We start from the raw sequence: 144,179 nt of genomic DNA on the forward strand, positions 1-144,179 counted from the left end.
TAGAGAGGAAGAGAAAGCTTTCGTGGTGGAGAGAAAAAGAAAGGAAATTCTTGAGAAACACCTCACTAGGCATTCAAATAAGCCACAAAACAACCTTCTCTTTTATTTTCTCATTTAAATACATGATCTTAAAGATTTAAAGTAACAATTTCCGATGTGTATTCATAGCGTTCTTGTGTTTGAATAGAATAACTAGATCATTGTTTCTTTTCTTACTTGTATTTTCACTTAATGGAAGCAAAACTATATTTTTCTATCCACTTCTCACATTATTTCCAAAGGCATACCTCATTTATAAAAATTTGAGTTATTTTTATAATGTTTATCATGCTTTTATCATAATTGAAGTGGAAATTTATCCATGGTTGCTCTCTTTTTTTATTACTCCTCTTATTTTAAGTTTTATGCAAGAAAAATTGATATTTTCAGCCTACTTTCAAATATTATAGAAAAATCTTCATTTTTATATCAAAACTTTCCTTAAGGTTTAGCTTTCAATTAAAAATGGTTTTACTAAACAAAAGTGAGTGATTTAAGAGAAATTCCAATTTTCGTAACGGTCAACAAATTTGGACAGAGCTGAAGTATTTTATTAATAACTAAAAATCTAAAAAAACTATCCCACTTCCGTAAATAGACTTTGAAACTAGACAAAATTCTCTATAAGCCCTAAAGAGGTTGAGTTCAGAAGAAAAAAAAAATTCTAAAAATTTCATTTTGATAGTTACCTTTTAAGTAAATCAAATCTGGACAACACTACAACATTTTCTTAGTTTAGTGACATTTGAAAGTGCCACAAAACTATTCTTCTAATGACATTTTTTGGTCTTGTGGCATTTTGAACAAGTGCCACTTCTATCGGTGCCACGGTAGATACGAGTGCCACGGTAGATACTTGCAAGTGTCACTGCACCATCATGGCTAAAAACTTTCAATGACATTTTAATGTCATGGTAGATATTATTTGTGGCACTATCAAGCGCCATTAAAAAAAGAGTTAGTGACACTTATAAGTGTCATTACACCATCAAGACTAAAACCTTTCAGTGACACTTTAATGTCATGGTAGGCACTATTCGTGACGCTATCAAGTGTCATTCGTGACGATAATTCGTTGTAGAACAATTTGATCCGCTCTTGCAGAGACTCGAACCGCCAACCTCCCGCACCATAAACCTTATACACCACACTCTTCCCACTACACCTCTATAGCACCATATGATTATATATGCAACAAATATTATTTATATAGTACATACTTCTATATTAATATAAAAGTATATGTATAAACATAATTATTTTATTGAACATAAATTATGTAAAATAAACTATTTACTAGTAAAATAAAAAAAGACCACTTTTGGTGACTGAAAATATTTTTTGGTCGCCAATTCTATACTTTTGGCTACTAATTGTTTTTTAGTTGCTAAAAAACTTAACTTTTGCCGACCAAAATCGGATTTGGTCACTGAAGATGCACTTTCAGCTATCAAAATTTTGGTCGCCAAAAAATTTAATTCCCGCCTTAGGATTTTAGTTCTCCCGCACTAAAAGTAACCACTTTTGGCAACTAAACTTGTTTTTTAGTTGCAAATTATAGACTTTTGGCTACTAAAATTTTTTTAGTCACCAAAAAGCTTTACTTTTGGCTACTAAAATATTTTTAGTCGGTAAAACCCATATAATCAGTGACCAAACTTATTTTTAGTTGCCAATTGTGGACTTTTGGCTACTAAATTTTTTTAGTTGCCAAAAAGTTTTACTTTGGGCTACTAAAATTTTTTTTGTCACTAAAACCCATATAAGCTTTACTTTTGACTACTAATGCTGTTTTGGTTGCTGAAAGCTATACTTTCAACGACCAAATTTTTTTTGGTCAGGAAATTTAGTCGCCGAATATGCTTTTTCCTGTAGTGCATATTGAGTTTAATTTATTTATTTTTAATCATTTACTACATTGTAAAAATTTTAAAAATATATTGGCATTTTTTATTTTTTCAAAAATGCCATTATAAGCTTGGAAAGTTTTTGACTTAGTGGCATTTCTCAAAATGCTATAAAATATTTGTTTATGAAACTTTTCACCTAAGTGCCATAAAAAGTAATTTTCACCTACCTAGTGTCTTGACATTTTTTAAAAAATGCCATTGCTACTAAAGTTTAGTGGCATCTGTTGGTAAATGTCACGAACATAATTTTTTGTGTCATTATTTTATAAAATGCCATAAAATTGATGTGACATTTCTTTATTGAAATGCCACTAGAGCCTTATATGTTTGTGGCTTTGTGGCATTTATCTAAATGTGTCACCAAATATTATTTTTGTGGCATTTTCTAAAAATATGCCACTAGTATAGTGTCACTAAAGTGTGTTTTTGTTATAGTTATGTGACACTTGTTCATTGCAATGTCACTAGAGCCTTTTATGTTTATCGTTTTGTGGCATTTTTCAAAAACGTGCCACTAAATATCATTTTTGTGGCATTTTCTAAAAATATGCCACTAGTGTAGTGTCACTAAAGTATGTTTTTGTTGTAGTTTTGTGACACTTGTTCATTGAAATGTCACTAGAACCTTTTATGTTTGTCATTTTGTGGAATTTTTCAAAAACGTGCCACTAAATATCATTTTTTGTGGCATTTTCTAAAAATATGCCACTAGTGTAGTGCCACTAAAGTATGTTTTTGTTGTAGTGACATTTGTAAATTTTAATAGTTTCATACTCTTATTTATTTGGATGTGCCTTGTATGGTTTGTCCAAGTTTTTATATAACATCTATGTATGTTTTGATTGTATTTCTTTATATTTTTGTCCTAAATGCCTATACTTGTGTAGTAAATGTTATTTCGATTGTTGTTCTAATCTTAACATAATACACCTAATTTAATGGGAAACTTAATAAGGGTGATATTGGATTTTCGATCACTAAGGTAAATTTATGAGATAATGACATGTTAATTTCAAGTATTGATCGGTGGAATGTGTTCCCTATTTGGGGAGTAAGTATTGCGCAAGTGTGTTTTCAAATCTTAACATCGAGCGGGAGGTATTTTGGTCAACAGACTTCCATATTGACCAACCTTTGAAGGGAAGGTATATTGATTCGTCCAACCTTCCTCGGATCTTACTTAGTTACTAACCAAAAGATTCATTAGTGACGTTTCTTGGATTTATAACCTTAGACAACCCATGTATTTATTTTTAATATATTCCTTTATATTCCCGACTTTAGGGTGTAAAATCATGCATATCAAAATAATTAATTGATTTCCAGTGGCTTTATTTGTCTGGGTAGGATATGAATGTTTGACCAAAATAAAGCGACTCATCACACTGTTTTCATATGGATGTTTTATCAAACTTTTCTCAAACAAAGTCTGTTACTTGCTTTGCTTTCCCTCTTTTAAACAAATAACATTAACATGCCCATTTTTTCCCCCTCTCTTGGTGCTTGAGTTATCATAATCCAATGTCTGAGCCATAATAAATGCACAACAGGTTTCTGCAGTTGGGCATGTAGCCATGTTAGCCATGATTCAAAGATATGTACCAATGCTGGTCAGTATTTTCCAGAGCCCAAGTTTTCTATCTTAAATGCTTAATGGAGCTTCACCCTGGCTTATCAAGTACTCTGTTCTCTTGCAGATACCCTCCATCCACATATGGACTGAAAAGGTTAGATCTCCTGAGGCCCTTGAGAAGGTGAAAGAATTGGAAACTACTAACGCTAACCTCAATGAAATTGCCAAGCAATTACCCTGAATTAGAAGTATCTCAACTACTAAAGTAACCACCGATTTTCATTTGGCCCTAGCTCTGAATCCCTTTGACAGTAGTTGAGCATAGAGAAGTTCATTCCATGTGTCCGGAACACCAGGTAGGCACCAGTGGCTGCAGTCTTGGGGAGCATCAGGTGGTGTACCTGGCTCGCGATGGCTTGAAGGGTGACCATCGCTTCTAAACTCTGATAGATATGAGATGTTCAAGAACTGTGCTTTTCGATTAGCCCTTTCCATCAATTTAACTACGTCAGATATAAACAGATTATTTGGTGGCTCAGCTTCCATCTTTGTGCAGTCGGTTTCTGGTGCTGTGTTAGTATCACAGCTTCCCCCTTCGTTCCATGTTCCATTCCTACAATTTCAAGTTTCAAGTCAAGAACATCAAGTTATTACACAGCACCCCTATATAGTGATGTGATTTTGCGAAGAAAGAGAATGTATGAAACTCATGTTTAGAGTGTTTCCATAAAAACTGGTGGTGTCTTTGAAGTTGACTTACCTGTAATGCACTGGTGCGTAGCTACGGAAGAAAATATGACTTTTTCCAGGATCTAAATTTTGAATTGACCACAACTTCAAGGTTTGCAAGGACCTCCGAAACGCTTCCATTACATCCATGCTCATGTTCACAGTCCCACCTTCCTGGAAATAAAGTCCCCTGAAATGCATTACCATTACAACTCAAGCTTTAGCATATAAATAACCCTTGTTTGTTACAGTTTATTTAGTTGCTTATAGTTTCTTCTATTATTATTATTATTATTGACATTGCTCCTGTTGCAGCTTATAAGGTAAAAATAACTTATGTAAGATGAAAAAAATTGATTATTGAAACGAAGAGAAATTGGTGCTTTTAAATTCTACTTTCTGATTTTGAACTTTGAACTTGTAAGAAATGTACCAAACAGAGTCATATACTAGTGGATATATAACACAGAGTAACACTAGTCATACATGTGTATGGTTTTGTCGTGGTTCCACCAGTGGCCGGCATTGAAAACAAGAACATCTGCTCCGACCCACTTTGAAGAGTACCAGTGAAGCACGTCGACCCTAATGGCGCCGCGGACTTCCTTGGATGCATTTTTCGGGGGGCGGTCCAATATGACGAGGAAGGGAAGCCTGTAGTATTCGACAGTGAGGTTGTATTCCTGAAACCGCATAGAGAGGAAGCCCCTGTGTTTGGTTATAGGGTTGCCATTTTCTTCATATATTGTGGACTTGTTTGAAACACCCTGTGCTAGCATGCATAGCAAGGATTCCCATTGGTTTCTACCAATGGAGTCCCCTGCAAATACTATCCGGCTGTTTCGACTCCTATTGAGAAGATCACTTGCGTTAAATCTGTGACAAAGAATTAGAGAAACAAGAATAGAAGTTAAAATGCAATGACCTTCGGCTCTATTAGATATTATTGAGGTGATATCTTATTAAAAATTGATAAGAGCTTCCACATTGCGATAGTAGATACTATATGATTGGGCTTGTGGGAGATGAGAGATATTTATTTAATCTCCTTTATGATTTTTTATTAATTGGTGAAATAACATAAAATAATGTTATCATTATAGTTAATATTTATTCATAAGTGTGTTGTTTAAGCACTAAAAGCTTTACCAAATGCTCCAACTTCGTGTCTTCATGTGTTTCATTCTATTTCAACCTAATTTTTACACCGATGATCTATTTAACAGACACAAAAAGATAAATGGAGTCACAACCCCCTTTACCAAATGCTCCAACTTCGTGTCTTCATGTGTTTCATTCTATTTCAACCTAATTTTTACACCGATGATCTATTTAACAGACACAAAAAGATAAATGGAGTCACAACCCCTTAATTGGACCATCTAATCCAACAATTGGATTGAAGGAAAGCTTCTTCCTACATTTTATTTCCTATTTTGTTTTTTGTATTTTTTGGGAAGGGGCAAGCCACTCTCGCTGCCCCAACTAAAAAAAATGAAAAATATTTTTGACTCACATAAAAAAAGTTTCTGTCTTTTTTTCCTGTCATTTATCTTCCCCAAACAAGAGCCGAGAACTACACTATTCAATTCTAAGTTTATATAAATAAGAAAAGAAAAATTGTAATTCTATTTACACACTACAAAAAATCTCAGTAGACACCATTTATATGGTTCGGATAGAAATTTCTAAACAAAAGTCAAATATTTTTTTGATCGGCAAAGAAAATTTTATTGATGAAAACAACCGAAATACATCAATAAAGAGGAGCTTGGAGCTAGAAGAAGCTCCAACCTCCTAGTTGGTGAGAAACCAATAGACAAAGCACAACAAAAGTCAAATATTGAAATGTAAACTTATAAAGAAAAATAGTTGTTCGAACATAAATAGTTGAATGGAATGTATATTTGAACAATTCATTTTTGTTCATAAATTTATTTCTGATCATTTGACTTTTGTTTAGAAGTTTATATCTGAACGACACAAATGGTGTGTACTAAAATTTCTTGTCATGTGCAAGTAAAATTTCCCAAAGACAAAAGACACTATCTTTCCTTTTTCTGCTTTTTATCTTTTTGGCTCTTTTCTTTCCTAATTTGTCAAGCATACTATAAAAGAAATTATGCTAAGCTCGGATGACAAAAATTTGGAGACAATGGAAATGTAATTATGGTTCTTATGATTATAACATTTGAAATAGGTTAGAATAGAAAGGTAATTCTTGATAACTTGTTCCAACAATAATCACAACCTCAAACTAATGTTCTATTCGACGAAAAATATTTTTTAACAGAAAATATTTGTTGGAAAAAAAAATTTTCTTATATTTGGTGGTGGTGGTGTGGCGATAGCGGTGATGGCTACGATGATGGTGGCATTAGCCGTGGTGATGGTGGTGTGGCGGTAGTATTGTGGTTATATTTGTAAGATTTTAGTTTGAAAAATGTTTTTGGCAACATCATAAATAAGTTGCTTATTGGCACATTAGGGATACAACACCTTTCTAATTTTCTGCACGCCTTTTTGTAATAAGCAAAAAAAAATCAGCTTATAAGTCATATCTAAAACAACATAAGTGAAAAATATTTTATGCCCAAATAGGCTTATTTTTCATTAACTTTCATTTTTCATTGTACCAATATTAGAAAATACGAAAAATATTTTTCAAAAAATCTTTTCTACCCTAACAAACAAAGCGTAAGTACGAATATGATTTTCTTACTTTATCATGAGAAATTCATATACTTCAAGGAATATTAGTTGCATATATAAGAAGAAAAATATTAATTATGTTTACACTATTTAATTTTTTATTATTTTCTCAAAGAGAATTCCTAATAAAAACAAATACTTGAATAATATTGATACAAAAAATTTATTACAAGCAATTCTTTCAAAATTGTTATCATCCTAACAGAGTCTTTTAAGCAAACAAGATGAGGGATTGAAAGAAACTAGGGTTGCACAAACTGACCAAACTGTGAAGGATGCAGACAATTTCGAACATAGCTACAGGTAAATGCAATTGTGTGAAGTCTTTCCATTTGGTTGACGAGTATAATAAAATTGAACTGACATCCAAATTGACCAAATTATATTTAATAAAAAAATTTTAGCCTTGCAAATGGTGCAATCTGCACCTGTAAATTAAACTTATTTTTAAGGGTTAATTACACTTTCCTCCCTTTAAGTTTGAACGTTTTCCCACTTTGGTTCTTGAAATCTTTTTCATCCCTCTTTGACCCTTCAAGTTTGAAAATTACTCCTAAAACTAACTTTCACCAAAAATTTGACAGAATTGCCACACTAGCAATGTGGCTCCACATATACAAAAGTAAGATCTAAAACCCAATGCCCAAATCTAACCATTTCTATCAACTCTACAACAACCTCAAGCCACTATTGTACTGCCCCTCTACTGACCTCCACCTCTCTAATCCCACATCCCTATCTCCATCTCTGACTCAACCATCATCTCAACCTTCACCACCCACTGTGTAACACTCTGGAAATTTTTTTTCTCTCTTCGCTAGAGCGACAGATTGTTCACTCAAGTTGTCTTGCGAAACTTCTAGTATTTTTGCAAATTTGAGATTCTGGGAGTTGTTGATGTTCGCTCGAGCGTGGGGTTGGTCGCTCAAGCAGTGTGGTGTCTCTGACGCTCAAACGCAAGAGTGGTGGCTCAAGCGGTCTGTTCGGGATCAGCCATCATAAAATCCACTTTTTGCTCTTTTTCTCTCTTTTGTCTCTCTCACTCCTCCATGTGAGAAAACCCTAGCCTTCAAACCCTTGATTTCATCTCTTTATACTGAGTATTAGCCATAGATCTCACAAGAAGAGTAAAGTAGAAGTGTAGATGTAGAGACCCTAATTTTTGTAATTACCATTAAATCCCTAACCTTGAGTTTATTTCAATAAAGCCCTTGAATTTTCACTTAATTGCGTTTTAAACCCTAGAATCAGGAAGCATCGCGGATTAATTCAAGTAAACCCTAATCGATCCCGTAGAATAATAATCACCTTTAAAACCCCATTATTAATTATTAGACCCTATAATTATAGATTAATCACTTTAAAAGCTTAATTCCCGGTAATGCCGTTTTCGCTCGGTTTCTCACCCTTCTTAGCGCTTTAATTTAACGGGACCCAAATTTATTATTTTAACTATTTTCTAATGTTAGTATATTAATAACATATATCAAGGTTTCATAAATTTAGACTTGGTCTCTATATACTTCTATTTTATTTCATTCCAACCTTTAATTGTAATATTTTATTAATTAATGTACTTGTGCCTATTATTTTATATTTATAAATACAAATATCTCATATATATATATAAATATATATATCTTGGAGCCCAAGTTGTTGACCATGTGATGGATGAAAGGGCCATAATGGCAACTTTGACAATTTGCACTTAGGGAACTTAGTCGCTAAGAAACCTTCCCAATCTTTTATCTATATATATATGCACACTTCTCCCCCTCATTTTATACATTTTCAGCCATTCACTAGAGAAGTGAGAGAGAGTGATCTCGGAAAAAAAAGAGAGAGGGAGAGAGAGAGAGAAGAGAAGAAGAAAAAGAAGAATTGCGTTGAGTCTTGTACAACAAAGGTAAACCTACATCACCTCTTCTCTCAAGTTCTTTTACCACTTGTTTTTCCCCTCCTAATACATGCGCTTTGTATATATATGTTGTAGTCTAGGCCTACAATCTTGTATAAATGTGTATTAATCAAGAAATGGTATGCTTCTCTCCCTTTCTTAAATTTCCAGCAGCAAATCTTTTCCATCTCTTGAATTTATTTTCCTATCAAAACTCCATAAACTCAAAATTTGTTTTTATGGTGTAATATTTGGTATGTCTAGAGTATGTGATAATTTTGGTAGGACCTAAGGATGTATTTTTATAACCCAAACAATTTTTCTAAGTTTGTTACTCACAGAACCAGAAAAACAGTCAACTTTCTCTATTTTTATAAAATTCCAGAAAAATAATCCTGAGCCCAATTTTATGTCAAAATATTAATCTTGGTGTTATATTTTAACTAAAATTTGTTTGAACTCAAGAGAGTGAGGGGTTTGAGAGAAAAATCGATTTGTGTAACGATTAACGAATCTGGACAGATCTTGTAATTTTGAATTATCTTAAAATCTAAAATACCTATCCTACTTTCGTAAATTGAGTTTGAAACTAGACTTATTTATCTAAAAACTCACATGAGGCTAGGTACTTAGGGCCAATAAAAGTATTTTTTCATAATTATTTTCAAATTGGTTCAAATCTGGAAATTTGTGTTAATATGCTCTTATTTCGTTTGCAACTCTTATATTCTATGTTTCTTGAATGTCTTAGTCTTGATATGTAATCTATGATAAATTATAAATTTGTTTTACCATGAATAAAGTACTTGTTGTTTAGTTTGGATTCATAATTATACTGACCATGCTTTGCTATAACTGAGAACATAATGCACTTAATAAAGGGGAAATCAAATAGGATGATAATGGTTGCGATCATTGTATTAAATTTTATGAGATAATGAATGATGGATTCAAGAGTATGATATAGTGGAATGTGTTCCATTTTTGTGAAGTCTTGCGCACATGTGTTTTCAAGCCCTAACATGGCACGGGAGGTATTCTGGCTGCTTAGCGGAAATGGGAGGCATAACGGTGGCAGTGAGGGTCTTACACAGGGAGAGTATCCCTGGAAGCCCGTTTCCTTGGGGCAGACCGTGATGTCACCACTCGGGTATGTAACCTAGGTGCGTGGGCATCATTAGTAATTGTGCGGTAAGCGACCACTAGTGGTTATGCGGTAAGCGACGCATTGGTATTGTATTAACCAAGGGGGAGTTAGAATTGCCCGTGGCCAGAGTTAGTGGTTGGGTAGGAACGGCATTCCGCGGGGAGTTACCTAGAACTAATTAAAATTGACTATTATTCATGATAACTAAAATTTAATTATAAGCTCTATTTGATTATTGCTTTCGCTCTATGTTATAATCGTGTCGTTATGTTACTTATGTATTTGGAATGGGAAAAGAGTCGGGATGTGTATGTTTACTGGGCATTCCAAGCTCATGGCATTTTATGCCAGGTGAATGCGAGTTTTTCACCAAGAACGGAATCCCTAAAAGGTTTGAGGAACCATGGCTGCCTTAGAGATTAGATTTTATATTTCCTATATTTTGGATAATCTTTTTGTATCAAGGAACTTATTTGTATTTAAAGACTTGAAGAATTTTATCTGTAACTATTAACCAATATTTTCTTTTAGTATAATTATTTGTATTTTGTACTTAAAAATAATGTGTATCCACTAGTTAAACTCCGGTGTATCGTTATATTATATTATCCAAATGATGTGTATCCACCACTTGAAAATGATTTTCTTAACTCTCTCTCTCTCTCTCTCTCTCTATATATATATATATATATGATTTGGAATGATCTTGTGACATTTTGGGGTTTTTGCGGTGATTATGAGTTAGAAAGCTTTAATGAAAGATTGTTTATGTACAAATACGGGGTCTTCACTCAAAATTTTGAAATATATTGAATGTTTTGGAATATCAATGAGTAACGTTTGATGATTTGTGGATTTAATAATGAAATGAGCAAAACCCCCAATTTTTTTCTTGAAACCCTAGGTTGTTTTGATGTTGTTTTAAAAGAGGGATCGAACAAATTGGTATCTTATGTTGAAAATTAAATTGATTTTACATGTGGTTACGTGAGTTAGATAAATTTATGATCCATGATGATATTATTGGTGATTTAAAGAAGTTGAATTGTGTGAACACTTGGAATGTTTTGGTAAAGAGTAGGACTTGGAGTCTTGAAAATGAGAATAGTTCATTACTTTTTATTTGTTGAATTCTTGTGTAATTAAAAGAGATTTTGGGTATAGAGGAACGTTTGGAAACTCATGCATTTCATTGTATTTACATGGTGTTGGATTAAGTATTGAATTAGTTAAAGGTATGCGTGTGGTTTCGGAAATACAGTGTGTGTGTGTGTGTGTGTGTGTGTGTGTGTGTTGTGGTGCCCAATTCCCTTCCCATGCTCAGAGGCCGGAAAATGTGGAGATGTTATTGGTATATTTGTAAAGGTACCCAATTGCCCTTCTGTGCTAAGTGCCGGTAAATGTGGGAGGGAAGGGGGGCAAGGTTGAAATGATTTATAGGTGTCCAATTGCACCTCTGTGCTTGGTAGTCAGAAAATGTGGAGATGTTTTTCAAATGAAACAGGTGTCCAATTGGCCCTTCGAGCTTGGTGGCCAGTAAATGTGAACGTTTTCAAAAAGTAAGAGGTGTTCACTTGCCCTACTGTGCTCGATGGCCAGTAAATGTGGAAAGTATTTGAGATATCTTACATGAAGTTTATTACAAAAAGAAATTTCGTTGTTATGACAGTGGTTAATGAGTCACGTCATACATGGATTATTAATTATGCATTTCACAATCTAGTTTCCAAACAAGGTTAAGTCATATGTATGGCATGACATTGAATGAGCATAATCATATTAAACACATATATTTGTTGTTAAGTTTATTTTCCTACTAGGCGTAAAAGCTCACTCCTTTTTTATGGGCTGGATATCCTAAAACTCTAGGTGATGAAGGTGAACCACGATATCGTTGAAAAGTGAATAGAATTCAACATGGAACACTGAAGCTTCTTTGATGTTGTTTGCCTACAACTATCGAGCTTATTTGTCAAGTTAGGATTTTATTTGTTGAAATCAAGATCCTTAGCCTTGAAAGGTTTACTCCTTACGGCAAATAGGATGTATATTGTATATTTCAATGTATCGTAAATTATTACAATGAATCTGAACAGGAATTTATGAGAGTGCGATAGTTTTTAGATTATAGAATTGTTTACTTTTATTTCTTGTTCATGGGGATGTAATGAAATTGGATAATAATGATGGATTGGTAGCAAATAAAATGGTATAAATATTGGGGTGCTACAACTTGGTATCCAAGCGAGCCAGGTTTGAATACCTTTTGCTCGTGGGAAGTGACGCTTGTCACAATGGGTTACTAGGTTAGAATGGGATGTTTAAGTGCTTACTTTGAATTGTGTGTACTGATGTGACTATGTGGGTATGGAATTAAACTCTTAAGATGAAGTATATACCTATGAATTCTTAGGAGTCTTGTTAGGGGGGCACCCAATCAATGCCACTCTAACTCGAATTCTTTGAACGTTGTGGGAAAAATTGGGATCTTAGGAGGATAATTCGTATGTACTTTATATGACTATGTGTTTATGTGGTTTGTCCAATGTGAAAACTGTTATGTGTATAGGTATGTGTAGACATTTTGGGTAGAGTGTGGGGTTTTATTTAGGCTAATTTGTGAGCTAAGTTTATTCTTATTCTTATATAAAACGCTTGGACATAGTGATAGAAGCCGTGATAGACCTCGCCATAGTAGACCTCATCGTGGTGGTCGGGGTGTTTCCCTTCCAGGGGATGGAGCAGGCCAAACTAGCATGGCCGAACAAGAGATGTAGGATGCTATGGGCTTGTTGGCTCGGGAGTTGGTGGGTGCACTTCGGGAATCTATGAACATTTTGAGGGATGAGAAAGCAGCACAGGCCCCCATGGGAGAGACTAGGGCCTCTTTCTTAGCTAAAGAGTTCTTTAAATCTAGACTTATGGAGTTTTATGATGGTGCTAACCCACTTCTAGCGAATGAGTAGCTTGAACAGACAGTGAAAACGTTTGAGATATTTCACATAATAGATGATGAGCTTCAGGTCATGTTGGGGGATTTTCAATTGAAAGGGGATGCAGGTCACTGGTGAAAATATGCCAAAGACCATATAGTGCACACATAGGAGGCATTCACTCATGCCTTCCAAGAGAAGTATCCTCCGCCAATAGCCATAGAGCGTTTGCGAAAACAGTTTGAAGAGCTCGAATAGCACAACATAGCAGTAACGGAGTTTGAGGCAACTTTTACTAGCTTGTCTAGGTTTGCACCAGAGTTAGTGATGACAGAGGAGTGTCGTTGTTTGGAATTTGAAAAGAGAATTAGGTGGAAAATTAAGATGAAAGTGGTCGGTAGTATGATTCGGAACTATGATGGACTCGTGGAAGCAGTCGGACATGTGGAAATCACTTTGAAATGAGGAAGGAAATAGAGAAGTAAGAGACAAGGGGAAAACGAGTCACGGAGTGACTCAAGGACGTCCAAGGAGTCGAGGGGTAGCACTAGTACACCTTTGCAATCACAGTGGACTGAGCCTCAGGGTTTGGTAACGGGAATAAGTTTAGGAAGTACCAGTCAGAATAAGATGACTTGTTTTCGATGTGGCCAGCAGGGTCACAAGGTTTCAGCTTGCCCACAAAAGGGGCAAAGGTAACAATAGCAGCAGTCGGCTCCTTTTTAGAGCTAGTTTTGGGGTAGCATTCAAATGTCCACCTACTACCAATGTGGACAACCAGGGCATGTGAAGAGACTTTGCCCGCAGTTGGTAGAGGTCCCTAGTGCTTCGAGACCCCAATTGTCGCATAACCTTCCGCCAGTCTCGAACTGGGAACAACTTCATCAATCAACCAAGTTGCAAGATAGGGGACCATCCACTTGTTTTAAGTGCAATCAGCCAGGTCATGTTAAGCATCATTGCCTCCAAAGTGGATGGGACTAGTTTAGTGATCCTAGTTAAGATGGTGATATTATGAGGGAGTAGCATGATGTATTGTTGTTTTGGTACAGTAATGCTATGGTATTATAGGTAGGGTAGTGTGATCACAAATGTTTCATATGTGTATATATGTATATGTGTGTCTATTTTCCAAGGAAATTAGACGGTAATGATTTGTAATTTTATGTGTTTTAATGAATCCTTGTTAAATTTGTAATATTAATCCTATTGCGAACACGTTATTGCTTCGTAAGTTAAGTGTGTGAGGTCTTGTGAGAATTATATGTAATTGGGACTGGGTTGTTGGAATTTGGGACTCATATTGAGATATTAGGAATGAAGTTTCTTTTATTTTGGGTGTATAATGTAGGGGTAGTGTGACCCATTAGAGTTCATAGAATGAGAGAGAGTGGTTGGGAACAGGTTGGTGTAAAGAGCAAGTTGTTGAGACTTTATTAGTCTATTGTGTAATGTGAGAGGTTTAATGGCCAAGGGAATATGTGTGACTTAACCTAAGGGTGTGAGTAGTATGCCGAAGTCCAGTTCAGACTTACGTGTGATGAGAAGATGTATTGGCCATATAGGCACGTGGATGGTGGTATGTTTGGAAACATGAGTGGTATAATTTGATTTGGGAATCTGGTATGAGTTTGAGGAATGTGTGGAATGGTGTGTGAAACTCCTTATCGAAGTAAACAGTGTTGGGTAACACGTCAGTGCTTACTGCCGCTTGTAGGAATTTGTTGAGTTGGTTAATCGGTGGGTTGATAGAGGAGTTTAGTTGACAAGTCGTCACCTTGGAAATAGCAGGGCTTGAGTAGGAGGGTTATAAAGTTGTGGGTGGTTTAAAGTGGTTTTGCGAGTGTGAAGTTTCCTGTATGTAGTTGTGAAGCTAGTGTAAAGCTTGTCTTGAGTTAACAAAATTTCCTTAGGTTGGAGTAATGTGTGGTAGACTCATTGTTTTAACTTACGCACTATGCCTCGTGTAGGAAATAATTGATGATAATGTTATGGAGAAATGAAATTGCAAAATTGTGAATTTCTTGTGCCTTACTTGTGTTGGTAACACAGTTGTTATTCCTATTAGTTATTATTACAGAAATACTGTGTATATGTTGTTGTTGCATCACTATAAGAGTGATGAGTGTAGTTAGGTGACGGTGGAGGTGGAGGTTCATAGGGTGTTATGTGAAAAAAAGGGAAGTGAAAATGAAAATTTTCTTGTGTTATGGTCTCAAATGGAGTTGATAAACGGATATGTTGTGGATTTAACCTAAATTCTAATGAGTGATTTCACCGAATAGTTTTTGAAAATTAATTGTGGATGATTATGTGTCCAAATTAACACTTTTATTATAAATATTAAAAAAAAAAGAAGGAAACAGAAAAAAACTTTTTCTGATTATGGGTGGTATGAGTTTGAACACCTTTTGAGAAATGTTTTAAATACAAGGGATTAATTTTCAAAGAATTGAGAAAAAAAGAAAATTTTCTTTTAATAATGAATTATGTTGTTAATTGTTTGGAATGAATGGGTTGCATAGCAACTTTGTTTGAATTGTCAGTCACAAGTTTGTGTAGTGGGTTTGAGGAGTGTTTTGGGGTTGTTGGGGCTTCTTACGTCGGAGTGTTGTTTTGACCATGTTTTGTTGTAAGTCCTCTTCTTTGGTGAAAGTCGACCGACGGTTCTATTATGAGGGCATTTTTTCGTATTCGAGTGTTGAACACTAGATGGGGTTGTGCATGTTGTTGGTGGTTGAAACATGGTGAACATTCTTAGGGTAAGAGTTGTTGTTGATCCTTGTCTTATGGACTCTAATTAGTTCTGTGAGTCGAAGAGACATTTGTGATTTTTTCATTGAGTTGTTGTTCGGGAGTCTTTAGGACTCGAAACGTCGGACCGGGATCCGGGAACTTATTCCAAGTCTGGATCTAATTTGAGTTTGTGGTTATCCTTCTGTTGGTGGGTAACTTGTCTTGTGTTATCTCTTTCTCTAATTTCGGGGACGAAATTTCCTAAGGTGGGGAGATTGTAACGCTCTGGAAAAAAAAAATTCTCTTCGCTCGAGAGACGGATTGTTTGCTCGAGCAGTCTTGCGAAGCTTCCAGTATTTTTGCAGATCTAAGATTCTGGGAGCTATTGATGATTGCTCGAGCGTAGGGTTGGTCGCTCGAGCAGTGTGGTGTCTCTGACACTCAAGCGCAAGAGTGGTGGCTCGAGAAGTCTATTTGGGATCAGCCATCATAAAACCCACTTTTTGCTCTTTTTCTCTCACTTTTTCTCTCTTTTCTCTCTCTTACTCCTCTATGTCCGAAAACCCTAGCAATCAAACCCTTGATTTCATCTCTTTATACTAAGTATTAACCATAGATCTCACAAGAAGAGTAAAGTAGAAGTGTAGATAGTGTTATTGATCGGTTGGATAACGATTTCATCGGCATTCGTTCTTGGGTCTTTGTTGTTTGCCTACATTCCTGATGTAGGGGATTTTCTTAACTCTCTCTGTATATATATAAATATATATGATTTGGTATGATCTTGTGACATTTTGGGGTTTTTGCGGTGATTATGAGTTAGAAAGCTTTAATGAAAGATTGTTTATGTACAACTATGGGGTTTTCACTCAAAATTTTGAAATATGTTGAATGTTTTGGAATATCAATGAGTAACATTTGATGATTTGTGGATTTAATAATGAAATAAGCAAAACCTCCAATTTTTTTCTTGAAACCCTAGGTTGTTTTGATGTAGTTTTAAAAGAGGGATCGAACAAATTGGTACCTTATGTTGAAAATTAAATTGATTTTACATGTGGATATGTGAGTTAGATAAATTTATGATCCATGATGATATTATTGGTGATTTAAAGAAGTTGAATTGTGTGAACAAATAGAATGTTGGGAGAATATAAAGTAATATTTTGCATGGGTTTATGGTTGGTAAAGGTAGGACTTGAAGTCTTGAAAATGAGAATAGTTCATTAGTTTTTATTTGTTGAATTCTTGTGTAATTAAACGAACTTTTGGATAAAGAGAAATGTTTGGAAACTCATGCATTTCATTGTATTTACATGGTAATGGATTAATTATTGAATTATTTAAAGGTGTGTGTGTGGTTTTGGAAATACAGTGTGTGTGTGTGTGTGTGTGTGTGTGTGTGTGTGTTGAGGTACCCAATTGCCCTCCCGTGCTTGGAGGCCGAAAAATATGGGTATATTATTGATGTATTGGTAAAGGTGCCTAATTGTCCTTCCCTGCTAAGCGCCGATAAATGTGGGAGGGAAAGGTTGTAATCATTTATGGGTGTCAAATTGCCCTCCATGCTCGGTGACTGCAAAAATGTGGAGATGTTTTTAAAATGAAATGGGTGTCCAATTGGCCCTCCGTGCTTGGTGGATAGTAAATGTGGAGGCTTTCAAAAAGTAAGAGGTGCTCACTTGCCCTAATGTGCTTGGTGGCCAGTAAATTTAAGGAGTATTTTAGATATCTTACATGGAGCTTCTTACAAAATAAAAGTTTATGGTTACGACCATGATTAATGAGTTGGGTCAGACATGGATTACAAATTATGCATTTCACAATTTAGTTTCCAAACAAGGTTAAGTCGTATGCATGACATGACATTGCATGAGTATAATCATATTGAACATATATATGTTGTTAAGTTTATTTTCCTATTGTACATAAAAGCTCACTTTCTTTTTATGGGATAGATATCCTAAAACTCAAGGTGATGAAGGTGAACCATGATATCATTGAAAAATGAATGGAATTCAACATAGAGCGCTTAAGCTTCTTTGATATTGTTCGTCTATAGCTATCGAGCTTATTTCTCGAGTTAGGATTATATTTGTTGAAATCATGGCCCTTAGCCTTAAGCACTTATGACAAATATGATGTATATTGTATATTTCAATGAATTGTAATTTATTACAATGAATTTGAAGAGGAATCTATGACAGTGTGATGTTTTCAGATTGTAGAATTGTTTACTTTTATTTCTTATTCATATAAATGTAATGAAATTGGATAATAATAATAATAATAATAATAGATTGGTGACAAATAATATGGTATAAATATCGGGGCATTACACACTACCCCAATCTTTAACTCTTTCCTCCATCTCACTTTTTTCCTTCAAACCCTCCACACATTACACTGTGTCCCTCCATCTTTCCCTCTACACACAAACTCTATGCCCCCAACCTCTATATACGCTTTCTTTATTCTCAACCTCCAACAATGTGCATCAAAATCAAGACTATAACCACTAGATCTACTGCCATAGTGATCACTATGAACACCAATGTTGTCTCTAACATCAAGAACTCCATAGACATCGATGTTGCCTCCCTCCAAGACCAATCACCATGAACTGCAGCAATGAACATCAAAATCGATGGGATTTGGTGGTGTTTGATGATCAATGGCCATGTCAAGACCCAAATCGACACCCGTGAGATCAAAATCACCATGGATCTAGTGAATATGCCTTCAACATCGTCATCTCCCCTCTCTCTCTCTCTCTCTCTCTCTCTTCAGCATAGTCGTCTCTCCTAATTTCTTCTTGTAGGATTAGTAAATTTTATGTTCTTATTGTCTTTTGATTTTGTCTTTTGACTTTGATTTTGTACTTGTTAGGATATAGTAATTATAGACAGTAGAAGTATAGAGTTGGGACAATGGAGAGGTATGGTGGTTGAGGGTGGTGAAGTTGGAAGTTAGTGGCAATGAAAAGTCAAAGAATGTGGAGGACATGGGTAATGGTGGTAATGTTTGGATAGTAGAATTTAGGGCTAGGGTTTTGGTGGATGATGGAGAAAGAAAAGTGAGACAGAGAAGAAAGGGAGTAGATGGGTGGGTTTGGGTTTTTGTTTTTGGTAGGGTTAGGGTTAAGGTGCAAGTTTGGGTGAGCTATTAGTTTAATAGTGCCACCTAGCACTTACATTGTACCATATGGTGCTTATGTGGCAATTCTTTTAGGAAATTTGATGAAAGTTAGTTGTAAGAGTAAAGTTGGAAAATTTTGAAACATAAAAGGTCAAAGTGGGAAAAAAAAATTAAGAACCAAAGTGGAAAAATGCACAAACTCAAAGACGACAAAATGTAATTTACCTTATTTTCAATTTCACAATCACAAAAATCAATCTCTCTCGATTTTGACAAAGACTTTTCATCTCTATCTCTATAATCTTTGTCTGTAATTGATTTGATTTTTACAAACTTTTCATCTCTATCTCTTAGTCTTGATTTGTACAAAAGAATTTTCAATCCTATCTTTAAGTCACTCAATCTAATTAATTAAACTTTTGCACTTTTCAACTCTATTTATCTCTTAGTCTCTCCTAATTTTGATTTTTTTAGAAAATTTTCCTCTCTATTTCCCTCTCTTCTAGTTTCGTTCTTCATCTTATTCCCTATTTTATGTTTAGGCAAATTACACTGACACCCTTGAATTTATTTGAAATCATGTTGTCACCCAAAATTTGTTGATGTCAACAAAAAAATAGTGCTATTATTAGCACCCCATTTAATACTTCGGACTCCCCCATTTCCTTCATTCTTTTATTACAATAATAACCTCAAATAAAATTATTAAAAATGAAATGAATAGTTTTAGGATACTCTATCTCACAATTAAATCTACCCACCCACTAAATCATAATATAGAGTTTATGAGAGCACTCACCATCATGACCCCATCCCACCCCAAACAGAACATTGTAGTAACCATGCTAGTAGTCATAGACTACCAAACTATAGCCTAATTTACAAAACAAGTCGGACTCTAGTCATAATAGCGGGAAACTTTATTTTGAGTTACGGAAGCTATTAATTTCTTTAATTGAGTCATTTTTCAAATCTATTCAGAGCAGTGCATAACTATATGAAATGAAATATACCTAATTTTTAATTACATTATTTAATTCTTTTACAAAGAGTACAAATTTTTAAAAGAATATTTCTTCCAAAGCTAAGTACAATTTCCTTCTCACAAATATTTACATATAACTTAAAAAAGCAAAACCTTCCATGATTTTTCTCTTTCAGGTATGGCTCTTAGAAAAGGGAAAGACTTCCAAAGATGTAACCTTGGTGATTTTTTCTTAATCTTTGGACTAAGATTGAAGTTACCCTTTTGCTATTCTTTATTTCCTTCTTCTTTGTCTTCTTCTTCCTCCCTTCTATCTCATGTCTTTCCTCTCTAAGACTCTAGCAGATTTTCTATTTTTTTTTCGATCAATTTCTTTTGTTATTTTATTAGAGGAGACACTTGTCTCCTTTGAAAAAATAGTCATCCGAATTTGAGGTGTTAGCTTAAGCTTTGTGTATGCTTCACCTATGTGCTTGCTTGTTCCATCTTTTCTTAATCTCAATTTAATTAATCAGGCTTAGTTCTAAATAATCAAGTTTAGTCTTTAATCATCATTAACTTAATTAATCTCGATTCAGTCTTATTAACCCTGTTTAATTATCACTAATCCTGATTAAGTTTTGGCACATTATATGAAAAAGTTCTACTCATTAGACCTAAGTCATTAAGCAACTTGATTAAGCTCTAGGATTTCTTGTGATACTTTCAAATTCAAGTTTAAATCCATTTTCCTAACTCCTAGTGTTCTTCAAGTGTTTCTATTCTTACGTACTTCATCAAAACATGTTTTCTACTTCTAAATTCTCTATTCTTAATGCATACACTTGTTAAATTCTTTAACGACTGTATTAATCTTCTAAGTTGCTATCCTAACAAATTATATCTCTATTTCTGATGCAATGTAAGGTAATTAAATTAGGGTAAGTGTTCGATCATCATGTGAAAATACTACCGATATGGTACATACTTGCTTTCTAAGTTTAAGAAGTGACTACTTAATCCTTAACAATCAACAATGAAATTCACATGCTCAAAGCTTCCTAACTACTCATTTTTAAGCTTTACTTTAAGTATTTTGGGTAATAAGATAGTTAATTTGACTTAACGAATTCAAAGATGGATAATAATACAGTTACGACACGTGCTATTATTCGAGGTGTTACACCCACCTCCATTACCACCCACACACCTCAAAACCCTCAAAATCTACACACATTCAAAAATGTCAAAACCCTTTGGTGGTTAGTCTTCTAGCAGAAACAACGAGCCTTGATAGCAAAAGCCTTTTCCTCTCTCCCTCCATGCGCATAAAAGGAGGCTCTCTCCACCAGAAAGTTTGCTCAGAATTTTCCTCCAGTTTTATATTCTTCCTAGTGAGAGAGTGCTGCCTAAGTTTTGTTCACCGAAGCTACACTGTAGGTACTTGGCTATAGCTAGTCTAATCGTCGTATCTTGGGAGACAGACGTTGAAGAACCTCCAGTACCCAATCGATGATGCAGCGAATCTGTTTTAAGGATACCATCTAGTGCAAGTTTCGATTTATGTTATTTTAAGCCATTTTATTTTATTATGTATTCATGTCAATCTTTTATTTTAAGCATGTTGTTTTCCTCCTTCAAATGTAGATTGGTAATTATGAATGTATTTATTTTATTTAAGTACACAATTTTAACTACACTACCAACCCCTCATCACCATTCCCTCTCCACTAATCAATCCAATATAATTAATCACAAATATATACAAAAAATAAATAAATAAATAAATAAAATAGACAAATCAACTCCACATCTCACCATTCAAACTCTTTTCTCGAAGGCCTTCAGTCGTAGCTTGCCACTTCCCTCCATGGCCTCTCCCTTTCTCATAACCTCTTACCAACATTCACTCTCCACCAACCAATATACACCATAATTGATCACAAATCTATTTCTATATATATATAAAAAATAAAAAAATAAATAAAAAAAAACCAGCAACAACAACAACAACCAAATCAACAAAAATGTAAATAAAACGTGTTCGTTTCTGATAGTGAAAATTGTAAAGGAGCTTCACATCCGGTGACCATGCTCTTTTAAACTGATTCAATGGAATTTGTGGTGAATCAACATCGACGAGGGTGAGAGACTAATCATGAGAACAATTGGCAAGTTTGATCCTAACACCGGAGATTAAAATTGTTTGAAGACATTACCAGCACAACTCTTCCCCCTTGGAAGGGTAGGTTAAAAACCTCTTCATTCCTTAGCAGAATAGGAGTCTTAACAGGGTCTGAATGTGTGCTGTGTAAAGCCGAGAAGGAAACTGCTAACCATCTTCTTCTGTTCTGCCCCTTTTCGTGGAATGTTTGGTCTAAAATCATGGTTTGGTGGGGAATTCAGTGGGTAATTCCAAGCTCGTTTGATGACCTGATGCATTGGTGGTTGGGGTGGAAATTTAGGAAAAAAGCAAAGCAAGTTTGGAGAGCTATTTTCATCTCTGTGATTTGGTCTCTGTGGAGATATAGAAATGATTGCATTTTTAACAATACCCAACCTGATATTGACGAGTTGTGTGAGGTAGTAAAAGTTAGAGTGGCCATCTGGGTGAAGTACTATGTGTTGGGCTGCACATACTCTATTCATGAGATTTTTGCAAATATCAAATAGGTGAGTCAACATATTTAAAAGTTGCTGCTGTCTGCTGGGGAGTTGCTGCTGGGTGTGGTGTGTTTAGGGGATATATGAATGGTGTTTGGTGTATTTAAGGGTTGTGTTGGCTGTTAGACTATTTGGTTTAAGTCTGATTGGGTGTTGGTTGTCTCACTGGTGTGTCATGCTGTTGTGTGGTCATTATGGTGCTCATGCTCATTCCCACATTTCTGCTGATGCCTGAAACAGAGTTAGCACACTAATTTCTACTGTTGTGATCATGTGGTGCTCATGCTGCTGTGTATGTAGCTTGCAGATGGTGTACCTTGCAAAGAATGGGCTCATGCTGTTGGGATGCTGTGGTGCTCATACTGTTGTGTATGCATTTGATTGGCTGCTGGTTGTCTATAGGCTGTGTTTAGTTTAGCAGATTTAGTAGGTTGTGTTTAGCTAGCAGTTTCCGCCCTGTATTTTCTTGTGTTTTTAGTTATTGGTTTTGTTTGCTCTGTATGTTTGGTTTCTCACCGACGTAGAGCTTGGAGTTGGTGCTGGTAGATGATTTGGTGTGCATTGAGGTGCCAACCTAGTTGGGATCTTCGTGTTTCACTGTGATGCCCTTTGCACTCTCCTCTCTCTTTTGATGTTTGTTTCCCATACTTTGTATGTTTCTTCATCTATAAAGCTTTCTTTGCTGATCAAAAAAAAACTCTTCCCCCTTATCACAAGGGATATTCAAAAAAATCGATAGAACAGATAAATTGGTCCAAATCAAACTGAACTGTATGGTGGTTTGGTTTGGTTCAGTGCTTATCGTACAGGTTCCGATTTGGAAAAAGTTGAGAATTGTTCTTACGGTTTAGTTAGTTGTTAGCGGTTCACACTGAATCGAACCTTTTTTTTTTAAAAAAAAAAGAAAAGAATCATATACATACATCTTATAACTTATCATTTACTTTCTCGTCCTAGTCTCTCTTTCTTAACTCTTCATCTCTGTCAAAATTAGGAAACCTTGAGGTAGAATGATAAAATTTCCCTTGTCTCTTTCATTTTTCTCCAAAAAACCATAGTTCCTTTCTTTACTACCTTTCTTTACTACTCCCACTTCTCCTGATCAACCCTAACATTTCTCTACCCCTTCCTCACCTATTGTAGCGCCTTGTAAAATTTGTAGCAGCAGAAGAGAGGACGTATGAAGTGGCAACAAGAAAGGGTTAGAGGTTTGGGTCATCTATGGTGTTGGGTTGGGTGAGGATAAGCTAGAGGTGGCCGATGTAGTTGGAAGAGTGAGAGTGGTTAAAGGAATGACAGGGGTGTTGGAAGAGTGAGAGTGGTTAAAGGAATGACAGGGGTAACGAAAATGAGTGAAAGGGGGTAAAGAAGTGTCAAGAGTGGAGGAGTTAGGTGGAGGAGAGTGGAGAAGTGGTAAGAGTGGTGAGGGAGGCAGAGGAATTGGTAGGAGTGGCGACGAAAAGAGTTAAGAAAGAGATTGGGGGGTTTTAAAAAGACGTTAAAGTGATAAGGGCTTTTGTCATTCAAAACAAAATACTCATATTTGTAATTTTTTTTTTCCCCAGTTTTTCACTTGTATTGTAAGTTATGGAAAGCATCCACCTATTTGCAAATGCTTGCCCTATTTCCCACCAGTACGTTATCTCCCTAAAAAACTTGGGAGCCAAATGACCGTTATTGGCTATGAAACACGGATATTTTAAAAAATGTGTCGTACGAGTATTAGATACAAATATGGATACATTTTCGATATGATGGGATACGTATCAGCTTTATTTTTTTTATTTTTTTTTTCAATTTTGGATACAAGAGGAATACGCAAAGGATATTAGAGAGATATGGTATGATACGGGAGGATACGCCAGGGATACACCAAATAAGTATTCAGTTTAATTTTTTTTCTTTTTTTTTTATATTCTAATACGCCAAATAAGTATCATTTTTTTTCTTATTTTATATTTATATTTATATTTTCTCAAAGGTCAATGCTTTCTCCCTCTTTGTCCCTCTCTTTTTATATCTCTTCACATTCTGTGGGGCTTATATTGTGATTATCTATTCCCTTATATTGTGATTATCTATTCCCCTGTGATAGACCAATTTATACTTTTTAGCTTTACTATAAGGGCTACTCACGTGTTAAAAAAATCGCATTCTTTCTATTTTTTAATTCTTTCTATTGTTGTTTTATTTATTTATTTATTTTTTTTAACTTTGAATATTATGACTTAGTTCTATCGTTATCATTGTTTAATTTGGTTAGCTTATTGTTGTTCTTTTTGAATATTCGATTGAATCATTTGTTATTATTTGTCATTAATTATTTGTCATCATTTGTTAATATTTGTTATTAATTATTTGTCAGTATGCCTGGTTGTTAATTGATTGTCCATTGATGAATATAAAAAATTATTTTTTTGATATTAAGGATTTTATTACTAAATATTTTATGAATGTACCCTTGCATTATATTTTATTGTATAGTACATTACTAAAAATTATAAAAGAAAATTTTCTTTTACAAATATATCTTCACCGTACCCGTATCCTATTTTTAAAATTTTTTATTATATTACTGTATTCATGGTTATTGGCACTCCTATTTGTGTTACCAGTTATGGCTTATGTCAATTAAGGTACTATGGAAGGCTATACGTTAAATCAATTTAAGGTACTAGGAAAGGCTTCATGTTAAATCAATTAAGGTACTAAGAAAGGCTACATATATTTGTTTAGTTTAATGAAAAATATAATTAAAAAAATTTATATTTCTTTTTATGATTTTCAATTTTTATTTTTTGTTTTTGTTTTAGAGAAAAATATGTCTTACCATTTATTTGGTCAAATTAATTTCTATTTTAAAACTATTTCAAACAGCGTGTATTTCCATCAAGTCTAGAAAGTTATTTTCCAAAAATTTTCTTAGATTTGTAGTATCAGTTGTCGGAATTTTGGAATGCTAAACTAAACAAACAACCTAATTTAGTCAATTATATATATATATATATATATATTTGGTGAAGAATCTTGTCTTCATCAAAGTTGGAACGTCGTGTATTCCCCAGCCGAAGCATGGGACTAATCCTGAGGGCCCTGAAATTAACGACCGGGCAAACCTCCAGTGGCCCATCCTGAGGGCCCTGAAATTAACGACCGGGCAAACCTCCAGTGGCCCATCCTGAGGGCCCTGAAATTAACGACCGGGCAAACCTCCAGTGGCCCGCACAGTAACCGGTGGGGAGTGGGAGGGATTCGAACTTGGGACCTCCAGAAGGAGCAAACTCCCAGACCCCAGGTTTTCTTCTCTCACCCACTGGGCCACCTTTGCGGGTTAATCATAAAATAAATTATAAAAATATAAATAGAATAATTTGACTAAAATGGTCATTTTGAATAGTGGGCATGCTGTCTTATGCGAATAGTCACCGTTGTTTTTTATGCTCAATCTTATGGTTGGTTCTGGATCTATAGAATTATTGGCCTAGCCGACAGCCATTGGGTGATGATGATGAAACAAATAATCAGAATAAAAAATGAAATAAATACATAACATAGCATAAGAATACATGCATGCAGTAGTAGTACTGTACAAATAATCGCCAACCACCTTCAAACAATTGAATCCATATGAAGAAGAAAAAATATATAAATACAGAAATTAATCAGAGAATTGAATCATGAGTCTGCTGATTCTGTGATTGGTATCTATATAGGCAGAAGGACTGTTTGAAGAGAGCATACCTTGGAAGATCACAGCCGTGCGGTTGCCACCGCCATTTGCGATAATCAAGGTCTCGCCGGCCACTTTGCTGGCATCTGAAGCCTGGATCAAGAAACGGGCAGTCCTCAGAATAGTATCGGAGGGCGTAGGTTTCGTCCCAAACCCATTTACCATTGGAATAATCACAGACTCCTCCTCCTGATGATGATAGCGGTGGTGGTAATGGTTTTGGAGTTTTGGGAAGGACTGGGGACAAGAAGCCAATGCCAAGAAGAGACTGTGGATGCTGGAAACGACTTGTGGTGTTGAACAAGGTGATGGTAATAATGAGAAAAGAGAGAAAGCACAATGCATAGGTCGCTTCTCTCTTTGTGAAGATAGGGAAAGAGATAAATTGTAGCTTTTGTGGTACTACTGGTATGGGTTGTTGATTATCTGGCACAGAGGGTTGCAGATCCATGAGAAGAGGAAGGAAAGATGGTTTTTTTATTTATTTATTTATTTATTTTATTTTGAATGGTTCTACTTTTGTGCTGTTCCGAGAGAGAGAGAGATTTTAGATGTGTTGTCTATTAAATAATGGAATAATTAAATTGATAATTTTGGGGGGGCATTAATTGTTTGTTGCCATGTATAGATCACTGCCTTTTCTGGAATAATTAATTGGATTTGGACATGTTTTCTGTATTTCATTCAATCGGATTGGATTTGGAAAAGTTTTTTTTTTCTTATATTACCGTTCACATTTCTTGCTCTTTCCACGCCTGTCTACTTGCAAGAATTAAGGCATGCTTTATGAAGGTCAAACTTCCTCAATAATCTCTCTCTCTCTCTCTCTCTCTCTCTCTCTCTCTCTATGAAGGTCAAACTTCCTCAATATTTCCTCTCTCTCTCTATATATTTCATATAAGGTAAAATTCACTTAAAAATCACATGCGATTTGGGCTCGGAGCAATTTACCACATTGCATTTAAAAATCACCAATAAGGCTCCTTATGATTTTGACTATTTTATATTTTACCTCCTTATTGTTATTAATTCCGTTTAAATTGACGGGGAGTGTTTCACACTTATCAAAATTAAAAGTTGGCAATAAAAAAATAAGAAGTGAACATCAAAATTCAATATTAAAAGACAAACATGCCCTTCACCTTTGTTTTCTTCTCCGACTAACGAAAAACTCAAACTCAAACTCAAACCCTAAGCCTAAGCCTAAGCCTAACCCTCCTCCTCCACCAGCTATCCACCCCTCTTGTGGCCACCTTTCTTCTCTTCCTACCACCGTTTGTCCCCACTCGGCAGCCCCATTATTCTTCCCAACAACCTGCTGCAACATTTTCTCTATTTCTCTCCTAGCCTTTGTAATCAATTCAACTGGAAGAGTATATAAATCTTTGCCACCTTTCTTCTCTTCTCACCATCATTTGTCCCCACTTGGCCGGCCCATTATTCTTCCCAACAACCTACCGTAACATTCTCTGTCATCAAGTCGACTGGAAGAGTATATAAATTTTGCCCCAGCCCCAATCTGGCTAGCAGAATAGTTCATCTTGACTAGATTTTCAAGTGAATAACTTGCAATTTCGACAAATAGTATTTCTTGAATTATGGGAAGACATCTCGAACAAGATAAAAATTGGGAAAATTGGACTAATCTACAAGATCCAAAACTTAGAGAAAGATTCTTACTGTTGTCTAAACTTTGTAAATTCTATTAAAGCCCTCACTTTTGGATTATTATAATGAAAGCCCTCAGTTTCTCTTTTATTCGTAATTTTAACTCTAGAACCAAAAGCGCATCGTGGACGAAACCATGCAAACCTTAATCGATCCCGATAGCTTAGTAATCGTTCCTAACACTCGAATATTAATTATTTAACTATTTGAGTATAGATTAACAACTCAGAACCCTAGTTTCTGATTTTAACAATTTTCGTTCAGTTATTCACATTTTAATTCAAAACGAAGTAACTCAAATCGAATTATTTTTCCTATCACTATACTAATTAATTCTATACTTGAAATAGATATTTTAATTCATAAATTTAACCCATGCCCTCACTCTTTATTAAAATTGCACGTAAGCCTCGAATTCAGTATAATATATACAAAAGTATGCCCCATTATAATAATCTTTTTCATAAAATATCTACAACAAGAATATATGAATTTGTACACAAAAAGAAAATGAAAATTTTCTAAAATCCAATGCACATGGCCAGCCACCCCTTGTATATATGTTGTGTACTCTTAAAAACAAAGTTCATGAATTCATGGAAGAAATTTTGACCAAGGACTATAAATCATGGAATTGTGTTGTACTTGATTTCAATCTAGTTCTATATTGACTAACCTATAACTAAATCATGTTTTAACACGTAATTAGACATCCTTGAAAAATCTAAGGGATTCGTGATTCGTAATAGATTTAATTGCGATAAATCCCAAACACGTAAAACTGACAATCTAAATCAACTAGCATGTACGAAAGTAATTTAGCTTGTAGTTTCACAATTAATAAATTGACACAAAAGATTTAATGTGAAAAAAAAATCACAATTAGAACACCTCCAACTGTGATAAAAAAATCACAGGCCAACGACCACTAAACAATCCACTATGAAGATAATGAAATTACACGAGTACAAAAAATTACCTAACTCACTCTAGGAATGCCTTCCACCTCTTGTGCCTCTTTCATCTACGCCTTCGTCTCGGAATTGAATAACCCTGTGTTGAATCCACAACACATGAGTTGAATCCACAACAGTGAGTAGCTTTGAACTCCTTCAAAGCAATCAAGCTCAATCTTTGAAATCCACTAATGAGTAACTCTACGATGTGCAAATGGTAACAAGCTCCTTGATGTAACAAATTACTCCATGTGGGATAACAACCTCACCAAGATATCAAGGAAAACAATATATAGCAAAGTTGTCTAGCAATATGCTCCAGAGGTCTGGAGGCTGCAAACTTGGATGTAGAAGAGGCAACCCTAAAAGACAGTAAAAGAGGCCTTTTGTAGCAGTTTGGGTCGCACAAACAGCTCAAGTGAAGGAATGGTCGCTCGAGTAGTGAGTCTAATAAGCGCACGCATATGAGTCTTCGCACGAGCCACCAAAAGAGAGCCTAAATGCAAGCTCTCAGAAGTTTTACACAGGGCTTGAATTCCTGAGAGGCAAGATTTTTCACTCGAGCAATGAACTAATCGCTCGAGCGGTCCAAGAGAAAACAAAGGACAAAATTTACAATTGAAAAGTGATTGTCCACGGAATCGACAACATAAGGGACGTAACAATCTCTTCCTCTGTCAATTCCCGGACAAAACACATCTAATATCTAGTCCTAGAAAACGCACGCTCTAGACACAACCAACAACCTAACCATTCTACAATTGCAAAGGGAACAAATAACGCACAAACACTAGAATGGAGAGAAACATGATTAGCAGCAATAGATATGCCCAATAACAAAACCAAAAACATAACCATGCATGCTAGAATCATCATCAGAATCATATTCCCCATGTGTGGCCAGGAGAGACAAAGGGACAAATGATAAACAAAATGCTGCCTAAAAAAAAATGATAGATAAGAGAAGAAAACCATGTCTAGAAAAGAAAAATACAAAAATAAATGTCCAAGAAAGTTAAAAAGAACATCACTGATAGGGCGAAGGTGGAGGAGGTTGCTTCTGCATCTAAAGTAGAAACAGAATATGAGACAACTGAAGAGATAACTGGTCCATAGCATGCTCAATCCTCCCAAAGAAAGCTTCTTAAGCAATGAGACGCGCGTCTAGATCATTGATATGGGCTTCGTATCCATCCGAGCATCTAACCGATCAAAGTGGGCGCTGATGGCATGCTCCATTTGGAGAAGCTATCCCCAAATAGTCCAAACACGAGCAAGTTACTCCCCCTTACCAACTGCAGAGGCATCAAACTCTATGTCCTCAGCCATCTGATCCTCAGCTTTTGGAAATGGTCTTTTTGGTGATAGGTTTGATAAGACAAGAAAACTCATCATCAGCGGACGATGGGACAACAAGAAGGGTAAAAAACTAGTTTAAAAGACACCATAGGGAAGATCCAAGGACTTCTTACCCTCGAACACAGAGATCATTTTGGAAACTATCATTTTAGGGAGATCAATGGTAAGATGACGATCAATACAATAAAGAACATAACCCTAATCTTGATAGATGTTTGAGTTGTGTGTGGTGACATGGATATTGGCACAAACAATGATATTTAGAAGTCGAAAGCGGGGAAAGAATCTCATTTTGTCTAATGAGAGTCTCGACGATCCAAGTCTGGGGAGTGCCACACAATTCAGTGGTAACTATGTCAAAGTTGGCATTGTGAGAAGCAAGGAAGGGAAAGTGACAATTATGGACTTCAGGAGTGCCAAGAAGCGACAGAATTACCTCCTGATTAACAATAACTTCCTTAGACCGAACCCAAGATTTGAAAAAGGGGGCAACAGTATTATCGCATGGAAGTTGCAATAAAATCCGTGACCCAACTGAGGCTTTGTTGGCCAGAGAAGAGAATGACATGGTCACAACCCAAGGAATCAAAGACAAAACAAATTGGGATCTACTCAAAAGTGTTAGGGTGGACATTAAGCTCTAGGTGGACAGTCCTAGACGCAGAAATCTCGATACATATTGGCTTTTTCTTTCGATGAAAATTTTTCCGTGTTATAAGTGGGACGAGAAACAGTGCCCTTGCGCCTTTTTGAGGATTCAGCCATGGAAAAAAGCTGAAACACAGGGGAAAAACAAACAACCCATAGACCACACCTAGACAAGAGCCAACAAACAAAGACCCACAAAGACACACCCATCAACCCCAACAACAACCCACCATTAGTGATCAATAGGAAATAGAAACACAAACAATATGCAACATTATATAGTGACCACAACACGCCGAAACACATGAGAAAACAGAAAACAAATATACAACAAATAAAAGTATGATAATTATGAGGAGAGAAAATTATCTAAAACAAATTGTCAAAACAACCAAATAAAAGACAAATACATAAAAACATATATATATATATATATATATCTAAAACCCTAGAAACCAAAATAAAATAGAGTAGAAAAAACAAATAAATAAAATGAAAATAGAAGCAAGATCTAGAGTAATAAGAAAATAAAACAAACATTGAAACAATTGAACCCAAACCAATCAACAATTAAACAAAAATTAGGAAAATCTATTTAGAAGAGAAATTGAACTAGGAAAGAGAAGAAAAATGAAGAATGGAGAGAATAGAGGAAGAAAGGCTTACCAAAAAGTAATGAAAATCACTTGACTAGGCGTGAATAAAAAAGAGAGCGAAAGGAAGGAAATCGAAACAATAGTGTAAAGAAGTCGCCCCAAGAGAGAGAAGAAATTTGGAAGAAAATGAGAGAGAAAAGATGGAAAAGATTATTTATAATTGTGCATACCGCTTAAGCGACCTTCTTACCGCTTGAGTGAATGAACATGAACGCGTGGTATCGCTCAACCCAAACATCCATCGCTCGAGTGCAAAAACGTGCTTTTTAGAAGTTTGAAACACCTGCAAAAGTACAAGGAGGATGGATTTACTGCTCAAGCACAACAACCATCATTCGAGCAACGTCAAAGAAAGCAGAATGTTCCCATTGTGCTCAAACACACATACCTAAGCATCCAAAACCACTCATTCCACAGAGTACCACCTAAAACAAGGATGTATTAATGAAGATAACATTAATTTGATACTAAGATGAGATAATCACACACCATAAGACCTTCAAACCTGCAAAATAGATAATGTGAACATGAGGTCATTATCAAGCAAGGTGAGAAAATTGAAAACCAGACATTTGACAATGCATGAATACGCAGCTCAATTGCAAACATGAAGTCTCTTATGGAGGTGTGCATGTGTGTGCAATCCTTGAATCTCCACACCAGCTAGGATTAATCCTAGTAGTGATCTGATGGCTAGTCCTTCAACAATAAGGTCTGAGCGAAACTGAGAAAATTCATACCACTAGTGATCAAGGGACATTTGTTGAGTAGTTATGGAAGCTCTCCCTCAGTCAAGGAAATAAGTTTTCTAGGGCACTCACCACTTTCATGCTCAGAGTATGGGAGCCAAACCAGAGACAAATGAAAAAATATAATAATAGCCTGGTTGATGCCACTACGGTAGCCATTTCCTAATGCCTTAAGATCATTAGAAAAGATGGAAAAGCCATGGAAGTGAAACAAGATGGAAGGTGGTTAAAGGATGTGTATAGATCAATTTCTTGAGAAAAGCACAAGACCCCAAGCTAGAAGTCCATAGAGAACATTGATCACTTATGCAGAAACCCCTGCAAATGCTTAAAGGATGTGTGTAGAATGAGATCATGAAGCAAATAAGCATGTACATTTATCATGAGTAGAAAAATAAATAAATAGAGAACCTTGCATGCAAAATGAGAGATGTTCAAATGAATCTATGTGCAAAGAAGACAGACATCAATGATTATGAGATTATTACATCCAAGCACACAGAGGCCCAATTGACCCACACCCACTCATGCAACAAGATACACTCTATTCAATAAGTACTACACCCAATGTATTTCCAAGGAATTCAAACCTAAGAATATCAAGGGGCTTTGTGAAAATGTCAGCTCGTTGATGCTCAGTAGTAACATGTTCAAGACCAACAAGACCTTCCTCAACTAACTCTCGAATGAAATAGTGACAAATGTCAATGTGTTTGGTGCAAGAGTGTTGACCTAGATTGCGAGAAATGTGGATGGCACTCGTGTTATCACAGAATAGGGTGAGTGTGTGCTAATCTATCCCATAATCATGAAGCATTTGCGTCATCCAAATAATTTGAGTACAACAACTCCCCGCAGCAATATACTCTGCCTTAGCGGTCGAAAAAGATATGGCATTTTGCTTTTGTCTATACCATGCGACCAAGTTATTTCTGATATAGAAGCATCCTCCTAATGTGCTTTTATGGTCATCAGCACATCCAGCCCAATTGGCATCAGAAAAGCCAGTAATTTCGGCTATGGTGTTGGAAGAAAACCAAATCCCATACCCCAAAGTCTCACTCACATACTTGACAATATGTTTAATGGCCAGAAGATAAGACTCTTTAGGACAAGCTTGGTAACGAGCACATTGAAAACAATATCAAGCTGACTAGCTGTGAGATACAAAAGGCTTTCTATCATGCTTTTATAAAGAGCAAGATCAACATCAATGCCAGAGGGGTCCTTAGACAGGTGAAGACTCGTGCTCATAGGGGTTCATGCATTTTTAGCATACTCAAGACTGAACTTAGACACAAGATTCTTTGCACATTTAGTTTCAGACACAAACATACTGGATGATAATTGTTTAATTTGAAACCACAAAAATAAAGACAATTCCCCTATCATGCTTATTTCAAATTCATGTGCTGTGCAATCCGAGAAATACGTAACAAGAGATTCAAACGTTGATCCAAATACAATATCATCAACGTAAATTTGAGCAACAAGGATATGCTATGTTTCATAAATAGAGTCTTGTCCACACTACCCCTTTGAAAATCATTGTCAACAAGAAATGAGGTCAATCTATCATACCAAGCCAGAGGGGCTTGTTTCAACCCATATAAAGCCTTATCTAACTTGTAGACATGAGTAGGAAACTTAGGGTCCTCGAAACCCTTTGGTTGCTCAACATAGGCTTTCTCCTTCAACCAGCCATTTAAGAATGCACTTTTCACATCCATTTGGAATAATTTAAATCCAAGAAAATATACAGCAACAAGTAAGAAACGAATAGTTCGAGACGTGCAACAGGGGCAAACATCTCATCATAGTCAACATCTATCAAAAAAGGGTGTTTCCACCCCTTTCCATGTTCAGGACGGATTGAGAACAGAGTTTTTAACATCTTTGACCAAAAACCTCTTACTTTACTTCCAAGTGTACCATAACAAAAATGAACGTTAACAACCCTCTAAACACCATATCTTAAGAATCATCCAACTAGTTCCATTTGCCAACCATAACTACTCATTAGAATTGTGTATGGATTGAATCATATGAACTAACATACTTGAATGATGAAGAAGATGATGAGGAAGTGAACGAAAATGAAAGAAATTACACTATATAATCAAACTTGTAGATGGGTGACTACTTTCTAACTCCCAATCACATCCACAAGGTTCCATTTTACATGTCTATATATAACAACAATGGACTATAGCACTACAAAACAAGAACAAGCATGTAAGAGTGCAAGCAAGTAAGAAAAAGTGATCAACTCAATGGACAGGTAGCTATATCCTATTCCCAACCATATCCATGGGGACCCATCATGTGATTACAGTATAAAAATAATAATACAAAGCTTGAAAGGGAGAAAAAGACAGAGAAGTTGAAGAAAGAGATCAAAAGTTTACCTTGAAAAGAGGGTGAGCTTCTTGGTTATCAAACTCTTTCTTGGCACCCTCAAGGTCCTCTAGTAGGGCTTAGAGTCTTTAAAATCCTTAGCAAGGTGTGACAAGCTAAGATCTAATGGAGTTTGGGTAGTATATATGTGAAAAATGGACGTTGGAAATGAAGTAGGGTGATGAGCTCTCAAAGCAAGTCTTTAAGCCTTTTAAAATTTTGTAACCCTCAAAATTGAAGCTAAGATATCTTTTTATAGAGTTTTAGAACGAAAATATCTGAGATATTTATGGAAAATTTGCCAAAAAAGCTGAAATTCTCAAAAATACTCTGTACCCGGACAATTCCGCTGACCGTACCATTATTCATCTGGCCAACCACATTTCTCATCCGGCCATAAACAATTATACGGCTAGTGAGAAAAATATATCATTGGATCAATAGTGTAAAGCTAACCTAATTTGATAGGAAAAACAGGTATTTCCAGATAATTCCACACCTCCATTCACTCCCACTATGTCTTTTGCTCGGTCCACTTAAAAAGACAACATTTAAGATTTGAAAGCGCGAGCCTTGGGACAATGTAGAAATGTTTGGAACCATGCAGCCCCAAAATTCTTTGAAAAACAGTTTTAAGAGGGTCCAAAATGTTTTTGGCCAAACAAGTATAGGTTGGAATAGTTGGGATTAGAGCTTGAATTTTGGCTTTCCTACTAAGGAATTCAAAAGACTACTTTCATCATTGGGTGTTCGGAATAGAGCGCTGCAGACACCCCACTTTGACCAGCCTTAAGACTTAGGTGCTTTCTTCGAAACACCCGATGATGAAAGTTGGAATGCGCTATCTTACGATTCGTCAACAGAAGAATTAGGTTCAAGCTTTAATCCTAACCTTACACCTGTTTTGGCCAAAACATTTTAGACCTTTGTAAAATCTTTTTCAAAATGTTTTTGTGTGTGTGTGTGTGTGTGTGGATCCAAACATTTCTACAAATTTTCGAGGCTCACCTTTTCAAACTCCAAATGTTGTCTTTTTCAATAGACCGAGCAAAAGATATAGTGTGAATGAATGGAAAAGATGAAATCCTCTGAAATACATGTTTCTCCTGTCAAATCATGCTAACTTTACCTTACTGATTCAACAATATATTTTTCATCTAGCCGGAGAGCAATTCTTGGTCGGATAAAAAATAAGTCAACCGAATAAGTAATGGCATGGCAAGCTGAATTGTCTAGGTACAGAGCATTTTTGAGAATTTCAGCTTTTTTTGCAAATATCTAAGATATTTTTACATTGAGCTTCCTCTGCAAGCCTCGCACAAATATTTTAGATATTTGCATGTCGCTTTCTACACAAGCTTCATGCAAACATCCTAGATATTTTGCATTTGGCTTCCTTCATAAGCCTTACATCCAAAAGTCTATATATACATCTCTTCTCTTCATTCTTAAGGCTGGAAATTTTTGTTACAAGCATAAAGACTTGTAGGAGCTAAGCCTACTTCCAAATTTCAAACTTTCTTAAAAACCTTAACTCTCTCCTCCTACATACACAACACAAACACCATTGAAGCTTGAACTTGGAACTTCTTGCTATGTGTTCAAGCCATATCCAAGGACCTTGAGGATGTTTGGAAGCAAGATTGGTAATCAAAAGTTCTTCATTGCTTTGAAAAGTGAGAATTGAAGTCTTTCTCATCTTTTCTTTTCTTCTTTTCTTTTCTTTTCTTTTCTTTTCTTTTTTTTTTCTCTTTTTTCTCTCATTTTCTATAGTTTTGTTACTATTTCATGTAATCCTCTTTGGGATGTAGATGGCTTAGCCAACCCCCATAGAGTTATAGTATAATTTATCTTAGTTTCAATGTAATCTTTTAACTTTGGGATGTGGATAGTTCAGCCACCCCCTTTAATAAATGTTCTAATTTATTCCTTTCTTGTATTTAAATATGTAATCTCTTAGCTTTAGGATATGAATGGCTCAGCCACCCCCTATAAAGTTGTTAGATAGTGTAATTTCTTTGCTTTAGTGCACTTTCTCACCTCTTTTTCATCATCTAAGTGTTTTCGATCATGTGATCCAACCCAGACTCAATCTTAATGAGTATTTGCGGTTGTTTCATAGAATCCATTGGATGATCCTTCGCTATCTTTTTCTTTCCCTTTGTTTTCTTTGAAGTCTTAGTGAAAGATTTTTCATCAAAAGTATTAAAAACTCTACTATCAATCAATTTTGAACATGGAAATGGATGTTGAGTCCATATTCTATGAGTAGGATGATGAGCTTCCAACTACTCTTGATGATGTAATCCCTTGCTTAAGCTTCTCCTTAGAAATGATGTGCATTAATCTACTTTCTCCATTAAATAGCATGAATTTGGGTACTAACTTGCCATTATTCACAAAGAGATGATGTAGGTTCCCATCTATTTCATATGCTTGAATTTGATTTTTCTTTAATCTATTTAATTTGATGAATTGTCATAAAATATTTGTTGTATATATTTGTTTATACTATTGTCACTACAAGAAATTGCACTTTTGACGACTACTTTTGGCGACGACGTCAATTTTCCATCGCCAAAAGTATATTTTTGGCGACACAGTGATCAATTTCGTTGGTAAAAGTATACCTTTACCAACGCAATTTGCTACCGTCACTAAAAAAACATAACATTCACTAAGCGCCAAAATTTTTAGTTGGCGCCAAAATTTCAAAACTTTTAGCTACGGGACTTATATTTTAGCAACACAATGAGCGTTGCTATTAGTGTGCTTACTTTTGGCGACGACAAATTGGCGTGGGCAAAGAGTTAACCATTTAGCGACGATAACACTATTCGTCGGTAAAAGTTTTGCTAGTGAAATAAAATAATTTAGTGATTGTGTTTTTATTATAACTTTTCAAAGAGTTTTAAATATTCTAATTACTGAATTATAAAATTAAAGTGATTATTGAATTAGATCACAAAATAAACCCATTAAGCCCAAACACATTTTTAAGTTGAGATGACTAATTGGAGATAATTTAAACTTTTTTCAAAGAATGTGGTTAGATTATTAATTTCAATATGTTGGATTTTATTTTCAGAATCTAGCTTCAATTTTCTTTTTCTAAAAAACAAAAAACAATTGGGTGAAAAAATAAAAAAATACTTATTATTTTTGTATAATTTTATCTTTTAAGTCATAAATACTTTTTAAAATTTTAAAAATATAGTTTTAATTTTTATTGCTCTCAAATTAATTTTAATTTTTCCAAAAAAAAAAAAAAAACCTAAAAATTGTGTTGAATCGTTTTTCATAGCCAACTCTACTGACTTTCTGCGTGAGATTCATCTCCTTCCTTAGTTCTCCCCACCTTCGCGCAACTTATCTCCTCTCTCCTTCCGTCACCACCGCCGGTGAGCATGGCTTCTTGTCGTCACCTGCCTCTCCATAATAACTGGTATGTATATCCTCCTATTTCTCTCTCTCGGTAAACCCTAACATTTATATTTTTCCCCCCTTTTCCTTATATTTGCCCTAGCCCCTTCATAAACACTGATCGGTCTCTTCGCTTTCCCTATCTCTCTCTCACAGTAATATGACTGACATGAATCTTGAAGGTACTCTCTTCAATTTCTTCTTTTGAATTTTAACCCCTGTTCTCTAATCAATTTCTGGCTTTATTTATTATTTTTTTGAATTTTTCTCTGTATCAGTTTTTATTAATTGATGCAATCTGTTCCTTCTTTATTTTTTCAGAATTCATGTTCAATTTAATGTGTTGTTAAATTATATATATATTTTTTTATGTTCAGCTGTTTGTTTCGTTGGATTTTGCGGGGGTTCTAGTCCGGGATCTGTAGTGATTGAGCTCTGAGAGTAAGTTGATTAATCACTTTTTTATGGCTTTGATTTTCTGAAATAGCTTGACTTCGAAACCTAAATTAAAGCTCTATAAAATTCCCAACAAGAGACAGGCCTAGTTAGGTATTAGAGTTGTTCAATCTATTGTCTTGGAACTAAGAAATAGTTATATGTGACTGAATTGATTAGAGTTGTCATTGGAGAGCATCTAGTCTATTGATCTTCGGAAATCTTAGAGGTTTTTTGTAAAAGCAGCAAGTTGAGAAGAATCTCAAGTGCTAGTAATCTTTTTCAGCGAAGTGTTGTTAGTACATTAAGTTTTGTTTATATGTATTACCAGAGGCATTAAATATATGTTATTTGAGAACTAGATGTGCTTCTTTTTGGCTTTTTGAATTTGATGTTCCTGTCATGTATTGGATATTTGTCCTCTAATATATATGACTTAATCTAATTAATTACCCTTAATTACGTTACACAGGGAAACTGAAATGTGTCATCTAATTAATTTTTTCCTTAATTACATTCATGCAGGGAAAAGGAAAGTTGAGTAGATCCTCAATGATATTCCCTCCTGCCCAAAGAATGGATACCCTTAATGATTTACTTGCTGCAAGTGACCTTATTTCTCTTCACTGTGCTTTGACAAACGAAACAATTCAAATTATTAATGCAGATTGTTTGCAGCATATAAAGTCTGGTACTTTCCAGGGTTTCTTCCGTTTAGTACATTTATTTTATAAAGAAAAATACTGGGATTCCTATAACTTGCGCTTATAGGGGAGTGCCTTGATCTATGCAGGGGCATTTCTTGTGAATACAGGTAGCAACCAGCTATTGGATGATTGTGCAGTAAAGTAGTTTCTGATTGATGGTACCCTTGCAGGCTGTGCTCTGGATGGTGCTGAAGGACCATAATGGATGGAAGCATGGGTATGATGAGTAGCCTTAGGGTATGAATTACAAGATGATAAAATGTTTGTTAAGAGTATGTATGTTATCTTCTAGGCAGGACTTTCTGACATGATTTATATGGTTGTGTGTGATTGCTTGGCTGATGTTGGTAAAATTAAACCCTTTTTCATTGTGCATTGTTATGGGTTAAAATAAGGCATATTTATGAAGACGGTCATGTTATTTGATGATGGCACAGTTTTGGTTGTGTTTTTTTACAATGCTTCACACATGTTTGCATAAATTCCCCACTCAAACTACATATTATTTTTCTACTTCTGTTTATTTTGGTTAACTTCACTCACTATCTTCTTCGACTATTTTAGTACCAATAAAATGGAAAAAGAGATGTGATTGTTTAGATTGTTATTTGTAATGTTTCCTATGGAGTTCCTTTTGAATTGACCATGTAATTTGGTTGTATTATTAATGCAGGAGCCCCTCAAAGTTTCTAGACTTTCTAAGGAAATTATTAAAGTTTCTTCTAGTTATCATCACTCCTATGCCATTACAGGTTCATATTTCTTGCTAGATACTTCATCTATCATGGTTTCATGGGGCCCAAGAATATTTACATGTTTTTCAATCTATATTCACAATTCATGCTACTTTATAGAATATTATAGTTGGGGGTTGTTTCGGGTGTCCTAAATAAGTGTACTTTTTGTCTTTTTGACTAAAAAGTTGGGGGAAAAAATATGAATGTTTGGGTTAACTTTTTGACTTTTTATGGGAAAATGTGTATTAAAAATTTGTATAAATTAGTGTATAGGGGAAAATTAGGATTGGGAATTGTGCAGTCATACTTTTTGACTTTTGGTGAATAGTGATAACTTTTTAACTTTTTGAGTAACTTTTTGACTTTTTAACTTTTTTTTAACTTGCCAAACTTGGCCTTAATATCTAATCAGTGTTTTAAGCTTTTGTCCTTTTAATATTATTTTGAACTCCCTTTCCTTCCTTACATTATGTGAAATGCTACATATGAAAATTAAATCCATTTTCTAGTTTCAATTTTTGACTTCTCATTTATTCAAGTCTACTTTAACACTTAACAGCTATCCATCTTTGATTATTAAATTATTGTGCATATTTAATTAGTTAATGCTATTCATTTGTTGTTGTGTGTAAAGTTTTGATTTTAATAAAATCAAAAGCATCTATCCTTGTAAGTGTAGATTTACAAATTTGAACATACTAAATTCTAAATATAGAATTATTGCTTGACTACAATAATAGTGATTGCGCTGAAATTCAATTTTTGTTACCAAAAGAAAGAAAATATGGCTTCATCTTTACTGCTTCCACTCGGTAACACACTACAATAGTGATTACGTTGTTGCTTAGATGTTCTTCATCTTTAATTCTGCTGGCTGCTGCTACTGCAACGTTGCTGTGAGGCGTGCATGCTGCCAATCTATCTGATGAAGAACTTGCTGAATCAGCACTTGTGATACGTGAAACTTCTGCAACATCCACTAAAGATGCTGACCAAGGTTTTTCTGATTGACTATGCTGCAGGAGAGGTAATCTAGCTTAACATGGATACTAGTTACCAAAGCTACCTGCTGATTATAATCTATTTATGGAATTGATATGAATTTATTTGTTAATGACCTATATATATATGCTTGAAAAAGTATGAGTATCTAAAAGCTCCTGATAGTGTATCATGAGCAGAGCTTCAAGGCGTCCACAGTGTTACTCTCTACACATACAGGAGTTTCGGTTCCTCTGTAACTCCCCACCCCATTATTGTCACATCTCTTAAATTTCAAACTAAACCCAAATCTTTAAGGCTTCATGCCTCCTCCTCACTCTTCAATTTCCCTATCGCAAGCAGGATCATGGTTAAAAGTATGTTTTCATCTTCCTTTTCTGCTTTATATATGTAATTTATGTTGATATATATTTATAACATATATAAAAAGTGTGTAAGAGTGGTATACCGATGCTGCCTCCAGTGATATAACGCTCCTGTTTGCTTGGTTTCTAACTCTTTGCTTGCAGATTTTGGGTACGTGTGCTTCAAATCATCCACATACATAATAGAAGAAGACAAATTTCATCACTTTTCCTAGAAATTTCCAAGACCGACCGGTGCTCCTGTTACTTGCCTATTTTCTAGAACTTATCTATTACAACTCAACCATGCTAATCCTTTATTACAACTCATGAAGAGGTCTCTCATATTGAGAGCTTGGACTATGAGTAAAAACATCTTACTCTGTTCTTGCATTCTAATGTTCCTTTTTCTTGATTGGATATAAACTCCATGCTAGAGCTCAACCAATCATGGCATGGAGACAAAAAAAATCTTCCATTTTCTTTATTGGTTAGTGGTAACTACTAACAAAATGATGTACAAAAGAGATCTCACATTATTGCACACCAATGAGTGAGTGAGTGGTTGTGTGTGAGTGTGAAAGAGATAATATAAAAAGAAAAAGAAAAAGAAAAATAGAGAACAATATATAAGTTCAAAGGTTATCTGTTACTCCCATTTTATGTGACATGGAGTTTTACTTGGGAATACTTTATTGTGCATTGGGAATTTCTTTTGATGGAGGAAATCTAACCTTTATAAATGTCCTTTGAACTCGCTCCAATGGCGTCTCAGAGTGTAATTGGGTTCGTTGGCTTGGACCAACTGAGCTTGCAATTGGCCTCCTCACTCCTTCGCTCTGGCTATGCCGTACAAGCCTTTGAGGTCTGTCTTCATTTCCCATCTCTCTGTTTGTTCATTGAATTTGTTCACGATTGAATTCAGGGCATTTCGCGATTGAATTTTTTATTCCAAAAGCAATGAATTTTGCTATGTGTTTGAATGACTTTGAATTTTTTATTCCAAAAGCAATGACTTTGACTTTGATTCCAAAAGCACTCTGATTGTAATTAATAAACTTTGATTGGTATGAAGGGAGATAAGGGGTTAAATGACTTTGATTGGTAAAAGGAATATAAGGGTTCAAAATGACTTCGAATAGTATATTTAGCTACCTAAAGAAACACCTAAAAACTTAGAAGGCACCAAAAACTCAGTACATTTAGCTACCTAAAGAAACACCTAAAAACAATGATATATATATATATATATATACTTTTGGATCATAGTTGACTGAATATGTTCTTTTATTTTCTTTATAAATTGTGACCTTATTTTTTTGAAGAGCTAAAAATTGACTTTCTGATGCTTCCTTCTCTCATTTCTTTGCATGCATATGTTGTAGCTTTGGTTGTATTGATATCTCATGCAGATCAAATAAATGACCTACTTTTTGGTCATGAGAGTGCTTTAAAAGGTTTTGTGGAGATCCTTAATGTTTTCTGAATTTATAATTAGTCTGCTTGGTTGATGTTCAGAATATACTATTTTCTGGTTTTGCAGGGTTACACAAAGATGCTGTCATCATTCTCCATTCAACCATACTACCTGCTCATATACAGAAGGTCGAGAAGCGACTCACAGGTAATTTATTTTCTCTAGATAAAAAAAATATTTGTATAGAATTTTCTTTTATACTCTTGGTTAACTTTTCTGTTCTGTCTGGTTTGTTGGTGGATGTCGTCGTAGTTTTGTGCTATTTAGTTTTAGATTTATCGGCAGCTCAACAGTGTGTTATGATACTCTTTCTTTTCTTTTTTTTCTGTTTCATCATTTTTACTCAAGATTTATCATAGACGGCCATAGTTGTTCTTATCTTTATTTTTCCATTAATGAGATTATAGAGCTTTAGCAACTTTTTAACTCTGCCTAGTGGATCATGCCCTCCATTATTGATATGAAGGTTAATGAGGGCAGGGGAGGTGAGTTGAAATGAAAGGACAAGGGAGAAAGTTCATAGTTAAATCATTTTATTTTTTCTTTTTTTGTTTATCTTTTGGGGAAGGTTTAATGTCTATCTTTCTTTTTTTGTTTTGTTTTTTGTTCTTCTGTCTGCAAATCTCTAATGTACAGGGGTGATGACCCTTTGTGTTCTATGAATCTATACTTTATTTACTTATCAAAAAAAGCAAAAAAGAAAAAAAGAAAAGAAAAGAGAAGAGAGTAGAACATTCAATAATAATGTGTTCTTTACTGTTATACCAAATTTATGCCTTAGAAGTCTACTGGTTACTGGTTACATCTAACTTAATGGAAAAGCAAAAGAAAGAATTTGGTTTTTGCTCAGCTTGTGCTAAAATTACATCTGCATTGAACATTTTCTAACTCCTCTAATCATTAATCTGTTTCTACTCTAGCAGAGGATTTGGAGAGAGTTTTTGTGGTTGATATATATGTCTCTAAGGGAATGTCAGAGGTTTTGAATGGCAAAATAATGGTAAGATTATATATCTCATATCCTATTTCTTCCTCACATAAGTAGAGGATCATTTTGCTTTTGTTTTGCTGTTTTATAGCTGGCTGAAGCTGATATTTCTATAATACGCAGATTATTTCATCAGGACAGTAAATTTGTTTGTGCTAGGTGTTTAACCCAATTTAACAGGGATTGGCACAGGGGAATGGCCCTTCTTCTTTGTTTATTTATGTTAGGTGTTCTAATATCATATTAGATGATGTTATTGTTAATGTCTACTTTTCTTTTTTAAATTGCAGCAAAATTAAAATGGTAATAGAGCTGCTTGAGGGAATTCATTTTGTTTCTTTTGTGGAGGCCATTTCTCTTGGTGCCCAAGCTGGTATTCATCCATGGATAATTTATGACATTATTTCTAATGCTGCTGGAAATTCATGGTAAATTATTGTTCACAATTCTTTACTGAGGACTATGTTGTGTGTTTAAAATTTAAATATTTCTAGTCCTGAAGCATTCCTTATAAGCATTCTGATCTGAAATTGCCAATTCTAGATCAGGCACAACCTTGATAGATGAGACTGCTAATAATCTGATTTGCACCATGGGCACCAGTTGAGACCATGGCACTGATTGGCACGTTCTGTTTCTGACAATGAACTGATTTTGTAGAACCCATGCCTTTAAAGAAATTAGCTGCAAAATTTATTGAACACTGAAAGCCCTTCTTGTTATGTGCTTACATGTATACACATACATGGGAACATCTGTTTACTTTCAAAGATCTGTGCATTTTTATACTAACTCAATAGGTATTCAAGGTTTTGGTGGTTGGTGTTGGTATATGTAAATGTCGTTGTTAGTTTTTTTTTTCATGACATTCCTGGAATTTGCTAGCGTTTTCTTAAGCAGATACTGTGTTACCTTGCTACTAGACATCCTTCCGTTGGATTCAATTTTACAGGGTTTTCAAGAATCATGTTCCCCAGTTGCTAAGGGATAATCAAACCAAACATCTCCTGAATACTTTTGTTCAAAATTTGGGAAGTCTTCTCATGTTGTAAGTTTCTTAGTGTTGTTCAAGTGTATTATGAGTAATTTATTTTCTTCTTGACTTTGAAGTTAAGTTCAATGGGGGTTTTGGGTGAATTAAATGCTAACTGCAGTTTTATAATTCCATTCAAATTATGCTTCCTTTCTTGTGGTGGATTTAGCATTTAGGACATTTACTTGAGGACCAGGACCATCTGCTAAATGCATACTAAAATTTTAGACTTGAACACCACTCGGTAATCATTTCTTCATCAATGAATTTGGACACATTGAGACTTTCAATAATGATTTTTAAAAGCTCTACAACATAAGAAAACAGATTTAAGTTCTGAGGTCTAATTTTGTAGAAAAATCTTACGTAAATGTCTCAGGAGCTAAAACTGCCTTCCTATTATTTAACTCTCATGCCTCAAAACTGTTTCCAGTGTTGAGTTCGTCTTGCTTGACCACGTTGCTAGTAACAAATTTTTCCATCTTGTTCTCACAATTGATTTTCAGTGTAATATAGTTGAAATCTCAGTTCTTTCATTGAAAACATAAGCCCCAATTATTCACATGAATGTGTGACATTGTGATGCAGAAGCAGTAAGTAGAAGAGGACAAATCCCAAGCAAATAATGTCAAGTTTGTCTAGTTAGTATGAAGTTTGTTTATTTATGAGTCTTCATTTTATTCTTGATTAGAATTTGTTAGTCCCCTATTAGGAGCTTCAGAATGTTCTGGATGTATTTTATTTTTAGGGATTTCTTTGCTATAGTTTGTGTGTTGGTTAGTAGACTTCTCTTGGGCTATAATCCAGCCAATTACTTGTTTAGAATTACTTATTTTGGTAGATTTTGAATATTTTACAGTCTCTAAATGGGGTAATTTTTAGAAAGTTTATTTCTCATTATGGTTTACTAGTGTCCACATAAAGAGGCCCCTGCTTGATTATGAATTTAGAGTTGGAATTAAAGAGCCAGTGTGGAAATTCCCTGTTGACTTGTGTGTGTATCTCAAGCCACCCTTGTGGAGGAGGCTACTCCTTTCATGCTTTTGTTTTCCTATTTGCTGAATTTATGTCTAATTCAAATCTGTCTAACAAGTAACCAGACCTTAATGCAAGAAGCACTAACACTTCTACTCATATGACACTTCTACTCATGTGACACTTTTACTCATTACACTGCCGAGTTGAAATGGTTTTCTGAACTGGTGATGATCTGTATTGAATCAGTTTGCTGATCTGCTATTCTTCTGGTGCTGCTGTGATGTTGCTGCTGTTGCTGAGATGCTGTGGTGATGCTGCTGTGATGGTGTTTGTTACGATGAGGTGCTGCTATGTTGTTGTTGGATGTTTGCTGGTGTTGTTGATGTTTGGAAGGGTGCAGGACGTTTTGTCCAATCTGTAATAGATCAGGTTTTCATTAATGGGGGTTGTCATTAGGTGTAAGTTCGGGCAACTGCTGGTGTTTTGGCTGGAAGGGTATGGAGGGGGTATGGAGGGGGTATTTTGTGTGATTTCATATCCATGTTATTAGTTTGTTATAGTGGTGCCTGAGGGATGCCTCTTGTAAACCTGTAAATCTTTTAAAAAATTATAAATGAGTTTCAATTATTTTTCCCGTTGCAAATTTGTCGTTGTTAAAAAGTGAAGCTTTCTCGACAAATAACTTGTCGGTAAATGTGTAGCTAAAAGTTTATTTTTGCCTACTCATATTGTGTTACTAAAAGTGTATTTTTTGCCAATGCCAATTTGTCGTTGCCAAAACTAAAGCTTTATCGACAACCAAATCGTTGGCAAATGGCAACATTTACCGACGTAAATGTGTCGCTAAAAGTTACTTTTCCCCACTCATATTGTGTTGGTAGAAGTGTATTTTTTGCCAATGCCAATTTGTCGTTGCCAAAAGTAAAGCTTTAGCGACAAACAAATCGTTGGCAAATGACAACATTTACCGACGTAAATGTGTTGCCAAAAGTTTACTTTTGCCGACGCATATGTTGTTGCTAAAAGTATATTTTTTGCCCATGCAAATTTGTGTCGCGAAAAGTGCCACACAATCATCATATTTGAATGACTTTTACCAACGCAAGGTAAATTGCCGACGATGGATGGAGGCTTTTAGCGACGACTATGTTCGTCGCTAAAGGCATTACTTTTACCAACGCAATCATAATTTCGTCGGCAATAACTTTTGCCAACTCACTTTTGCCTACGGGTTGCCAACGTAACTTTGTGTGTCGGCAAAACTCTTTGCCAACGAATTTTCCCTTTTAGCAACATATTTTGTTGCGTTGCGAAAAATGCAATTTCTTGTAGTGTGTTAAGGATTGAAGGCCATCTACTTTTTCCCTAAGTGATCCTTATGAGTAGAAGGGGTAGAAGGAATGAGCAAACCTCAGAAAGTGTTTTTCTTGGCCTTTATTCTGGAAATCTACACTAACCTAAATCCCAGCCGGAAGAAGAATTCAGCCGGCCACTTTCTTGTTCGATCAGCCCCTTTTGTGTCTGGTCAGATGCCTCTATTCTAGATGGTTTATTTGCTTTATTTAGTAAGATTTGCTAGATTCAGCAGTAGTTTGGCTAAATATCGGTCCAATGTTGTAATAATTTCTCCACTCCCCCTTTCTTTTCTTTTATTATTTAGAGTGTTGTAATAATCTCTCTCTCTCTCTCTCTCTCTCCTCCTTTTTTATTCAAATTGTTGTAATAACTTCCAACCCCACGTCTTTCTTACCCTTTTATTTATATGCTTTCCATATCTATTGATAAACATCATGTTTTATTTATCATATCCATGCCATGCATCCATATTCCATGCATTTAGATTCGGCTAATTTGGATCTGTGGATTTCATCAATTCTTATGTGCCTTTGTGCGATAATTCACGCTTTGAAATGATTCAGATATCATGTACTTAGCAACTGAATCTATAGTTGCATTTTTGTGTATGTATTGCATTAGATGTTTGCATATAGGATCATGCATATATATATAGCATATTATTTTGGCTTGCCATAGATGAATGCTAGGTGAGCATTCATCGTTTTAGCATCCCGGTTATGTATGTTGTCTTATCAAGTTTAGCATCTTACCATGCAGCTAAGTGCTTAAATGATATACCTCCTTGAATGCCAGTGGATGAAGGTTATGTTGCTTAAGTTGGGAATGATGTTGATTGATATGCATGTGGGCTCGATTTCATTTTGAGTTGTACATTTATCCAAAAGGTCTTTAACAAATGCATGAAATCAAAGCATAATCAAAATGAGCAACATGATCTATAATTGCATGCCTCACATAGTAATGTTAGCATTATTAAAATAATCGAAACAAGAGCGTATAATGTTTATAAAACTCATATCATGGTTCAATAGATGCCGATCTTTTGATCGAGTAAGTAAAGGTGCTCAATTCATGAGCTTCCCTCTCATACCTAAGGTTCCAAATCGAGACATCTTTGGTTATGATAAACAGTGGCATTTGGCACGAGTACGAGTTTTCTAGTTTTTCCACAAAGATTACGTGGCGACTCTGAGATCTAGTGGTGTAGTTTATTTCTGGCATATTTTGCAATAAATGAATCTTGTATAAAAGTTGCTGGATTTTCTGTTTCACATTATACTAGTGATATCAAATCAGAAATCGAGAGTCTGAACTGTTAGGTGCGCATGGTAACCCCAAAAGCATCCCACAAGTGCCTAAGTCTTAAGGCTTGTTAAGGGGAAGGGCTCTGGCAGAATTTTTGGCTAACCACCCGATTGAAGGAGAGGAAGATGTGGAGTACATATTCCTAGATGAAGAGATCCTACAACTAGAAGAAGATACCTGGAAATTTTACTTTGATGGAGCTGCTAACCAATTTGGTTATGGGATAGGAGTGTTGCTGATGGCACCCGATGATTCCCACATACCCCTAGTCTTCAAGCTCCGATTTAAGATATCTAACAACCAGGCAAAATATGATGCATGCATTGCAGGACTAGAGGCAGCCCTAGAACTAGGGGCAATAAGGTTGGACGTAGTTGGGGATTCAAACCTAGTTATTTCTCAAGCTAATGGAGACTACAAAGTCAAAGAAAAGAAGATGAAAGCCTACCATCAAACCTTAGACATGTTGATCTCGATGTTTGAAAGGCTAACATTTACACAACAGGTGAAAGAGAACAATCAATTTGTCGATGCTTTAGCAACCCTAGCTTCGATGGTAGACATAACAATTTGGGTAAGAATGCATCCAATTGTTATAGAATAGAGGTATACGCTAGCATACGAGATGATAGCTACAACAAAAGAAACCCAAGATGAAGGTCTTTGTTATTCTGACATTTGGAATTTTCTAGAAAAGGAAACATTGTGTGCAAAGGGCAAATACCAAGGACAAAAAAAGGATACGACACCTGGCCAGTCAGTTCATCATATGTGGAGATAAGATGTAGAAGACGAGTCATCTAGGAATGCATAAGTTTTGCGTGGAGAAGAAAGAAGCAAAGCGCATCATAGAGACTATCCATGGAGGGGAGTGTGGGGGTTTATATAAACGGTATAATGCTGGCAAGAAAAATCCTCAGACAAGGTTATTATTTGACCATGGAAAGTGATTGTATTAGTTTTGTTCGACGATGCCACAAATGTCAGATTCATGCTAACCGCATGAACATTCCACTATAAAAATTGTACAACATGACTTTACCATAGCCTTTTTTAGTGTTGAAAACATTGCGTGTGACCAAATTTATCAAGAACAACATCATATGCAGGTATGGGGTGCCAAATGAAATCATTTCAGAAAACAGTTCACACTTCAAAGGGGAGGTGACTGATCTACTTGAAAAGTATAATGTGGCCTTTCACACGTCATCAACATATAGGCCACAGACCAATGGAGCTGTTGAAGCAGTGAACACGAACGTTAAGAACATCCTATGCAAGATAATAGAGACCTACAAGGATTAACCAAATAAGTTGCCTTTTGCACTCTAGGGATATAAGATGTCGATCCGAACATCTACTTGGGCAACTCTCTACTCTCTAGTATACGAGATGGAGGCTATATAGTCGATTGAGGTAGAGATACCTTTCCTAAGGATTATGGTTGAGTGTCAGATAGAAGAGACTGATTGGCAGAAGAATCGATTTGAAGAGTTGATGTTATTTGATAAGAAGAGGTTAAAAGCACTATACCACATTCAAGGGTACCGGGTAGGATTGCCCGAGCGTTCAATAAGAAAGTTAAGTCCAGAAACTTAAGAGAAAGAGATATAGTGCTGAAAGACAACCGAGCTCCAATTTACGACCTTAGAGGCAAGTTCAAACCTAATTGGACTGGTCCTTACATCATCAAATCAATTTGGCTAGTAGAACCAGTTATTTTGATAGATCTGGATGGACTGGAGTTCTCACAACCGATCAACATGGACAAGTTAAAGAAATACAATCCTTAAGAGGCTCGCTGGGCTAAAAACCTGAAAGGCAACCCAAGCAAAAGTTAAAGCATGAAAAAGAAAAATAAAATAAAATAGAGCTCATAAGGTTGAAAACCCGAAAGGGCGACTTTGACAAAAGTTAAAGCTCCAAAAGGAGAGTGCTAACACCCGAATAAACCCTAACCGTGAATTACATAAGGCATGATTCCTATCTTTAGGATATGTAGGCAGCTTCATTCTGACATTTATCCCCAACCATTTTCAACTTAGTTGCTCTGTCCATGTTTAATTGGTTCATTTTTGCTCAAATTCAGATATCAATTGTCCAAATTTTTCTTTATGTGACGAGTTTAGTTGCAAGACGAATCCCGGTTGGTAGTACAATAATGAAAGATAATGCAGTAAGTCTTGTCTTGATTGATTCAAGTTTGTGCATTCCGGGGGGTTAATTCCAGGTATGTCAGCTAATGACCATTTGTGAAAATATGTTTTGATGTTTTTAACAAAATTGACTGATTTTCTCAAACATTTTTGCAAAATAAACCATTCGTTGGACCGAAGAGGAAGCTTTCCAGTATCCACAATTTTTTATTACATGATTTCAAAAACAAAAGTGGAACAAACATGCTTATCCAACTCTTATGTCAATCAAAGCTTTTTTTACATCAAAACTAAAAAGGTTAAAGTAATAAACTATGGGCACAGTCGAGTCAAGTCATTTTCCCTCTTCCTGCCACATCAGAAATTCTACTACCAGGGATGCGCCTACTTGTGCCTCTTCTTCACGCCAAGGTAGGCACTCGCCGGAAAGGGCATGATTGAAACCATCAGCAGGAGCCAAGAGCTCCCTCATCCTCCAAGCAATTACATATCAAGAAAGATGTCTGGCCTAGAATGGAAATGAAGCTGGATACCCACCCCATCAGCAAGATGAGTCTGGTTATGTCCGAACTATCTCCTAAACCTAAAGGGGAAATAAACGACGCAGTGTGTCAAACCAATAAATTGCACACCCTGTTGGCAGAACATATTATGCATCATTGGAGGCAAGTCCAGCCAGGGGTAGCACCAAGCAATGTCCATTGTAGATCTGCTACACATCCAATCACACCATAGGCCCTCTGAAGGAAAACCCATTATTTGTGCTCGAGAGAAGTAGCTCCTAGCCTAGTACTGAACACAAGGAGCCACTACTTTTAGCTTATCCATCAACCACACCTAGGGAGGGATAAAAAAACAAGAGAGATTAAAGAATAGAGAGATGTGTGTTTAGTGGGAAAGTGAGAAGAGGTTTTAAGAAAAAAATCAATTGATAAGGTTCAGAGTGGTGTAAGAACTATAAACGGGAAACAATACCAAAAGAAGCAGAGGGCTCCCCTACAAATCTGAAGGTCTCCTGTCAGTGGAATGCATCCGAACTCATCAAAGTCTTGGCTAACACTAAGCTAATATAGTTGACAAGCATGATATACTACATATGTGCAGATAGAGAAAGCAAATAAAAGAATGGAAAAGAAAGAAGCAGGAGTGGGGAATTATTACATCACTTTGAATATTACAAATCCGAATAAAGGATGAGAGGAATAAAATATTACAACAAAACTAAATCCTAACTACTCCCTCTAAAACTAAAATAAATAAACTAAAAAAAAAAGCAATAACGGGCCTTGGAGACCATTGAAGACTATTCTGCTCATCGCCGGGAGAGTGCAAGGTTCTGTCTAGAAGGTTGGCCGGCCAGCCAAAAAATGAGCTGGCTAGCCAAAAACTTAGCTGGCCGGCCAATTAGGCCAGGCCGAAACTCTATTTTGTTGTAAGTCCAAACAAAGAGCAAACATGAGGTATGTGGGTGGCTTAACTCACCATATCTAGTTAGATTACAACAGTATACGATATAAATCACAATAAGAAAAGTAATATGAGAAAGGAAATGCAAGAACATAAACAATGCATGCAAAATTCACCTTTGAAGGAAAGGATTTGATTTTCAAACTTCCTTTTGATTTCCCTCAAGTCTAGAAAGTGTATTCTTAGCTTTCAATTTGAAAATTCAAAATTCTTGGTTGAATGGTGTTTTTGGGTTGTTTAACAGTGTGTGTGAGGAACTCTCTGTTTTTCTTTCTTTCAAAAACACTCACTTTTTCTTGATCAAGGCTACTAGAATTTGGCTACATCAGAGTTTTTGGGATGGTTTTGGTGTGCTAAGGGTGATATATTAGTGTATGATGGTGTATATAGAAAATGGGAGTTTTTTACTTCAAAGTTTAAAATTATTTTTTCTTTTTCTCTCTAACTCTCTTCTTTGAAATTAATCATCTCCCTCTCTTACAATTTGATTACCTCCATATAGGCAATGCAAGTGTGCTTAATGGAAAAGATGGTGGAGGACAAGGTTGAAAACAAGGGCCATAAGATGACAAAGGCCAATGACTTTATTGAAGAGGCCAGCTCTCTTGACAATAAAGGATGAGTAGATACACAATGTGTAAGGCTCAATGGAGCAGGTGGGAGAAGACAAGATAGAAGACATGGATGGTGGGGTAACATGGATTGTTGAATTGGATGCTCCTTTTAGGGTAAGAGACAAATGCTCTTTCGACAATGGAGGCCAAAGGAAGATAATGGAGGGTGAGCAGGTGTGTATCTTGTGCATGACTATATCAAGAAAGATCTGGAATAGCATATTTCACACACTTCTAACAAGAATTCTGCCAAAATTACCCTGTTTCTGGAAAAACTGGTTGGTTGGCCAAAATATTAGTTGTGGCTGACTATTTTGCTTGAAACAGGATTTTTCGACAGAATTATCATCCTTTCCTCCTATTTTCGTATTGTTCTTTGCTCAATTTCCTCTGAAAAAGTCTTATTTTGAAATTTAATAATAAGCCTCAGAACACTACAGAAATAGCCAAAACCAAGCATAGAAAGAAAGTTTTGAAAGATAGTTTTGAACAAAACTTATACATTTGGCCAAAACAGTCTTAGGGTTGGAAATAAAACACAAATTCCATCTTTTTTTTACTGAGAATTATGCAAGAAACACATTCTTGTTTTCATCATCGGGTAATCAAAAGAAAGCGTCCATGTCTTAGGCTGGTCAAAATAGGGTGTCTACAGATTACTTGGATGATTATTGAGATTTGATGTTGAGAGGATTGTGATTTTCCATTTCATTGATTGTTTTTGGAAGCAAAACAAGAGATTCTATGTCAAGAGTATTAAAATCTCTCTTCTCAATCATTTGTGAACATGGAAATGGGTGGGAACATCCTTGTTCCATGAATAGAAGAAGAGTTCTTAATAACATTTGATTAATCCCTTGCTTTAAATGCAAAGCCTCCACTAAGCAATGATGTGTACTAATTCACTCTCTTCAATTTATAGCATGGATTTGGATATTAACCTGTCTTTATTCACAAAGAGATGATGTCAATTCCCATCTATTTCTTAGCCTTGAATTTGATCTTGCTTTAATTCATTTAATTTGATGAATTGTCACAAAATATATGTTGTACATATCTGTTAGTTAAGGGTTGAGGCCTGTAGACGTCCCCGAACGTCCCGGGAGGAAATCCCCCCCGTTTTGGTCATTGGGCTCACTACAGTTCAGGACTCAATGTCACGGTCCTGTATCTAATCTCGCAGAGTGCAATGCAAGACTGATGAAATCATCAAAGAGTCCAAATCCGGCAAATCATTTTTGAAAACAGATTTTTTGAAAGAAGTGCCAAACATGGACTGCTTTGCCAAATACAGAGTCGCCACCTAAATATTTTATTTTGGGAAATTTAGGAAACCCTGACTCATTGCCTAAGGCCACATGTCCGTCATCACCAAAGTTGCCTCGGCTCGGGAACTTGGGTACGATTGGGGAAGGTCACTTCGTGAGCACCCCCGCTCGCCCGATCAAAGATCGGCCTCTACTAACCATGATATCTAGTTTTGAAAACATTATGCGTTCTTAAACCGGTTATTAGCCTAGATTTACTATGTGATGCGCACAGCATACAAGTATAGACTGGGTCGCCTGAATTGGAACAAAACATTTCATGTTTGTTTATTTGAAAATGGTTTGATGGTGCTACTCGCAAGTAGGCTAAGACGTGGATTTGCCACCCTCGGGTGGGCTTAGAAAAAATGATTTTGCCACTATCAAGTGGGCTTAGAAAACATGGTCTTGCCACTCTCAAATGGGCTTAAAACTCGCATTTAATGAATTGTTCCAATTCAAATAACCCAACCTTCACCCACAGGCATTCTGGCAGTTATATCATATAAGCAATTAGCCTCATGGTAAGCATGCTATCATGGCAGTCACTCACACACATGCAAGGATGCTAAAGCATAAAACTTACCGAGTACTCCAAGCCAAAACAAAAGCTATGTTAGAAATCAATGCATGATCCTAACTATGCTGAAATGCCTAATGCAACACATGCAAAATGCAACTAATATAGGCTCGGTTGTTCTAAACATGGCATATGATGATACTACAGCTAGCACATATTCAATTTGGAATTTGAAATACAAATGCAGTTAGTATGATGCGCCGAGCCCGGTGCATGCAATACAGATGAATGATGCAAACATGCTATCATACTGTATGCTAATTGAAATATGCCCTAATCTAACCATCATAAGCTGGTAAATAAAAGGGAGAAAGACGTGGGGTTGGAAAACATACATCACACTCACGCACACTTATTACAACATTGCCCTCGCTCGAAAGGTCCGAATGAATAATACAGTCCGAATAAATAGTACAGTCTGAATAAATACAAAACCCTAATTAATTAACAAATTAATCTAGAAAAGCAGGTAAATTGGCACGCAAATCCATGGACCGCCTCAGCTCTTTTCCAAATGATGAATGATGCATGCTCGAGTTGCTTGGCGCGGAAATCCATTGCGATGCCCTGATTCGCCTCTGTTTGCAATTGTTTTTGGAATATTGCGCAACGCTCTAGAAGGCCGCTGATTTCTAATTTACTACAACAGAGAGCAACAAAGGGACATGGCAAAGTATTTCACATATTTATGCATGAATACTCTTCAAGGAGTGTAGTCCTCGATCCTCGTGCCACCAATCACGCATATCGATGCATGATGGCCATGGAGTCGAATTGCACGACTCAATATGAGATGAATACACATGAAAACGTAACAAGACCTAAACTCTATCATGGGTAATCCGGAGTGTCGGCGACAGGGAATTGAGACACGTTCCGTCACTCGGAGTACGAAACGTCCCTCGTTTCCCGTGCTTAGGCTAACTCCTATTCCAAACACAATGCAAATGAGATGGCATACACAATGCGACTAACATACAACCTAGCATACGCAATGTTATGAAATGGCATACACAACGCTCGATGTAACATGGCATACACAATGCTCTAACATGCAACCTAGCATACGCAATGCTATGAATTGAAAATGCATACACAATGCATGATGGACTTACACCAAAATGAGTGGACCTCAGCCACGCTCACATCAGTGGCCATTAGATGAAAATGAGATGACCGAAATGCGTGCACACATGTACGCAAATCGAGGACCGAACCTAAGGCATTAAATGTCACTCTACCAAAGCATGGCAAGGATGAAGCATGGCATTCAAGCATGTAATTTTCAGCACTGAAACATAATGCTAAATGGTCCCGAAACATGGAAATATGACACCCAATGCATAGAATAAGCCCCGAAACCCAAAACTAGTCCAATGCATTGAACCACAAGTATACAAAGGAAGCATTATTTGATCATGAATTCTAAAGACAGAGCCAAGGCAGTCCCAAAACATGCACATTTCTAGTTTAGAGCATGGCCAAAAGATGCTAACATGATGGACTAAAATAGCATGCAACATTGGCTAGCAAGCATGGTTTACATGGCATGTATATGAAGAAAATGAGAACTCATCAAACCAGCCAAAAACAGTGAATAAAATATGCCAAAATATGCCCAAATAATCACTGAAATGTAGCCAATGCATGCAAAAATAAGGGGCTTCTTTGGAAGGCCATTCAAGGGGTTGTTAAGCACATATAAGATAGACACTTAGCATGACCAAACCAACTCTGGAAATGAGTTATGACAGCCCTAAAACTCACAAAATTGGCCCTAAAATCAGTCTACGAAACATGAAAAGAAAGGCTCCTTTGAAGAGCCTTGGATGGGATTGCTCTACACATGCACTATAGACATAAAATATGATCAAAAGGGCCCTGGACAGACCTAAGGCAGACCCTAAAACCCACAAAATTGGTCCCAAAAAGTGACTTCGATGCATGCAAAATAGAGCCCCTTTGGAAAGCCAAAAAGACCCCCAAACAAGGCAAGGAGGGAGGGGGTCACCCCCCTCTAATTTTGGCCCTCAAAAATGCATCAAAGCCACTAAAAATATACTAGATTTTAGTGGCTAAGAGGCCAAACCATGGCCAATGCAAGTGCTCTAATGCATAGCCTTAATCATGAAGAGATGAAGCATGCATAGGGGGAAGATGACCCCAAACAGAAATGGGACCTTAACAAAACTTGAAGAGGATATCAAAAAAAGACTTTTTACAGTTTATAAAAAATCTCGAAAATGCTCACAAGTAAGGCTAAAATAGGATGCAAAAATAGCCCTAAAAGAGAGATAGAGGATAAGGGGAAGTAAATGACCTCAAACAGAAAAGTACCCTTAAACAAAGTTGGAGAGGGAATTAAAATAAGACACTTTATAGTTTAGGTCAAAGCCCAGAAATGCTTGCAAATAAGGCCAACCAATCATGCAAAAAAAATGTGAGTTTAGGGGAAATAGGCACTTACCCTTGAAGAGCCGACCTCCAGCAGCTTTTGGACCAAGTTGGTGAGCTTTCAACCTCTGCAAATGACTTCCAAGGTGCTGGAATGGATGATGGAGGTGTGGTGCTAAGGGTTGTAGTGCAAATGGACCAAGAAAATGAGGGTTTTGGAGCTTAGAATAGTGACAATGGAGGAGGGAGGTTATAAGCCTTAAGCAATTTTGTTCAACCCCTCAACAAGAAGTCAAGCCTCTCCTTTATAGAGGAGAAGCTTCAAAATATCCAAAAAGGTCCCAAGTATCCTCCATACACGTGTATAGAGGATGCACCAAATGGCTTCCAGCTGGCACAGCTGGATTACACTTAGAAAAAGCAAAAAACAAGAAGCAGGCCAGCTAGTTCAAGTGGCCGGCCGGCCTCCCCCCCTGGTCGGCCGACCAGGGGTCAAAAGGGTCAACAAAAATTGGTGGTCGGCCTACCCAGAAAGGTGGCCTCCCAGATGAGTAGAATACAGTTGTGTAGAGAAAAACCAGAAAAAGTGACCCAGGAGAGAGAAAAGCTAGCTTTTAAGCAAGGTTCAAAAGGGTCAAGATGAATTTCTGGCCGGCCTACCCATATTGGTGGCCTCCCAGATGAGCACAACACAATGGTGGTATGAAAGGCCAGAAAATGTGGCTCAAAAGTGAGAAAAACCGACTTTTGGAGAGAGAAAAAGATAAAACTGGCTTTTCAGGGGAAGAGGTGGCCGGCCACCATCCTACCACCTCGCTAACAATGAAAATAGGGTCGCTACCAAAAATGGACCAAAATGGATGCAAAACGAAGGTTTGGGGGCCAAAACGCGCGGTTCGGGGCCTCGAAAACAGACTGTTAGGCACCGGAAGTGGCGTATTACCACGAAGGTGGTCTCCCAGGCCACAGTGTTCTTCTAAAGGGAGGAAATAAGATGTGTGCCAAAAATCGGAGCAATCAGAGGTAATTAAGCGGTCCCGAACCGAGGCACACGGCCGACGGCTCCAAAAACGGAAAACCAGGCTCCAAACGGGAAAAATGGCCTACGACCACGAAACGTAGCCTACGGCCACTGAGAGATGGTCTACGAGACCTCTCCCTCCCTTCGGGAAGAGAAAACGGAAAAAATAGGACCCGGTTCACAAACCGAGACAAGGCACAAAAAGAGCCCCGAAGTCTGGAGGCAAGGCTTGCAGCCGAGACTCTGAAACCTTAGAACGAGCACAAAATGCAACATCACCGAGCGCTCAACTGGTGACATCTGAGTCTTAAGGTCGGTCAAAAATGGGGTGTCTACAGTTGCCCTTCTTTGACAGAACTCAGAAGTCATACGTGACGGGAGTGAATGTCAAAGCCCAGAGACGACCCATTTTTGACAAGGCCGAAGACTTAGACAAACATACAAAATGACAAAGATGTGCCCGCAGGCAGGGGCAAAATGCAAAATGATATGCACAAAGTCGGATATAACTCATGATCATGCAAAGCAGCAAGCTGTAATGAAGTGCACACGCAACAGTTTTAAGCAAGAATGCAAAGCAACAACTACATTTCATGCAGTTTAAGAATGCGGAGAATTGTTCGATTCTCGCCACGTCTCACACGGAGAAGATACAATACCTGCGCGATTCGTCTGGTCGCACCAGCTTCAAATGAACCGTACATACAATATCGTGCTTGAAAGAGGAAGAAACTCAACAAGTACAACATAGTTAGCAACACATGTTTAACACTACATCGAATGCAGACAAACATGGTGTTGATGGGGAAGCGCATCACAATGCGAGAGACACGCGTGTAACAACGCAAGCTAAGCATAAGGGTATAACAATACCAATGAAACGTGCACAACAATGCAAGTGGTATGCATGAGAATGCAAGTGACGTGCATAACAATGCAGGATAAGTGCAAACTCGGATGCATGTTTGACACGAAACAACGAGCAAAGAAATGCAAGTTTCGACGAGTGCAATTCAATCGTGACCTCCGGTTTACCTCCCGGAAGGGTCACAGCATACTCAAAAAGGATACATCTTGCTCTTGATGAGTGACGATGAGGCACGCATCGAAAGTTGGAGTTGGAGTTCCCGCGGAGGGATTTCGCGACAAAAAGTGCACTTTTCTTGTACTTTCTCGGGTGCTGAGGACTCCGATGACTACCAAAATTTGCAGAGACCTTGGAGACCACCTTGGGAACACCACCGACCAGGTTTGGAGTCCAGGGGAGGCCACCGACCAGGTTGGAGTGCAAGGGGTGGTCGACCTACCAGAAAAGGTGGCCGGCCGACCACCTAGCCCAAATCCAGGGCAGTTTGGTCTTTTTGCACTCATTTCTTTAAATATACAAAGCCAAACACCTTTTTCTCATAACTTCAGCTCTAAAACTGCCTTCTCCTCCTTCCTAGACCATTTTCATTCTCAGATCTGCGCTTTATACGCGTTTTCCAACGCACTACGCCAAGTTGTTTCGCGAAAACTTTCAGTTCTCTTCACTTTAAACCGATTAAAATTTGATTTCTGGGCTTCTTTTTTCATTTTTGTCACTTGAGGTAAGTTTGTCTCAATATTTAGAAGATTTTCTCGGGAGTTGACTTTTGTTGACTTTTTCATTTCCCGAGAGTTGACTTTTGTTGACTTTTTCCAATTTTGGCTCATTTCGCTCATTTTTGCTCCTTTTTGCAGATTTCTTGAAATGGCAGGTCAATTTCCCCACAGCGGAGGTTCTCCAGGCGCCGGAGGCGAGCCTGACATCATGTCTTTGCATCCGAGGGTTCGCCCCTTCATCCCCGAGAGGTACAATCCTCCGACTCATGTCCTCCCTCGGGCGATTTTTTATCATTTTACCGACTTCGACCCTCGAGCTCCTGTAGACCTGCTACTGTGGGAGCCGGAGTCCCATCTCTCCCATCAGGCGCGAGAGGTACGTACTTCACCTTTTCATATTTCCTGCCTTAATTCTGCATTTTCCTTGCATTTCATGCTATGTATGCTTATTGCTCGTTCTGAACACATTCGCATGCCATACTTCTGCTCATTCTAGCACACAACTTGTTCTGCATGCTTAGTCTATAACACAATACTCTATCTTGAACACATAGCTCAATCACTTGAACACGAAGCCCAAACTTTAAATTTATGAAATCTGAACACACAGCCCAAATTTGATTGTGAACACGCAGCCCACATTTGATTGAAAGTTGAACAAGCAGCCCAAACTTTAAATTTCTGAAACCTGAACACACAGCCCAAATTTAATGGTGAACACGCAGCCCACATTTGATGGAAAGTTGAACACGCAGCCCAAACTTTAAATTTCTGAAATCTGAACACGCAGCCCAAATTTGATGGTGAACACGCAGCTCACATTGGATTGAAAGTTGAACATGCAGCCCAAACTTTAAATTTCTGAAATCTGAATACGTAGCCCAAATTTGATGGTGAACACGCAGCCCACATTTGATTGAATTTGATTTGATTTGCACACAACTCATTTCCATCATTTGCACACAGTTTATTCATTCCATTCTGAAACTGAATACATGTGTTCATTATGAATGCAGACATCCTTCCACGTTACACAGGGATACAGTTCTATTGCTGCAAGAGATTGGTATGCAGAGCTCCAGGAGGCTGTCCGCGATTGGGTTGATCTGGCAGGATTCGGGACCTTTTGTACCGGGATATCTCGTTATCCAGCTAGCCAGACATTCATGGGCGCCCTGGTGGAGAGATTGTGGGACACCACCAACTTCTTCCATTTCTCAGCCGTTGGGGACATGACCATGACCCTATTTGACTTCGCCGTGTTAACGGGCCTTGACGTGGGAGGCCTGGCGATCCCTTACGACGAGGACATGGGCGAGTGGGAGGCTGCCTGGATTCATCTGTTGGGAGCTCGCCCACCGGTAGACCGATCTTCAGGCCGTGTCCGATATACCTGGTTTTCTACACAGTTCAGGGGAACTGAGCCCGAGACTCCTGAGGAGATTGCACAGTACGCCCACGGGTTTTTGATGTTCCTCTTTGGGACCACTTTGTTCGCCGATAGGGGGAACACCGTTGGGCTATATTTGCTGAGTGCCTTGGTAGACCTCACACAGGTTAGTCAGTATGACTGGGGTGGCGCCAGCTTGGCTACCCTCTATTGCTATATGAGTGCGACCTCCCGCGGACGGGGGAACATAGTCGGCGGCTACTAGAGAGCCTGGGAGGTACCTTCTGCCCTCTTGATTCACATTTCTGCTTTTCATTATCTGTACATTGCACACACGGCACACTTTACCTTCTGTACTTACATTCTGCCCTCAACATTCTGTATTCAGATTCGACATTCAGCATTCTGTATTCTGATGGCTTTTGCCCTGTTTTCCACAGTTATAGGTCTTCGCGTACTTTCCGACGCTAGCCCCGGAGCTCAAGGTGGAGGCCCCTCTCATGACCCCTTATTCGCTCATCTTCGAGGGCCAGTACCGATCGCGGCCCCAGGAGACTCTCCCTTACCTACGGCAGTATTTTGACACTATGCGGACGACCGAGATATGTCAGAACTCTCAGTTCTTCCCGTGTTCATCTTTGATTCATGCTTGGACATTTGCGATTTCTAATCGGCTTATGCATTGGCTATCCGCAGATCTTATGGCAGCCCTGGATGCCTTTGGGTGAGGATCTCCGATTCCAGTTTGTCGGAGGATGGGCCTCCTCCCAGTATAGGATCTTGTTTGAGGGTCCGGTTGGTAGGGCCTGGTTCCTGGTGCAACGCTTTCTTCGTCAGACTATGGGCTTCCCTGAGCCGAGTGTCCCTTTAGCACCCCCAGACGATATGTGGCTCGCTGATAGGCTTACTCCCCAGGGTATCATTGATGCCAGGTTGGGCATTAATGCACTGCTGTATTTGGAGAACGGGAGTACGCGACCTACCGTCACCCCTACTTGATGCCTCCATTGACAGGTGTTCGTACTCCCTCGAGGAGGTCTACCGGCATGCCGTCTTCGAGTCACACCCGAGCCAGAGACATTCCTTCGGCCAGTAGGGCTGGCACATCCAGAGGTGGGGCTGGATTGGTCCCTCCGATTCCCCCGACTTATCATCATGCCGGATGGCCAGGTATCCCGACTGAGTTGACGGGATGGAGATATAGGGCTTCCTATCCAATTTCGCTAGAGCCTCCTATGCCAGATCATCCATACACCAGAGACCCTGACTCACCACCGGTATGTTTTACAGCTTTGCTTTATCACTCAGATACTTGGACATTCATTCATTCACTGATGATTTACACTTGCATCTGCAGCCTACCACGGAGTATGCTAAGGGGTTACTTGGGTTAGTGGCCTCGCTCGAAGACATGGTCTTGCGGAGAGAGGCGCAGCTGTCCATCATGGGCGTCTCGGTACTCTTCAGTTTTCTTGCATTTATCATATTTCTGATGACATGCTGAATTTAAACATTTCACTGCATTGATTGACCGACTGTATGGGGAGAGCACATCTGACACACACCACATCCATGTACTATATTTGCATACATCCACTCCATGTAGCTTTTTATCTGTACATCTAATGTACATATTTTGGCTGATGCGTTCAAATTGCACTCTTTCTTTTCAGATGCCTCCGATATATACCGAACCACAGGTCAGGCCATCTGGGCCTTCCGAAGGAGCTGGACCATCTAGGCCTTCTCGAGGAGCCGGGAGAGGGGAGTCGTCTCGCAAACGAGGCGAGCGCCGAGCACATATCATTGAGGAGGAGTCCAGTGAGGAGGAGGAGTCCACGCATCGTCAGTCAGAGACATCTGCTGGCAGAGAGGATGACTCTGAGTCTGGTTCTGAGGGCGGAGGTGATGTCGAGGAGGGTTTTGAGGACATTGGCTCCGATTCGGGTAGTGGTGCTGATGGAGATGGCACAGAGGTTGTTCCGCAGAAAAGGACGAAGAGGGCCTCTTTTTCTAACGCTTGAGAGCACAGATGTTCTTGTTTATTTGCCTTTTTTACCAGTAGTTGTAGCACATTGTACATTATTAGGCAGTTTTATTTTTGGTAAAACTTGTACCCTTGTTGTAAAATGTTGTAACAAAGGAAGCATGATGGAATGAAACAGCTTTTGTTCAAAAAAGTGTTGTATTTTATGTTCTTGCATCGCATCGCATTATTTTGCACAAAAATGAGATTGAATGGAAATCATGCATTGAAAATTGCCAAGTTAGGTAGTGAACCGACGCAACAAACAAAGCAACTTAACTTACTAAGAAAGAACAGAACCTTAGCAAGTTTACAACTCGATAAGCAAGGCACAACAATGTTGATAAACTTACAACTCGATAAGCAGAACACAACAATATTGATAAAACTTAGAGTAACAACTCAAAACACAAAACTCGTCAACTCGACAAAGCTTAACAACTTGGTAAGCTTAACAACTCGGTAAGCAGAGCAACAACTCGATAAGCAAAAACAAAAACTCAATAAGTAGGATTTAACAACAACTCGATAAACAAATGCATTTCGGAAGATCTGGGCGACAGAATGCATCCGAAACAGAGGAAAACTCGCACCTTTAACGCCCCCAATGCATGGAAATGCTTGGAACTTTCTTCTAGAGGCTAGAACAAGACTAAAGCCACCCTCCTCTTGATGGCCGACCACCTAAGGGAGCTGGCCGACCAGCTTTTTGCATTAGAGGGGAGAGGGGTGGTCGGCTTGCCAGAAAAGGTGGCCGGCCGGCCACCTAGCTTGGCAACCACCAAATTTTCGACACATGTCCTCCGAACAGTGCCTTATCCTATTTAAAAACTCTAGCCTCATGGTTCTCTCATTTCATCTTAGTTTTGCACCAAAATAGAGGCATTTCTCACCCAAAATCTCACAGCTTGGGTTGCTTCTCTAGATGGCTTGGAAAAGTTGAACTTCCGGGGTTTCGGCTTGAATGCACTATTCACGCTGAGCTGTACTTCGCTGCACATTCCGTTCCTTCATGTCGCGGCGAGGTTTTGGAATCCGGTAACACACGTCTTTAGCTTCGGCGGGCAAGAGATATGTCTGACCTTCGAAGATTTTCAATTTTTGATGGAATCTGAGCGCCATGAAGAGATTTTGTCCCAGCTTCGCTTCGGTCACGCCCAAGCTTTAGGACAGATGTGTGGGCTCACCATGCACGATGCTCGGTCTCTGATATGCAACGGGGAGCTGGATATCCTTGGCTTGATTCATCACTTTTCTGATGCCGGTAACCGCGGCGATCATCATTGGCAAGGTTTTCGGCAACACGCCCTTTGCTTGTGCATGCTCTCTCACTTTTTGCTTGCCCCGAGCTTTAGCGGATCTAGCATCCGTCTGATTGAAGTTACTCAAGGCTTGAAAGAAGGAAAGAGCTGCATTGCCATGACATTGGCCGAGACGCTGATGGGCTTGGATGCTTTCTATCACCGAGAGATGACCAGATTCGCGGGAAGTCCACTACTGCTGCAGGTAATGTTTTCCACCCTTTCTCACATATATATTGCTCACATCACTTGGCCCTAAGGCTCGATTTTTCTCACAAAACCCTTTTCTTACTTTTCTCTCATCGTACATCTCTCTATTCTTTATTCTCTTATTTTCCAATCCCTCCCCAGGTATGACTAATGGATAAATTGCAGGTTGTGGACTCTTGCCCAGCCTACTCAGCTCGCGGCTACTTCTTCCGACAATGACTAGTCGATGCCCTTGATGAGGGATGGTGGTTCGACTGGATGTGCAATTTGTCTGCGGATCGCATTGCCTGGCACTGTCCTTGGCTCAATCTCCCAGCAATGAGCTATAGGATGTCCCGGCAGACCAGGATCCAGTTGATTAGTCTGACTCACTGTGTGTTCTACTTTCCGTTTCGGTTCCGGCGCCAGTTAGGTCATGATCAGACTTGCCCGCCAGAGGGGATAGAGTATCCTGCTGCATTCCCGGTTCGAGGTGCAGAGCTTGGCCGATATGCCACAGCATGAAGGACTAGAGAGCTCCTGGCACCTGCTCCTACTTTTGGTTGCACCTTGTCTGATGAATGCTTGGATTGGCTCAATGAAGAGGCACAGGAAGGGCCTACTTTGGCATCAGAGGCTTCGACCAGCTCTGGAAGGGGGCACAGGAACACCTGACTTAGCTATGCCCGGGATTTATTGCTTTATTAGTACTTCCAAGTTTTCCTTATGAATGTAATAGAAAAGCAACTTCAATTTGTATGCAAGGGCAGGAGAACTCTGTATTGAAATCAATGAAATTGAAGGTTGTGGGTACTGAAAATTTTCCGCTTTAGTCCAAAAATGGTCTAAGTTGTAAAAAGATTAATCTTGAACACAGTCAACTTTTATTAAAACTTTTCAAAATCATTTTCGATATGGATCAAAACTGGGCATGCCTGAAATCTGTCACTGAGATGCACAACCCCGAATCCCAGTAACTGGAAAGTTGCCCCTAGTCTGAAGAACACCGCAACACTGCGCAGTAACGGAAAGTTGCCCCTAGTCTGAAGAGCACTGCACCGGAGATCATAACCGAACTCTTGAATCCTGAATAGACAAAGGTGGCCGAGATGATCAAATGCACAAAGTTGATCGGGAAAAATTTTATGGCTGAACTTCAAGATGAAGTTGCCTACGTATCCTAAAGACGGGAATCAAGCCTTACGTAGTTTAAGCTTAGGTTCACTCGAGTATTTTCACTCTCCTTTTACGCTCTAACTTTTGCCAAGGCCGCCCTTTGCGGGTTTTCAACCATGCGAGCTCTGTTTTTATATTTTCCAATTTTTCAATGCTCTAACTTTTGCCTAGGTCGCCGTTTGCGGGTTTTCGGCCTAGCGAGCCTCTTAGGGATAATATTTCTTCAACTTGTCCATGTTGATCGGTTGCGAGAACTCTAAGCCATCTAGGTCCATTAGAACCACAGCTCCACCTGACCAGATAGCTTTGATGATGTAGGGACCAGTCCAATTGGGTCTGAACTTGCCCCTTGGGTTATGGATAGGAGCTCGGTTGTCCTTGAGCACCAAATCTCCTTCTTTTAGATTCCTGGACTTAACTTTCTTGTTAAAAGCCCTGGCAATTCTGCGCTGATAGCCTTGAACATGGTACAGCGCTTTCAGTCTGCGCTCGTCAAAAAGCATGAGTTCTTCAAATCTGTTCTATTGCCAATCTTCTTCGGCTATCTGACACTCAGCCAGCACTCGCAAAGACGGAACCTCAATTTCAATAGGTAGAACGGCCTCCATCCCATAAACTAATGAATACGGAGTCGCCCCAGTAGAAGTTCTAATTGAAGTTCGGTACCCCCATAGAGCAAACGGCAGCTTGTCTGGCCAATCTCGGTAGGTTTCCACCATCTTCTGCAATATGTGTTTGATATTCTTGTTGGCGGCCTCGACCGCTCCATTGGTTTGCGGCCGATATGTGGATGACTTATGAAACGCCACGTTGTATTTCTCCAACAAGTCAATCACTTCCTTCTTGAAGTGGGAACCATTATCTGAGATGACCTTGTTCGGGACCCCATAACGACAGATGATGTTGTTTCTGATGAATTTTGCAACATGCGACGCCTTCAACAACGCATAAGATTGGGACTCAACCCACTTCGTGAAATAATCTATCGCGACCAGGATGACCTCATGCCCATTCGACCCCTTTAGAGTGACAGCCCCGATCACATCGATTCCCCAAACTGAAAATGGCCCTGGCGAAGTCATATTGTACAACTTCGATGGCGGGATGTTCATGCGGTTCGCATGGATCTGACATTTGTGGCATCGCCGAACAAAGCCGATACAATCCTCCTCCATGGTGGACCAGTAGTAACCCTGTCTGAGGATCTTCCATGCCAGCATTACCCCGTTCATATGCGCACCGCATTCTTCTCCATAGATGGCCTCCATCAGGCGTTTTGATTCTTCAGCTTCAACGCATAGCTTATGCATTCCCAGATGACCTCTCTTGTACAATTTACCTCCACAGATGATGAATTGAACGGCCATTCTTCTGATTGCCCTTTTATCCTTGGCATTTGCCCCTGGTGGATACGCCTCTTTCTCCAAGAAGTTCCAAATGTCGTAATACCAGGGGTTCTCATCTTGAACCTCGTCTATAGTAGCAATTGACTCGTAAGCCGGCGCAAACTTCTGGTCAATAATGACTGGACGCATCCGGACTCCAAACGGGATGTCTATCATAGAAGATAGAGTTGCTAGTGAATCTGCGAACCTATTGTTCTCTCTTACTAGATGAGCAAAGTTTAGCTTCTCAAACCAAGGAATTAACAAATCCAGGGCCTGATGATACATCAATATCTTTTCTTCTTTGACTTTCCAATCTCCTTTCGCTTGAGATACAACAAGGTTCGAGTCACCGATGACGTCCAACCGTTTTGCCCCTAGTTCCAGGGCTGCTTCTAGACCGACAATGCATGCCTCATACTCTGCTTCGTTGTTCGAGGCTTTGAACTGGAGCTTGAAGGCTAGAGGGATACGGGAATTGTCGGGTGCTATCAGCAACACTCCTATTCCATACCCATATTAGTTTGACGCTCCGTCAAAGTACATTGTCCAAAACTCATCGTCGATATGCAAAATGGCGTCATCTGGGAATAAGTACTCAACTGCTTCACCCCCTTCCACTAGATGATCGTCTAAGAATTCTACAACCGCTCTTCCCTTGACCAATTTGCGCGTCACATATTTTAGATCGAATTCGGAAAGCAACAACAACCAACGAGCTAGCCTACCCGTAAGTGCCAGTTTCTCGAAGAGATATTTGATGGGATCTAATCTCGAAACCAACATTACAGAGTGAGCTAACAGGTAGTGCCGCAGCTTCCTGGTAGCCCATACCAAGGCTAAGCAAGCCTTCTCCAATGGTGTGTAGCGAGTCTCATACTCCAGCATCTTCTTGCTCAGATAATAGATGGCCCTTTCCACTTTGTCCTCTGATTCTTGCGCGAGCATGCAGCCCATTGTGGTCTCAGTCACTGAAAGGTACAATATCAACGGTCTTCCCGACTCTGGTGGTGACAACATAGGTGGGTTCTATAAATATTCTTTGATCTTTTCAAAAGTAGCTTGGCATCGGCCGTCCCACTGGAATTTCTTTCCTTTCTTCAGGAGACCAAAAAGTGGTTCACAAGTCAAGGTTAATTTTGAGATAAACCGTCTTATGAATTGCACTTTACCCAGAAAGCCTCGCACCTCCTTTTCAGTCCTTGGTGGTGGCATTTCTAGGATGGCCTTGATTTTGGAAGGGTCGACTTCGATACCTCTCTGTGTAATGAGAAACCCCAGCATTTTCCCTGTTGTAATACCGAACGTACAATTCTGAGGATTCAGCCGCAACCAGAATTCTCTAATCCTTTGAAAGAACTTTTGCAAGGCGGTGTAGTGGCCCTCTCTTTCCTTGGACTTGACAATCATGTCGTCCACGTACACCTCAACCTCTTTGTGGATCATGTCATGTAATATTGTGGTCGCGGCCCGTTGATATGTAGCTCCAGCGTTCTTCAGCCCAAACGGCATCAATCTGTAACAGTATGTCCCCCACGGGGTGGTGAAGGTAGTCTTTTCTCGGTGTTCAGGTGCCATCACTATCTGGTTGTAGCCTGAGAAGCCATCCATAAACGAAAGCAAAGCATGCCCCGCTGTGAAGTCCACTAACTCATCAATGTGTGGTAAGGGAAAGTCGTCCTTCGGACTAGCTCTGTTCAAATCCCTAAAATCCATGCATACCCGGATCCTACCATCCTTCTTCGGCATTGGAACAATGTTAGCCAACCAGGTCGGGTGTAACAACCCTCACACTGTTTACCGACTAAACACTGTTTACCGACTAATGACTGACTGATTACTGTTAAACTGAATTGATCATGACTGATAATTGAGCTGATTAAAAGTACTGAACTGACTGACTGGAGTCTGGAATTAATTGACTGACTGTATCTGTTTAAATGCATAACCTATCTGTTTGATTGTTTGATTATCTGTTCATGTTTTATGCTTAAACTGCTAATTGAAGGCCTTATCGGCGGCCGAACCGGGAATCGATTAATGTTTTATAATCCTCATAATTAATGTGAGTTTATGGTGTATTTACCTGAAAACTAATTAGGTATGACTAAATTAGATTAAAACAAGCTAATTAAGGAGTTAGGCTTAATTACCAAATTGCCATTGTTAGTGGGCCTCTTATTATAACATATTAGAGCCTTGTGCACACTTGAAACAAACATTTCCTCAGCCTTGTTTGATGCTCTAGCCGACCTTAGAGAGAGAGAGAGGAGCTAGAAGAGTTGAGTTCAACTTGTTTCATGGTGAATTGGCTAGAATTGCTTAAAGAATTGAAGGTTGATTACTAATTTGAGCTCCCTCACTTCTAATTCTACACCTAAGGTAGATCATTCATCATCTTAATGGTGTCTTTGAGTTGTTCTTGCATGATTCATGCTTCATTGTAGAACTAAGTCATGAATTGGTTCATTGTTGTTGAATTAAAGCTTAATGGTTGCATGCATGTACATATATTGAAGTTTTGAGGTTGTAGCTCATAATACCTCACATGCATGTCCATCTTTTGGTCATACTCCATGAGTTCATCTTGTTTTTGAAGGTTTGAGCTCTTTTGAAACAGCACTAAAGCTTTGAAGATGATTTAAGATCATGCATGTCACATTTGAGTTGTTGTTCTTGAAACTTGGTTTGAAATCATGTTTAATTGAACTACCTTTGGGCTTTGATTTCTCAAATTAATCTTTGAAACATGCTATACTATGAGTTTTGAAGTGTTTTCCAGAAAATTAGCCCAAAAGGATCGGATTTGATGCATTGGAACTTGATTTGAGCATTGGAGTTCAAATCTGGATTTTCCAGATTTTGGTCTCCCGCTCGAGCGGGGAAAGTGGCGCTCGAGCGGGGAATTCGAGCTCCCAGCATCTTGCACTGTTTTACAGTCCGCTCGAGCGGAGTAATGTACGCTCGAGCGGAGGCCTTTGTTGCATGACCGCTCGAGCGGGGAAACTTGAGCTCGAGCGGGACTCTGTTTTTCTGAAAATGTTTTAAATGTGCATATTTGCATCCTTATCCCATTCTAGGCGTTCTTAGGCCTAGTTTAAGACATTTTGTTGAGGATATAGATGTAGAACACGCCGAGACATTAGGGATTAAGTTGTTAATCTTTCCCAACTGTGTAGCTTAGCGTGTGTTCAATCTGTTAACTGTGTAGGGTTGGCGACTGGGGAGACACGCTCTAGCTTACTATAGCCCAGAACTCTGTGAGTAACATTTGTGTAAAGATATGTTCAAAATGATTATCTTCTGAACAATTAAACTGAACTGTTTCTGAACTGTTATTGTTAACTGAATGAATGAATGTATGACCTATATTCTGAACTGTATTGTGGCATCCTTAGCAACTACTGCTTACTGTTACTGTTACAGAGATCTCTGTCGGTTCCCATGTTGGAACCACTACTGTTTACTGATATGATGGCCATCATTCACTGTTTGGTCTATTAAGACCTGGTCTGTTAAGACCTACTGTACTGTTTAGCTATTGGATGTACCACATATGACTGTTATAATCTGTGAAACTTGGAGCAAAGTGCTGCACGGAACTAAGTGCTACAAAGTGAGCCACCTCTAGAATCTGTGCGAGACACCTCTTGAATCCATAAGAACTGTACTGTTACTGTTACTGTTACTGCTACTGTACTACTACTGTACTGTTACTGTTACTGTACTGCTACTGTACTGTTACTGTTACTGTTACTGCTACTGTACTGTTACTGTTACTGTTACTGTACTGCTACTGTACTGTTACTGTTACTGTTACTGCTACTGCTACTGTACTACTACTGTACTGTTACTGTTACTGTACTGCTACTGTACTGTTACTGTTACTGTTACTGCTACTGTACTGTTACTGTTACTACTACTTTATTGTTACCGTTACTGCTACTGTACTGACACTGCTACTAGTACTGCTAACGGATGTGCCACGTACGATTACTATGATTTCTAAATGACTGCTACGGCATCAATATGAGCCACAAACTGACTGACCGATATACTAAATCAATGAACTGTTTAAATTTTGAAAAGACATTCATCCCAAACCTCTTTACGCATTCTGTTATTCACTGGGCTTTAGCTCACTGCTTATATATATATGTAGGTGTTCAGGCACTGGACCGCTGCTAGGAGCGTCAGGCAAGCTTTTGTTTTGTCAGCCAACCACTGTGCCTCACTGTGAGGTTCTAAGCCGTTCAAGCTTCGGCTTTGGGGTGTTTTAATATTCCCCGTCTGTCCCTGTAACTGTTTTGTTTACTGTATAGAGTGTATAGACTATTACTGTACCGTTTATTAGGGATTAGATCCCTGTTCTGAATGATTGTACTTGTATGTGTAGACTGTCACAGCTCATTGGACATTGTTTATTTACTGTATTGGCTTCCGCCAGGCCCTGTACTCTGTTTTACTGGATTACTGTTAGGCAGGCCTTCGGTAATCTCGAATTACTGGCCGGTTACGGTGCTAAACCCATAGGGCCGGGTTTGGGTCGTGACAGAGTGGTATCAGAGCAATATTTAACCACGAGTTATACTGCACACACGTGTCCAAGTGAGCTATAGGATGTCCTAGAAAAGTAATTAGGGCATTGCATGAACATGAGAAGTGTGTGTGGCCATGATTTGAATAAATGTGTTAATGTGTTTAAGTATGCAACTGTCTATGCTCATGATTACCGTATTGTCTATGGTGAAATGAACGCAACCTACATGCATACTTAAAGAAGTTAAGTGGTATAACATGTAATGTGAATGTTAATACCGAATATGGAATCTATGTGATTATGGATGTGTGGTAGTAAAGGGTCATGTGACCGTACCTGAGTTGAATTGAAAGCATACACGCGTCTGATATGAAATAAAACGTGAAATCAGTAAGAACCTCTCCTGGATTGATAATCACCCTGTTGTGTGTAAACAAGGGAAAGGGCGAGGATTGTGAACGAAACTGAATCTTCTGATATGAGGATTAATAGGCTAGAATGAATGATTGAAGCCTTAATCGAAAATCTGAGATAATAAAGACAGACATACGTGCCTGCACCAACTGAATATGAACTGATGACACTGATACAGAAACCCAACAAACTGAAACCACCGAAATTTCTGGGAAGTACCGAACCACTGAAAACTGAGGCTTGGGTTCAGAAACTGAGAAAATAGGTGAAGTGTTCTTCGAAAAATACTTTCCCCCAATGCATCCAAGATAGGGAAGTATCCGAGTTGAACAACTTGAGTAAGGTGATAAGACTGTGGTCGAATACGAGGTAAAATTTACCCAGCTAATTCGATAGGCACCCCACATGTTAGATACTGTCTACAAAAGAATGAAACGGAAGTAACAGAAAGTGAAAATGACCACTGCGAATGGAAAACCCCGGGCAATAGCCTTGACCAATGATACACCTATCTGTACCGATTGTGGGAAATAACATTGGGGCGTGGCCACCGCCTGTCTAAAACTCGCTTTAGACATGGACAGGAAGGACACTTGCCTAAATCTTGCCTACGAACTCAACCGAACGATATTGAGTCTAAATCTAGACCCTAGTTCCAGAGAATGCTCGGAACACTGAGATGACTGACGCGGGTATTTACCTTAACTATGTGTAATTGCCTATACGAACATCTGTGTGGGAATCGTACATTCCTTAATCCGATAAAGACTGTGAACATACTGACTGAACCAACTGAATTACTGAAATTATGAACCCTATACTATGAGAATTGTCAGGACTTGTGACCAACGAGAGTTTACTGAGTTAGGTCCTTGTATCATATTGCAATAATTGAATGTGAACTATTAAGCATGACCTTTTGAACTGTGCTAGAACTGTTGAACGTGGGACCACCTTATGACTGACTGTAATTCGAGAAATCTGTATAGCTATGATTCGGACTGAACTGTTATATATATTGACGGACATCATTGAATGATCGGACCCTTGAACTTGAATTATATACGTGAACTGTTTGTGTGTGGGACTTCTGAAATTAAGAACCCATATTAGCTTGTAAAGATGAGCTACTGCGTATGAATTTGCGAACAAATGCTCACATGCTAATTGATTTTAGACTCACACCTGTACATATGTTCCCATGCTTGTAAGACTATTAGGATTGTCAGGTATGGACTGTGGTTAATGAATCTTTCGAGATCTACTATTTGATGTGGACTATGTACAACACCGTAACGCCTTATGTTAACAATTACCTATGCTATGAAAACTGTTTGGACTCATGTACATGTTCGTATACCTTTACTTAAGGATGTCACTAGACTGGGTAGACTTATGACTTGCTACCTTAACTATCGTATCTGGGGAAAACTATTTTGTATTGTACATTGAACTTATGCATCCGTAATGGGAATATTAGTGGACTCTGAGAGTGCACATATATGACTGTACCCTCGATGGTATCTGATTGGTGTATAATTTGTTGATAACTTAACCGTTGGGACTATGACTCCAGAATTGTGTGACTGAATAAAGACCCCGACGAATAAACTCTTGACTGTGAATCGTGATCGTGGAAAATTGACATGACTGTTGGAATAGACCTGCGAGCCTATGCTCTAGTGACTGTATGACTGATTTGGAACCCTCGTAGGGCAACTCCCTATTATGTGTCCGAGAATCTCGCGTAATGTATTACTGTATGCTATATGCCTATATGAAAGATTTATTTGGAAGTTGCTATACTAACTGTGATGTTTACCCCTCGATGTGAATAACTGCATTGCCTGTAAACTTAATGGGAGGAACACGTTGTATGTGATCTGTACTGCTTCGATATGAATTATAATGATACCAGACCCTGATGTAAGTTTGACAATAAATGGACTCTGACTAATTGCGAAACTACTGACTATGTACTGAAATGACTGGAGTATGAAACTGCTACCTGATCTGATCTGATAGAACCATGGGTTGATGAAACCCTTTGTGTAACCAATAGAACTTCTGTTTGATGCTTGTGCTTCGAAGTCTTATTTATTATGATTGGACAGAACTTGCATCTGAAATGACCTAGTCGAACTTTCATCGACTTGAGAAAACTCTTATTGAGAGCTATTACCTGATTTGCTTCCAATATGGGGAAAACTGGGTGCCTGCCATGTGATTAATCACCCGGTATTACCGCATAACTATGAACTTGTTTGATTAGGGAATGATTGTTTTGGCGATTACCGTACTTCAGAACTGATGGGATTTGTTGACAGCAAACTAGTTTTGATTATAAACCCTCACTATCTGGAAGTATGTGAAATCAGTATGACTGTTTCCATATTGATACATAGTATGATCGAATCTGTGAGAACTGAAACTGATGAATAGTATGTGAGTGATTACTTCAGAACCCTGCCTACTGTAATGGGAGTAATGTACAAATTCGCCTTATGTTTCCAATAGCTCCCAAATGAACTGGACTGACTGTGATGGATTACCGAATTAAGGACAAATTGAACAAAGACTGGATGAATGACTCAGAAGTGAATGAATCGAATCTCTGTAACTTAACGGGAGAAATTACTTATGGAATGAGGCCAGTGCAATCTATAACCCCGATAAGTACTTGATATAAGTAGTGTGATTACCACTACAGTAAAGTTGTGTGCAACTATATTCATGTTCTGTGTCACGAAATAAGTTTTGTTTTCTGAAATTCTATATGTTGTATACTGATTAAGGGGTCAACCTCTGATATGTATTCGTGACTCTTAATATTATGTGGTATATGTTAGCTGCCCGGTATTGGAGGTTCCTTATGGAACTTATATTTGTCTGCACTCTGTTACCCGTACCGGAGGCCTCGTTACGAGGGCTCAGCTTCTGCTCTGTATCCGAATCTGTTCCTGACTCTAAAACCTGACTAGGTCTAAGACTCCATTATAATTCGGACCCTAATCTCTGTATGCGATTTATGATTCTATTTCTATGCACTGCTAAGATTGAGATTGGGTCATGAAACTGTTATGAATATGATTATGCTCCTGTTAAAGAGTGAAAGCTACTGTTATGTTAGGCGTTATCTCTGTTGCCGTATGTTAACTCGAGTTTAGAGGACTAAACTCTTTATAAGGAGGGGAGACTGTAACAACCCTCACACTGTTTACCGACTAAACACTGTTTACCGACTAATGACTGACTGATTACTGTTAAACTGAATTGATCATGACTGATAATTGAGCTGATTAAAAGTACTGAACTGACTGACTGGAGTCTGGAATTAATTGACTGACTGTATCTGTTTAAATGCATAACCTATCTGTTTGATTGTTTGATTATCTGTTCATGTTTTATGCTTAAACTGCTAATTGAAGGCCTTATCGGCGGCCGAACCGGGAATCGATTAATGTTTTATAATCCTCATAATTAATGTGAGTTTATGGTGTATTTACCTGAAAACTAATTAGGTATGACTAAATTAGATTAAAACAAGCTAATTAAGGAGTTAGGCTTAATTACCAAATTGCCATTGTTAGTGGGCCTCTTATTATAACATATTAGAGCCTTGTGCACACTTGAAACAAACATTTCCTCAGCCTTGTTTGATGCTCTAGCCGACCTTAGAGAGAGAGAGAGGAGCTAGAAGAGTTGAGTTCAACTTGTTTCATGGTGAATTGGCTAGAATTGCTTAAAGAATTGAAGGTTGATTACTAATTTGAGCTCCCTCACTTCTAATTCTACACCTAAGGTAGATCATTCATCATCTTAATGGTGTCTTTGAGTTGTTCTTGCATGATTCATGCTTCATTGTAGAACTAAGTCATGAATTGGTTCATTGTTGTTGAATTAAAGCTTAATGGTTGCATGCATGTACATATATTGAAGTTTTGAGGTTGTAGCTCATAATACCTCACATGCATGTCCATCTTTTGGTCATACTCCATGAGTTCATCTTGTTTTTGAAGGTTTGAGCTCTTTTGAAACAGCACTAAAGCTTTGAAGATGATTTAAGATCATGCATGTCACATTTGAGTTGTTGTTCTTGAAACTTGGTTTGAAATCATGTTTAATTGAACTACCTTTGGGCTTTGATTTCTCAAATTGATCTTTGAAACATGCTATACTATGAGTTTTGAAGTGTTTTCCAGAAAATTAGCCCAAAAGGATCGGATTTGATGCATTGGAACTTGATTTGAGCATTGGAGTTCAAATCTGGATTTTCCAGATTTTGGTCTCCCGCTCGAGCGGGGAAAGTGGCGCTCGAGCGGGGAATTCGAGCTCCCAGCATCTTGCACTGTTTTACAGTCCGCTCGAGCGGAGTAATGTACGCTCGAGCGGAGGCCTTTGTTGCATGACCGCTCGAGCGGGGAAACTTGAGCTCGAGCGGGACTCTGTTTTTCTGAAAATGTTTTAAATGTGCATATTTGCATCCTTATCCCATTCTAGGCGTTCTTAGGCCTAGTTTAAGACATTTTGTTGAGGATATAGATGTAGAACACGCCGAGACATTAGGGATTAAGTTGTTAATCTTTCCCAACTGTGTAGCTTAGCGTGTGTTCAATCTGTTAACTGTGTAGGGTTGGCGACTGGGGAGACACGCTCTAGCTTACTATAGCCCAGAACTCTGTGAGTAACATTTGTGTAAAGATATGTTCAAAATGATTATCTTCTGAACAATTAAACTGAACTGTTTCTGAACTGTTATTGTTAACTGAATGAATGAATGTATGACCTATATTCTGAACTGTATTGTGGCATCCTTAGCAACTACTGCTTACTGTTACTGTTACAGAGATCTCTGTCGGTTCCCATGTTGGAACCACTACTGTTTACTGATATGATGGCCATCATTCACTGTTTGGTCTATTAAGACCTGGTCTGTTAAGACCTACTGTACTGTTTAGCTATTGGATGTACCACATATGACTGTTATAATCTGTGAAACTTGGAGCAAAGTGCTGCACGGAACTAAGTGCTACAAAGTGAGCCACCTCTAGAATCTGTGCGAGACACCTCTTGAATCCATAAGAACTGTACTGTTACTGTTACTGTTACTGCTACTGTACTACTACTGTACTGTTACTGTTACTGTACTGCTACTGTACTGTTACTGTTACTGTTACTGCTACTGTACTGTTACTGTTACTGTTACTGTACTGCTACTGTACTGTTACTGTTACTGTTACTGCTACTGCTACTGTACTACTACTGTACTGTTACTGTTACTGTACTGCTACTGTACTGTTACTGTTACTGTTACTGCTACTGTACTGTTACTGTTACTACTACTTTATTGTTACCGTTACTGCTACTGTACTGACACTGCTACTAGTACTGCTAACGGATGTGCCACGTACGATTACTATGATTTCTAAATGACTGCTACGGCATCAATATGAGCCACAAACTGACTGACCGATATACTAAATCAATGAACTGTTTAAATTTTGAAAAGACATTCATCCCAAACCTCTTTACGCATTCTGTTATTCACTGGGCTTTAGCTCACTGCTTATATATATATGTAGGTGTTCAGGCACTGGACCGTTGCTAGGAGCGTCAGGCAAGCTTTTGTTTTGTCAGCCAACCACTGTGCCTCACTGTGAGGTTCTAAGCCGTTCAAGCTTCGGCTTTGGGGTGTTTTAATATTCCCCGTCTGTCCCTGTAACTGTTTTGTTTACTGTATAGACTGTATAGACTATTACTGTACCGTTTATTAGGGATTAGATCCCTGTTCTGAATGATTGTACTTGTATGTGTAGACTGTCACAGCTCATTGGACATTGTTTATTTACTGTATTGGCTTCCGCCAGGCCCTGTACTCTGTTTTACTGGATTACTGTTAGGCAGGCCTTCGGTAATCTCGAATTACTGGCCGGTTACGGTGCTAAACCCATAGGGCCGGGTTTGGGTCGTGACATCGGGTATTCAGATACCTGCAGGAAACCTGCGTCAATTTGCTTGGTGACTTCTTCCTTAATCTTGAGAGCCCAGTCCGGGTGGATCCTTCTGAGTTTTTGCTTAACGGGTCGGGCCTCGGGGTCAAGAGGGATCCGGTGCTGTACAATCTCCGGATCGATTCCAGGCATGTCTTCGTAGGACCACGCGAAAACATTTTTGAAATCTTTTAATAAAGCGACTAAGCGCTCGCATTCCTCTGAAGACAACGTGGACCGGATCTGGACTAGCCGCGGGTCCTCCTCAGTACCGACATTCACAGTAGTGATTTCATCCATTAAGGGTTTAACAAATCTTTCCTACTCTTGTTCAATTAAGCGTTGCAAAACCGGAGGAATTTCTTCCTCATCGTTTTCATCAAAATTTTGAAAATCTGAATTAATGCAATAAATCAAGGGCACAGAAAAGTACTCAGAAACCACAGCTACTTGATTCTCATTAAGCGCATCCAAATCGTCTGATTCTTCGGTTACAACAGACTCAAAAGAGAAAGAAAAAGACGACCTGGACAAGGCTATGGCATCCGGGTTATCATCCCCAGGATTACTAGACTCAGACTCAGTCGAGCTGGAACCTGATTCCGACTCACAAGATTCGGTGGAATCAGATTCCGACTCACTACCTGACTCGGTGCTACTGGACAAAAATCCCTCTTCATACTGCGAAATGAAAGAGGGCGCAATAGATGCATCCAAAATGTTTGCTGGTAGGCCCGTAACCGTTCCATTCCGATCATGCCTACCGAGAAGTTATCCCCCAAGCACTTCTATTCGATCGGAGGATCTGAAAGTAGACACACCAGCGCTACCCCCATTTCACTTTCGGCGTCCTCAGACTCCACTTTCTTGCTCTGCTCAACCTCAGCTAATGAGTCTGTCTGCTCTTCGGCAACGTCATCCCCGGGTAACTGCAGGTCAAAGAAGATCTTAAACCCCGGTACGCGCTTCCTCTCCGTGTTCAGCCACGGCTCTAGGAAGCCACAGAACGGAAAGTCCTCCCCCTCCCGGATGAAGCGTCCGTTTGGGGTACCCTGAATGGGCCAGTGCATTAAGTCAAAAGGCTTCCCCGCCTTCTTCGCTCTGGCTCTCCCAGCCATCTCCTTACCCTTCCTTATCCAATCCTCTTTGGTGGGCAGATAACCCAAACCAAAGGTATGTGGATTATGTGGCACCTCGGACGATGCTGCGACGCCCTTCCGGCCGCTCTTTCCCAATCCTATCCCGGGGATATGTTGAAGCTTGTTCATGAGGTATACCAATTGAGCACTGACATACACCCCCTCATTAACAGCTAAGATATTCTGCACGACCCGGGCCTCAGCTAGGGTAAAATCGGATAAGAACACATCCTCCATACCTTGCTCAATTTTCAAAACTAGCGTAGATACTTCCGGCGGTGGATGGATCGATGAATTCCCAAAAACAATGGCTACTTCGGCCTAAGGTAGAAGAAACTGCCTTCACTTGATGCAGCCACGGCCGCCCCAAGAGTAGATTGAAAGTGACGGGAACCTCTAGGATGTGAAAGTCAATTTCATGCTACCCCGGCCCAACCTTGGTCTGAATTTTCGTTGTCCCCATGACTTCTCTGCTTGTATTGTCGTATGCCCGAATCACCTGGGCAGTTGGCACAAAGTCCGTGGTCTTCAAGCCGATTGCATAAGCAGTCCTTGCTGGACATACATTGATGGCAGACCCTGTGTCGACAAGCACCACGGGTATCCATTTATTTCTGCACTCCACGGAGATGTAGAGTGGCTTGTTATGGTTCGCACCCTCAGGTGGCAGTTCTTTGTCAGAAAAGGTCAACATCGGGGTAGCTCCTCCCGAAAAAACTAAGCCTACCAGCTGTTCGGGCGTGGTGTCTATAGAGAGCTTGGCCTTGTCCATGGCCGATAAGACAGCTTGTCGATGCACTCGCGATGCCATAAGCAGTCCCCAGATGGAGATGTCTGCTTGTATCTTCTTTAACTGCTTCAGTACAGCCTCTTCTTCGACTTGCTTCTCTTTTTGTCTCTCAACTTCCTTATCCTTTCCAGATGCCTCCGGCTGGTCTAGGTGCGGGGGCTTGAAATACCGTCTGGTTCTCGTCATGTGATCGACCTCACCGATATACCAGGTATCATCTGACTGATTACTCCCCCAATCCTCATTCGTGTGGGCAAGACATAAATCATCGTCTTCCCACCACATTCCGTCGGTAGCCAACAGACACCTCTCTGGCTCCGGTTCAATTGCACTCGCAGTACTCTCCGTCCACATGCTCACAGCATTCTCTATCTTCGTGCACACAACACTCTCAGTCCCCTCAGGGCCCTTAGCTTTCCTAATTCTCTCGGCATCCTCAAACCTTTCTTGTTCCAGCTGCGTCAGTACAGCTGGTTGTTCAACAATTCCCGCATTCATAATGCCCAAGTCTCGAGCGGAATTCTTAGCACCGGCGCTCTCCGGCGATTCATTCTGATTTCCGGCCCTTCTGGCCACCACTGATATACTTGCCCCTTCCGGGCCCTGTTCTAACTGAGCTTTGTCAACAATGTCTGGCAAGTCATCAAGCCACCCAGTAGCCTCTGCTGATTCCTCATAATCAAACCAATTGACTGTCGCGTCTCCTGGATCTTAGTCGTTGAAAAACTGGAGGTTGGCCAAGTCCTCTTCCACAACCATCAAACCATCTGTCCCCTGCTCAAATCCATCTCCTCGGATCGCACACAGCTCTGCCCTCTCTAACAATTCAATATTAGGCTCAAACTTGCCTGCTGGCAGAATGTAATCACTCGGATCGTAGGCTTCCCCAGTGACACTCCCAGACTGCTCAAACCCTGATTGAACAATTCCATCCCTATCTGAAATCTCCTCTGTTCTATCTCTACCAGTCACCACCATTGGCTCGGGTTGGGTTTTGGAGATGTCCAACATGCACAAAGAGTCAGTGCAGTCAGCAAGGAGCACCTTTGGCTTAGGTAGGTGGGAATGAGTGATATATATGCTTGGATCGTAAGACACGACCCCAGTCTGGATGAAGTTGATTCTTTTAGGAGGTGGAGCTTGGTTGTGTGGTGGAAGAGGGTTTGTTGTGACATTGGGTTTTTCTGGAGGTACAATCACCTGCTTGTCAATGAGGTCTTGAATCTCATGACGCAATCTATAACATTGGTTAGTGTCATGACTGTGTTGTTGGTGATATGCGCAGTATTTTGTCGGGTTATGAGAAGGAGGGAGTGGATTTGGCAATAGCCTCAGCTCCAGGGGCTTTAAGTGTCCTTTCTTGATTAATACCCCTAGAGCCTTGGACAGGGGCATATACAGTGGGGTGAAGGTTCTTTGGCCTCTCGGTTGGAATCGAGTGGTTTGTGTGTTACTTCCGGACACGTCGGAGAAAGGTGTAGCTGCCATGGGTCTTGGAAGGGGAGGGAGAATGGTGGTGACCACGCTTACTTCTGAAGCTCTAGCATTTGTGGCATTGCTGGTGCCTGTGTTGTTGTTGTGGTTGAAAGTTCTTCAGGGTTGCTCTCTATCTTGGTCAATCAGACCCTGTTTCATTGCATCTTCGATTTGTACCCCCATTTCATGTAGATCTAAAAAAGTGGGAAAGGGGAGCACAATCATTTTTTGCATCAATTTTGGCTGGAGATTGCGCACAATCATCCTGATTTGGTCTTTGTTGGTAGGCCTTAGGGTCATCATTGAAGCCTTCGCCCTCCACCGAGTTACGAAATCTAAGAAGCTCTCCTTAGGCTCCTGCCTTGTTGTTTCGAGATCACGGGTCGTAATCTTGATTTGGGTATTGTAAGAGTATTGCGCGACAAAGGCCTCGGCCATTTCATCCCATCTCTGCTTGACATCATCCTCTAACTTTGCATACTAGATAGCGGCCACACCCGACAGGGTCCGGCTGAATAGTGAAATATTTTGTGGTCTGGTGAGGCCCATTGGCCGTAGTATATTTGAAAATAGCCGGAGATGCACCATGGGGTCTCTAGATCCGTCGAAGCGATCAATTTGCAGCATTTTAAACCTATTCGGCAGCATCACAGCCACGTCGGTATATCCGTCCTCGATATCCGGGATAGCCTTTACCCCTTGTGATTTCTTGAACAACTTCTCAAGCTTGCTCAATTTCAGTGCTTTATGGTCTACTTCGAACTCAAAGGGAGAGTTCGGTTGATTAACAGGCGTAGGTGCCTTAGATAGCTGGGGCAGAATTGGGGGCAGAGCTGGCCCCGTTGGTATGTCCGTATCTGCCTGGACATTTGGTGCCTCCTCGGGTGCTGGGATTCCTGGAGGGGGAGGAACTGGGTGTGAAGCAGATGCTCCGACTTGTTGTTGTAATCTGGCAATTAACTCTGCCTGCTGGGCCATGATCTCGGCCTGTTGTTTGGCAAATTCATCCCGGCGAACAGCATCCTGCTGCATGGCTCTCATGGTGTCCTGTATCTGACGCATCATTTCCTCAACTCCTGTCGGTACCGCCATACTGCCCTGATCTGTCTGAACTACTGGCAGGTCTATCTCTATAGCAACAATTGGGATCTCAATCCGACTGTCCACTGATGGGGTAATCCGCTGCTCTGGCAACCTTTGCTCAGATACACTACGCCTTTTCGACCTCCATCTGATAACCGGGGGTAGAGAGTGAAACACTGGTTGTCCATCGACCAGATCCTCAGATCGATTAAGTCAGCGACCTCTTGTCCAAAGTGCTTGGGGAATATCTGTCTGGTCTGAAGCAATTATGCTAAACTACCTAGCAAAAAAGATAAATAAAGCAATAATAAGGAAATAAGCGAGCAGACGAACAGACAGCATAACGGCGTAAATAAACACAACACACAGTCAGGTATAATTAACACGCAATTGATACACTGTTCTCAAAGACCGATCATTATTCCCAAATCACTATTCCCCAAATCACCGTCCCTGAAGCTGAATCTGATACCCGCAGATAACTGATTCTGAGAATACAGAACTGGTGCACGTAGGCCTAATGCCCAAACTTGCAAACTGATACATGCATTCGTATAGAGACGCACTCTAAAAGCACATAACAAACAAGTGAGAGCCAAAACACCCCTATGTTGGGGTAAGGTTTCCCTGTCCTATTTTGTCAAGAACTAGGGTTTCACTACGCATGCAGTGGTTTCAAACAACCTATAAACGGGTAAGCAACCTGTCCTAATTTGGAATGGTCACTTTGGATTCCGAATATGTACTAGGTCGAATGGTCAAAAAGGGTGCCCCGGTAAAACCGGGGTTTGTGTTCCCATACTGGCAAAGCCCGCAACCGGTCAGCCTTACGGCATGCTTTGACAAAGCAAGCCTCCGGCAAACCGTTTAGGAATAGCAGATGGCAAACACGATGTCCTAGGCGCACCAATGCAAATGCAATGCAAAGAGACACATAAGTGTAATCAAAACAAGATATCATGAGTTCGAGTCAAGTTCTCTAACCCCCCAGCAGAGTCGCCAGAAACTGTAGACGTCCCCGAACGTCCCGGGAGGAAATCCCCCCCGTTTTGTTCATTGGGCTCACTACAGTTTAGGACTTAATGTCACGATCCTGTATCTAATCTTGCAGAGTGCAATGCAAGACCGATGAAATCATCAAAGAGTCCAAATCTGGCAAATCGTTTTTGAAAATAGATTTTTTGAAAGAAGTGCCAAACATGGACTGCTTTGCCAGATACAGAGTCGTCACCTAAATATTTTATTTTGGAAAATTTAGGAAACCCTGACTCGTTGCCTAAGGCCACGTATCCGTCATCACCAAAGTTGCCTCGGCTCGAGAACTTGGGTATGATTGGGGAAGGTCACTTCGTGAGCACCCCTACTCGCCCGATCAAAGATCGGCCTCTACTAACCATGATATCTAGTTTTGAAAACATTATGCGTTTTGAAACCGGTTATTAGCCTAGATTTACTTTGTGATGTGCACAGCATACAAGTATAGACTGGGTCGCCTGAATTGGAACAAAACATTTCATGTTTGTTTATTTGAATGGTTTGATGGTGCTACTCGCAAGTAGGCTAAGACGTGGATTTGCCACCCTCGGGTGGGCTTAGAAAAAATGATTTTGCCACTATCAAGTGGGCTTAGAAAACATGGTCTTGCCACTCTCAAGTGGGCTTAAAACTCGCATTTAATGAATTGTTCCAATTCAACCCAACCTTCACCCACAGGCATTCAAGCAGTTATATCATATAAGCAATTAGCCTCATGGTAAGCATGCTATCATGGCAGGCACTCACACACATGCAAGGATGCTAAAGGATAAAACTTACCGAGTACTCCAAGCTAAAACAAAAGCTATGTTAGAAATCAATGCATGATCCTAACTATGCTGAAATGCCTAATGCAACACATGCAAAATGTAACTAATATAGGCTCGGCTGTTCTAAACATGGCATATGATGATGCTATATCTAGCACATATTCAATTTGGAATTTGAAATACAAATGCAGTTAGTATGATGCGCCGAGCCCGGTGCATGCAATACAGATGAATGATGCAAACATGCTATCATACTGTATGCTAATTGAAACATGCCCTAATCTAACCATCATAAGCTGGTAAATAAAAGGGAGAAAGAGGTGGGGTTGGAAAACATACATCGCACTCACGCACAATTATTACAACATTGCCCTCGCTCGGAGGGTCCGAAAGAATAATACAGTCCGAAAGAATAATACAGTCCGAATAAATAGTACAGTCTGAATAAATACAAAACCCTAATTAATTTACAAATTAATCTAGAAAAGGAGGTAAATTGGCACGCAAATCCATGGACCGCCTCAGCTCTGTTCCAAATGATGAATGATGCATGCTCGAGTTGCCTGGCGTGGAAATCTATTGCAATGCCCCGATTCGCCTCTGTTTGCAATTGTTTTCGGAATATTGCTTAACGCTCCAAAAGGCCGCTGATTTCTAATTTACTGCAACAAAGAGCAACAAAGGAGCATGGCAAAGTATTTCACATATGTATGCATGACTACTCTTCAAGGAGTGTAGTCCTCGATCCTCGTGCCACCAATCACGCATATCGATACATGATGGCCGAGGAGTCGAATTGCACGACTCAATATGAGATGAATACACATGAAAACACAACAAGACCTAAACTCCATCATGGGTAATCCGGAGATGGCATACACAATGCGACTAACATACAACCTAGCATACGCAATGCTATGAAATGGCATACATAACGCTCGATGTAACATGGCATACACAATGCTCTAACATGCAACCTAGCATACACAATGCTATGAATTGAAAAGGCATACACAATGCATAGTGGACTTACACCAAAATGAGTAGACCTCAGCCACACTCATATCAGTGGCCATTAGATGAAAATGAGATGACCGAAATGCGTGCACACATGCACGCAAACCGAGGACCGAACCTAAGGCATTAAATGCCACTCTACCAAAGCATGGCAAGGATGAAGCATGGCATTCAGGCATGTAATTTTCAACACTGAAACATAATGCTAAATGGTCCCGAAACATTGAAATATGACACCCAATGCATAGAATAAGCCCCGAAACCCAAAACTAGTCCAATGCATTGAACCACAAGTATACAAAGGAAGCATTATTTGATCATAAAGTCTAAAGACAGAGCTAAGGAAGTCTCAAAACATGCACATTTCTAGTTTAGAGCATGGCCAAAAGATGCTAACATGATGGACTAAAATAGCAAGCAACATTGGCTAGCAAGCATGGTTTACATGGCATGTATATGAAGCAAATGAGAACTCATCAAACCAGCCAAAAACAGTGAATAACATGCGAAAATATGCCCAAATAATTACTGAAATATAGCCAATTCATGCAAAAATGAGGGGCTTCTTTGGAAGGTCATTCAAGGGGTTGTTAAGCACATATAAGATAGGCACTTAGCATGACCAAACCAACTCTGGAAATGAGTTATGACAGCCCTAAAACTCACAAAATTGGCCCTGAAATTAGTCTAGGAAACATGCAAAGAAAGGCTGCTTTGAAGAGCCTTGGATGGGATTGCTCTACACATGCACTATAGCCATAAAATATGATCAAAAGGGCCCCGGACGGACCTAAGTCAGACCCTAAAACCCACAAAATTGGTCCCAAAAAGTGACTTCGATTCATGCAAAATAGAGCCCCTTTGGAAAGCCAAAAAGACCCCCAAACAAGACAAGGAGAGAGAGGGTCACCCCCCTCTAATTTTGGCCCTCAAAAATGCATCAAAGCCACTGAAAATCTGCTGGATTTCAGTGGCTAAGAGGCCAAACCATAGCCAATGCAAGTGCTCTAATGCATAGCCTTAATCATGAAGAGATGAAGCATGCATAGGGGGAAGATGACCCCAAACCGAAATGGGACCTTGAAAAAACTTGAAGAGGATGTCAAAAAAAGACTTTTTCCAGTTTATAGAAAATCTCGAAAATGCTCACAAGTAAGGCTAAAATAGGATGCAAAAATAGCCCTAAAAGAGAGATAGAGGATAAGGGGAAGTAAATGACCTCAAACAGTAAAGTGCCCTTAAACAAAGTTGGAGAGGGGATCAAAATAAGACACTTTACAGTTTGGGTCGAAGCCCATAAATGCTTGCAAATATGGCTAACCAATCATGCAAAAAAAATGTGAGTTTAGGGGAAATAGGCACTTACCCTTGAAGAGCCGACCTCCAGCAGCTTTTGGACCAAGTTGGTGAGCTTTCAACCTCTTCAAATGACTTCCAAGGTGCTGGAATGGATGATGGAGGTGTGGTGCTAAGGGTTGTAGTGCAAATGGACCAAGAAAATGAGGGTTTTGGAGCTTAGAATAGTGACGATGGAGAAGGGAGGTTATAAGCCTTAAGCAATTTTGTTCAACCCCTCAACAAGAAGCCAAGCCTCTCCTTTATTGAGGAGAAGCTTCAAAATATCCAAAAAGGTCCCAAGTATCCTCCATACACGTGTATGGAGGATGCACTAAATGGCTTCCAGCTGGCACAGCTGGATTACATTTAGAAAAAGCAAAAAGCAAGAAGCAGGCCGGCTAGTTCAAGTGGCCGGCCGACCACCCCCTCTGGTAGGCCGACCAGGGGTCAAAAGGGTCAACAAAAATTGCTGGTCGGCCTACCCGGAAAGGTGGCCTCCCAGATGAGTAAAATACAGCTGTGTAGAGAAAAACCAGAAAAAGTGACCCAAGAGATAGAAAAGCTAGCTTTTAAGCAAGGTTCAAAAGGGTCAAGATGAATTTCTGGCCGGCCTACCTATATTGGTGGCCTCCCAGATGAGCACAACACAATGGTGGTATTAAAGGCCAGAAAATGTGGCTCAAAAGTGAGAAAAACTAGCTTTCTGCCAGAAAAACCGGCTTTTGGAGAGAGAAAAAGAGAAAACTGGCTTTTCAGGGGAAGAAGTGGCCGGCCACCATCCTACCACCTCCCTAACAATGAAAATAGGGTCTCTACCAAAAATGGACCAAAACGGATGCAAAACGAAGGTTTGGGGGCCAAAACGCGCAGTTCGGGGCCCCGAAAACAGGATGTTAGGCACCGGAAGTGGCGTATGACCACGAAGGTGGTCTCCCGAGCCACAGTGTTCTTCTAAAGAGAGGAAATAAGATTTGTGCCAAAAACCGGAGTGATCGGAGGTAATTAAGTTGTCCCAAACCGAGGCACACGGCCGGCGACTCCGAAAACCGAAAACCGGGCTCCAAACGGGAAAAATGGCCTACGACCACGAAACGTAGCCTACGGCCACTGAGAGATGGTCTACGAGATGTCTCCCTCCCTTCAGGAAGAGAAAACGGAGAAAACAGGACCCGGTTCGCAAACCGAGGCAAGGCACAAAAAGAGTCCCGAAGTCCGGAGGCAAGGCTTGCAGCCGAGACTCTGAAACCTCAGAACGAGCACAAAATGCAACATCACCGAGCGCTCAACTGGTGACGTCTGAGTCTTAAGGTTGATCAAAAATGGGGTGTCTACAAGGCCCATCTACCTCCTCCTTAATGTTCTGTTTGGTTGGGGGATTTGGAAAAGGAAAGGGAACATGCTGCTGGTGAAAGGCGCAGTATTTAGTTGGGTTATGGGAAGTAGGGAGTTTATCTGGTAGTGGCCGCGGCTCTAGGGGGCTTCAGGTGCCCTTTCCTGATCGAAACCCCCAAAGCTTTGGACAGGGACATGTATAGTGAAGTGAAGGTTCGTTGGCCTCACGGTGAATACTTGGTTGTTTGTGAGCTACTTCCGAACGCATCGGTGAATGGCGTAGCTGCAAGGGTTCTTGGGGTGGTAGTGGTGGTGACCATTCCCACATCTGAAGATCTGGTAGCTGCAGCACTGCTTGTGCTGCATTTGTACTACGGTTGAATGCCCTCTTAGGCAGCTCTCTATCTTGGTCAATCAGACCTTGTTTCATAGCATCCTCGATCTGCCCCCTATCTCATGTAGATCTGCAAAGGTGGGGAGGGGGAGAACGATCATCTTCTGCATAAGCTTGGGCTGGAGGTTGCGCACAACCATTCAAATCTGATCTTTTTCAACAGGCCTAACTGTCATCATCGAGGCCTTGGCCCTCCACCGGGTCACAAAATCGGAGAAACTCTCTTTCGGCTCTTGCCTAGTTGTCTCAAGATCACAGGTTGTGACCTCGATCTATATATTATAGGAGTATTGAGCTATGAAGGCCTTGTCCATCTCCTCCCAGTTCCTCTTGACAGAATCTTCCAGTTTGGCATACCAAATAGCCGCTACACCCAACAGGGTCTGGCCAAACAAAGAAAGTTTCTGCAATCTGCTGAGGCCCATCGGCCTTAGTATGTCTGAAAACAGCCGCAAATGCACCATAGGATCTCGAGACCCATCAAAACGATCTATGTGCGGCATTTTAAACCGGTCTGGCAGCGTCATGGCCGAGTCGGTGTATCCATCCTCAATATCCGAAATAGACTTCACACCCTGAGATTTCTTGAACAACTTTTCAAGCTTGCTCACTTTTAACGCTGTGGGGTCCACCTTGAACTCAAAGGGAGAATCCAATAGGTTGGTGAGTGCTTTGGATAGCTGAGGTAGGATCGAGGGCAGAGCCGGCCCTGTCGGAATGTCTGTATCATCCTGGACATTTACTATCTCCCCGAGTATTGGAACTCTTGGTGGGGGAGGAGCTTGGTGTGAAGCGGATGCTCCAGTTTGTTGCTGTAGCCTGGCAATTAACTCTGCCTGTTGGACCATGACCTCGGCCTGTTTCTTGGCAAATTCTGTTTGACAGGCAGCGTCCTATTGCATGGTCTTCATACTCTCTTGGAGCTGACGCATCATCTCCTCTAAGCCTGCCATATTGTACTAATCTATCTGAATAACCGGTATACCTGTCCCTGCAATAGAAACTGAGAACTCAACCTGACTATTTACTAGTGGGGTAGCCACTAATCTGGCGACCGCTGTACCGATACACTGCGCCTTTTTGACCTCCGTCTGGTAACCGGGAGTAAAGAAAGGAACACTGCTTGTCCGTCTTTCAGATCCCTAGATCGATTAAGTCTACGGCCTCTAACCTAGAGTGCTCGGGGGATATCTACCTGGTCGGATGCAATAGTGCTAAACTACCTTGCAAAAAGATAAATAAAGCATAATAAGGAAATAATGAACAGAAAAACAGACAGCATAACAGCCTAAATAAAGACAACACACAGTTGGCAAACACAAGCTGAATGAATCGTTCTCAACCACTGATTACTGTTCCCAGAATCACTGCCCCAAATCTGAATCTGATACCTGCAGATATAACTAATTCTCAAATACTGATGCCCGCAGGCCTGATACCCAAAGTTGCAAACTAACATGCGCATTCCTGTAGAGGCTCACTCTAAAAGCACATAACAAGCAAATGAGAGCCAACACACCCCTATGTTGGGGTAGGATTTCCCTGTCCTATTTTGTCAAGAACTAGGGTTTCACTATGCACACAGCGGTTTCAAACAAAAGCAACCTGTCCTAGTTTGGAATAGTCACTATGGATTCCGAATATGCACTAGGTCGAATGGTCAAAAAGGGTGCCCCGGTAAAAATCGAGATTTGTGTTCCCGTCGTGGCAGAGCCCGCAACCGGTCAGCCTTATGGCACGCTTCTCAAAGCAAGCCTCCGGCAAACTGTTCAGGAATAGCATATGGAAAACACGGTGTCCTAGGCGCACCAATGCAAATGCAATGCAAAGAAACACATAAGTGCAATCAAAGCAAGATATCATGAGTTCGAGTCAAGTTCTCTAACTCCCCAACAGAGTCGCCAGAAACTGTAGACGCGCCCCGAGGACTTTGTGTAGGCACCCCATTTTTGACCGACCTTAAGACTCAGACGTCATCGATTGAGCGCTCGGTGATGGTGCATGTTGTGCTCATTCTGAGGTTTTGGAGTTTCGTCTGAGAGCCTTACCCCCGGACCTCGGAACCCTTTTGTGCTTTGCCTCGGTTTGCGAACCAGGTCTTGTTTTCTCTTCTTGAAGGGAGGGAGAAGTCTCATAGACCATCTCTCAGTGGCTGTAGGCTACTTTTCATGGTCATAGGCCACTCTTCCCGTTTGGAGACCAGTTTTCAATTTTCGAAGGCGCCGGTCGTGCGCCTCGATTCGGGACCGCTTAACTTTCTCCGTTTGGCACGGTTTTTGGCACACACCTTGCTTCCTCTCTCTAGAGGGACACTTTGGCCCGAGAGACCACCTTTGTCATCGCACGCCACTTTCGATGCTTAACAGCCTGTTTTCGGGGCACCCAGCTGCGCGTTTTGACCCCCGAACCCTCGTTTTGCATCCGTCTTGGTTCATTTTTGGCATGGACCTTGTTTTCATTGTTTGGGAGGTGGTACAAGGGTGGGAGACCACCTTTCTCCCGCCAGCTGATTTTCTTGTCACGAAGTTGGTCTCATTGGTCTTTGAGCCACATTTACTGGTCTCCTACGATACCACTAGCTTGCATTCAATGTGGAGACCATCAAATGGGGCTGCCGACCACCTTTCATTGAGTTAAACCTTTTGAACTGGTCAACCAACCCGGGGAAGTGGTCGGCCGACCACCTGAACTAGTTGGCCTGCCTCTCCCAGTTTTGTCTCTGTGATTTGTTGCCAGCTGTGCTAGCTGGAAGGCACAGACTGGATCCTCCATACACGTGTAAGGAGGATCTTCAACCTTGGTTTTTAGCTTCTTTGAGAAGCTTTGGTCCCTTTTGGCTATAAAGGAGGGCCTCCCCCTCCTTTGTGAGGGTTCAGAAGTTTGTTGAAGGCATACAATACATCTCCCTCTATATCTCTCTATTTTGGCTCAAAAAGTGTATTGTTCTTGCACATTTCCACACCACCTCATAGCCTAACCCTTCCACCATTGCTTGGATCTTCTTGGAGGCCATTTTCAGAGGTTAAGGAGTTGGGTTTTGGGTCTAGAAGTTGCTGTCTTGCTGAGCTTCAAGGGTAACACACTTTTTTCCTCTTTTAAGCTTTATTTTGATCCATCTCTCAGCCTTATTTGCATACATATTTGAGCTTTGTTGTCAACTGAAAAAGTCTTGTTTTGAGGTCCTTTTGATGTTTGTTTAAGGTCATTTTGTTGTTGGGGGTCATCTACCCCCTTGCATGCTTCATTTTGCCTTGTTTTGAGCCATGCCCTAAGGCCTTTGTGCTGACCTTTGCCTGGCCTTTTAACCACTAAAATCCAGTAGATTTTCAGTGGTTAACATGTGTTTTTGAGAACCAAAATCAGAGAGGGGTGACCCTCTCCCTCCTTGTCTTGTTCACTAGCATTTTTGTCCTTACAAAGGAGCCTTCACTTGCACACCTCCAAGCCTCGTTTCAGGCCCTTTTCAGTGACTTTTAGGGCCTTCCTAGGCTCTATCCAGTGTTGGTTTTTCCACCTTGGGTGTGTCTCTTGCATGTGTAGAATAACCCCTCTTATAGCCTATCAAAGGAGCATGACATTCTTGCATGCATTGATCATGTTTCAGTGGGTTTTTGGGCTTTATTTGGCATGTCATATCTCTGAATTTTTCTAGTTTACTGGCCTCTCGAATGCTTCATATGCTTGTAGTGTAAACCATGCTCACTAGCTTCCATTGCATGTTGTTTTGACCATTGATTCTAGCATATTTTGGCCATGTTCTAAACTGATTTTATTCATAATTTGGGCTGCCTTAGCTCTGTTTTGAGGTCCGATGGTCGAATGATGCTTTCCATGCATGCTTGTAGTGTAATACCCTTGCCTAGCTTCGAGTTTTGAAACCTCTTGCATGCTTAACTTGAGTTGTTTTCATGTTTTGGCATCATTGAACATGTTATTTCAGAGCTTATACTTGTTCCATATTCCCATGTTTTCCACTCTTTAAATGCGTTTGAGAGTTGTGCTTGTATGCCTCATTTTTGGGCAATTGCATGAGTTTCATTTTTGTGCATTGCAAGCCATCATTTTAGTCCATTTTGCCACTATTTTGGGTTTGCATAGGGACTATTTGGGGTTGGTTTGGTCATTTGGGCATCGCTTTGCATACCTCTAGTGTAATGCACTTCACTAGTTTCGGTAATTGTGCCATCCAACATGCATCAGGTGAGTTGTTTGCATGATTCGGGACCATCTTGTATGTCATTTCAGAGCTGGAACATGTGTCATTGTATGCCATATTTTATCCTTGTCATGCTTTGGTAGAGTTGCACTTTGTTCCTTAGGTTTGGTCCCTTGCATTTGTGCATGTTTGCATGTACCTTGTTGCCTCATTTTCATCATATTGGCCACTGATTTGGGTGTGGCCGAGGCCCATCTATCTTGGTTTAAGTCCATCTTGCATTGTGTATGCCCTATAGTCCATGTTATCGCACGTTTGATCATTGCATTGCATATGCCTCGTTCATAACATTGCGTATGTTAGTGCATTGTGTATGCATGCCATATAATCCATGTGCATTGAGTATGCCACTGATTAGTTCATAGTGTTGTGTATGCCATTTGCATGCTTGCATGTCATTCCGTGTATCTTCACATCACTTAGTTGCATTGCATTTAGATCGCATGCTAGAGTTGCATTTGTCCATACATTGTTTGTTGCATTTTGTTTGGAGTAGGGTTTAGTCCAAACATGAGAAACGAGGGACGTTTCATACTCAAATTGGTGAAACGTGCCTCGATTCTTGGTCACGGACACTCTTGACTATCCATGATAGAGTTGTTGGCTTTAGGTGTTTACATGTGCATTCATTTCACATTGAGCCGTGCAACCTGACTCCTCGGCCATCATGCATCGAGATGCGTGATTGGTGGCCCAAGGATCAAAGACTACACTCTCTAGAGCTTATGCAATGATAGGGAGAGTGGTCGTGCACACATGTGTTGCAAATACCTTGTTTTCTCTCTCTCTTGCCTTTGTTGTAGAAAATGCAGAAACCGGGAGAAGAAACTGGTCGGCCGACCAGGTTTTTTGGCAGGCCGACCACCTTTTCTGGTTTTCACCACCAAGGGTGGTCTGTAGGTGGTCTCCAATGCCTATAACTGGTCGGCAGCCTCCCCCTAGATTCCCAGGGTAGAGTTTTATCTCTATGGAGCTTTGTGCAAGTTTCTGAAATCAATTGCAAACAAAGGTGAGCTGGGGCATCGCGATGGATTTCTCGACAAGGCGACTCGAGCATGCATGCATCCTTTATCATTCAAAGTAGAGCTGAGGCAGCCCATTTTACATAGTTTGCATGCTAGTTTAGTTAATTTGTTAATTAGCTAGTGTTGTGTAATAATTAGTTAATTCGATTCTGTATTATTTATTCGGACCCTCTTCCGAGAGGGCACAACTGTTGTAATAAGTGTGCGTGTGTGTAATGCACGTCTTCCAACCCCACGTCTTTCTCCCTTTTATTTACCAGCTTATGATGGTTAGTTTTAGGACATGTTTTAATCAGCATCCTTATGCTCGCATGATTGCATCCATTCATCTGTCTTGCATGCACCGGGCTCGGCGCATCATACTAACTGCATTGTATTTCAATTCCAAATTGAATACATGTTATCTGTAACATATCATATGCCATCTTAGAATAGCCGAGCCTAGCTTAGTTGCATCCTGCATGTGTTGCATTAGGCATCTCAGCATAGTTAGGATTCATGCATGATTTCTAATTATCTTCTTTCTTTGGCTCAGAGTACTCGGTAAGTGTTTATGCTTTATCATCCTTACATGCGTGTGAGTGACTGCAATGATAGCATGCTTGCCATAAGGCTAACTGATTATGTGATATACCTGCCTGAATGCCTGTGGGTAAAGGTTGGATTACTTGAATTGGAACAATTCATCGATTGCGAGTTTTAAGCCCACTTGATAGTGACAAATCTCCATGTTTTCTAAGCCCACCTGAGGGTGACAAAATCAACATTTTAGCCTACTTGCGAGTAGCAAACCGCTTTCAAATAAACAAACATGAAATGTTTTGTTTCAACTCAGGCGATCTAGTCTATACTTGTATGCTGTGTGCATCACATAGTAATCCTAGGCTAATAAACCGAAATAAGAATGCATGTGTTTTCAAAAACTCAATATCATGTTTAGTAGTGGCCGATCTTTGATCGGGCGAGCGAGGGTGCTCATTGCATGACCTTCCCTAATCGTACCTAAGTTCCCGAGCCGAGGCAACTTTGGTGATGACGGACACGTGGCCTTAGGCACGAGTCAGGGTTTCCTAAATTCCCCCAAAATAAAATATTTAGGTGGCGACTCTGTATCTAGCAAAGCAGTCCATGTTAGGCACTTCTTTCTAAAAATCAGTTTTTCAAAACGATTTGCCAGATTTGGACTCTTTGGTGATTATTTGGTCTCGCATTGCACTTTGCGGGATTAGATTCAGAACCGTGACATTTGAATCCGAACTGTAGTGAGCCCAATGAGCAAAACGGGATTTTCCCGGGATGTTCGTGGACGTCTGCACTTTGCTACTACAGTTCGGACTCAAATGCCACGGTTCTGAATCTAGTCCCACAAAGTGCAATGTGAGACCGATAAATCACCAAAGAGTCCAAATCCGGCAAATCGTTTTGGAAAACTGATTTTTAAGAAAGAAGTGCCAAACATGGACTGCTTTGCCAGATACAGAGTCGCTACCTAAATATTTTGTTTTGGGGGAATTGAGGAAACCTTGACTCGTGCCTAAGGCCACGTATCCGTCATCACCAAACTTGCCTCGGCTCGGGAACTTGGGTACGATTGGGGAAGGTCATCTATGAGCACCCCCGCTCGCCCGATCAAAGATCAGCCACTACTAAACATGATATCTTGTTTTTGAAAACACATGCATTCTTATTCCAGTTAATTAGCTAGAATTACTATGTGATGCGCACAACACACAAGTATAGACTAAATCGCCTAATTTGGAACAAAGCATCGCATATCCATTTGTTTGGAAATGGTTTGAAGTTTGCTACTCGCAAGCAGGCTAAACTGCAAATTTCGATGAATTGTTCCAATTCAAGCAATCCAACCTTCACCCACAGGCATTCAAGCAGTTATATCACATAAGCAATTAGCCTCATGGCAAGTATGCTGTCATGTTAACATTCACATACATGCAAGATGCTAAAGTATAAACACTTACAGTGTACTCCGAGCCAAAACAAGAAACTAGTTAATAATCAATGCATGATCCTAGTTTATGTCAAGATGGCTAATGCAACACATGCAAAATGCAACTAGAATAGGCTCGGCTATTCTAAGATGGCATATGAGGTATGACAACTCAATACATGTATTCAAGTAGGGATTGAAATACAATGCAGTTAGTATGATGCGCCGAGCCTGGTGCATGCGATTCAGATGAATGGATGCAAACTTGCGAGCATAAGGATGCTAAATGAAACGTGTCGTAGAACTAACCATCGTAAGCGGTTAAGTAAAAGGGAGAAAGACGTAGGGTTGGAAGACATGCATCACACACACGCACGCATATTACAAAATTGTGCCCTATCGACAGAGGGTCCGAAAGAATAATACAAATCATCTAATTAACTAACTAACAAGCTAATTAATTAATTACACAACCAAATCGAAATAAATAACTATTTTAAGTTATTAAAATACTGAAATGGCCTCGGGACGAGGGATGAATGCATGCTCGGATGGCTTCGCTTGGAAATCCATCGCCATGCTTCATGTTGCCTCTGTTTGCACTGCTCTATATCTCTGAAAGTTGTGCCAACTTCTGTGACACTTCTGAACCACCTTGTGGGCATGCTGTGAGACCATCGGTCAAAAGATAAGGCCATCGGCCAAAAGAATGGTGTCATCGACCACTAATAAGGCTCTCAGCCAGAAATAGTTAGCTGATCGGCACTGAATATGGTCGGTCGACCATCTCTTCTTGCTGAATGCTGTTTTTGCTACAACAGAGGACAGACAGAGCATGGCAATGCATTTACAAGACAATGTCTGCACAACTACACCCCTTATCTGTTTAAGACTCAAAGGTGTGTAGTTCTCGACCCTCAGACCACCAATCACGCATTCCAATGCATGATGGCCAAAGGAGCCAAGTGTGCAATTTAATGTCAAATGAAATGCACAAAACACATAAGGGGCCCCAACCTCTATCATGTTTGATCAAGAGGCAAGGGATGCACACACAATGCAATGCAACCTAAGCATGCAAGCAAGCTAATGCAACATGAGCATGCAAGCAAGCGATGTGCAACCTAAGCATGCAAACATGCATGCATACAATGTAATAGGCTGCAACAACAATACCAATAGCAAACATGTAACAACATGTAATCTAACAAATATGCAACAAACATATTAGCATGATGTAAAGTGACAACTTTGAACAACATGGTAAGATGCAACATGAACATGCAAACATGCAAGGCATGTAAAGGTGGACAAGTATGCAACAACATACAAAATGAGACAAGCATGCGACAACATGGTAGAATGGACTTAAACTAAAGTTGGATAGACCTCAGCCATGCCCAAAATCAGTGGCCAAAATGGACTGAAATGATGAATTGAAAAGTAAGGAAATGCATGCTCATGCATTGGCCCATGACTTAAGCATAATAACACAACTCTCAAGCATGATGAAGAGGTGACAAATGTGAGAATGTAGCAATGAAGTAAGCTCTGAAATTACATTCCAAAGGATTCTAAATCATGCATATATGACAAATAAAGCATGCCAGTGGACTCAAAGCTTAAAACTAGCCAAGGGACTTGCACCATGGCTATAACAAGTAAGCCCCAAAGGGCCGAGGTGACTCAAAATAGTCCCAAGGCAGGCCAAAACAAGGCTAGGAACATGCTTGAACAGGGTTAACTCATGCTAGAATGGAAGGCACAAAACATAACGCATACAAGGCTAATGAGGAGGATTGCACTACACCTACCAAAACCAAGCATGGGATGACTTTACCAACAAAAAATAGAGTCATGGCACGTCAAAATAACACCAAAAATGCACTAATACCAAGTCAACACATGCTAGAATAACAAGCTCACTCATTAGGCATGCATGACTAGTAAAGAGGACTTACACTACAAGTGTAAGAAGCGAATGAGGAATGCTCTAACCAAGTAAAAACAGAGCTATATCATGGCAAAATAGGAGCAAATACACACTGAAAGAGTGACCCAAAAGCCTAGGCAAGATGGCATACACATATGCTCATTTTAAGGCATAAAGCATGAACCCTTCAAAGCATTAAAGGAGTGATAAATGCAAGTGTTTAAGCATACTATATGGACTGAAATAACATAACAAGTGATGCCAAATCACTGAAATGGTCCAAGTAAAGCATGCTAGTGACTTGGACACTTAAGGCTAACAAGCTAGAATGCCTTATGGCTATACAAAGCATGGCATATATGGTCAAAACAACTCAAATTAGAGCTTAAGCATGTTACAACAAGGCTAAAAGCTTCATGGAGTCGAGCCAAAATCATGCTAGAAACATGGCTTAAAGCATGATGCATGTTAAGGCAAATGAAAGGATTGCAAGGCAAGTATATGGAGCATGTAAGAAGCCATTAAACCAACCTTAGACAGAGGTAAAACATGGAATAATAACACCAAATACTTGCTAAAATGGAGCTAAAACAAGCTAAGCAAACATGCTACCAATATAAGCCATTTATACTAGCATTCAAGACAACAAGGAGAGGGGATGACCCTCTCCTTTTTGGGACCCTAAAACACCATCCCCACCACTGAAATCCAGAGGGATTTCAGTGGTGGGAAGGCCTAAACAAGGTGATCCCAAAGCTTAAAAATAAAGCACAAGAACAAGACTAAACAAGGCCTAAGAGGGGGTAAACAACCCCAAACTAAAAAGTGACCTTAAATAAAGGTCTTAAGCACTAAAAATCAGAAATTTTATCAGTTAAGAGTTAAGCTTAAAATAATAAGCAAATAGGTCTAAAAGCTTAAGCAAGAATAGGATATCTAAAGGTTAGTTGCTCACCCTTGTAGAACCTCTTCAAGAACAAGGCTCCAGCAGCTTTTCTGAGTTCAAACTCACCCAAGAACACCAAAACCAACTCCCTAGTACCTCAGCCACAAAGGGAAGGTGTATTGCTAGGTGTTTGTGTGTTAAACTAAGACAATACTACACTTTTGAATCACAAAAATGGAGAAACAAGGCAAGATAGATACAAGGCTATATCTATCCATCAAAGGCGATTTTTCTGAACCTCTAAGAAGGGAGGAGGAGCTCCCCTCTTATAGGAATTCAATTCCAAGGCTTCTTGGAGAAGCTAAGCAAAGGTGCAAATCCCTCCATACACATGTATGGAGGGGGTGAATTGTGGATGCCAGCTATGACAGCTAGCATAAAATATCTGCATAAAGTAGATGAACGGGGCTCAACCAGAAAATATGACCGATCAACCAACACAAGGGCTGACCGACTAAATAAAGTGTCGATCGACCAATACTTTTGGCCGATGGAAAGAAAACAAGGTCGATGGCTTCAAGCCTTGGCCGATGGGTTGAGGGGATGGCAAACAAGCCATCCTCTTCCCTTAGAAACAAAAACACAAGTACTTGGTCCACAACCAAGCACAAAACAGACAAGTTGAGAGATCTTGAGGCAAGGCGCGCGACCGAGACCTCCGAGAACTCAAAATGAACACGATCATGGATTATCATCGTGTGTTCAAACGATGACATCCAAGTCTTGAGGACGGTAAAAAATGGGGTGTCTACAATGCGGAACCAAACCAATTTCAAACATTACAAACTGAACTTCGACAAGGCGCATACTTTCACTATAAAAAATGTAATTCCAGATTATGAAAATGAACAACTGGCACCTGTAACAAATGAATGGTGCAACTGGCCGCTTTCGAGAATAGCCATCGATAGTGTCAGACATTTGGATATGTTGTTCGCTAATTGCCTTCAATCTTTTCCTTCCCCTTTAAGAAAGAGCAAATCAAACAAATTAGATTGAAGAGAAAATTACAGGGGTAGTGTACACATTTTATCTGTTGTCTCATTTGAATCGATGCACTTTAAACTCCCTCAATTCTAACACTTCATTTTAAATTTTGTGGACAATTTTGGTCAAATTGCTAACGTCGTTTGTGATTTTCATAACAAATATTGTAATGTCAATTGATTGAGATTAACTAAGTTTAGTAAAGTTATAAGTTCACTAAAAAAAAAATTACACATGCCACGTATATGCATATTTTCTGATATAAAATAGTGAAGAGTTGTAATCAAATGGACGAAATTGAAAGAAAAGTTTACAATTGAAGAAACAAAGCGAGGCCATTCAAAATTTGTGCAAAATAAATGACACAAAGACAAAAGTACATGGGCTGCTGTAACAATTTATCCTAAAAAAAAATCAGTGTATTCCTTGGTGATGGATTTCATTTGTTTACAAACATATGTACGAAACCAACTAGTAGCAATTCTTCAAGGAGAAAACTAACATTGTTGGTGCGAGGTGACCAATATTCGTCAGATGCAATGATGACAATTCCTACAAAGTATTCCGATCAATATTTACAAGAACACAAAGAAACGGCTTCAACATGTGGTTGTTAACCAGAAAATTTTTCGTAAACACAGACAACAAAACACATAATTTCCCAACACATATACAGATTTTGAAACGGTCAAAAGAAAGGACACACATCAAAATTTTGCATTTAGTTCAGACAGCTTACAATTGAAATAATTATTTGTACAAGGAATAAATGCATAATTTCCCAAAAATTGAAGAGGAAGGACTACATTTTCTTTTTGATTTAGGGAGCAAGGACTACACCACATACTTTTATGAAGGCCGGACTACAAAGGACAGGGAAGCAACTGAAATATTTCATGACGGGGTTAAACTATCTAGACATGATTCTACTATCACTGAAATTGGTGCTAATCCCAGGCACAAAAAGCAGATGAAACCCCATCAAGTTGAGGGCTTCAATTTCCTACTGAGCAACTTGGTTACAGAGAATCCAAGTGGTTGCATCCTGGCCCACACTCTAGGCTTTGAAAAACTTTATTGATAATTACTTTTATGGAGAGTTTTCTGGCCAAGTATCTCCATGCTAGACCACTGGTGGTGTTGCCAAGAGGCCTTCTGGCTACATGAAAGAAAGAGTTCTTCACATGGCAAGTTAAGGACATTCTGCTATATGACTTATACTTTGTAAAAGCGGATAATCGAGCACAGCTCCTTCAGGTGCTCAAACAGTGGGCAAATTAGAGAAGAATACTTTTCCTGGCATACAAGCAAGTTTCTTCAATTGCATGTGACAATGAAACAAATAAGACTGCCGCTGTTTGGCAACAAATACTGCTAACGTACCCATCCATTCTCATTCTGGACGAAGATCATACTCCCAGAAATGAAAATACGGATGTCCTGAACTAGCTCAAGAAAGTCCAGACAGCCCGCAACTCTTGAATGACAACTACCTTTCTCTTGAAATGTAACTGTTATTCAACAGAAAGATGATAATTTCAAGAGAAAGGTAACTATCATTCAAGAGTTGCGTGCAATGACAGGCAAGGTTCTCTATTTCTACGAATGAGATTTTCTTCATGAATTGCCTAGGCTTGTTGACTTTGTTGTATTTCTTCACCTCAGCCCTACACATAAGTGTGAAGTTGAAGAACTGAAGAACTTAGTTAAGAAGTTCAAAATCAGCTGGGATGGGAGCACACTTTATGTGGACGCACAGTTGAGATCTCTCCTAAAAAGTTCACCTATAGACACGTCAACCACAGAAAGAGAGGGGCTTGACAATGCCCGGATGGACCACATCTTAGAGAAGTTGAATATTAAAGAAGGACTGAAGGCAAACTTCTTCATTAATATGTTAGGCTTGTGCGAATCAGGTGGGGAGAAGGTATTGGTTTTTAGCCATTATCTCCAGCCACTTAAGTTGTTGGAAAGGCTAGCCATGAAAGTGAAGGGTTTGACTCTTGGAAAAGAATTGTTTGTAATCACCGGTGATTCTAGTTCTGAGATTAGATAGTGGTCCATCAATTGTTTTAACACTTCCCGAGTTGGTCGACTCCTCTTTGGATCAGTAAAAGCGTGTGGGGAAGGAATAGTTCTCTACAAAATTTGAAAATCATCATCATCATTTCAACTCTTTCAATTAGGTTTCCTATGTTTTAAGTTCAATACCGTCAACTATGCATGAACTTCAGCACTGAAAGAAACATTTGTTTCAAAACATAAGTTCCGGCATTATAAAGTCACCGAGTACTACAAAATTGAAAACAGAATTCAACTGAGTATGCTAGCCATTGCTGAATCATGATTACTCATTGTTTGTTTTTCGTGTTTTTTTTTGGGGGGGGGGGGTTACTCTAAAAAAAGAATTGTTTTTCCTGTACCAAGATTACATAAACATTTTTATTTTTATTTTATTTTATTTTTTTGTTATATATAACCTAGCAACAGTTGGCCATGTAAATGCAAGACACAGTGATGCTTGTTGCTAACTACTATGAAACCTATGTTCAAGTTGCAGCACTGGTAGTAGAGGGAAGAGTTCCTATTCAAAAGGAAGAAAATACAAAAATCGAGTACAGAACAGTTCTTATTGGGTCGATTTGGGGTAGCAGAGGGAAGTGTTCCTATTCGAATAGCAGAAAATACAAAAATGAAGTAGAGAACAGTTCCTATTTGGTCGATTTTGGGTTGGGTGTGAAGGTATATGCGAATGAAAGAAGACAAACAAGGAGACAGAGAGGCACAAAGACAGAGAAAGAGAGAGCACGAAATAGAGGACATACCTACCGGAGGAGACAAAGCGACGGTGGTGCTAACGTTGTAGTGGTGCTCGATTAACCCTTGCGATTGTGCTCTAGCGACAAAATTTTTCTTAAAAAATGAATTTATGAATGCACTTTCATGGCTAGCCTTTCCAAGAACTTAAATGATTTTTGTTCGCTCAACTTAAATAAATCACTTACACCTTTTCTAAAAAAATATACACCTTTTCAGAAAAGATACACCTTTTGTGAAAGAAATTGTTTCATAAAATTTACACATTTTGTTAAAACATACACCTTTTCTGAAAACTTATACCTCGTAGTCAAAATACTTACACCATTTGTCAAAAGTTATACTTTTTGTGATTTTTTTTTTTCAAAAATTTACACCTTTTGTTGGAACTTACACATTTTGTGAAAACGTAACTTACACCTTTTGTGAATTTATTTAGATCTTTTGTGAAAAAACTTACACAATTTCTGAAAAATTACACCTTTTGTGAAATAACTTCTTTCATAAAATTTACACATTTTGTAAAAACTTACACCTTTTCATGAAAATACTTACACCTTTTCTGAAAAGTTAGTCTTTTTCTGAAATAATTTTTTTCATAAAATTTACACCTTTTGTTCAAAATTACACATTTTGTGAAAACAAGACTTACACATTTTGTGAAATCATTTACACCTTTTGTGAAAAAAACATACACCTTTTCCGAATAGTTAAACCTTTTGTGAAATAAATTTTTTCATAAAATTTACACCTTTTTGAAAATTTACAAGACTTAAGACATTTTGTGGGAAAAAAAAATTCAAAAACTTACACCTTTTCGTGAAAATACTTACACTATTTTCTGAAAATTTACTCCTTTTTTAAAATAATTGTTTTCATAAATTTTACACCTTCTCTTAGGACTTACACCTTTTGTGAAAATGAAAGTTACACCTTTTCTGAAGTTGCTTACATCTTTTGTGAAAAAATTTATACTATTTCTAAAAAGTTACACCTTTTGTGAAATAAATTCTTTCATAAAATTTACACCTTTTGCTAAAAGTTACACCTTTTTTGAAAACTTATACCTTTTTGTGGAAATACTTACACCTTTTCTGAAAAGTTACTCCTTTTGTGAACTAATTTTTTTCAAAAAATTTATACATTTTATTGGAACTTACACCTTTTGTGAAAATGAAACTTACACATTTTGCGAAGTTACTTACATCTTTTGTGAAAATACTTACACTATTTCTGAAAGGTTACATTTTTTGTGAAATAATTTCTTTCATAAAATTTACACATTTTGCTAAAACTTACACATTTTCTGAAAATTTACATATTTTCGTGGAAATACTTACAACTTTTTTGAAAAATTAATCCTTTTGTGAAAAAAAGAAAATTCATTAAATTTACACCTTTTTATGAACTTACACCTTGTGTGAAAACGAAACTTACACTTTTGTGAATTTACTTACATCTTTGGTGAAAACACCTACAATATTTTTGAAAAGTTACACCTTTTGTGAAATAATTCATTTTATAAAATTTACACTTTTTTCTAAAAATTTACACCCTTACATGGAAATACTTACACATTTTCTGAAAAGTTACTTCTTTTGTGAAATAATTTTTTTCATAAAGGTTACACCTTTTATTGGAACTTACACCCTTTGTGAAAACGAAACTTACAACTTTTATGAAGTTACTTACATCTTTTGTGAAAACACTTATACTATTTCTGAAAGGTTACACCTTTTGTGAAATAATTTATTTCATAAAATTTACACATTTTGCTAAAACTTACACATTTTCTAAAAAGTTACACCTTCTCGTGAAAATACTTACACCTTTACTCAAAAGTTACTCCTTTTGTGAAATAATTTTTTTCATAAAATTTACACCTTTTTTAGTAGCTTACACCTTTGTGAAGCTACTTACATCTTTTATGAAAACACTTACACTTTCTCAAATGTTACACCTTTTCTGAAATAATTTATTTAATAAAATTTACACCTTTTGCTACAACTTACACATTTTCGTGAAAATACATACACTGTTTCTGAAAAGTTACTCCTTTTGTGAAATAATTTTTTTCATAAAATTTACAAATTTTATTGGAACTTACACCTTTTGTGAAAACAAAACTTTCATCTTTTCTGAAGTTACTTACACCTTTTGGAAAAAAAAACATACACTATTTTTGAAAAGTTACACCTTTTGTGAAATAATTTCTTTTATAAAATTTACACATTTTTGTTGCAACTTACACCTTTTCTAAAAACTTAGAACAAAAAGTGTAAGTTCTAAGAAAATGTGTAAATATGATGAAAAAATTTTTCACAAAAGATGTAACTTTTGACAAATGGTGTAAGTATTTTCACGATAAGGTGTAAACTTACAGAAAATGTGTAAATTTTATAAAAGAAAGTTTTTCATAAAAGTTGTAAATTTTCAAAAAATGTGTAAATTTTTTCACAAAAGATGTAAGTTATTTGACAGAAGGTGTAAGTTTCATTTTCAGAAAATGTGTAAGTTCCAATAAAAGGTGTAAATTTTATGAAAAAAATTATCTCACAAAAGGAGTAACTTTTCAGAAAAAGTGTAAACATTCAAAAAAGATGTATGTTTTTAACAAAAGGTGTAAATTTTATGAAAGAAAATTTTTCATAAAAGGTATAAATTTTTTAAAGCAGTGCAAATTTTCAAAAAAAATGTAAATTTTTTCACAAAAGATGTAAGTTATTTGACAAAAGGTGTAAGCTTCGTTTTCAGAGAAGTGTAAGTTCCAATAAAATGTGTAAATTTTATGAAAAAAATATATTTCACAAAAGGAGTAACTTTTCAGAAAATGTGTAAGTATTTCAATGAAAATGTGTAAATTTTCAAAAAATGTGTAAATTTTTAACAAAAGTTATAAATTTTATGAAAGAAAATTTTCAATAAAAGGTGTAAATTTTCAAAAAATATGTAAATTTTTTCACAAAAGATGTAAGTTATTTGAGAAAAGATGTAAGTTCCAATAAAATGTGTAAATTTTATGAAAAAAAAAATTTCACAAACGGAGTAACTTTTCAAAAAATGTGTAAGTATTTCTACGAAGAGATGTAAACTTTTACAAAAAGTGTAGGTTTTTAACAAAAGTTGTGAATTTTATGAAAAATTTTTTTTTCCATAAAAGGTGTAAATTTTCAAAAAATGTGTAAATTTTTTCACAAACGCTGTAAGTTATTTGACAAAAGGTGTAACTTTTGTTTTCAGAAAAAGTGTAAGTTCCAACAAAAGTTGTAAATTTTATAAAAAAAAGTTATTCCACAAAAGGAGTAACTTTTCAGAAAAGGTATAAGCATTTCCACGAAAATGTGTAAATTTTTAGAAAATATGTAAGTTTTTAACAAAAGTTGTAAATTTTATAAAAGAAAATTTTTCATAAAAGGCGTAAGTTTTCAAAAAATGTGTAAATTTTTTCATAAAATGTGTAAGTTATTTGACAAAAGGTATAACTTTCGTTTTCAAAAAAGGTGTAAGTTCCAATAAAATGTATAAATTTTATGAAAAAAATTATTTCACAAAAAGAGTAAATTTTCAGAAAATGTGTAAGTTTTTAACAAAAGTTGTAAATTTTGTGAAAATTTTTTTTCCATAAAAGGTATAAATTTTCTAAAAATGTGTAAATTTTTTCACAAAAGCTGTAAGTTATTTGACAAAATGTGTAACTTTTGTTTTTAGAAAAGGTGTAAGCTCCAATAAAATGTGTAAATTTTATGAAAAAAAATTATTTCACAAAAGGAGTAACTTTTCAGAAAATGTGTAAGTATTTTCACAAAAATGTTTAAACTTTTCGAAAAGATATAAGTTTTTAACAAAAGTTGTAAATTTTATGAAAGAAAATTTTCCATAAAAGGTGTAAATTTTCAAAAAAAAATGTGTAAATTTTTTCACAAACGCTATAAGTTATTTGACAAAAGGTGTAACTTTCGTTTTCAGAAAAGGTGTAAATTTTATGAAAAAAATTATTTCACAAAAGAAGTAACTTTTCAGAAATGGTGTAAGTATTTCCACGAAATGACGTAAACTTTCAAAAAATGTGTATGTTTTTAATAGAAGTTGTAAATTTTATGAAAGAAATTTTTCCGTAAAATGTGTAAATTTTTTCACAAAAGCTGCAAGTTATTTGACAAAACGTGCAACTTTCGTTTTCAGAAAATGTATAAGTTCTAATAAAATGTGCAAATTTTATGAAAAAAATTATTTCACAAAAGCAGTAACTTTCAGAAAAGGTGTAAATTTTCAGAAAAGTTGTATGTTTTAGCAAAAGGTGTAAAAGTTACAAAATAAATTATTTCCTAAAAGGTGTAGCCTTTCAGAAAATCGTGTAAGTGTTTTCACAAATGACGTAAGTAACTTCACAAAAAGTGTAAGTTTCGTTTTCACAAAAGGTGTAAGTTTCTAAAATCGAATCGAACTGTATTTGTGTTGTTCAAATAATGGCAATGTGTAAGAGGAGGCTTTTGGGAGGGCTTGGTGTTTCTCTCTCTAGAATTCTGGAGAGAGAAGAGGCGTTTGGAAGGGCTTGGAATAATCAGTCCAAGCCCAAATCCAACCAAGTATCTCAATGTAAAAGAGAACTTGTTTTTAATATAGAGGGAGAGAAAGAGAGAGAGAGATAGAGATAGAGACAGAGACCGAGATAGACAAGGATCGACAGAGATCGGCAGAGAGAGACCTAAATCAACAGAGATCGACAGAGAGAGGCCAAGATAGATAAAGACAGACCGAGATAGACAGGGATTGACAGAGACCAGCACACAGAGAGAGAGAGAGAGAGAGAGACCGAGATCGACAGAGAGAGACCGAGATCAATAAAAAGAGAGAGAGAGAGAGAGAAAGAGAGAGAGAAGAAAAAAAACCTGTGATTTGCGGCAGTGGCGGTGGTAATTTGCCACAGTAGCGGTGGCGGTGGTGGTGCCGATGGCAATGGTGATGTACGACGGCGGTGAGCAATGGTGGCCAGCAACGGTTGGGTGGTGAGCGGGGGTGAGGATTGGTGGTGACTATTCTGTGTGTGTGTGAGAGAGAACAAAGAAAGTGTTGGTGTGAAACAGAGAATGGGGGGCCAATGGTAATAAAATTTTCAACCTTTAGCGACTAAACTATTTTTTGTTGATAAAATTTAGACCTTTTGTTGGAAGTTACACCTTTTGTGAAAACAAAACTTACACCTTTTGTGAAAAAAACTTACACCTTTTCTGAAATGTTACACCTTTTGTGAAAAATTTTCTTTCATAAAATTTACACTTTTAGTGAAAACTTACACCTTTTGGTGAATATACTTAACACCTTTTCTGAAATAATTTATTTCATAAAATTTACACCTTTTGTTAGAACTTACACCTTTTCTGAAATAATTTATTTCATAAAATTTACACCTTTTGTTAGAACTTATATCTTTTGTGAAAACAAAACACACTTTTTTATGAAATTACTTATATCTTTTGTGAAGAAACTTACACATTTTTTGAAACGTTACACCTTTTGTGAGAAATTTTCTTTCATAAAATTTATACATTTTGTTAAAACTTACATCTTTTTTGAAAACTTACACCTTTTCGTAAAAGTACTTACACTTTTTTGTGAAGAGTTACACATTTTGTGAAATAATTTATTTCATAAAATTTACACCTTTTGTTGGAACTTACACCTTTTGTGAAATTACTTACACCTTTTCTAAAACGTTACAACTTTTGTAAAAAAATTTCTTTTATTAAATCTACACCTTTTATGAAAACTTACACCTTTTGTGAAATAATTTCTTTCATAAAATTTACACTTTTTGTAGGAACTTACACCTTCTGTGAAATTTCTTAAACTGTTTGTGAAAAAACATACAGATTTTTTGAAACGTTACACCTTTTGTGAAAAGTTTTCTTTCATAAAATTTACACATTTTGTTAAATTTTACACCTTTTGTAAAAATTTACACATTTTCATGAAAATACTTACACATTTTGTGAAATAATTTATTTCATAAAATTTACACCTTTTGTTGGAATTTACACATTTTGTGAAAACAAAACTTACACCTTTTGTGAAATTACTTACACATTTTTTGAAAAAACCTACACCTTTTCTGAAAAAACCTACACCTTTTCTAAAACGTGACACCTTTTGTGAAAAATTTTCTTTTACAAAATTTTATGAAAAAAAAAAATCACAATAGGTGTAACTTTTGAGAAAAATGTGTAAGTAGTTTCACGGAAAGGTGTAAGTTTTCAAAAAATGTGTAAGTTTTAATAAAAGGTGTAAATTTTATGAAAGAAAATTTTTCACAAAAGCTGTAACTTTTCAGAAAAAATGTAACTTGTTTCACAAAAGATGTAAGTTATTCACAAAAATTGTAAGTTTCATTTTAACAAAAGGTGTAAGTTCCAATAAAAGGTGTAAATTTTAAGAAAAAAATTATTTTACAAAAGAGTAACTTTTTAGAAAAGGTGTAAGTATTTCCACAAAAAGGTGTAAGTTTTAGCGAAAGGTGTAAATTTTATGAAAGAAATTATTTCACAAAATGTGTAACTTTTCAGAAATGGTGTAAGTTTTTTCACAAAATTGTAAGTAACTTCAAAAAAGGTGTAAGTTTCGTTTTCACAAAAGGTGTAAGTTCTAACAAAATGTGTAAATTTTAGAAAAAAAAATATTTCACAAAAGATATAACTTTTGACAAAAGATGTAAGTATTTTTCACGAAAAGGTGTAAGTTTTCAAAAAAAACGTGTAAATGTTATGAAAGAAAAATTTTCACAAACAGTGTAACTTTTTAGAAAAGGTGTAACTTGTTTCATAAAAGATGTAAGTTATTTCACAAAAAGTGTAAGTTCCAATAAAAAGTGTAAATTTTATTAAAAAAATTAACTCACAAAAGGAGTAACTTTTCAAAAAAAGGTGTAAGTTTTCAGAAAAGGGGTAAGTTTTAGTCAAAGGTGTAAATTTTATGAAATAAATTATTTCACAAAAGGTGTAACTTTTCAGAAATAGTATAAGTTTTTTCACAAAAGATGTAAGTAACTTCACAAAATATAGCGATCCCGGTTTTTCCTTCCTTGTTTATTGTATTCCGGACTCGGTTCTGTAGATGATTGTTGTTGTCTGTATTACATTTCCGTCCTTTAACTCTTTGAAGTTGAGTTTAGAAATGTCTTGGGCGCGTTCTGAACAGGTTGGGTGAGATTTGGCCTCTATTCTTGTTGCCCACATTTTTGATGATCTGCTCGAGCGGATCCATTTGCGCTCGAGCGGAGTTTGCATCCTTTCAGCATTTTGTGCGTCTGCAAAACTACTGTAGGTGTGTTTTTCACGCTTGAGCGGATTTCCTTACGCTCGAGCGGGTCGCGCTCGAGCAGGTATCTGACGCTCGAGTGGGTGTTCGAAGTTTGTAAAAGTACTGGAGGAGTGTAATCTACGCTTGAGCGGGTAGTGTTTTGCTGTTGTGCCTTGGCGCTCGAGCAGGTCCTTTTGCGCTCGAGCGGGTTAAGTTTTTGTGTCTGACGCTCAAGCATCCTATTCTCCGCTCGAGCGGGTCATACGTATATCAGATCGTAGCTGGGTCATTTTTAATCACTTGTTCATCTTCCTCTCTCTCTCTAACTTTTCAAAACTCTCATTTGAGATTTCCTCTCTCTAGAATACAACTTCTCTATAAGAAATCATCTAGTTTGAGTGATCTTCTACCTTAGTTTCTTTGCAAAAAGTGTAAAGCTTGGCTTGGGCTACATTTCAATCTGAAAATCTTTGGTTTTGAAGCATTTCGAATTCCTTCATCTTCTCCATTTGGTCTTTTCATTTGAGGTAGGGATAACTATTCATTTTTATGATCTTTAACATAGATGTTGGGCATTTTGTATAAATGGTTTGATTTGGGAAGTTAGGGTTTGAGGTTTGAAATATTGAAAAGAGGGGTTTTGTTCCTTTTGAACTATATATGTGTATGTGGGTCTTAAAATGAGGTTATGAACGTTTATTAATGATCTTTGAACCTTTAGGCCAATATTGGGAAAATGGGAAAAATGCCATATTTGGGTTTCATTGTGTCATTGTTGTAATTAATGACTCTCATTGTGAAATAATGAAATTGGCTTGGAAATAGTGAAATTGAGGAGTTATGATCATGAATGGTGGAGTTGGATAAGTTAATCACACATTTTTGGAAATATTTATAATTTATCTGTCGATGCATTTATTATCTGTTTAGAAATAATTGCTTTGGGCTATTAGTGGAGGATAGTCTTGATTGTTGTAGACACTGCATGATGATTAGGTGAACTAAAACTAATCACGTTGAATATGTCATTGAATGTGACGGTTGGAATAATATATCGAATATGTGTATTGATTGATCTTGTATATGATAAGTGTTTATATACATTGCATTGTGTGGGAGGAGATAGGTAATGTACTCCACGGTTTGGGAGGAGATAGGGGATGGACTCCACTGATACAGCAAATCTGTGTATCATTTGTGAAGTATGGAAATGTTTTAATATGACATTGATACAACAAATATGTGTATCTATTGTGAAGTATGGAAGTATTTTATTATGAGTTGTTATCTCATTTGAAATTGAAGTATTGTTGATATGAGTTGTTAACTCATTCGAAAAGGAAGTGTTTTGATATGAGTTGTAGTCTCATTAAATTGTTTGGCCAGGTTCTGAGCCATGTTCATAAATTGAAAATTGGTTAAGTAAAGGAAAGTGAAATGAAAAATGGACATATCTGTCATGGAATTGAATTGTGTTGTACGTTGGTTTGTATGAGTTAAACATTTATCAAATGCAAAGGTTTTAGTTATTGCTCATATTATGTCTAGCATATCTCTACTGGGCATTGGCTCACCCTATAGGGGACATCATTTTCAGGTGCAGGTGATATGCCGCCTCTAAGGATGTAGCTTGGGAGGTTGTAGAAGCTGAAGGCTTCTTTTTTGCGATTATTTTGTGTATTACATGTATATCAAGCCAAGGGCTTATTTTGTGTAAAGAGTTAGAACTCTACTTTTATTGAACCCAAGTGTTGACTTGGAAAGTTGTAAGCCTATATGGCGTTTACTTTTGTTGTCCACATGTAATATCTCTTGTAAGAATACTCTGATGTTGGGAATATGATATCTCTTTCGTGTATCATGAATGTATAATTTTGGGTTTATTTTGAGAGCGTTATACAAAAGGTGTAAGTTTCGTTTTCACAAAAGGTGTAAGTTCTAACAAAAGGTATAAATTTTAGAAAAAAAATATTTCACAAAAGGTGTAACTTTTTAGAAAATGTGTAAGTATTTTCACGACAATGTATAAGTTTTAACAAAATGTGTAAATTTTATGAAAGAAATTATTTCACAAAAGGTGTAACTTTTCAGAAATAGTGTAAGTTTTTCACAAAATGTATAAGTAATATGTGTAAGCTATCAAAAGTTACACCTTTTGTAATTAATTTCATAAAATGAGTAAGTTTTTACAAAAGGTGTAAGTAATTTACAAAAAAGCGTAAGTTGTCAGAAAAGGTGTAAGTAATTTCACAAAAAGTGTAAGTTTTCAGAAAATGTGTAAGTAATTTCACAAAAAAGCATAAGTTGTCAGAAAAGGTGTACGTAATTTCACAAAAAAAAGTATAAGTTTTCAGAAAATGCGTAAATTTTCAGAAAAGGCATAAGTTTTCAGAAAAGGCGTAAGTTTTCTTGAAATTACTTACGCATTTTTTTGAAATTACTTACGCCTTTTGTGAAAACTTACACCTTTTGTAAAAACTTATGCCTTCTTGTGAAATCATTTACGCATTTTTGTGACAACTTACACTTTACTCATATAATATATTATTTTATTAATTTACCTGAAAAGTGACCCGCTTAGCAGGTCACCAATGTGTGAACTTTCAAAAAATTTGGAATAACTAAATACATTTGTAAATGCAAAATAAAAAGAGTGTAAGTGCCTTGCATACTAAGAAAAGTCCCACATCAAATTATATAGGATAGACGTACAAGATTGGACCCTATGTCGAATAGATTTAGGGTAAATTGTTAGGATAAATTATAAATATATCTCTTGAGATTTGGTTAATGCATACATTGTTTTTTGTGATTTAAAAAATTATAAATACCTTCTTATCAGAATTTTTTATTTAACAGAATTAATTAAAAAATGAAATTCATAATTACTCTCCCATAAAATAATAAAATTACTTAAATTATTAATTGAAATATATTTCAAATATCATTAAAAACTGTTTATTGACTTGATGATTTATTATTAAAAAGGGTAATTTGTTGTGAAATTAGAAATCTCAGGGGATGGAATGTAATTTTCAGAACTACAAGAAGCGATTCATATTTTAATCAAAACTCAAGGGTGTATTTGTAATTTATCCAAATTATTAATAAGTCCTAATAGTTGGACTTAATTCTTTTTAAGTCCTATTGAAAGTTAGTCTTGCTAAAATCGTCACTAAAAATAATTTTTTATGAATATTTTTTGCATGTCACTTAAAATTGATAATTGGTAATTTTTTTGTCACAATTTTTATAAATTGTCACTAAAACTTACAATTAATGATGTTTTCTGGGACTAATTTTTCAAATTGTCGCTAAAAGTTAAAAATTATGGACTTTTTTTGTAACGATTTTTTTAAACTATCGCTAAAATTTATAATTAGTGACTTTTTTGTGACAATTTTCAAATTGCCGCTAAAAATTAATAATTAGTGACGTATTTAATAGTTTGTAATAAAAAATGTCATTAATTATCACATGACATATTGGACAATAAATCCATCTAATAGGACCTACACATAAGTTTTCCATAGATTTACTAGAACATCGTTTGATTATAAAAATGAAAGTCAAATTAGTAGTGAAATATACACATCATTTATAGTAAAATAACGCAAGAACTATTTATTTCATAACTAACAATACATCGTATTGTAAATTATCTTATTTAGTCCGTCTAAACAAACGTCGCTTAGGTTTATAGTTTTTTACAAAGAAATGAAGGGAGAGATCATATTCTTGCTAGCAATTTAGAAAAAGAGGAGAGAACAAATTCTTGCTTTGAATTTGGTTTAGAAAGAGGAGAACAAATTCTTGCATGGGGAAAGTTTTGATGCCACAACCCCGTTTCTTCGGCTGATTCAATTTTTTCCCCCACCAAAATCCTTGTCACCCACAACAAATATTTTTTTTCTTTCTCTTTTTCTAAAGATAGAACAATTCTTGCTTTCAACTTTAGAAAGAGGAGAACAAATTCTTGCATTCTTGCTAACGAAAAGTTTCGATGCCACAACCCCTTTTTTTAGGTGGTTCATTGTTTTTCACCAAAATTCTTATGTCATCCACACAAAAAAAAAAAAAAATACATATATATATATATATATTTTCAATTTTAACATTTCATAAAAATATATCACCAAAATCACCCCCACCTTTTTTGGACCAGACCACCCCGTAAATGGTATGTATATCCATTTCAAATTGTTTGTCTATTTTTAGAATTGCAACTTTAACTTATCAAAGGAGCATGCAAGCGAAATCCTATTTCCACACACCTAAATAATTTAGAGCAAATCTTTTCTCAATACACACACCTGTTAATTTATTTATTGATTGTTTTTCTCAATCCACACACTGAAAATTATAATTATATCATTCACTTAAATATTATTGTACACACATTTACCCCTCCTTTTCACATACTTTTTGAAAACTTGATGACCAAAAAACTTCCACCCGCGTGAACTTGAAGACCTCCATTGAAATAAAAACTTCCAATATCTGAAGTTAGTCCATTGAAGCCATCCATGGAAGACCTCCATAAAAACCTCCATTGAAAATCTCCAAAATAAAAAACTGGGCCCTTTAACCTCAGTTTCTCAGTGCATGTAATCTGGAAAAAGGTTGGGAAATTTTTTTAATTCGGCACTACAGAGCCGAATGAAATTATATATTTCGGCATTTGGAAACCTAAAAAATAAAAAATATGGCTTTAAAAAAATCGGAACTAAAATACCAAATTTATTAATAATTTTCAAAATATAGATGTCGAAGAAGTAAATATATTTCGGCCCGGTTGATATCCGAATTTAAAATTTAACATTCGTTCTTCGAATTAAAATCGAAAAAAACTAACATTTTCATTACTATTTTTCTGTCACCCGACATATTTTTACTTGGGTTTGAACTTCCATAGATTTGCAACTCTTCCATATCAAAATCAATCAAAAATTGTAGAATTGATAAGAAAACGATATAAATAATAGATTGTAAACCTAGAGATTAAAGCAATATGAAAGATGTTTTGACAATATTGTTTTGCAAGTAATAAAGGAGTATAGAGTGTGTAGCAAGCAAAGTGACAATAATGGGGGGAAAAAATTAGGATTTATTTTTTTAACTCAAAATGTGTACATTGAGATATTTTTGTTTTTAAAAGATGTGTATAGAGAATTTTTATATATAATATTATAAGTGTTGTTGGAGGTCTATTATGGTCATTAAGGTTTAGGGTATAATTGCCATTAAATTAAAAATCCATTAAGTGGGTTCCCTTAGTTATTTAGGCGTGTGAAAATAGAATTTCCCAGCATGCAATCATTATTTCCAAATTCAAAATTTGATTTGTATTTTACAATAATACCCTTTTATTTCAAATTTAAAATGTATTTTACAATAATACCTTTTTTTTAGGCTAATACCCCATCGAGAGGAGTAAAAATCACATGGAGTTGTTTTAAAAACATAATTTATGGGGAATTTATCGGATTGTTAGGACAATCCCACCAGCTTCGAACTAAAACAAATAGGAATTAAGGCCTCGTGGCATTGTTTTTCTCTATTTCTTTCAATTTTACTTCATTTTTCTCCTCTTTACTTACTTAAAAAAGTGAAATGCATAAAGAAAAAAACGTTTGTCTTCTTTTCTTCTCAAATCACCCAATCCAAACAGGCTATAAGAGTAATCAGTAGCAAGATAACAAGAATAATCGACAAATGAGATTAGACAAAATGAAGTGGAATCAAGAGCAGGGAAATAAGAGTAATAAATGAGATTGGATAGAATCAAGTGGTGAATTACGACACAAAACTCTATAGAGTATAGGCACGCAATGAAAGCATAAAAAATGGGAGAAAAAAAAGAGAAATGAGAACATGAACGGGGAGAAAAAAGGTGGACAACAAAAGATTATTAAATATTCCTGAAGTAACTATGTGGTGTTGCTTACGTACCACATGATACTCCTATCCAATAGAAACCTGCACGTACTAAAATGAGTCATTCTTTATCTCTCAACTATCTAACAAAAGTAAATCACCATATCTCACCCATAGAATTTTTTATTACATTATTAATTTAGACCATTACTAAATAGTATCATGCGATACTCCACAACTAACCAATTATTACTCTAGCTTTACTGGTTAACTAGTTATCACTTTTAGCTTTTGGATTTGGATGGTGAAGATTTGAGATTCGCATCTAAGGGTTCAAAATTCTTTTTAGGAAAAATTTAAAAAAAAAATTTAAAAAAAAAAAAACTCAATGTTTCATCTTTCTAACAAAATAAATCATAAATTTTAAATTTATCAATTTAAATCTTAAATTTATTTATTTATTTATTTTCAATATAAATCAATTTTCTATTTTCATTAAGTAAAACCGACAGAAAAATGAAATTTTAATCATTAAACTTCACAAAAAAAGTATTTAAATATTTTACATATACTTACATTGAGTTTAATAACTAAAATATCTATTGTTTGTCAGTTTTACCTAACAGAAATAGGTAAATGATTTAGATTTAAAACAAATCAGAATATTATGATTTAAATTGAAAAAATAAAAAATTTAAGATTTATTTTATTATAAGAGTTAAATTTAAAAAAAAAAATAGGCATAACTACAGGAAAAAAAATCCCAAGATTTTATTCTCATAACAAAATAAATCTTGAATTTTTAATTTTGTCAATTTAAATCATAATATTTTGATTTATTTACAATCTAAACTATCCGGCTATTTTTGTTAAGTAAAACTAATGAAAAAAATAATAATATTTTAGTTATACTCAATGTAGAAATATGTAAAATGTCTAAAATACTTTTTTTTATTAAATTTAATGACTAAAATATATATTTTGCATTGATTTTACTTAATCAAAATAAACAAATAATTTAGATTAAAAATAAATTTAAATTAAAAAAAAAACAGAATTTATTTTGCTGGAAGAATCAAATTGTGAATTTTTTATTTTATTATTGTAATTAAAAAATTTCCGTTGGTAAGTTTTGGTACCACAAGTGGGACCACCGCGCCAATAATTGAAGTAAGTAAAAAAAAAAGAGAAGGAAATAAAATTAGAAACCAGAGCAAGAAGGAAGACGAGATATACATATATATATATATATATATTAGTTTCAAAACGTCTGTGCAAAGGACGGTTATTATTATAGTATATTTAAATTTTCTATTTTGATAAATTTTTAAAAATTAAAATATTATCCTGTAAAATTGAATAAAATAAATCATTATATATACGATAGAATTATGTAGTATGATATGTATTATTTTTTGATTTATTATACACCCAATGATATAGACTCTAATTCTACTTCCATATTATTTTAGGCAAATTTATGAGTTTTTAACATTTCTTCTGAATTTATAAAAAAAAATTATAGTATATAACTTTTCACAACAGATAAATATAAAACAAATATTACGATAATTATCTCATTTAAAACAAAACTACTAAAATAATTCACTGAATTAATAAAGAAATAAAATAAAATACATATATATGTATATATATAAATGACTAATTTTATTAATACATAAATCATATTCGCATAAAAAATGACCAATTTTATTAATAAGTAAATTAATAATTTTTAATGATATGAAAATTATTTTTTAGTTAACCATTCTATTAATAAATAAATTATTAAGTCAATTATTAATTTTTAATGACATAAGAAATATTTTTTAATAAATAATTTTGATAATTTATTATTGTATAGGAAAATAGTTTTTTTCTATAGCGATTCCGGTTTTCCTTTCTTGGTTTATTGTATTCCGGACTCTGTTCCGTGGATGTTGATTGTTGTCTTACTCTCGTTTCCATCATTTACTCTTTGTATTTGAGTCTTGAGTTGTATTGGGCAGGTTTAAAACAGGTTGGTGGTGTTTGGAAACCAAGAGTTGATGCCCAGATTTTGGCCTTCACGCTCGAGCGGGCCCTTTGCTTTTGTTCCTCCGCTCGAGCGGGGAGTTTGACGCTCGAGCGGGATTATTCATCTCTCAGTATTTTTGCTCTGCAGGTCATCGGACGCTCGAGCGTCCACTTTCACGCTCGAGCGGGGACCTTCGTCTGCAGAACTTCTGGAAGTGTGCATTCGACGCTCGAGCGGCGCTTTTGACGCTCGAGCGGGGGTCTGTGCCTGACGCTCGAGCGGGGCGTTCTATGCTCGAGCGGACTGTGTTTTATATCAGTCCGAGATGAAGATATTTTGGATCACATTTTCGGTTCTCTCTCTCTCTAACTTTCAAAAACCCTATTTTGAGAGCTCCTCTCTCTAGAGCTCTCTCTCTCTCTCTACATTTTGATCTTAGTTTAGTGAGACCCAACCTTTGTGCCTTCATTAAAGTGGTAAAGCTTTGCAAGACCTCCATTTTGATCCGAAAATCTTGGGGTTTGGAGCACTTCCGAGTTTGTTCTTCATCTTCTTTGGGTTCTGAAATTTGAGATAGGAGTAACTACTGATATTTATGGTCTTTGACATAAACTTGTAGTAAATTTGATTAAATGTTGAAATTGGGAAATTTTGGATGTTAGGGTTTCAAAATGTATAAAGAAGGGTTTTGTCCTTTTGACCAATACATGTGTATTTTGGGTCTTGAAATGAGGTTATTGATGTTTATTGTTGATATTTGAACCTTTGGGTCAATGTTGAGAAAAGAGGGAGAAAAGCCCTAAATTATTGTGATGAATTAATTTGTGTAATTAATTTGGGAAAGTTATGAGAATATGAAATTGAGTTGGAAATAATGAAATTGGGTAATTATGAGATTTAATGGTGGAGTTGGATTCGTTAATCACTCACCTTTGAAATTGTGGATAATTTATCTATTTGCTAATTTATTATCTGTTTAGAAATAAATGTTTTGGGCTATCGGTGGAGGATAGTCTTGATTGTTGTAGACACTATATGATGATTAGGTGAATTAATACTAATCATATGAGTATGTCATTGAATATGACGGATGGAATAATACATTGAATATGTACTTTGCTTGATCATTGTATATGATAAGTATTTAAATACATTGTATATGTATGTTGTTTGGGAGAAGATACGGGATGTACTCCACGGTTTGGGAGGAGATAGGGGATGGACTCCTAAATCAGATTTGGGAGGAGATAGGGGATGGACTCCAGTGTTAACTAAGTTGGTCGAAGTGTCCAGGGTGAAAGTCTCAAAATTTGAATTACGTTTGTATAACGTAGATGATTGAAGTATTGGAATGATGATAATTTGAGTTGTAATCTCATTTGAAATGGAAGTGTTGATGTGTTAATTATGTAAGTTATGGTCTCATATTAATTGATCATAATCGAAGTATTGGTGATATGAGTTGTAGTCTCAACACGAACTGCCTGGATGAATAGAGAACCATATCTATGAATTGGTTGGGTTAATGAAATGGAAAGTGATGTATGTTTGTTTATATGAGTTAAACATTTATCAAATGCCTGAGTTGTAGTTATTGCTCATATTATGTTTAGCATATCTCTACTGGGCGTTGGCTCACCCTATATGGGGCATCATTTTCAGGTTCAAGAGCTATGCCACCTCCAAGGACGTAGCTTGGATGGTTTTGGGAGTCGAAGACTCTTTTGATCATTTTTGTCATTTTGGTGTTACATGTAAATCAAAGACAAGGGCTTATTTTTGTATAAAGAGTTAGTACTTTTCTTTTGTTGTAACCAAGTGCTGGCTTGGAAAGTTGTAAGCCCGTGGGGCATTTACTTTTGTTGTCAACATGTAACACTCTTTGTACTAAATACTCTGATAAATGGAATTATGCTTTTTTTTTTCTTATGTCTATGAATGTCATGATTGTTGGGTTTATATGCATTATTTTGAGGGCGTTACAACTTGGTATCAGAGCGTACCGGGTTTGAATACTTGGGTACGTGGGAAGTGGTTAGTACCACAGTGGGTTTGTCTCGCTTGTTAGAGACTTAGATGTAATGTTATGTGTTTATTTGATAACATGTTTATGTGACTATTTGGCTATGAAATTTAGTTTCTAGGATGTTGATTGGATCCTTGGGTTTCTGGGAGTCCTGTTGGAAAGGCACTTGATCTCTGCCATTTCTAACTGGAACTCTAGCAACGCCTCAGGACTGTCATTATCCGGAAATTAAATTTGTAAGTGCTTATGTGATTATGTGCTTACGTGGAGTGAATTACTATTGTCCATTGCAGTAGGACGTGAGTGATATAGCTTCGGCACATTTTTAAATGTGCTAATGTCTTTGTTACCTTTATTAGGATGTCAAGAGGAGGACGTGGTGGTAGGCGAGGTTGGCCTAGGAGGCAGGAGATGCCTATACCGAATGAAATTCCGGCGCAGTAGGAGGGTGTTGGTCAGGCCAATGTGCCCGAGCCAGTAGGTCAGCAGGCCATGGGCGCCTTAGCCTGCGAGATGGCAGGAGCGTTGAGGGAATCTCTGGGCATTCTCAGGGCTGAGAATCAAGCCCAAGCCCATGTAGCTGAGGTAGGGCCTTCTTTTCTGAAGAGGGAGTTTTTTCGGTCTAATCCGGATGAGTTTCTAGGGGATCCGAAAGAGCCACTTAAGGCTGATGAGTGGCTTGAGCAGATGATGAAGACGTTTGAGATGCTTGGCATCGAAGACGGAGTCTTGAGGGTGACCTTGGCGTCCTTCCAGCTGAAGGAAGACGCGAGTCAACGGTGGAAGTTTGTTCGGGGCCATATTGGTGGGACTTGGAAGGCTTTCGTTGATGCCTTCCAGGAAAATTTTTTGCCTCCAGTTGTCAGGGAGAAATTGAGAGATCTATTCTGTCAGCTCAAGCAGCTGAATACACCAGTGGCCAAGTTTTTGGCCGCAGTTACCAGTTTATCAAGGTTCACACCTGAGCTAGTGGCGTCTGAAGAACGCTGTTGTCTTGAATTCAAGAAGAAGTTGAGGCACGGGCTCAAGACTAGAGTTGCGGGGTCCATGACTCGGGAGTATAGATGCCTTGTCGATGCTGCGGGCCATCTTGAGACTATTATGCTTGAGGAGGAGGAGAGGAGGAGAGGATGAGGGGCTCCAAGAGGAGTCAGGATGGTCAGGGGGACGGTAGGAGGCAGAGGGGTCCTAACCCTCAGCAGTCCCAGGGTGCGTTTGTGAGATCTACCTTTCCAGTGCCGAGTTCAGGCTCTGGGAGAGGCCATCAGGGAGACTTTACCTGTTACAAGTGTGGTCAGCTAGGCCACAAGTCTCCAGCTTGCCCGCAAAAGGGAGGAGGGCAGAGAGCAGCTTGATCTTCAGCTCATCCTCAGAGCCAGAGTCAGGGCAGAGGCCAGCCGGTCTCTTGTTACTAGTGTGGTTAGGCGGGGCACCTAAAGAAGTTTTGCCCGCAGTTGAGAGGCACATCTGGTGCATCTGGGTCGAGGTAGAGTTATCAGCCAGTTCAGTCTGTTCAGGCCTCGAGGGCCAATCAGGGAGCCTCATCGTCTCAGTCTGTGCAGCAGTCTTTTGCTCCGAGAGGTGAGCAGGTAGATCAGGGGCCTATAGGGCGTGTGTATGCTGTTACCGCGCAGGATCTTGTACCGGCTCCATCTGTTGTGAGAGGTACTTTTCTGTTTTACAACTCGGTTGCTAATGTGTTGATTGATACGGGTGCATCCCATTCCTTTATATCTGCTACATTGGCTTCTGTTTTGGGTTTGGAGTTGGCGCAGTTAGCATCTCCTATTTGTGTTGTATCACCTATTCGGGGTGAGTTGATTTTGAAACATGGGTGTAGAGGTTGTGATATCGAGGTCGCCGACCGCCGGCTTCCATTTTCTTTTGTAGTAATGGCTATGTCGAGTTTTGATGTAATCTTGGGTATGGATTGGTTATCGTCATACCAAGTTGTTATTGATTGCTACCGCCAGAGGGTTACTGTATGTACATTGAGCGTGGAGTGTTTTCATTTCTTGGGGGATCGGGTTGGTAGTGTCTTGCCACCAGTGTATGATTCGCGAGGGTGGAGTGAGCTTAGTTGTATCCTCGCTAGCTGTATGAGTAGTGAGTGGAGTGAGACCCAAGCCGAGTTGCCAAGAGTGGGCTGTGAGTACTCGGACGTCTTTCCTGAGAGAGATTGAGTTCTCTATTGACATAGTGCCTGGCACGACACCGATTTCCATGGCACTATATCATTTTACCCCAGCCGAGTTGAGTGAGTTGAAGATACAACTCCAGGAGTTGCTAGATAAGGGCTTTGTCCGCCCTAGTACTTTGCTGTGGGGAGCACCGGCCCTCTTTGCTAAAAAAAAAGATGGGGCTTTGAGACTTTGTATTGATTACTGGAAATTGAACTGGGTTACGGTTAAGAATAAGTACCCTATGCCTCGAATAGATGATCTGTTTGACCAGTTGAAAGGGTCTCGTTGTTTCTCTAAGATAGACTTGAAATCGGGTTACCATCAGTTGAGGGTCAGGGAGGAAGATATTCCGAAGACAGCATTCCGTACGCGGTATGGCCATTATGAGTTTTTGGTGATGTTTTTTGGGCTCACCAATGCACCGGCAGTGTTTATGGACTTGATGAACCGGATATTCCTGGAGTTCTTAGATCACTTTGTGGTCGTCTTTGTAGACGACATTCTGATTTACTCACCTTCGGAGGAGGAGCACAAGGAACACTTGAAAGTGGTGCTCAAGTTGCTTAGAGCCCATAAGCTGTATGCTAAGTTCGGGAAGTGTGAGTTCTGGCTAAGAGAGGTTAAATTCTTAGGCCATGTAGTCTCCAGGGAAGGGGTGTTTGTTGATATATCCAAGGTAGAGGCAGTGCAGGATTGGGCACAGCCTAAGAGTGTTTTTGAGATCCGCAGTTTTCTGGGATTGGCCGGTTATTACCGTAGGTTTGTGAAAGATTTCTCTAGGCTAGCTTCGTCGTTGACTAGGTTGACGCGGAAAGGGGTCAAATTTGTGTGGAGTGAGACTTGTGAAAAGTCGTTTCAAGAGCTTAAAGTTAGACTTACCACCGCTCCAGTTTTGATTATTCCGGAAAGGGGTTTGGGTTATATTGTATATTGTGATGCCTCACGAGAAGGTTTGGGTTGTGTGTTGATGCAAGAGGGGAAAGTAGTAGCCTATGGCTCACGTCAGTTGAAAATAGACGAGAAGAATTATCCTACACATGACCTAGAGTTAGCAGCTGTAATTTTTGCCTTGAAGATTTGGAGGCACTACCTTTATGGTGAGAGGTTAGAGGTGTTCTCGGATCACAAGAGTCTGAAGTATCTGTTTACATAGAAGGACTTGAATCTTAGGCAGAGGAGGTGGATGGAGTTCATTGAGGATTATGACTTTGAGTTGCACTATCACCCGGGAAAGGCCAATGTTGTGGCCGATGCCCTTAATAGGAAATCCATTAGTGATGTAGCTTGCATAGCCATCCGGGAATAGGGGATGTTGGGTGCACTTGGCGAGTTTGATCTGTTTCTGGGTGAATCTGTTGAGTCTGCAGCCTTGTTTTTCGCAGTTGCACAGCCCACACTTGTGAATCGAGTGTTAGAGGCACAAAGGAGTGACCTTGAGGTAGAATCCCTCCGGGAAAAGATCTCCAATGAGAAGGTTGAGAAGGGTTTGACCGTGTATCCCGACCTGAGTGTGAGGTACTGAGACCGTTTGCTTGTGTCGGAGCCTTGCCGAGAAGAGGTACTCCGAGAGCTTCACCATTCACGCATTGTGGTGCATCCGGGAGGCACTAAGATGTATCGTGATTTGGGTCACCAGTTTTGGTGACGGGGTATGAAGAGGGATGTGGCTGTTTTCGTGTCTAAGTGCCTTACTTGTCAACAAGTGAATGCCGAGCATCAGAGGCCAGCGGGTTTGTTGCAACCCTTGCCTATTGCCAAGTGGAAGTGGGAGCATGTCACAATGGACTTCGTTGTAGGTCTTCCATGGACTCAGCAGGGTAGTGATGCTATTTGGGTGGTTGTAGACCGGTTGACTAAGTCAGCGCACTTCATTTCTATACACGTGAGAGATTTAATAGATCATCTTACCGACTTGTATATTCGGGACATAGTGAGGTTGTACGGAGTCCCAGTGTCGATCGTCTCTGATAGAGATCCACACTACTAGGTTGTGGCAGAGTTTGTAGAGTGCCTTGGACACTAAGTTGACCTTTAGTACGGCTTATCATCCTCAGACTGATGGGCAGTCCGAGCGTACTATTCAGATCCTTGAGGATATGCTTCGAGACTGTGTCCTTGACTTTAGTGGGTCGTGGGAGAGGCACTTGCCCTTAGTGGAGTTTGCCTACAACAATAGTTTCCAATCGAGTATTGGCATGGCACCGTTTGAGGCCTTGTATGGCCGACCGTGTAGGTCTCCAGTATGTTGGGCCGAGGTGGTGATGCACTTTTGTTGGGCCCGAAGTTGGTGCGAGAAACGACGGAGAAAGTTGAGCTTATCCGTAGGAGGCTTGTTACAGCCCAGAGTCGCCAAAAGAGTTATGCCAACCGTCGGAGGAGGCCTTTGGCATTTGAGGTGGGTGATCACGTTTTTTTGAAAATATTACCTAGGTGGGGTTTGATGGGGTTTGGGAAGAGTGAGAAGTCGTCCCCTCGATTTATTGGTCCCTTTGAGATCCTTGAGCGGATTGGGGAGGTTGCATACCGTTTAGCTTTACCGCCGCAGTTATCCGGAGTGCATGACGTGTTTCATATTAGCATGCTTCGGAAGTATGAGCCGGATCCGTCACATGTATTGGATTGGAACGACTTAGAGGTAGATGGGGATGTCTTGTATGAGGAGAGATCGATGCGGGTCATAGATAGGCGAGATCAAGTCTTGCGAGGCAAAATGATACCCTTGGTGAAAGTCTTGTGGAAACATCACGGAGTGGAGGAAGCCACTTAGGAACGTGAGTTGGAGGTCCGTGGGAAATATCCGGACTTGTTTGTTAATGTTTAACCATGTGTTGGGAATTCTGTTTTGTTAATGAATTCTGGAAACATTATATGTGTTTTAGATTGTGGAAAAGTTATAGCCATTGAATATGGTACAGAGATGGATGTTTATTTTAACATTGCTTATGTTAATTATGTTTTGGAAATGCAAATATATTATTGTCATTGAATATGTTAATGAATTGCGGAATACTTATGTTGAAATTGTTGAATTTCAAAGAAAAGCATGTTGATAATGCATATTGAGTTATAATGTGTTGAGAATTGAGAAATCATGTTTTTGAAACTTATTTATCTAATTTCGGGGACGAAATTCTTTAAAGGGGAGAGGTTATTGTGATCCCGGTTTTCCCTTCTTGGTTTATTGTATTCCGGACTTAGTTCTGTGGATGTTGGTTGTTGTCTTACTCTTGTTTCCATCATTTACTCTTTGTATTTTAGTCTTGGGTTGTGTTGGGCAGGTTTGAAATAGGTTGGTGGTGTTTGGAAACCAAGAGTTGATGCCCAGATTTTGGCCTTCAGCTCAAGCGGGGCTTTTGACGATCGAGTGGGCCCTTTGCTTTTGTTCCTCCGTTCGAGCGAGGAGTTTGACGCTCGAGCGGGACTATTCATCTCTTAGTTTTTTTTTCTCTGCAGCTCATCGGACGCTCGAGCTTCCACTTTCACGCTCGAGCGGAGACCTCTGTCTGCAGAACTTCTGGAAGTGTGCATTCGACGCTCGAGTGGCGTTTTTGACGCTCGAGCGGGGGTCTGTGTCTGACACTTGAGCGGGGCGTTCCAAGCTCGAGCGGACTGTGTTTTATATCAGTCCGAGATGAAGATATTTTGGATCACTTTTTCGGTTTTCTCTCTCTCTAACTTTCAAAAACCCTATTTTGAGAGCTCCTCTCTCTAGAACTCTCTCTCTCTCTCTCTCTCTACATTTTGATCTTGGTTTAGTGAGACCCAACCTTTGTGCCTTCATTACAGTGGTAGAGCTTTGCAAGACCTTCATTTTGATCCAAAAATCTTGGGGTTTGGAGCACTTCCGAGTTTGTTCTTCATCTTCTTTGGGTTCCGAAATTTGAGATAGGAGTAACTACTCATATTTATGGTCTTTCACATAAACTTGTAGTAAATTTGATTAAATGTCGAAATTGGGAAATTTTGGGTGTTAGGGTTTCAAAATGTATAAAGAAGGGTTTTGTCCTTTTGACCAATACATGTGTATTTTGGGTCTTGAAATGAGGTTATTGATGTTTATTGTTGATATTTGAACCTTTGGGTCAATGTTGAGAAAAGAGGGAGAAAAGCCCTAAATTATTGTGATGAATTAATTTGTGTAATTAATTTGGGAAAGTTATGAGAATATGAAATTGAGTTGGAAATAATGAAATTGGGTAATTATGAGATTTAATGGTGGAGTTGGATTCGTTAATCACTGACCTTTGAAATTGTGGATAATTTATCTATTTGCTAATTTATTATCTGTTTAGAAATAAATGTTTTAGGCTATCGGTGGAGGATAGTCTTGATTGTTGTAGACACTGCATGATGATTAGGTAAATTAAAACTAATCATATGAGTATGTCATTGAATATGACGAATGAAATAACACATTGAATATGTGCTTTGCTTGATCATTGTATATGATAAGTATTTAAATACATTGTATATGTATGTTGTTTGGGAGAAGATACGGGATGTACTCCACGGTTTGGGAGGAGATAGGGGATGGACTCCAGTGTTAACTAAGTTGGCCGAAGTGTCCAGGGTGAAAGTCCCGAAATTTGAATTACGTTTGTATAACGTGGATGATTGAAGTATTGGAATGATGATAATTTGAGTTGTAATCTCATTTGAAATGGAAGTGTTGATGTGTTAATCATGTGAGTTATGGTCTCATATTAATTGATCATAATCGAAGTATTGGTGATATGAGTTGTAGTCTCAACACGAACTGTCTGGATGAATAGAGAACCATATCTATGAATTGGCTGGGTTAATGAAATGGAAAGTGATGTATGTTTGTTTATACGAGTTAAACATTTATCAAATGCCTGAGTTTTAGTTATTGCTCATATTATGTTTAGAATATCTCTACTGGGCGTTGGCTCACCCTATATGGGACATCATTTTCAGGTTCAGGACGTAGCTTGGATGGTTTTGGGAGTCGAAGACTCTTTTGATCATTTTTGTCATTTTGGTGTTACATGTAAATCAAAGCCAATGGCTTAGTTTTGTATAACCAAGTGTTGGCTTAGAAAGTTGTAAGTCCGTGGGGTATTTACTTTTGTTGTCAACATGTGACACTCTTTGTACTAAATACTCTGATAAATGGAATTGTGCTTTATTTTCTTATGTCTATGAATGTCATGATTGTTGGGTTTATATGTATTATTTTGAGGGGGTTACATTTCCCCTTAAGTATTGGGTTAAATGAAAATTTATAAGAAACGATAGGTGTAATTTCTAATATTATAGGACTAATTCATATTTTAAACAATTTTTATGAGTATATTTGCAATTTGTTAAAAAATAAAGATTTTTGTTTCATAATTGATCAAGAATATTTACATAATTACCGAAAAATCTGTTTTATAATTGACCATAAATATTTGTGTAATTACAAAAAAAAAAAATCTGTTATATAATTGATCAAAACTATTTACGTAATTACGTAAAAATTTCACTTAGTATATAAATAAATTATTTAAAATAAAAAGAAAAAATCGAAAAGAAAAAACAAACTTCAAGCAATAAGCGGGTTCTTATATATATATATATACTAGCGATCGGCACACACGATGTGTGTGCAACTCATTTGGAGTTATAATATGAAATTCACATTTTTTTTTAATATTGCACATATAAATCATAACATTTAATATTAATTTATTTGATAAATAAAATATATGTACATTAAGATCTGTACAAATCTTTTAAAAAAAATACAATATTTACTAATTTTAACTAAAAAATTGTACAACAAAAATTCATATAAAATCTCAATTTGGTAACATGAGACCTGCAAATCTTGCAAAAAATATATAAAATACATATAAAAATTAGTTTGCTAACAATGTACATTGATTAAATTAAAATTTTACATTGTTATAATGCATATTATTTTAAGTATTAATCTCATTTTGTGGAAAATTAAATAAAATTGTAAGTGAAAGATATTACCTAGTAATGATGAGCCAAAGCATTTGCAACTTGAGATAAAATTTCAAAAACAAACTAAATATAAAATTTTCAAACATTTAATTAAATATAAAAAATAATAACTAAAAATACTTACAGTCAAAAGAGAAGCAAAAAATAAGGACTAATTTTAAAAACAATCAAACCAAATTTTTAAAAACTAAATTTATACACAAAAACAAACAAAAGCTTAAAAAAGTTTAACAAGAAAAAATCCCAAACTTTTTAAGTCTAAGTCTAAGTCTAAAAAATTGCACACATTTTCTGTCTCGCAATTTAAAAAAAAAAAATTGAATATAAAAATACATAAGCACACAAAATTAAAAAAAAAATACAAATCTAAAACACATAAAACACTAAATTTGGAACACACACACTGAAGTAAACAAACAAACCAATTTTTTTTCAAAAACAAACAAAAGTTTGAAAAAGTGAAATAGGAAAAACCCCAATCTATTTAAGTCGAGTCTAAGTCTAAACAATTACACACATTTTATGCTTCACAATTTTATTTTTTTAAAAAAACATTGAATATATAAAAATATAGAAACACACAAAATAGAAAAGTATAAACCCATGATACTTTGCACAGTCATAGTCAAAGAGATTTTATTGAAAACATACAAAAATAAATTAATTAATTAAACACACCCACATAAAATTAATCAACCAAACAAACCAATTAAGAACACTAAATTTTTTTTTTTAAAAAAAATACACATAAAAATTAAACAAACAAACAAACCAACTTTTTAGAAACTGAAGTCTACAAAATTCTGAACAGTTGTGATAGTGTGAAACTGTTCAAAAAAAAGTCTGCACAAATACGAAAGTAAAACATTTTTTTCTTTGAAATTTTTTTAAAAAAAATCGAGAACATGAAATTAAGCAAACAAACAAACCAATTTTATTGAAAACATAATTTTTTTTTTTAACACACAATATTAATCAGCCAAACCAACCATTTTTTTGAAAACATAAATTATAAACACATAAACACAAAAATAAGAATATTGCTTTTTAAAAAAAAACACACACACACACACACACAAATTAAGTAAACAAACCAACCAAAATTTTAAAAACTGAATTTATACACAAAAACAAACAAAAGCTTAAAAAAGTTAAACAGGGAAAAATCCAAACTTTTTAAGTCTAAGTCTAAGTCTAAAAAATTGCACACATTTTCTGTTTCGCAATTTAAAAAAAAAAATTGAATATAAAAATACAGATGCACACGAAAAAAAAAAATTCAAAAATACAAGTCCAAAACATTTACACACAAAACATTGAATTTGAAACACACAAACCGAAGTAAACAAACAAACCAAAAAAATTTCAAAAACAAACAAAAGCTTAATATAGCGATTCCGGTTTTCCCTTTCTGTATTTGTTGTATTCCGGACTTTGGTTCCGTGGAGTTGGTGGTTGTGTACCTTGTTGTCATCCTTTAATTCCATATGTTTGAGTTTTGGGATGTGTTGGGTGTGTTTCAAACAGGTAGGTTGAGTTTTGGTCTCTAATGTAGTTGCCTAGGTTTTTGGTGTTACGCTCGAGCGGGTCATTCTGCGCTCGAGCGGAGTTTTGGTTTTTGGTTGTCTGCTCGAGCGGGCCTTCTTGCGCTCGAGTGGGGTTTACACACTCCCAGTATTTCGTGTTCCTGCAAAACTTCTACAGGTGTGTTTTTCACGCTCGAGCGAGTTTCCTTACGCTCGAGCGGGTAGTGCTTTGTCTGTGAAAGTTCTGGGAGGGGGAAATCCACGCTCGAGCGGACTGATTTTCGCGCTCGAGCGGATGTATTTTATTCTTGTGTCTTGGCGCTTGAGCTGGCCTTCTTGCGCTCGAGCGTGTCCAGATTTTTGTGCTTGACGCTCGAGCGTTCTATTCTCCGCTTGAGCGGGTCATGCGTATATCAGAGAGCAGCTGGGCATTTTTGAATCACTTTTTACACTTCCTCTCTCTCTCTTACTTTCCCAAAATCAATTTTGAGAGCTCCTCTCTCTAGAATCTCTATTCTCTCTAGGGTTTGATCTAGCTAGAGTGTCTCACTACCTTGTTGTCTTTGCAAAAGGTGTGTTGATCGTCGAGGGCTACATTTTGATCTGAAAAGTTTGGATTTTGTAGCACTTTGAATTTCTTCTTCTTCTCCGTTTGAGCTCTAACTTCAAGGTAGGGATATCCTACTCCATCTTATGAGCTTTGTCTTAAAATTTTGGCATTTTGATGTGTTGGGGGTCATTGGGTAATTTTGTGAAGGTTTGGGGTCATTGTGTAGTTTTCAAAAGATGGGGTTTCAAACATATAAACGTTTATGTATGTAATATATTAGAAAATGGACTCGGTGTTGGTTTATTGATGGAAAACGGAACCTTAGGGTTGGTATTGAGATTTAGGGAAAAGCCCTAATTGTTTCAATTGATTAATTTGCATAATTAATTTTGGAAAAATGAGGAATTGAATAGGAAATATTCAAATTGGAAGTGTATGGGATTAAAGGGTGTAGTTGGATAAATTTATCGCTCACCTAGACGAAATGTTGATATGTTATCCATTTGGTGCATTTATTTTCTGTTTAAAAATAGCTGCTTTGGGCTATCGGTGGAGGATAATCTTGATTGTTGTAGATAATGCATGATGATTAGGCAAACTAAAACTAATCAATGGAATGTGTCATCGAATATGACGGTTGGAATAATACATTAACCTTATGTATTGATTGATTGTGTATATGATCTGTGTTTATATACATTGTGTTGTGTAGGGGGAGATATGGGATGTACTCCACGGTTTAGGGGAAGATAGGGGATGGGCCTCTAAACTGGAAGTTGTTTTCCATTGATACAGCACTACAATGTGTATCATATGTGAAGTATGGAAGTGTTTTTGTTATATTGATACAGCACCAAAATGTGTATCATTTGTGAAATATGGAAGTGGTTTTATGTGTTATTGATACAGCACCAAAATGTGTATCCGTCATGATTTTCTAAAGTATTTTAGTGATGAGATACTATCTCATTAAATTGTTTGGCTAGGTTCTGAGCCTTGTTTTCAAACTTAAAGTTGAACAAGAAATGGAAACTGAAGTGTAACATGGATACGATTGTCATGAAACTGTAATATGACATGAATTGGAATATAAGTGTGGACCATCTATCGAATGCTATTATTTTAGTCATTGTTTATAGTTGGTTTAGTATATTTCTACTGGGCTGTGGCTCACCCTATATGGGACATCATTTTCAGGTACAGGTAGCATGCCACCTCCAAGGACATAGCTTGGGAGGCTTAAGACTGTTGGGCTGTTTGTGTTTTTGATTATATTACATGTATATCAAGCCAAGGGCTTTCTTTGTATAGAGTTAGTACTCTCTTTTTGTAACCAAGTGTTGACTTGGAAAGTTGTAAGCCCATAGGGCATTTACTTTTGATGTCAACATGTAATACATTTTGTAAAGACTACTTTGATGGAATATATTCATGCTTTATTCACTTATGTTTAAGCATGCTATTGTTGGATGGTTTATGGGTTTATTCTGAGGCCATTACACTTAAAAAAGTGAAACAGAAAAAATCCCAATCTATTTAAGTCAAGTCTAATAATTGCACACATTTTATGCTTTGCAATTTTTTTAAAAAAAAGTTGTAAAAATATAGAAACACACAAAATAGAAAAGTATAAATCCATGATACTTTACACACTCATAGTGAAAGAGATTTTATTGAAAACATTCTAAAAAAAAAAATTAAACACACCCATACAAAATTAATCAACCAAACAAACCAATTAAGAACACTGATATTTTTTTATTTAAAAAAAATTCACACACACAAAATTAAAAAAACAAACAAACCAACTTTTAAAAAAATTGAATTTATACACAAAACAAAGAAAAGTTTAATGAAGAGAATAAAAATTATAATGAACCGTATAACACAAACACTTAGAGATAAAGATATTTGATATACACTTACTGTTAAAAAAAAAAAAAAAAAAATTATGAACACCGATTATTTTTTATGCTGCGTTTTTTTTTTTTTTTTTTTTTCCAAAGAACTTGAAGACTATTAAGACAACAAACAAATAAATCAAAACAAATTTTATGAATGCTAATTACTTTTTATAGTGTGTCCCCCCCCCCCCCCAAAAAAAAATGATTACATAATTGAACTTCGTAATGAAGAAAATAAAAATAAAAATTAACAATATTATACTTACAATGCAAGATGAGCAATGCATATACTTTGTATAATTACTCTACCAACTTGCAATAGAATCGTATGATCACAATGTACTTGATTAGTGTTTCTCCTCCAAATAAAAACGGAAAAAGGTTCTTTGAATAAGTTCCACATGAAAATGAAAAAAGTTTGAAAAAGAAAACGGAAAAGTTTTTTGGCAAAGATTAAAACCACCGAGTTATAAATGTTTGTGAAAGGTGGCAAAGATTACCCTTAATTAAAAATTGTTATAATTTTAAAAATAATATAATTATTGAAGAAGTTAAGGTTATTTTTAAAAAATTAGTAAAAAAAGTTATAAGAGCATGGCTTCAGGACACCAAATTAGTTGTTGACTTTTAATAATAGTATAGATATAGATGGACAAAGAGAACTTCAAGCAGTAAGCGGGTTCTTATATATATATATATAGATAGATAGAGAGAGAGAGAAGAGTGTCAAAGACCTCCACACTTTTCAAGAACGAACCAGACCTACACATTCTTCTCAGAACCCATGTTCTTCGTTGTTTCCACGGTCGCTTGGTTCATGTTCAAATTTTCACTTAATTTACAGTGAATTTAGGTGTTTTGTCTGAAATCTTCATACTTTTGAGGTTTTTGTTTGAAATCCTACAAATTTGGGATTTTTTTCCTTCCATTTCGTTTACTGCTAGCTAAACATTTAGTTTATATTTGTTTAGACACACATGCCCTTAGAATTGGACCAATAATTCAATAAGGGAAAGACTACATGCACCGTTTAATTAAAAAGAAAATATCATAATTTTATACTTTTTAGGGATAACTAAATTTAAATAAATAATAATAAAAAAAAAGTGTTCATAACTAATGTCATAACAAATAAGAAAATTGTTCATAACTAACAGGGCATATGTATGGTATGAGTTGTGTATTTTTAACAAAATATATAGGGTTAATTACACCTTTCACTTGTAGTTTAATTTAAATTGTACTTTAGTCTCTATAGTTTCAATTTAAACAATTTGGTCCCTACACTTTAAGTTTATTTTCAATTTGGTCCTTTCGTCGAAACTTTTGTTAATTTTGTCTACGTGCACATCTTAGAAGATTGGTAAGTGTTCCAAACTTATTAATTTTAACTTCTAATTTAGCCAAATTGAAACTAGAGTCAAAGTGTAGGAAGCAAATGTTAGAAATGGTTGGAAAATTCTGGGTAAAATCAGAATTTTTTTCTAAGTTTGGTCTATTTTTTAGGTGGGCCCCGTGTGTCGATTTTCGCAGGTCAAAGTGGTAACGCGTTCTATGCCGCGTTGTGATTCACGTGGTATATTTGGTTGCTCAAAACCATTACCGAGTGAATGGAAAATTGAAGCCAAAGTGTGCTCCATGGAAATGACGTTTTGCTGGAAAATCCTTAAAGGTATTGAATAAGGCTTGTCCCACATTGATTTGGTGGGAAGTTTTGAATGGGTTTATAAGGCATAGGATTGGAACTTGGGGTGTGCCCCAAGGGGTACCCAAGTGTTTTAGAGAGGGAGGTTATGGGCAAGACCTAGGGCGGGCTAGGCTGGGCCTGGGCTTGGGCGCAGGTGTGTGGTGTGTGGTTAGGTTGGGCTAGTTCGGCCCAATATTAAGCTTTTTGGGCCAAAAACATTTGAATTAAATTTTATTTTTTGTAAAATAAAATCCATAATTCAAATTAAACCGAAAATAAACTGGTCCGATTTTTCTGTACACTCAAACAAGGCCTTTCCCGTTTTTATCTATTTGAATTTTGAACCAACAGATTTGAATCTGTTTAATTCAAACCAAACAGGTTTCATACCTGTTCAAACAGGTTTGCACCTATTCAATTCAAAACCTGCAGCCACCATTACATCTATAAATAGGACAGCCCTCATTTGATGTTAATATATATAATTTTCGTCCTCAAGAGCTCTGCAAATTTATTCTTCATTTTGCTGCATTTTATTTTTGTGAGAAAGAGTATAAACACTTAGTGTGTTCGTTAGACAAACAATTTGTAGTGCTGCTATTATTTGTAGTTGATCATTTCATCCTGGGAGATAGACGTCCACATTCTGAAAGTACCGTGGAGAGGACGAATCTGTCTTAAGGACACAGTGTCAAACACTGGACTTGATCAGAATTATTATTCGAACAATTAATCAAGTAAGTTGTTTAATTTATTTTCTGTTTCATTTGTTTATTTAAATCAGATTTTAATTTTGTTTTTGTAACAAAATAAAATATGTTTTTATTTATTTATTTCTAATTTGATTTTTGTAATCAAACAAATTCTCTCATTTCCTTTATTTCTTATATTCTTGTTGTTGTTTAGTACACAATAGAATTTAATCTATTTAAATACAGTGAAGATTGTCCAACAATCTTAAGACATATTATTTTTGGTGTCTTCATTGTATTTAATTTTCTGTGTTTTCAAAGTGATATTCTGGTTGGAAAATACAAATAGCATTATAAACTATTTGACAGATAGTAGTAATATACTGTCTATTTTCTTTGACAAATAGTAGTAATATACTGGTGTCATTAACAATTGCAGAATATTATTTGGTGTTACAGAAAATTATTGTGGCATTTTATTTTTCTGGTTTTAGTAACTAGAAAATTAATTTGTGGTATTTTATTTTCTAGTTTTAGTAACAAATGAAATAAAATTATTTTGTGTTATAATTTATTTTCTGATTTTAGTAACTAGAAAATTAATTTTGTTAATCAATCATATAACTTTGTGTCTCGGTCACAATCTGTAAATTTTGTACGTGACTTACGGTTTCGTTTGAAAGACCACTTAATTTTGAACCCTTTGTGAAAATGTGTTAATTCTTTTGATTTTATCATAGTACATGGAAGAATTTGTTTCTGGAGTAAAATATTAGTTTTAGAAACTAATTTCATTTTTATTACGAAGAAACCTTTGTGGCAAGTTTATTTTCTTTATTGGTTTACTGATTCATTCTTTAATTTCTGTGTATGGATCTGTAGTCGTGAATAGTTTCTGCACATGAGTCGGAATATATATATATATATATATATTCACAAGAACATTTTAATGTGTATATAATTAGTTTATTTATGTACAAATCAAACTGATTAAATAAAAGTATGTTTTGTCATTTTTGGAGTTTAAAATTCAAAACGCATTGAATTTTATTTATGGGTTGAGAATCTTTTTATTTCATGATACAAGTTTTGGGATCATGCATGATTAATTTATTTTGTTAATTCATTATTTTTAATTGATGGGTTTGATATACATGTATTGATATCAACTCAAGTTATTTCTTAAAAAATAATTTCATGTGATTTGGAATGATAAATTAATATGTTGACTTTGTACATATGCAGATTAATTTGAGTATTTCTAATCAATTTTTTATGGGTATTTCTAAGTCAACATATCGTTCCATTTAATTGGAAGTAATTTTGAGAAATCTTTTATGTGGATTATTTTTTGTTGAATTTGTGACATAAGATGTTGTCAATCATTATTTTACTTGTGTAGTAGAATTTGTTAAACCATATACCATTATTTTAATATAGGAGTGTATCTCTTGCATTAGAAGAGATAATTTAGTTTTCTTTTATCACAAATATTTTTGTGACAGTGTTACTTATTCGTAAATGAGTTGCAAGAATTTATACAATCAAATGAGATTTTTGATTTGTTCGATTCTTAGGCAAAATCCTTATGAGGATATGATTTTGTCAAAACATTAATTCTGACTTGAGTAATCATAATTATTTTGGTTTTTTTCTTGAATTTGTTTTGAAATTTATTGATTTATATTAGAAGTGATAGGGGTGGTGAATATGATGCACATTAAATGAATTTTGTGCACAACATGGCATTATTCACCAAACTACAACACCTATTCTCCTCAACAAAATAGGAATTGTTGAAATGAAGAATAGAACCCTAAAAGATATGATGAATGCCATGTTACTAAGTTCAGGCTTACCACAGAACTTGTGGGGGGAAGCAATATTGTCTGCTAATTATGTTCTTAACAGAATACCCCACAAGAAAACCAACAGTACTCCTTATGGATTGTGGAAAGGTCGACCGCCTCCCTACAAATACTTAAAATTGTGGGGGTGTTTGGCAAAAGTTGAAGTTCTTGTTCTTAAAAAGACTAAGATTGGACCAAAAACAGTAGATTGTATGTTTATTGGTTATGCTCAGAATAGTAATGCATATCGATTTCTGACTTATAAATTAGAAATACCTGATATAAATGTGAACACTATTATAGAGTTAAGGAATGCTGTGTTTTTTGAACATGTCTTTCCTTACAAGAAAGGACAAGAATTAAGTTCACAGAAAAGAACTTATGATTGTACACAAAGTCAAGAGACTAATGACAATCAAACACAAGAGACTAGTAATGGTCTCGACCAACAGGATTTAACCGATGATGAACCAAAAAGAAGTAAGAGAGCGAGAACATCAAAATCCTTTGGTCCAGATTTCCTAACATACCTGTTAGAAAATGAATCTCAAAGCTTTAAGGCAGCAATAACAGGTCCTGAAGCACCTTTGTGGAAAGAGGCTGTTAATAATGAAATTGAATTCATTATGCAAAATCATACTTAGGAATTGGTGGATCTTCCACCAGGTTCTAAACCTCTTAGATATAAGTGGATATCCAAGAGAAAAATGAAAGTAGATGGTTCAATAGAAAAGTATAAAGCAAGACTTGTAGTAAAAGGTTACAGACAAAAGGAAGGTCTGGACTATTTTGACACATATTCTCCTGTGACAAGAATAACATCCATTCGCATGCTTATTTCTATAGCAGCGTTGTTTAATTTAGAAATACATCAAATGGATGTTAAGACAGCTTTCTTAAACGGTGATCTAAATGAAGAGATCTATATGGAGCAACCCGAAGGGTTTGTAAAGTCTCTTTATGGATTAAAACAAGCACCTAAGCAATGGCATGAAAAATTTGATCATGCAATGCTTACTAATGGGTTTAAGATAAACGAATGTGACAAATGCGTCTATGTTAAAAACACTGACCAAGGATATGTCATAGTTTGTCTTTATGTGGATGACATGCTTATCATTGGAAGTAATTAAAACATGCTCAAATCAACTAAGCAAATGCTTAACAAAAGATTTGATATGAAAGATATGGGGGCCGCAGATGTTATATTGGGAATGAAAATTACTATAACATCTGACGGATATGCATTATCTCAATCACATTATATTGAGAAATTCTTGGTAAATTTATCAAGGATGATATGAATTTAGCTAAAACACCTGTAGACATCAATCTTTATTTATCAAAAAATAAAGGTGATGTGGTGTCTCAGTTAAAATACTCTCAAATCATTGGAAGCTTAATGTACCTAATGAATTGTACTCGTCCTGATATAGCTTATGCTATTAGTAAATTGAGTAGGTACACTAGTAACCCCGGAGAAGACCATTGGAAGGCGATCATTTGGGTTCTTAGATATCTAAGATTCACCCGTGATCGTGGTTTGAAATTTACTCGATATCCAGCAGTACTTGAAGGTTATTGTGATGCAAATTGGATATCAGATACTAAAGATTCAAAATCCACAAGTGGATATGTCTTTACTCTAGGAGGCGCTGCTGTTTCTTGGAAGTCCACGAAACAAACATGCATCGCACGATCCACAATGGAATCCGAGTTTATTCCTTTAGACAAAGTAGGAGAAGAAGCAGAATGGCTTCGTCATTTCTTGGAAGACATTCCAATGTGGCCAAAACTTGTGCCAGCCATTTGCATTCATTGTGATAATCAATCTGCAATAGGCAGGGCACAGAATCATATGTATAACGGTAAGTCACGACATATTCGCCGTCGACATAATACCGTAAGGAAATTGTTGTCAAATGGAATAATCTCAATAGATTATTTAAAATCTAAAGAGAATATTGTGGATCCATTAACAAAAGGTTTGACAAAAGAACTAGTGTATAGTTCATCGAAGGAGATGGGATTAAAGCCTATTACATAAGAGTCGTCATAATGGTAACCCTACTTATATGACTGGAGATTCCAAGAACTAAGTTCAAAGGAACAACTAAGTTATGTGTGGCTAGCCAGAAATCACCAAAGGATTAAAATCCTTACCCATTCCTATGGTGAGAGTGATATCTGCAACGTGTGTTGTCTGCAGGGGTATAAGGATAAACTTTGCTTTTAATGATTACTTATATCTTGATTAAGGCATAAAATTAAGACGAGCATAAGGAGATACTCACAATAAGAATCACCTATATGAGTGTCGAACTGGGGCCGGTTCTATGAGAATGAAAATGGTAAATTCTCTAGAAACATTCATGAAAACCAGGAGCGTTCAAGGCCAAAATGAGCACAACAGTGAGAACCATGATGTGTTAGAAGATATTTTGTGTGAAATCTATTATCTTGGCTTACACAAACGGCTGAACAATTCAAGGCATTGCGTCCATTGGTTAGCTAGTAAGTCCGATAGGTTATCACTAGGAAAGGTTTAAGGCCGAAAGCTACCTATCCTGATGCAAGATATTTTCGACTTATACTCTTTCGATAAAACCTGCATACTGTTGCATTTTCGTTATCATCAAATTCCATTCATGTGGGGGATTGTTGGAAATGGTTCAAAAATTCTGGGTAAAATCAGAATTTTTTTCCTAAGTTTGGTCTATTTTTTAGGTGGGCCCCGTGCGTCGATTTTCGCGGGTCAAAGTGGTAACGCATTCTATGCTGCGTTGTGATTCATGTGGTACATTTGGTTGCTCAAAACCATTACCGAGTGAATAGGAAATTGAAACCAAAGTGTGCTCCATGGAAATAGAGTTTTGGTGGAAAATCCTTAAAGGTATTGAATAAGGTTTGTCCCACATTGATTTGGTGGGAAGTTTTGAATGGGTTTATAAGGCATGGAATTGGAACTTGGGGTGTGCCCCAAGGGGTACCCAAGTGTTTTAGAGAGGGAGGTTATGGGCAAAATGGGCAAGACCCATTGGACCAAAAAATCACCACACGCACGTGCGCGCAGCCGTCCGTCTGGTCAGGCGGGCTGGGCTAGGCCTGGGCTTGGGCGCGGGTGCGTGGTGTGTGGTTGGGTTGGGCTAGTTCGGCCCAATATTAATCTTTTTGGGCCAAAAATATTTGAATTAAATTTTATTTTTTGTAAAATAAAATCCATAATTCAAATTAAACCGGAAATAAACTGGTCCGATTTTTCTGTACACCCAAACAAGGCCTTTCCCGTTTTTATCTGTTTGAATTTTGAACCAACAAATTTGAATCTGTTTAATTCAAACCAAACAGGTTTCATACCTGTTTAAACAGGTTTGCACCTATTCAATTCAAAACCTGCAGCCACCATTACATCTATAAATAGGACAGCCCTCAATTGATGTTAATATATATAATTTTCGTCCTTAAGAGCTCTGCAAATTTATTCTTCATTTTGCTGCATTTTATTTTTGTGAGAAAGAGTATAAACACTTGGTGTGTTCGTTAGGCAAACAATTTGTAGTGCTGGTATTATTTGTAGTTGATCATTTCATCCTGGGAGATAGACGTCCACATTCTGAAAGCACCGTGGAGAGGACGAATCTGTCTTAAGGACACAATGTCAAACACTTGACTTGATCAGAATTATTATTTGAACAATTAATCAAGTAAGTTATTTAATTTATTTTCTATTTCATTTGTTTATTTAAATACAATTTTTAATTTTATTTTTGTAACAAAATAAAATATGTTTTTATTTATTTATTTCTAGTTTGATTTTTGTAATCAAACAAATTCTCTCATTTCCTTTATTTCTTTATATTCTTGTTGTTGTTTAGTACACAACAGAATTTAATCTATTTAAATACAGTGAAGATTGTCCAACACCAAATTGTTCAAATTGAAACTATAAAGACTAAAATAAAATTTGGGTCAAACTACAGAGGTGAAAAGTGTAATCAACCCAAATGTATAATTTGATGTTTAGCGAACAAAATTAATGTCCGGAATAATAGCTATCCAGACATGCCCATATGGGGAATTATTGAATCCTAATACCGTGGGTTGTGATACAAAATGGAAGACTAAAGAGAGATTCAAACGAATTAGTTACATTGCAAAATTGATAAGATTTTGGAAATTTTTCCTCACAATTTTAAGTCAATCCAAATATAGTATAGGATAATCTATAAGGATTGATAATCACAAGACTAATAGTCCCAGTAATATGGCCATATTTGTTTGGACAAACACAGCCTTGGGATTGGATTAATAATCCAACAAAATACATAATCCGATGTTTTTCTAAGAAAATTAACGTTTGGACTTTTAGTCTATGGAGATGGTATTCCTCATATGGTGGATTACTGAATACTAAAAGGGGGTGAGATATAAAATTGAGGATTAAGGAGAGATTCGAAAATTAGCTAAATTAAAAAATTGATAGGATTTTGTCATTCCAAACATGGATAGGATACACAATCCATAGGGATTGATAATCCCAGGACTAACAGTTTCAAGAATGCTAATCTCATCTATTCTAATCCGTTCAAACAAACATGGCCTTAATCTCATCTAATCTAGTCCGTTGAAACATACATGGCCTTAGGGTTTCCTTTTCATTCTTTTATTTACTACCCCAACACTATTACCATTTTGTTTAATTTGTCCCTCAACTATTGAAAGTGTCTATTGTGCACCCAGACCAGACATTTTAAGTTGAGTCTAATACATCCATTTGACCAAAAAGCCACTCAAATTGCTAACAGCATGGTAGAAAAAATAGACATTTCACAACTATCTTTCTTTCTAAAGCCAATGCAGTGTCATATGGTTGCACATGTATGCCACATGGGCACCAAAGAAACCCATCTCAAGCCCAAAATATAGTTTTTCTCTTAAAAAAAATACTCCATAAAACATCCATTGATCCGAAATTATATAGTTTTGAGTTAAAACATTGTAGCTTTTTGAGTATACCCAAACCAAATCGATGCCCTAACCTATACAAAAACCCCAACCCAAGCCAAATAGCCAAACCCACCACCTTCCATTCTCCTCTGTCATTCCCTCCACCCCCATCAACTCTGCCTCCGCCTCCGCCTCCGCCGCCGCCGCCGCCACCACCACCACCACCACAACCCCATCCCACACAACTAAAATCCCCTACCACTATCATAGCAACCTTCAACCAATTCACACACACATGCACGCAAAGAGAGAGAGAGAGAGAGAGAGAGAGAGAGAGAATTGGGATTGTCGAACGTCACTGGTAGAGGATTGGCAACTATGAAGCACCGACACTTCAAAACAAGTGTCGTATCTGTGTCAGACACACGGATATTTTGGGAACACGTGGACACAACGGGGATATGTATGGGACACACCACGTGGCGTGTCCCCTTATTTAATTAATTTATTTTCAGAGAACACGTCGGGACACTTCGGAGAGACACTAAAGACATGCCAAGTTGTCTTTTCCCCCCACTTTATTTAGTTCTTTTGATGAATGTTAAATGTTTATTATTTTTTCTTAAATTTAATTACTTAATAGATCATTCATAAAAAAATATAAAAATTGTAAATGTTAATTAAAAAGTTTTTTTTTATATAAAAAAATATAGAATTAGAGTTAATTTTTGTTAATCTTGATTATTTGTGGATGTAATATTAATGTAAATAGCAAATAAAAATATATGAAAACATATTTTATTGTCGTGTCCCCGCCGTATTCGTGTCCCCATTTTTTTTGAAATTGTCATGTCTCGTGTCTGCATCCGTATTCGTGTCCAAGTCCGCATCCGTATCTGTGTTCGTGCTTCTTATATTGGTGAGGTGGTTGTAAGAGAGGCGAAGGTTCTACAAATTAGGGAACGAATTGAAGATGTCTGGATCAAGATGTTGGCATTACTGGCATAAAAGGTTCCCAAGCTATTCAACTAAGGGTGAGATTAGTGGAGATGGACCACAAAGAGAGATTGGTATTGTCGTTGGGGCTCGCTAACTACAAATTGGGGAGACCAGAGAAGAAATCACAAGGGAGCAAAGGGAATTTTGTATCTAGGTAGTTTTGCTTGAGGGAGGTGAGGTTGGAGGGGGATTGGCGGCTCTGTTGAGGGTGAGGGTTTTGGGGTGAGAGAGCTGGTTGAGATTGAAGGGGATGGTGTTGGTGAGGGACTAGGAGGTGAGGTTGATGGAGATGACCGGTGGTGAAGAAGTAGGAAGGAGGAAGGAGGTTGGGGGAGGGGGTTGATGGCAGTGACTAGGGGGAGGGGTCGAGGGGTTGCCGTTAGGCACAATAGGGGGAAAGTATTCAGGAGGGGTGGGGTTGAGAGGGAAAAGGATAAGGTAATGGAATTGATAGGGAAATTCATAATGTGAGAAAGGAGAGGGTGATGGTGGGGATAAGCAGGTGGCTAGTTTTGAAGAACCCAGTAATAGCGTCACTGGTGGGGAAGGGTTGAAACCCTAAGGGAAGAAGATGCTGGGTTTGGGTGGTTTTATAAAACAATTAAGTTGGTGTCAAAACTACGAAGTTTTGGATTAATGCAGCAATTATTTTATTTTATTTTATTTCTCAGTCAAAACAACGTAGTCAAAACAACGTAGTTTTGAATCTAAGGTTGGTTTCTTTGGTGCCTTGTGGCATACATATGGACCACATGACGCTAGATTGGTATTAGGAGGAAAGATAGAGATGAAATGTCTATTGCCCTTCATGTTGTTAACAATTTCAACTATTTATGTACAATGGGCTTCATAGACTCAAATTAAGAATGTTTAGGGACACAATAAACATTTTTATAGCTGTGAATAAATGGTAATAGTTTAATGGTGGTTTTCATATTTTACCCTAAAAATGAAGGGTTTTTACTGCACCAATTGATGTCAATAAACATTTTAGAGTTTTCTTTTGTTAAAATGTTTTGTGGATGTTGCAGAAAAGCTAAAAAAATTCTTCAAGCTGCAACGATTTAAGAAATACAGCTTCTTAACAGACCAAAAAAGAAAGAAGTTCTAGATCAATGGAGAAGAGAACTACCATTTAAAAAGAGAGAAAAAATGACATTGCCAAGGATTGTTGTCTCAAGTCAATCTATAACGACAAGTACTTGCGCTACATACATGAAGATGGGCCAGTACATGGGTTTCTCCAATTCTCCGAAAAGGAGGTTTCCAGTCCCTATGCAAAGTTCAGAGTGGAGATGGCAAAGACTAGTAATGCGAAGGGACTTGTGCATATAAGATGTTGTTTCAACAACAAATACTTCGTAAGGTGGACGCCAAACCACTGGTGTATTGTTGTTGGGGCTGACGAACCAGAGGAAGATCAATCCAAATGGTCCTGTACGCTGTTTGAGACCCTCTATGTGGATGGTGCTATTCATCCAACAATTGAAAATGTTGGTCAAACAATTCGATTTTGCCATGTCCAGCTTGGCCATTATGCATGCTTAAGGAGGGCAAAACCCCCGCACGATTCATGTTTATTTGCAGGATCGCCAGATTTTGACCAAGATTGGTGCGATATCTACTCATTCATCGATTGGGAATTACTGTCAACACCCATACCTGCAACGTTTACAAAAGAGAAAATAGCATTGCCAAGGGTTGTGGTGCTTAAATCAAACTACAATGACAAGTACTTGCGCTACATACATGAAGATGGGCCGGTGCATGGGTTTCTCCGATTCTCCGAAGAGGAGGTTTCTAGTCGGTACGCAAAGTATGAATTGAAGAGAGCTAAGACTAGTAGTGGGAAGGGATGTGTGCATATAAGATGTTGTTACAGCGACAAATACTTTGTAAGGGGGTCGGAGAATGACTGGTGGATTGTTGCCTAGGCTGACCAACCAGAGGAAGACCAATCCAAATGGTCCTGTACCTTATTTGAGCCCCTCTATGTAGATGACAGTGCTGCTCAAACAACAATTGGACGTGATGGTCAAACAATTCGTTTCTGTCATGCCCAACTCGGCTGCTTATGGAGGGCAGCACCCCCACATGATTCCTACTTATATGCAGGATCACCAAATCTTGACAAAGATCAGTGCGATGTCTACACAATCATTGATTGGGAATCGCTGCCAATATTGCCACCGAAAGAAGTAGCATTTGCAGGAGAGAAACTGGCATTGCCCAGGTTTGCGGTGCTCAAATCAAACTACAATGACAAGTACTTGCGCTACATACATGAAGATGGGGAGGTGCATGGGTTTCTCCAATTCTCTGGAGAGCTGGTTTCCAGTCCGTATTCGAATACGAGATGGCAAAGACTAGTGGGAAGGGACTTCTGCATTTAAGATGCTGTTACAACAACAAATACTTTGTAAGATGGTCGCCAAACCACTAGTGGATTGTTGCCGAGGTTGCCGAACCGGAGGAAGAC

At 37.7% G+C, this 144,179-nt stretch overlaps 2 protein-coding genes, 1 long non-coding RNA gene and 1 pseudogene across 7 annotated transcripts in view; 3 read left to right on the forward strand and 1 right to left on the reverse strand.

Annotated features, from left to right (window-relative positions):
- Positions 1-3,249: 3,249 nt before the first annotated feature.
- On the reverse strand, positions 3,250-26,861 carry LOC114257229 (protein trichome birefringence-like 8). Of its 2 annotated transcripts, none has more exons than XM_028196996.2 (4): positions 26,184-26,861; positions 4,738-5,100; positions 4,283-4,441; positions 3,250-4,135 (listed from the first exon to the last, which is right to left on the reverse strand). In XM_028196996.2, exons 1-4 carry the CDS (start codon positions 26,621-26,623, stop codon positions 3,802-3,804), a joined length of 1,296 nt encoding a protein of 431 aa, XP_028052797.2. In that variant the 5' UTR covers positions 26,624-26,861; the 3' UTR covers positions 3,250-3,801. The 2 variants fall into 2 exon arrangements, with proteins under 2 accessions (XP_028052797.2, XP_028052796.2); XM_028196995.2 differs by having other exon boundaries at positions 4,738-5,127; positions 26,184-26,764.
- A 14,738-nt stretch (positions 26,862-41,599) lies between these two features.
- LOC145801690 (uncharacterized) lies at positions 41,600-46,301 on the forward strand. Of its 4 annotated transcripts, none has more exons than XR_014343336.1 (5): positions 41,600-42,710; positions 42,797-42,877; positions 43,654-43,730; positions 44,009-44,146; positions 45,976-46,301. It is a non-coding gene; the product is annotated as an uncharacterized LOC145801690 (long non-coding RNA). The 4 variants fall into 4 exon arrangements; XR_014343337.1 differs by lacking the exon at positions 45,976-46,301 and adding an exon at positions 44,671-44,758; XR_014343338.1 differs by lacking the exon at positions 45,976-46,301 and having other exon boundaries at positions 44,009-44,541.
- Positions 46,302-49,833: 3,532 nt separating this feature from the next.
- LOC145800601 (protein CHROMATIN REMODELING 35-like) lies at positions 49,834-101,508 on the forward strand (annotated as a pseudogene).
- Positions 101,509-142,578: 41,070 nt separating this feature from the next.
- The window catches only part of LOC145801691 (uncharacterized), a 3,611-nt gene continuing 2,010 nt past the window's right edge, over positions 142,579-144,179 (forward strand). The window contains exon 1 of the mRNA XM_082893425.1: positions 142,579-144,179. This exon is cut by the window's right edge and continues 2,010 nt beyond it. The gene's annotated coding sequence lies outside the window, so the exon portion shown is untranslated.

Source organism: Camellia sinensis, chromosome 10, assembly GCF_055761805.1.
Source record: "Camellia sinensis isolate YWXY chromosome 10, ASM5576180v1, whole genome shotgun sequence".
In the NCBI taxonomy this organism is placed as follows: domain Eukaryota; kingdom Viridiplantae; phylum Streptophyta; class Magnoliopsida; order Ericales; family Theaceae; genus Camellia; species Camellia sinensis.

Coding starts and splice junctions, on each gene's coding strand:
- LOC114257229 (XM_028196995.2), bottom strand. CDS start 26,623: ATGGATCTGCAACCCTCTGTGCCAGATAATCAACAACCCATACCAGTA. Junction 4,442..4,737: donor CACGACAAAACCATACACAT/GTATGACTAGTG, acceptor AATGCATTTCAG/GGGACTTTATTTCCAGGAAG. Junction 4,136..4,282: donor TACGCACCAGTGCATTACAG/GTAAGTCAACTT, acceptor TTGAAATTGTAG/GAATGGAACATGGAACGAAG.